Raw genomic sequence first — 142081 nt, forward strand, 5'->3', positions numbered from 1 at the left:
AACAGTCGCTAAATGGACGGCGGTAAACAGTCCATTAACCAGTAGAACCACCTGCCTCCAGAAGTGGTGAATGCTCCCACACTGGAAGTTTTTAAGAAGAGACCGGACAGCCATTTGTTTGAAATGGTATAGGGCAGTGGTTCTCAATCTTTTTAATGCCGCGACCCCCAACTGGTCGTAAGTCGAGGACTACTCAACCGGTCGTAAGTCGAGGACTACTCAACTGGTGCAGCACCGTTTGCAGAATGGGACTTTTGGCGGGCTCAGCAGGGCAGAGACAGCCTAGACAATTTCTATTGGCTTTTGAAAGCCAATAGAATTAGACTCTATTCAAGAGAGTCTATTCTATTGGCTTTCAAAAGCCAATAGAATAGAAGGGAGTAGCACAGCTAAGGAAAAGGGGAAAAAATGGCGGACTGCATTGTTTGGCGACCCCCATGAAATGGTCATTCGACCCCAAATGGGGTCCCGACCCACAGGTTGAGAACCGCTGGTATAGGGTTTCCTGCCTGAGCAGGGGGTTGGACTAGATGACCTCCAGGGTCCCTTCCAACTGTGCAGAAAAGGGGAGTTTTCTTACCGTGCTGTGCTCACGGCCCCGAGTTAAAATCCTGCCAAGCCACCCGCCATAAGGGGCTCCATCCTCGCACGCTCAATGCAAGCGTGTCGGAGGTTAAACTATTGGTAGGTTTCCCAGTTGAATTTGAACAGTGATGTTTTTTGTCTCTGGGAAGTCTTTGGGAGCTAAAACCAGCGAGTGTCCTTGAAGAGAACAAGGAGAATATTATGCGAAGCATTAGCCACGCACTCTCCTCTCCGGGCTGCTTTTAAAGCCATTTACGATTTCCAGGTTGAAAGGACCCAAAACGGGCGCACATTTTAGAGCATGCGAAGAGTTGCAACGGCGTTTGCGGTTTTGGGGTTTTTTTTTTCTTTTCTTTTCTTTTTAAGCCAGAAATGTTTAAACTTGCTTTTTTTTTTTTAATCTTGCGAACCCGACCACAAACAACGAGGACTAGTAGCCTGCAGGGTGTGTTGAAACCACACTGCTCTGACTTACAGGGTTTGGTATGTTAGGTCCTTGGTGCTCTCTCAGTTGTGTTGCTTTCCTGAAGATGCTTGGCTACTAAACTGGAGAACGTGATTGATGCTAACCCCCCCCTCCCTTCTAGCACTGATGATGTTACCTAGTTGGGTGATGAAATGTCTACAAGAAAACATCCAAGCTGAAAGAGTATAAAAGAACCCACAGTGCTCCTCCTCTCCTCCTCCTCCCCCTCTTCTTTGCAAACCACACTCCCTCTTAGCACTGATAATGTTACCTAGTTGGGTGATGAAACGTCTACAAGAAAACCATCAAGTTCAGAGAGAACTAAAGACCGTACATCCCTCCTTCCTCTCCTCCTCCTCTTCTCTGCAAACCCCACTCCGTCCTATCACTGATAATGTTACCTAGTTGGGTGATGAAACGTCTTCAAGAAAAGAACGAAGCTCAGAGAGAACTAAGGACCTCACATCCTTCCACCACCACCACCACCTCCTCCTCCTCCTCCTATTGTGTCTCTCTTGTTTGTTTTCTGTGCCAAAACAGACAATTATAGAGGTGCAAATGACAAACTCAGTAACTCTTCTGTATCAGCAGCTTCTTGGGCAGTCTGAGCTTTCTGAATTGACTTAATGGAATATAGAATAGAATAGAATAGAATAGAATAGAATAGAATAGAATAGAATAGAATAGAATAGAATAGAATAGAATAGAATAGAAAATATGGAATAGAATAGAATAGAATAGAAGTAGAGTAGAATAGAATAGAATAGAATAGAATAGAATAGAATAGAATAGAATAGAATAGAATAGAATAGAATAGAATAGAATAATGGAATGGAATGAAATAGAAATACAGAATAGAAGAGAATAGAATAGAATAGAATTACAGAATGGAAATACAGAATAGAATAGAATAGAATAGAAAATATGGAATAGAATAGAAGTAGAGTAGAATAGAATAGAATAGGAAATAGAATAGGAAATAGAGAATAGGAAATAGAGAATAGAATAGAATAGAATTACAGGATGGAATAAAATATAGAATAGAATAGAATAAGGATGGGATGGGATGGATGGAATAAGTTAATAGAATAGAATAGAATAGGAAATAGAGAATAGAATAGAATTACAGGGTGGAATAAAATATAGAATAGAATAGAATAAGGGATGGGATGGGATGGATGGAATAAATTAATAGAATAGAATAGAATAGAATAGAATAGGGAATAGAGAATAGAGTAGAGTAGAATAGAATAAGGATGGGATGGGATGGATGGAATAAATTAATAGAATAGAATAGAATAGAATAGAAATCTGAATATCTGAATTACCGCACAATCCTATTACTTGGGGGGGGTCCCCTTCAAAGCTTGCCAAAGAGGTTGAAGTTCCGCAAAGACCCGTGATTTTGGTTTGGTTTTGTTTTTTTAATTTTTCAACCGTCTGACCGGGATGAAACCCACCGTTGAGCGGTGCCCATTTTTTTTCCCATTTCCCCACAAGCTGCTGTGCCTTTTGTCTCCCCAGAGGGTGGGGGCGGGAAAAAACATTTTATTCTGGCAGGAGAGCCGAGAAAGCTGCTCAAGAGCCATTTGGGAATGACAGGAGAGCCAGGGTTCATCATTTATTCATTCTCTTAGCTTCTTTTATTAATGCAACTGAAGGGGTCTCTCCAGTTGGCTGCTACATCACCAGCTAGCCAGCCGCTCCGTGTGGGATCCTGTCAATTGGCTAACCCAGAACCTGAGCAGGAAACGGATTCCTGTTATCAAGGCAGATCAGTTGTTTACATTCCCCCCCCCCGGTGCTTTTGTTTATTTTTTTTTCCTCCCCAGTGTTCGTTTATTTCTCGGAATTACATCCCACCATTATTATTTTACAAATAACTCAAAGCGGTACAAATATCCACTTCCCACCTAATGTTTTTCCCAGAGCAACAGCCCTGTGAGGTGGGCTGGGCTGGGAGGGAGTGACTAGCTGCAGATTACCCAGCTGGCTTTCATAGCTAAGGTGGGACTAGAACTCACCGTCTCATGAGGATTGGCCCAAAGTCACCCAGCCGGCTGTCATACCTAAGGCGGGACTAGAACTCACCGTCTCCTGGGGATTGGCCCGAAGTCACCCAGCTGGCTGTCATACCTAAGGCGGGACTAGAACTCACCTTCTCCTGGGGATTGGCCCAAAGTCACCCAGCCGGCTGTCATTCCTAAGGCGGGACTAGAACTCACTGTCTCCTGAGGATTGGCCCGAAGTCACCCAGCCGGCTGTCATACCTAAGGCGGGACTAGAACTCACCTTCTCCTGGGGATTGGCCCAAAGTCACCCAGCCGGCTGTCATTCCTAAGGCGGGACTAGAACTCACTGTCTCCTGAGGATTGGCCCAAAGTCACCCAGCCGGCTTTCATGCCTAAGGCGGGACTAGAACTCACCGTCTCCTGGCTTCCAACCTGGTGCCTTTACCAGTAGATCACGCTGGCTCTGATGTAACTCTTTACGTAAAGATCCAAGAAAATAATTTCAGAATGAATGAATGTCTTGCTCTTTTCATCCTGCTTATCTGGAGGACAGCCCTCATGTTACCTAATTAGGTCATGAAATGTCTGGAAGAAAACGACCCAGCTCAGAAACCACCAAGGATCCCACAATCCTCCTCCTCCTCCTCCTCCTAGCAGTGATGATGGTACTAGTTGGGTGATGAAACGTCTTCAAGAAAACCGCCAAGCTCAGAGAGCACCAAGGACCCCACAATCCCCCTCCTCCTCCTCCTCCAAACCCCACTCCATTCTAGCACTGATCATGTAACCTAGTTGGGTGACAAAACGTCTGCAAGAAAACAACCTAGCAGAGAGCATCAAGGACTCCACAGTCTTCTTCCTCCTCCTCCTCCTCCTCCTCCTCCTCCTCCTCCTCCTCCTCCTCCTCCTCCTCCCCCTCCGCAAACCCCACCTATTCTAGCACTGATGATGTAACCTAATTGGGTGGTGAAACAACTCTGCTGAGAAACCAGCAAGGACCCCACAGTTCAACCCTAAGCTACAGACAGCCTCTTCTATAAGTCTTAGACTATTTATGCAATCTGGCATTTTAATCTCATCGTGGACTTTCTCATTTCCCACCAGAAAATGCCTGTGGAATATTTCAAAGTAGGATAACTAATCATGGGAGTAATGCCAGGATTCAATTCCGTTTGTAAATAATGCCTCTCTCTCTCTCTCTCTCTCTCTCTCTCTCTCTCTCTCTCTCTCTCTCTCTTCTTTCTTTCTTTCTTTCTTTCTTTCTTTCTTTCTTTCTTTCTTTCTTTCTTTCTTTCTTTCTTTCTTTCTTTCTTTCTTTCAACAGGGGATGCAGAAGTTGGCTGGCCAGTACTTAAAGAAAGAATGGCCTGGCGTGAAAGCAGAGGAGCGGACTGATTTTAGGTAAGACAACCTTACGTCACACCGTTGTTAAGTGAATCTGGCTCCCATATTGACTTTGCTCGTCAGAAGGTCGCAAAGGGAGAACACGTGACCCTGAGACCCAGCAACCGTCATAAATATGAGTCAGTTGCCAAGGGTCTGGATTTTGATCACGTGACCCAGTACCGTTGTAACTTCAAACAGTCATTAAACAAACCGTCGTAAATTGAGGACCACCACTATAAGTAGTATAATACTTTTAGAATATATGAAATGTTAAAACCTTGAGAGGGTCTATTTAAATGAAGAGTTTGGATATTTAAAGGTATTGAACTTTGGGAAAACTATAAGTGAATACTGAGGGGAAACTAAGCTTCCATAAGAATCTTGCATATAATGATTTAATAAAATAGCTTTTCTAAACACAATGGAAACAAGCTGATTAAGAAACAGGTGATACATCGATGTTATTACTACATGCATAAATACTAAAAAAAGGTTTATATTCAACCCGGTATATGCTGAAAATATTAAGAATTATATTTGTTTTAACGTAGACAAAAGGAGAATATTACAGGAGGAAGAGCAGATTGAGAGAAATAGTACCGACATATTGATTAATTGTAGAAATTATTTCCAAATTTTTTTCGTTCTTTTTTACCATAATTAAAAGTATATTTAATCTTTAAATATTCCATTTAACAAATCAAGTCCTCTAGTCTTTTAACTCTTATTCAAAACATTTTTTTAATCCATTGTAATTTTCTTAAAGTCAATCCCCTTTAGAGATCTAAAACATTTCCTTTCTATAAGCCTTTCCAACTCTTTTATATTACTCATATCAAGAAATAAAATAAAAAAGAAGAAGAAAAAGACAGCACTATGTTACTTAAGCGGCTCTTCCCTCTTAAAGTCAAATTGACATCCAAAACTTTTCTATTTCTTTAACCATATTCAAACAGGTATTTCTTTTTTAAATAGTCTCTCTGATAGGCCCCATCGTCTATTTTCTTAATTTTCACTTTAGCCTACTGGTAGAAATTAATTATGGATCGTTTTAAATATATGAACCCAGACAACACACTGTTCACGAAGCACTAAAGATTGTTATTGTAAAAAACTAGAAATATATATTTTAGAGTATTATTATGAAATTATTATTATTTTTAGTATTAGTATTGTTTAACTATTTGGGGACTGTATTGTTTAATAATTAGGATATTAATTTGTTTATGTTCTCATTATTATTATGTTCACTTTTAATTTGCTTATATTGATGTTAAAGGGGAGTTAAAGTGCATTACGGATTTGGTTATTTATATAGTTGGTAATGTTAGTTAGATTATGATTATCATATTTGTAACCCTGTATTCAGCTCTGGGAAGTGGGGGAGGGAGAGGGGGGGTTTGGGGTGGATTAATATTGTAATTTTTATAAAACTTTTTAATAAAAAAAATTAATTTTATATATATATATATATATATATATATATATATATATATATAATATATATATATATATATGTAGGTCTTTGGTTGTTCGGGTTTTCTCCCGCGTAAAATTGGAAGTGTCTTGGCGACACTTCCAATTTTACGCAGGAGAAAACCCGAACAACCAAAGACCTACATACAAACACCCGCGAAAACCTCAGAAAACAAATATATATATATATATATATATATTATATATATATATATATATATATATATATATATATATATATATATATATATATATATATATATATATATATATTATATAACAGATATGGAAGAGAACTATCCAACCTGCGGCCTTTAGCAGATGGCCTTAAACCCATGGAGGAAGATTTTTTTTTTTACACACAGGTGGTCCTCAACTTACAGCCATTCATTTAGTGACCGTTTGAAATTACAGCAGCATTGAAAAAAACAGCTTATGACCATTTTTGCACGCTTAAAGACCAATGTAGTATGAGCAGTGTTTTGGGCTGAGCTGAGCTCTGAAAGAGAGCTAGGTGGTTAAGAAATATCAGTCAATCACAATCCAGATGATAAATGAAAGGAAGCTTTATATTGATGTGGTTATTATTTGCAGAAACATGAGGAAAATGTCTGTATTTAACTGTCATTTATTTAAATAAAAACTGCATTAATTTAAGGTTGGCCAAAGAGAATATTATTGGAAGGAGAAAAAATCAACTAAAGCTATTATATGAACTATAGAAATTAATTGTTATTGATTGTTTTTTCAACATTAACCCAAACAATACGATGTTTACCAAATATTAAGGGGTATGTTAAAAATCAATAAAACATATTTTTTTTAAAAAAAGAAATATCAATCAGTTAATAAATACAAACTGGTCTATCTGTTAAATACTTTTTTTTCATCACTGGAAGTTTTTAGGAAGAGACTTGTCTGAAACGGTATAGGGTTTCCTGCCTGAGCAGGGGGTTGGACTAGATGACCTCCAAGGTCCCTTCCAACTTTATTATTATTATTATTTCTTCTAGAGGTTGGTGGCTTCCCTGCCAATGAAAGCTCACGCTGTTTCATGATCGTGTTTTTCTTCAACTGTATTTTTTTTTCCCCACCTGTTCAGATTACCCAGTTAAAATTCCCCCAGGTTTTAACTTGGCGTTCCGTAGCTTGCAGTCCAGGTGTAACCAAAATAAAAATAAAAATTAAAATGTTTGGGCAAATTCACTTTGTAAATAAATCTGCACCGTGGGATAATGCTGCAGAAGTTGACTGTAAATGGTAAGCAAAGACTTTCGCTGCTGGTGGGATGGAAGGCTTTTAACATTGGAAAAATAAAAATTATATTAGATGGGTTTTGGGATTTGGATGGGTTTCCCCCCTCCCTTTTTTTTTTCTTTCTTTTTTTTTTTGCAGTAAGGCAGTTTTTTTTTTCAGTCTGAAGGTGAAAATATAACCGTGTGAAGGTGAAGATATAGCTGTGTGAAAAAATGACAGTTTGATCATTTTCTCCCCCCTTCCTCCTCTCCCCCTCCTCTTCTTCCTTATCCTTCTTCTCCTCTGCTTTTCCATCACCCTTCCCCTCCTCCTCCTCCCTCTCGCTCTCCTCCTCCTTTTCCACTACCCTTCCTCATCTTCTATCTCCTTCTCCTACTTCTCCCCTCCCCCTCTTTTTCATCCCTTTCCTCCTCCCTCTTGCTCTCCTTCTCCTTTTCACTACCCTTCCTCATCTTCTATCCCCTTCTCTTCCTCTGCCCCTGCTTTTTCATCCCTTTGCTCTGCTTCTCCTTTTCACTACCCTTCCTCATCTTCTACCTCCTTCTCCTACTTCTTTCCTCCCCCTCTTTTTCATCCCTTTCCTCTCCTCCTCCCTCTTGCTCTCCTTCTCCTTTTCACTACCCTTCCTCATCTTCTATCTCCTTCTCCTCCTCTTTCTCTGCCCCTGCTTTTTCATCCCTTTGCTCTCCTTCTCCTTTTCCTTTTTCACTACCCTTCCTCATCTTCTACCTCCTTCTCCTACTTCTTCCCTCCCCCTCTTTTTCATCCCTTTCCTCTCCTCCTCCCTCTTGCTCTCCTTCTCCTTTTCACTACCCTTCCTCATCTTCTATCTCCTTCTCCTCCTCTTTCTCTGCCCCTGCTTTTTCATCCCTTTGCTCTCCTTCTCCTTTTCCTTTTTCACTACCCTTCCTCATCTTCTATCTCCTTCTCCTACTTCTCCCCTCCCCCTCTTTTTCATCCCTTTCCTCCTCCCTCTTGCTCTCCTTCTCCTTTTCACTACCCTTCCTCATCTTCTATCCCCTTCTCTTCCTCTGCCCCTGCTTTTTCATCCCTTTGCTCTGCTTCTCCTTTTCACTACCCTTCCTCATCTTCTACCTCCTTCTCCTACTTCTTCCCTCCCCCTCTTTTTCATCCCTTTCCTCTCCTCCTCCCTCTTGCTCTCCTTTTCCTTTTTCACTACCCTTCCTCATCTTCTACCTCCTTCTCCTACTTCTTTCCTCCCCCTCTTTTTCATCCCTTTCCTCTCCTCCTCCCTCTTGCTCTCCTTCTCCTTTTCACTACCCTTCCTCATCTTCTATCTCCTTCTCCTCCTCTTTCTCTGCCCCTGCTTTTTCATCCCTTTGCTCTCCTTCTCCTTTTCCTTTTTCACTACCCTTCCTCATCTTCTATCTCCTTCTCCTACTTCTCCCCTCCCCCTCTTTTTCATCCCTTTCCTCCTCCCTCTTGCTCTCCTTCTCCTTTTCACTACCCTTCCTCATCTTCTATCCCCTTCTCTTCCTCTGCCCCTGCTTTTTCATCCCTTTGCTCTGCTTCTCCTTTTCACTACCCTTCCTCATCTTCTACCTCCTTCTCCTACTTCTTTCCTCCCCCTCTTTTTCATCCCTTTCCTCTCCTCCTCCCTCTTGCTCTCCTTCTCCTTTTCACTACCCTTCCTCATCTTCTATCTCCTTCTCCTCCTCTTTCTCTGCCCCTGCTTTTTCATCCCTTTGCTCTCCTTCTCCTTTTCCTTTTTCACTACCCTTCCTCATCTTCTATCTCCTTCTCCTACTTCTCCCCTCCCCCTCTTTTTCATCCCTTTCCTCTTCCCTCTTGCTCTCCTTCTCCTTTTCACTACCCTTCCTCATCTTCTATCCCCTTCTCTTCCTCTGCCCCTGCTTTTTCATCCCTTTGCTCTGCTTCTCCTTTTCACTACCCTTCCTCATCTTCTACCTCCTTCTCCTACTTCTTCCCTCCCCCTCTTTTTCATCCCTTTCCTCTCCTCCTCCCTCTTGCTCTCCTTCTCCTTTTCACTACCCTTCCTCATCTTCTATCTCCTTCTCCCTCTTTCTCCTCCTCCTCCTCCCCCCCTTTCCCCTTCCCCTCCTCTTACCTCTCGCTCTCTCCCCTCCCTTCCTCCCTCTTTCCCCCACTGATCTGGTGTTGGACTAGAGGACCTTCCAGCTCCCATCCAACTCTGTTATTCTGTTATTTGTGTCTGCATTGTAGGAGCCTCTATCCTGTCTGGAAATCATTTCTAGAAAGCACTGTGCAAGTGGCCCAGTCCAGGATCAATATCTGTGAGAACTATAAAAACCTCATTTCGGAACCCGCCAGGGCAGTGAAGTGCTTTAAAGAACAACAGCTGAAAAAGGTACCTTCCGAGATTTTTGTTCTTCCATTGTGACTTGAGAGGCTAGGCCAAGGGTAGGCAACCTTGGCTCTTTTATGACTCGCGGACTTCAACTCCCAGAATTCCTCAGCCAGCATGGGGGAACTATGGCCCCTTCATGACTCGTGGACTTCAACTCCCAGAATTCCTCAGCCAGCATGGGGGAACTATGGCTCTTTTATGACACGCGGACTTCAACTCCCAAAATTCCTGAGCCAACATGGGGGAACTATGGCCCCTTCATGATTGGTGGACTTCAACTCCCAGAATTCCTCAGCCAGCATGGGGGAACTATGGCCCCTTCATGACTTGTGGACTTCAATTCCCAGAATTCCTCAGCCAGATGGGGGAACTATGGCCCCTTCATGACTTGGGCACTTCAACTCCCAGAATTCCTGAGCCAACATGGGGGAACTATGGCCCCTTCATGACTTGTGGACTTCAACTCCCAGAATTCCTGAGCCAGCATGGGGGAAACTTTGGCTCCTTCATGACTCGTGGACTTCCTGAGCCAGCCATTTTATTAAGCAGAGAGAGAGGGGGGGAGAGAGAGAGACCACATAACCTTTTGCAATAACCTCTAATAAACAAGACCCCAACCATCCATAATTATATCCCTTGCATAATCTCTATGAACAGATTGTTTTCTGAAAGAATCTCTCCTTCCCCTTCCTTCCTTCCTTCCTTCCTTCCTTCCTTTCTTCCTTCCTTCCTTCCTTATTTCCCTCCTTCCTGAGCAGCCATATGGCATGCATTTTGCTCCAAGAGCTGGCACGCTGTGTGCTGTCGACAGCCAGCAAAAGAACTTTCTTTTTGTAAACGAAACGAAATGCACTCTGTGATGGTTGCAAGAATCCGAAAACTAAGCCGTCTTTCGGAGGCGGCTTTGAAATTTTCCAAAGGATGCCCAGATAGGCTTTGAACCTGAGGTGTGTTTGCCTTCTAAAAACATTCCTGGAACGATCCAAGATTTTAAGGGTGCAACTGAAATGGAGGCGTTTCAGGCAGGTCCTGCAAACGCAGTCCCAGGCAGCAGGCCAGGAACCGACTACAGAAAGATCCTTGTGGCTTCTTGCAGAGGGAAGGCTGAGCAAGGGGGGGGGGGTGTGGAATGCTTTTTATTATTGTTATTGTAGAAATGCTGTAGTGGCCGAAAAGGGTTTTTTTAGAGCAGCGTTCTCAACCGCGGCAGCTTGAGGTCTTCGACTCCCAGAATCCTCCAGCTGGGGAATTCTGGGAGTCGAAGTCTGCCGATCTGAAAAGCTGCTAACATTGAGGAACGCCGGTGTAAAGAGATTTACAAAGGAATTTAAAGACGGCCCCGCTCTTTTCCTGCACCTTCCCTGTCGTTTAGCCACCAAAATTCCCCTTTTGTGGAATTGTGGTGGAATCAACAGCCTGTCAGCAAGTCAGGTAGCATCTCGTCTCTGAAGCCCTGAGGGAAAATACACGCACAAATCTAATTGTCTTTTGCAAATATTTGCATGTAAAACGATAGCACAGTTTACTGTGTTCTTAACTCATAGAGCACAACGTAGTGCTAGGTCAGGGGTAGGCAACCTTGGCTCTTTTATGACTCCTGGACTTCAACTCCCAGAATTCCTGAACTAGCCATGCTGAGGGGAAAGGGAGAGGTTTACAAGCTGAGCCAGGCTGGCTCAGGAATTCTGGGAGTTGAAGTCCCCGAGTCATGAAGGGGCCATAGTTTCTCCATGCTGGTTGAGGAATTCTGGGAGTTGAAGTCCCCAAGTCATGAAGGGGCCATAGTTCCCCCATGCTGGTTGAGGAATTCTGGGAGTTGAAGTCCCCAAGTCATGAAGGGGCCATAGTTCCCCCATGCTGGTGAGGAATTCTGGGAGTTGAAGTCCGCGAGTCATGAAGGGGCCATAGTTCCCCCATGGTGGCTCAGGAATTCTGGGAGTTGAAGTCCCCAAGTCATGAAGGGGCCATAGTTCCCCCATGCTGACTCAGGAATTCTGGGAGTTGAAGTCCACGAATCATGAAGGGGCCATAGTTCCCCCATGGTGGCTCAGGAATTCTGGGAGTTGAAGTCCCCAAGTCATGAAGGGGCCATAGTTCCCCCATGCTTGCTGAGGAATTCTGGGAGTTGAAGTCCATGAGTCATGAAGGGGCCATAGTTTTCCCATTCTGGCTGAGGAATTCTGGGAGTTGAAGTCTACCAGTGATAAAAGAGCCAAGGTTGCCTACCCCTGTGCTAGGAAAAGAAAGCAACACAAATTATTTGTCAGTGTTGGAAACGCCAGTATTTTGGATACAGGCAGTCCTCCACTTACAACAGCATTGAAAAAAGTGACGTAGGACCGTTTGTTTTTTTTTTACACTTAACGACCATTGCAGAATCCCTGTGGTCACACGATCAAAAATCAGGACGCTTGGCAACTGACTCATATTTATGACGGTCTCAGTGTCCCTGGGGGGGGTCACGTGATCCCCTTTTGCGACCTCCTGACAAGCAAAGTCAATGGGGGAAGCCGGATTCGCTTAACAACTGTGTTCCTAAGTACAACGGCACTGAAAAATGTGACTTAACGACCATTTTTCATAGTTACGACCTTTGCAGCATTTCCCCGTGATCACGTGATCCAAATTCAGAAGCTTGCCAACTGGCTTGCACTTAATGACAGTTGCAGGATCTCGGGGTTACGTGATCCCCGTTTGCCACCTTCTGACAAAGCAAAATCAATGAGGAAGCCAGATTCACTTAAAACCGTGTCACTAACTTAATAACTTCCGCGATTCACTGAACAACCGAGGCAAGCCATGTCGTAAAACGGGGCAAAATTCACCTAATAAATGTCTCACTTAACAACAGAAATTTTGGGGTCAACTGTGGTTGTAAGTCGAGGATAACCTGTAGTCCTCGGCTTACAACCATTCATTTAGTGACTGTTCAAAGTTACGACAGAAGTGCAAAAAGTGACGTATCCTAAGTTACAAGAGAAGTGCACCAAGCGACTTAATGACCGTTTTTGCCCATTTATGGCCATCGCGGCATCCCTGGTGATCAAAATTCAGACGCTGGGCAGCTGACTCGTATTTACAACCGCGGTCCTATCTCAAGGTTACGTGACCCCTTTCGCGACTGTCTGACCAGCAAAAGTCAATTCGGAATCCAGATTCACTTAACCACCGGGCGATTAACTTTAACGACCGCAGGGATTCACTTAACAACGGTGGGCGAGAAAGGTCGTAAAATGAGGCCGAACTCACTTAACGACTGTCTGGCTTAGCAACAGAAATGTTGGGCTGAATTGTGGTAAATCGAGGAGTACTTACGTGTGTTCATCCAGCTCTTCGTGGCAGATTCTACTTTTAGGAGGAAAGACCAATTTGTTTTGTGTGTGTGTGTTGTTGTTGTTGTTCAGTGCGTGGACCAGCTGATCAGGATCCAGACCGAACTTCAAGAGACGGTGAAAGATTTAGCCAAGGGGAAGAAAAAATACTTCGAAACGGAGCAGATGGCCCAGGCTGTCCGGGAAAAGGCCGACATTGAAGCCAAGTACGTTCTCGTTGGCGTCCAAAATTCTGCACAGAAATTAACTCCGTGCAACTCTTTGGCGTCCTAATTGGCGGCATAATCCTGCTTGTAGCCAATTGGCCCCGATTACCGAGGAATTTCCTGCCTTTCTCCGTTCAATCTCATTTTTGAAAGGGGAAAAAAAATAATAAAAATAACACACCCCTTTCTAAATACAAGGTCTGCTACACGGATTCTCTGTCCCGTTCACCAGAAATAATCTTTTTTTTTTTTTTTTGCTACTTGTTTGTTTGCAGGTCTAAACTTAGTCTTTTTCAATCGAGGATAAGCTTACAGAAAGCCAGTGTTAAGGTGAGTGCAAAAATAAATGGTGTAACGTCCAATTTTAGAGCTGTGTAATGTCTGGCAGTGGAGACACAGTGCAAAAGGGGGATTTGTAGTTTGGGAAACTCTAAGCTGCTTTCTATATATATCACAGGTCGTCCTCGACTTACAACAGTTGACTTTGTGGCTGCTCAGAGTTACAGCAGCACTGGAAAAAAAGGGACTTAGGACCATTTTTCACACTTATGACTTTTGTAGCATCTCGATGATGTGGTCAGAATTCAGGCACTTGGCAACGGACTCATAGTTATGACGGATGCAGCGTCCAGGGATCACGTGATCCCCTATTGTGACCTTTTGACAAGCAAAGTCCATGCGGAAGGGCAGATTCACTTAACGACCGGAATAGAATAGAATTACAGAATAGAATAGAATTATAGAATAGAATAGAATTACAAAATAGAATAGAATTATAGAATAGAATAGAATTACAAAATAGAATAGAATTATAGAATAGAATAGAATTACAAAATAGAATAGAATAGAATTACAAAATAGAATAGAATAGAATAGAATTACAGAATAGAATAGAATTACAGAATGGAATAGAATTACAGAATAGAATTACAAAATAGAATAGAATAGAATAGAATTACAAAATAGAATAGACTTACAGAATAGAATAGAATTACAGAATAGAATAGAATAGAATAGAATAATTGGGAGGCACCTTGTAGGTCATCTAGTCCAACCCCCTACTCAAGAGTTCCATCCCCCTGCCCAATCACCCAAATGTGGTGATTCACTTAACAACTGTGGCAAGAAAGGTCATAAAATGAGGCAAAGCTCACTTAACAAATGTCTCACTCAACAACAGAAATTTTGGGCTCAGTAGTGGTCGTAAGTCGAGGACTACCTGTGCAAAAGGTGTTGTTGTTCTTATTGTTTAAATTCTGAATTGTGAGCCATCCACTTCTTACTCAAATACTGCTTTACAATCCTCAGGTTCCACGCTGCGATAATTTCTCACCCAGTTCTGTTTTTCCTTGTCTAGTTAAAAGCACGCCGGTCTGAGTGTAATTCGAAGGCTACTCATGCAAGAAATGAGTATCTTCTCACGTTAGCAGCTGCCAATGCCCATCAAGACCGCTACTATCAAACGGACTTGGTAAACATTATCAAGGTAAGGATTAATGATTAAAGGCAGATTTAATTGAAGTGCTTCCATTTTTCTCAGGGTTATTCAATTCTCTAACGATGATGTATGGAAACTAATCAAGGAGAGAAGCAACCTAGAGCTAAGGAGAAACTTCCTGACAGTTAGAACAATTAACCAGTGGAACCACCTCCCTCCAGAAGTGGTGAATGCTCCAACACTGGAAGTTTTTAAGAAGATACTGGACAGCCATTTGTCTGAAATAGTCTAGGGTTTCCTGCCTGAGCAGGGGGTTGGACTAGATGACCTCCAAGATCCCTTCCAACTTTGTTATTGACCTGTCATTTTAACCATATTTATATAAATCAGAATTACTGCAAGATCTCATATGTTTCCTCCCTTATAAAGAGAACATTCTGGATCTAAAGTTTAGTGTTCAAAAAAGTTTAAAGGTATTTAACTCTTTTTAAAAAAAATTATTACAGGTAATCCTCGACATACAACCCCAATGGAGCCCAAGATGTTTGTTGCTAAGTGAGACAATGGTTAAGTGAGCTTTGCCCCATTTTACGATCTTTATTGCTGCAGTCGTTAAGCGAATCACTGCAATTGTTAAGTGAGTAACACGGTTGTTAAGTAAATCTGGTTTCCCCATTGACTTTGCTTATCAGAAAGTCACAAAAGAGGGTCACGTGATCCCGGGACGCTGTGACCGTCATAAATATGAGCCAGTTGCCAGGTGTCCAAATTTTGATCACGTGATCACAGGGATGTTCCAGCGGTCATAAGTGTGAAAAACAGTCATTTCACTTTTTTTCAGTGCCAATGTAGCTTTGAATGATCATGAAATGAATGGCTGTAACTCAAGGATGTGGTTTCAGCTAAATATAGATATAATATTGTTAAAAGCCGTAATTTGCATTCCCTAAACACAGAGGATCTGTTTATACCAGAGGTCTTCAAACTTGGCCCTTTGATGACTTGTGGACTTCAACTCCCAGAATTTCTCAGCCAGGCACTCTGGCTGAGGAATTCTGGGAGTTGAAGTCCACACCTCTTAAAATGGCCGAGGGTGAGAAACACCGGTTTAGCTCTTTCTGAGTTAGCATTATTTCCCCCTCACATTATGTCCGGGGTCTTCAAACTTGGCCCGTTTATGACTTGTGGACTCCAATTCCCAGAATTCCTCAGTCAGGCATGCTGGCTGAGGAATTCTGAGAGTTGAAGTCCACACCTCTTAAAGGGGCTGAGGTTGAGAAACACCAGTTTAGCTCTTTCTGAGTTAGCATTATTTCCCCCTCACATTATGTCAAGGCTCTTCAAATTTGGCCCTTTTATGACTTGTGGACTTCAACTCCCAGAATTCCTCAGCCAGCTACATTTCTTGCAGTTAAGTTTGTTGTTTCCTTAACTAACCTGGTTTGTCGGCTAAACCAGACTAGGGAAACATGCTTTAAGTAGATTTGCAGGTGACATTTAATGATTACTTTGTGTTCGCCGTTACGATATGCCTTCATTATAATCCAGATGTTTTTGTCTATCTCAGAAAGCACAAGGAGTTCTACAGTTTCAAATCCATTTACCTTGTATATAACAAATCAAGGTTTAGGTCTGAAAATGTGGTTCTTTTTTCTACATCATTACTTTATGTCTGCAGTGAAGCAATGTGGATGTGATCTGTTGTAGCCTCTGTTAGAGGCAAGGAAAAGGACAGATGCTGGGAGGCTTAAAAAAGGTTTTAAAGTTTTGAAAAAGTTTAAAAACAAATTCGACTGGTACACTAAGTCTTCCTTTTAAGGCTTCCTGTCTCAAAATGGTAGGAAGCTGCATCGCTGGTTTTTCGCAGCAGTGGTCAAAATTAACTTGGCGGCCACCTTTTGAGAAACAGTTCTTCATTTTATTTTTAAAGATTTAAAGAACAAACTAAATCAGTGGTTCTCAACCTATAGTCCACGGACCCCTGGGGACCCGTTACGTTGAAGGCTTGAAGACATGTAATGATTTAAATATTGAATTAAATCTTTGAGGGATCCGGGGCCACAAAAGGTATTTAAAGGGGAGAGGGGTCCGTGGTGAAGAAAAGGTTGAGAACCACTGAACTAAATGACTACATCAAAGAAAAGAAGAAGAAACTGAAAAGAGAGAGAGAGAGAGAGAGAGAGAGGTGTAGGTAGGTGAATTAGATAGGTAAGTGATGGATGGGTGGATGGATGGATGGATGGATGGATGGATGGATGGATGGATGGATGGATGGATGGATGAATGGGTTGTATAGGTAGGTAGGCAGACTGGCATATAATGTATAGGTAGGTAAGTAAGGGTATAGATTGATAGAGGTGTAGATGGGTAGGTAAATGTATAGGTAGGTAGGTAGGTTAGGTAGGTAGGTAGGTAGGTAAAAATATAGATTGATAGAGGTATAGGTAGGTGAATTATGTAGGTAGGTAGGTAGGTAGACAGACAGACAGAAACAAATATGGATGGATAGATAGACAGACAAATATGGACAGACAGACAGACAAATATAGACAGACAGACACAGACAGACAGACAGACAGACAGATAGATAGATAGATAGACAGACAGACTGAAATATGGATGGATAGGTAGGTAGGTAGGTAGGTAGGTAGGTAGATAGATAGATAGATAGATAGATAGATAGATAGATAGATAGATAGATAGATAGATAGTAGACGTGCAGGCAGGTAGGTAGATAGATAGATAGATAGATAGATAGATAGATAGATAGATAGATAGATATTAGGTAGATAGATAGATAGATAGATAGATAGATAGATAGATAGATAGATAGATAGATAGATAGATAGATAATAGACAATAGACGGGCAAGCAGACAGACAGATGAATAGATAGATAAATATGGATGGATGGATAGATAGATAGATAGATAGATAGATAGATAGATAGATAGATAGATAGATAGATAGAGATATAAGATAGACAGACAGACAAATATGGATAGATAAACAAACAGATCCCATTGGCATTGTGCAAATGGTTCTTTTCTAATTTTTTAAAATTACATTTTCTTTGTGAAATGCGACAAACCAAGAAATAGCAGATCAGTGTGTTGCAATTATATATACAAAAAACTATTTCTTATTGACCCCTCTCCCCCCCATAAAACAGGTCGGGCTTCTCGTTCAGAATCCTTAATGTCCTTTTTTTTTTTTCAAAAAAAAAAAAAAACCCTGAAAAATAAGCTTCCCCTAAGACAGGAGTCTCTAGTCCCGATCTGCAGGTTTCGTCTGACTTCAGGGCAGCCTCTCTCGATAGGCACCCGCGGGTTTTGCAGAAGAAGTGTGTTGCGTGGGGTTTTGTGAGTGGCAATGCCAGCCCATCTGGAAAACCCATCGCCGTTTGTTCCCTCCAAAATCCATTGAAGAACTCCAGGGGGAGGGGAGAGAAGTTCAACTGCCTAAAAATAATCAGAGAGGAGCTATTCACGGATCCTTTGTGGAGCCGTGGTGGAACACAGTGAAGCTAAATAATAATTTTGGCCAGTTAATTGCCCATCGGGTTTAGCCGAATGTGAATAAAAGCCGTCCTTCGGCCGGTTGAATTATCTCTAAATAACAATTCAGCTGCCAGAAGGGAAGCCAGAAAGATTTTTTTTACACAAGTTTTAAGGAAGTGTGGAATATAGGTAGACCTCGGCTTATAGCAGTTTATTTAGTGACCAATCAAAGTAACAACGGCACTGAAAAATGTGATCTTTTTCACAGTTAGGACCGTCACTTTTTTCAGTGCCGTTATAACTAAGGAGTACTTGCACAGAATAGAATACGGAATACAGAATAACAGGAGTTGGAAGGGGCCTTGGAGGTCTTGTAGTCCAACCTGCTGCTCAGGGAGGAGAACCTATCCCAGGGGTAGGCAACCTTGGCTCTTTTATGACTCGGGGACTTCAACTCCCAGAATTCCTGAGCCAGTATGGGGGAACTATGGCCCCTTCATGACTCATGGACTTCAACTCCCAGAATTCCTCAGCCAGCATGAGGGAAACTTTGGCCCCTTTATGGCTCAGGGACTTCAACTCCCAGAATTCCTGAGCGAGCATGGGGGAAACTTTGGCCCCTTCATGACTTGTGGACTTCAACTCCTAGAATTCCTGAACCAGCATGGGGGAACTATGGCCCCTTCATGACTCGGGGACTTCAACTCCCAGAATTCCTGAGCCAGCATGAGGGAACTGTGGCCCCTTCGTGACTCGGGGACTTCAACTCCCAGAATTCCTCAGCCAGCATGGGGGAACTATGGCCCCCTTCATGACTCGTGGATTTCAACTCCTAGAATTCGTGAACCAGCATGGGGGAACTATGGCCTCTTTATGACTTGTGGACTTCAACTCCCAGAATTCCTGAGCCAGCATGGGGGAACTTTGGCCCCTTCATGACTCGCGGACTTCAACTCCCAGAATTCCTCAACCAGCATGGGGGAACTATGGCCCCTTCATGACTGGTGGACTTCAACTCCCAGAATTTCTGAGCCAGTATGGCCCCTTCATGACTTGGGGACTTCAACTCCTGAATTCCTGAGCCAGCATGACTCAGCATGGAAACCTCTCCCTTTCCCCTCAGCATGGCTGGCTCAGGAATTCTGGGAGTTGAAGTCCACGAGTCATATAGGGGCCAAGGTTCCCTACCTCTGACCTATACCATTCCAGACAAATGCTTGTCCAGTCTCTTCTTAAAAACTTCCATTGTTGGAGCGTCCACAACTTCTGGAGGCAGATAATTCCACTGGTTAATTGTCCTCACTGTCAGGAAGTTTCTGCTTAATTCCAGGTTGCTTCTCTCCTTGGTCAGCTTCCATCCGTTGCTTCTTCTCCTGCCTCCTGGTGCTTTGGAGAAGAGGTGGATCCCATTTTCTTTGGGGCAGTCCCTCAAATATTAGAAGACTGCTATCATGTCACACTTAGCCCTTCGCTTTGTTAGACTAGACCAGGGGCCTTCAAACTTGGCCCTTTTGTGACTTGTGGACTTCAACTCCCAGAATTCCTCAGACAGCGTGCCTGGCTGAGGAATTCTGGGAGTTGAAGTCCACAAGTCATGAAGGGGCCATAGTTGCCCCATGCTGACTGAGGAATTCTGGGAGTTGAAGTCCACAAGTCATAAAAGGGCCACGTTTGAAGATCCCTGGACTAGACACACCGGTCATTCCTTACCAACATTCTCAAAACCTCATCTCCTTAACACATTGCCACTATTTAACAGAATAACCAAGTCGGAAGGGACCTTGGAGGTCTTCTAGTCCAACCTCCTGTCCGTGTGGGAGACCCTTTACCCTTCCAGACCAATGGCTGTCCAGTCCAGTCTTGCTAGTGATCAGATGTTCTTACCTTGGAGAACAACTCAACCATTTTTGTCGATGATTTAGAACAGACATGTCAAACTTGTGACGTCGCGCAACGTATTGGAGCTTTTTCCCCATTGCCAGCAATGGGGTGGGCGTGGTTTCCTGGTGACGCGTCCGGCCCATGGGCCGGCTGTTTGACACCCTTGATTTAGAAGTTAACCAGTTTGTATAATGTGAGATGAATAATACAATGCTAGGAATGACTCAGCAGGAGTCTGTGTCCCTTTAAGAGCTTGAGTATAAAAGGGAAGGCTTTCTGCTAAGAGTCTCTCTCTCTCTCTCTCTCTCTCTTCCATTCCTCGCTGTAATCAAGCTTTGTTGGATGCCACTCTTACAATTCCCGTGGTATAATTGCATTCTATTGTAGATAAACCACCTTTTCTTACAAACCACCCTTTTCTGTGTTTGCGCCTCGGGTTGCCTCACCCAACACAACTCTGCACGCTCGGACAATTTGGCTGTTCCTTTGGGAAGCTCAGCTCTTCCGAACATCGAATCGCTTGCAGAAATGGGCAAAGCGTTTATTTATAGACCCCCCTCGGATTAAAGATCCTGCCTCTGTTTCGGAGCCTGCGTTTGAAGGCGAAACGGAGACGAGGGCTTTTAAACCTCCCCATCCAACACCCCCCCCCCCCACACACACACGCCAGGCGGCCTTTTCAAACCGCCGCCTAAATTATTCATGCCCTGGAGAAAGACGATCCCAAAAATACATATATAACAAAATCAATTTAATGTCCCTTTTCCTAGATAGCCTGCGTGCCTCTTAAATAATTTACAGGCACTCACGCTCTCCTTCCTGTTTCCTTCCCCTAAAAAAAAAAAGAAGAAGAAGAAGAATTACAGCAAAAAAATACCGTCAGCCTTGGCCCGAGATAGCTATTTTATTTCTGTCGTATACATATTCAAGACAGAAATGCACTGGGGGGGGGGAAGGTCATAAATCTGGAAATGACGGTCATTTAATACCCAGGATGTGGTCCTGAAGTGCAGCGTGATTGGAAACGAGGAGGGATAAACGAGCTTTCTTTAAGTACAGGTTGTCCTCGACATACAGCGGTTCATTTAGTGACGGTTTGAAAAGTGACAACAGCGATGAAGGGATTGACTTAACGACCTTTTTTCATACTTATGACCGTTGCGGCCTTCCCCCATGGTCCCGTGGTCAAAATTCAGGCGCTGACGGCAACTGTATTTGGTCGTCCTCCGCTTACGACCACAATGGAGCCCCAAATTTCCGTTGATAAGTGAGACGGCGGTTGTGTGAGTTTTGCCCCGTTTTAGGACCTTCCTTGCCACGTTTGTTAAATGAAGCACTGCGGTCGTTAAGTGAGTCACGTGGTTGTTAAGTGAATCCGGCTTCTCCGTTGACTTTGCTTGCCGGAAGGTCGTAGAAGGGGATCACCTGACCCTGGGGACGTGGCAAGCCCGTCATAAATAGGAGCCTCTTGCCAAGTGTCCAGATTTGGATCACATGACCCACGGGGAGGCTGTGACAGTTGTCGTTGTGAAAAACGGTCAAGTCACTTTTTAAGTGCTTTGAACGGTCACTAAACAAACTGTTGTAAATCAAGGACTACCTGTATTTATGAAGGTTGGGGTGTCCCAGGGTCACGTGATCCCCTGTTGTGACCTTCTGACAAGCAAAGTCAATGGAGAAACCAGATTCACTTAACAACCGTGTGACTCACGAACTGCAGTGATTTACTTAACAACCATGTTACTTAAGAACTACAGTGATTCACTTAACAACCGTGTTACTTAAGAACTGCAGTGATTCACTTAACAACCGTGTTACTCACAAACTGCAGTGATTCACTTAACAACCATGTTACTTAAGAAAGCCGCAGTGATTCACTTAACAACCATTACTTAACTGCAGTGATTCACTTAACAACTGTGTTACTTACGAACCGCAGTGATTCACTTAACAACCGTGTTACTCACAAACTGCAGTGATGCACTTAACAACCATGTTACTTAAGAACCGCAGTGATTCACTTAACAACCATTACTTAACTGCAGTGATTCACTTAACAACTGTGTTACTTACGAACTGCAGTGATTCACTTAACAACCGTGTTACTCACGAACTGCAGTGATTCACTTAACTGCTACTTAAGAACTGCAGTAATTCACTCTTTTTCTTTCTTTCATTCTTCCTCTCTCTTTCTCTCTCTTTCTTTCTTTCTTTTTCTTCCTCTCTCTCTCCCTCCCTCCCTCTTTCTTTCTTTCTTCCTTTCTTTCTTTCTTCCTCTCTCTCTCTCCCAATTTTTTTGTTTGTTTTTTCTTTCTTTCTTTTTTGTAATAAGGTTTGTGATGGGACAAGCTTTCCATGTTGGGGAGACAGCTGTGTTCTCGTCTCCTGGACGGTGTGCTTTTTCTGATGCCTAGCTTGTTTTTTTCTGGAATTTATCCAGTTCGGAGATAACAAGTATTGATTGCTGCTGAGTTGGGATTTTTTTTTCTTGTTTTCTTTTTTATGATGATGATGATTTGAAAAGATGGTCCTGTTGAGGAGGCATCTGCCAGGGCCAAGCATTGTTCTTTTGACATTGGCACAAGCGACCTGGCCTTTTTAAATGTTTTTCGTCTGCCAAAGCTTCTGTTTCGCTAGCGCGGTTTGAAATCAGGAAGGATGTAAGGAAGTTACACCAGGGAGAGGACGTATTTCGCAAGGGGAAATGAGAATACATCCCTAGGGCCAAGCCAGGCCCTTGAATTTTTGGATTGTGCGATTGTGAGAGTGTAAATGTGAGGATCGGTGCTCGTAAACCGCATTTTTCAGGGCTGTTCTAACTTCAAAACAGTCGCTAAATGAGTGGGTTGTAAATCGAGGACGTTCCCGTCCTGAGCCCAAAATTTCTGTTGCTAAGCGAGGCAGTCGTTAAGCGAGTTTTGCCCCATTTTATGACTTTTCTAGTTTGGGTTAGAGGCGAAGGAACCAGACTAGGAACCAGGAGGCTTTGAGTTCTGGGCTATGTTGTCACCTTCTCGTAGTTCCCATAATGTAAAAAAACATTCATTAGTACTGTTGATGGTTCCTTCTTTCCTTCCTTCCTTCCTTCCTTCCTTCCTTCCTTCCTTCCTTCCTTCCTTCCTTCCTTCCTCCCTCCCTTCCCTTCCCTTCCTTTCCTTTCCTCCTCCCTCCCTCTTTCCTTCCCTTCCCTTCACTTCTCTTCTTTTTCCTTTCCTTCCTTTCCTTCCCTTCCTTTCCTTCCCTTCCTTTCCTTTCCTCCTCCCTCCATCCCTCCCTCCCTCTTTCCTTCCCTTCCCTTCCCTTCCCTTCCTTTTCCTTTCCTTCCTTTCCTTCCCTTCCTTTCCTTCCCTTCCTTTCCTTTCCTTTCCTCCTCCCTCCATCCCTCCCTCCCTCTTTCCTTCCCTTCCCTTCCCTTCTCTTCTCTTCTCTTCTTTTTCCTTTCCTTCCCTTCCCTTCCCTTCCTTTTCCTTTCCTTCCTTCCCTTCCTTTCCTTTCCTTTCCTTTCCTCCTCCATCCCTCCCTCCCTCTTTCCTTCCCTCCCCTTCTCTTCTTTTTCCTTCCCTTCCCTTCCCTTCCCTTTCCTTTCCTTTCCCCAAAGCTGGTGGCTTTGGGCCAATCACCAGGAGGTGCTGTGTTCTAGTTCTGCTTTAGGCATGAAAGCCAACTGGGTGACCTTGGACCAGTCCTTCTCTCTCAGCCCAGCCTACCTCACAGGGTTGTTTTAGTGGGGAAAATAGGAGGAGAAAAATGTGTCGGATACGTCCATTGCCTTGAGTCATTTGCAATAATAATAATAATAATAATAATAATAATAATAATAATAATAATAATAATAATGGCAGGAGGTAAACATCTAAAGCAGTGTTTCTCAACCTTGACCATTTTAAGGCATGTGGACTTCAACTCCCAGAATTCCACAGCCAGCATGGCTGGCTGTGGAATTCTGGGAGTTGAAGTCCACATGCCTTAAAATGGTCAAGGTTGAGAAACACTGATCTAAATAAAGAATAGAGCCATCAGACTAAGGTTAAGATGATTTCGTGACGGGAACAGCCCAGAGAGAGAGAGAGGACGAAGGCAACGTGAAAAAGAAAAGAGACGTGTGCCATCTTTGGCTCCTTGCGAAAACACAGGCTTAAAATTGCTTTTAAAATAGCAAGGAAGCAATATTGTTTTATCTGGAGTTGTGACCTGCTTTTTAATAAACTGCGGTGGCGCTCTGAGTTATCTTCGTGCTGTTTCTTCATTTCCTGACAGTGTGACTTTGTAAAAAAAAAACAAAAAAAACCCCCAAACCACAGGTGATAGCTTTCGTTTCAGATTTAGGAAGTGGTTTTTGCAGCCCGTCTCTCTTTACCCCTCTTAGCTCCAGGGAGGGGACTGGTCCAGAAACAGTGGCCGTTCAAGGTCAAACAGAAAAGAAAAGATTGAATAATTTTTAAATCCGCTGACGAACAGGTTGGGTTTTGCAGGCATTAAGATTTCTTAATTTTTTTTACAAAACACCGTTCCATACATAATTTAGGTGTTTTTTTTTTTTTTTTAATGAGTATACTATCCCATCCCTGGGCACTCAAATTGCTTCTTACAAAATAATAATAAAAAAAATCTATATCACAGATAGTCCTTGACATACGACTGTAATGGACTCTGCCCATTTCAGTCGTATGTGGTGATGGTTAGATTTGATTTTACAACTTTTTTGGGTGGAACCCCGCAGTCACAAAATGAACTCTCTCTCCCTCCCCGCTCCCCCCTTTCCCTCCCTCTGCCTTTCTCTCTTTCCCTCCCTCCCTCCCCATCCCTCCTTCCCTCTCTCTCTTTCCCTCCCTTCCTCTCCCTCTCTCCCCATCCCTCCCTCTCTCTCTCTCCCTCCCTCTGCCTCCCTCCCTCCCTCCCTCTCTTTTTCTCTTTCTCTCCATCCTCCCCTTGCTCTCTCTCCCTCCCCGTTCCCCTCTCTCTCTCTCTCCCTCCCTCTGCCTTCCTCTCTCTCCCTCCCTCCCTCCCCATCCCTCTCTCCCTTCCCATTCCCCTCTCTCTCCCTCCCTCTGCCTTCCTCTCTCTCCCTCCCTCCCCATCCCTCCCTCTCTCTTTCTCTCGTTCCCTCTCTCGCTCTCTCTCTCCCTCGCCGCCCCCACCTCTCTCCCTCCCTCCCTCTCTCTTTCCTCTCTTCTCTCCTTCCCCGCTTCCCCTCTCTCTCCCTCCCTCTGCCTTCCTCTCTCTCTCTCCCTCCCTCCCCATCATCCCTCCCTCTCTCTCCCTTCCCACTCCCCCCTCTCCCTCCCTCTGCCTTTCTCTCTTTCCCTCCCTCCCCATCCCTCCTTCCCTCTCTCTCTCTCTCTTTCCCTCCCTCCCTCTGCCTTCCTCTCCCTCCCCATCCCTCCCTCCCTCTCTCTTTCTCTCCCCCTCCCCTTGCTCTCTCTCTCTCCCTCCCCGCTCCTCCCCCTCTCTCTCTCCCTCTGCCTTCCTCTTCCTCCCTCTCTCTCCCTCCCCCCTCCCTCCCTGCCTTCCTCTTTCCCTCCCTCCCCATCCCTCCCTCTCTCTTTCTCTCCCTCTCTTGCTCCCTCTCCCTCCCTTCCCACTCCCCCTCTCTCTCTCCCCCTCCCTCTGCCTCTCTCTCTTCCTCCCTCCCTCCCCATCCCTCCCTCCCTCTCTCCCTTTGCCTTCCTCTCTCTCTCTCCCTCCCCAACCCTCCCTCTCTTTCTCTCCCTCCCCCTCTCCCTCCCTCTGCCTTCCTCCCTCCCTCATCCCTCCCACCCTTTTTCTTCCTCCCTCTCTCTCCCTCCCTCTGCCTTCCTCTCTCCCTCCCCATCCCTCTCTCCCTCTCTCTCCCTCCCTCTGCCTTCCTCTCTCCCTCCCTCCCTCCCCATCCCTCCCTCTCTCCTTCCCTCTGCCTTCCTCTTTCTCTGCCTCCGTCTCTTTCTCTCCCTCCTCCCCTCGCTCTCCCCCCCCCCATTGTAAAAAGCTTTCTGTCCACATTCTTATCTGAGCTGGTTGTGTGCTACCCATCAGCTTAAGTGTTTCTCTTCCGACATGATCCAGAGTTCCTTGGACCAGCCCTTGCTATCAAGCCGACCATCTTTGATTTCCGTAAGCCAAGTTAGAACACTTCAGCGCTGCTGCTTTGAGTCCCCTTTTTTCTTTTGGTTCTCGCAAGTTGCTCAAAATAGCAGCTCTGCAGGCCTCTTATTTTCACCTGGACCATCTTGTCTTGAAGAGGGCTAAGTTGTCGTCCTTTCATTACGACAAAGTGGCAGTTCAGGAAACGAGACGGTAAAGACCGCATTGAACGTGGCTCCGACCCTCCTATTAGCAGCTTTGTTTAAACACAGTTTAAACTCTGAATTCCCTGTTGTTGGCTTAATGAAGATCGGCTTCTACAGGCTGCGTGGCGAAGCACAGTAGATGTCCCTTTTCCCCCAGCTATTCAGATGTCCCTTTTCCCCCAGCTATTCCCTTTTCCCCCAGCTATTCCCTTTTGCCATTAAAATCTCTCGTTTTCGTGTTAAAGCTTGATACCTTATTTCCCCGAAAGTAAGGCCTACACCAGGGGTAGGCAACCTTGGCTCTTTGATGACTCGTGGACTTCAAGTCCCAGAATTCCTAAACCAGCCATGCTGAGGGGAGAGGTTTCCAAGCTGAGCCATGCTGGCTCAGGAATTCTGGGAGTTCAAGTCCACAAGTCATGAAGGGGCCATAGTTCCCTCATGCTGGCTCAGGAATTCTGGGAGTTGTAGTCTACAAGTCATGAAGGAGCCATAGTTCCTTCATGCTGGCTCAGGAATTCTGGGAGTTGAAGTCCACAAGTCATAAAGGGGCCATAGTTCCCCCCATGCTGGCTGAGGAATTCTGGGAGTTGAAGTCCACGAGTCATAAAGGGGCCATAGTTCCCCCCATGCTGGCTGAGGAATTCTGGGAGTTGAAGTCCACGAGTCATAAAGGGGCCATAGTTCCCCCATGCTGGCTGAGGAATTCTGGGAGTTGAAGCCCACAAGTCATAAAGGGGCCATGCTTCCCCCATGCTGGCTGAGGAATTCTGGGAGTTGAAGTCCGCGAGTCATGAAGGGGCCATAGTTCCGCCCATGCTGGCTCAGGAATTCTGGGAGTTGAAGTCCACGAATCATAAAAGAGCCAAGGTTGCCTATCCCAGGCCTACACCAACAATAAGCCCTAGCTTGATTTTGGGGGGGTGGGCCTAATATAAGCCCTATCCCAAAAACAAGCCCTAATTTTGGGGTGAGTCACACACCTAAAAATCAAGCTGGGGTGGGGGTGTGGATCTGCCCCACACACCCCGCGCCCACTCAGCTTGCAGCCAGGCCTCTCCTCGCTGGCCCACTTCTTCTTCTGAGGCCTCTTCTGCAGCCAGGCCTGCATTTCTCAGTCACAGGCCTTTCTGGAAGGCCTCTCCCGCCAAGAAGCAAGCTATGGATTCAATCCGTACCTTGGTTCTGCAAGACCGCAGCAGCCGAGCATCAAGCTATGGATTGGCAACTGACTCATATTTATGACGGTCGCCCTTTCCCGGGTTCAGCTGATTCCCCTTTCGCGACCTTCCGACAAGCAAAGTCGGTGGTGGAAAACCAGATTGCCTTCACAACCACGTTACGAATCAACCGAAGTGATTCACTAAACAAGAAAGGTCGTAAAAGGGGGCCAAGCTCACCTAACAATTGTCTCGCTTAGCGACGGACATTTTGAGCTCAATTGTGGTCGTAGGTCGAGGACTACATGTAATCCTAACCACTGTGAATTGACGTATCTGGATGGCTTCTCGCTTATGCCTGTTAACAAATAGATGTCTGCTTTGTTTTCCTTTTCCCATGCAGGCTCTGGACGGCAACGTTTATGACCACCTTAAGGATTATTTAATGATATTCAGCAGGACTGAGTTAGAAATCTGCCAATCCGTTCAAAGCACATTCCAATTTCTTTTGGAAACTTCAAGCAGGGTAAGTTTTGCAATCCCCAAAAATCTGATTATTATTATTCTAATCTTGAAGGTCGTTCAGAAATAGGAGAAAAAACCAGGCGTGACGATTCGGGAAGCAGTCAAATGCTCCTTGTTCAATGTCGGTATAAACACTTTGATGGGGTGCAGCTGAGAAGGGAGCTCTTTGGGCGGTCCTCGGGTTACGACCACTCACTGAGTGATGGGTCAAAGTTAACGACGATGTTTAAAAAAATAACTCGTGTCTGCCGCAGTATCGCCCTGGTCGTGCGATCAGGGTTTAGCGACCATTTCAAGTTACAAAGCCACTGAGAAAGGTGATTGGCAACCAGTCCTCGCACTTACGACCGTCGCGGCCTCCCCACGGTCACGGGATCCAAATTCAGGTGCTTGGCAACCGGCATGGATTTACGACGGTTGCACCATCCTGGGGTCACGTGGATCTCCATTTGTGACTGTCCTGGCCGGCTTCAGACAAGCAGAGTTAACAAGGCGTGGGGGGTGGGGAGCCAGATTTGCTTAATGACTGCCTGATTCACTTAACAACCTCAGTGATTTGCTTAAACAACTATGGCAAAAAAACAAAAAAAGTCGTAAAATGGGGCAAAACTCACTCTGCCTTGCTTAGCTATGGAAATTTTGGGGAGAGAGAGAGAGAGAGAGAGAGATAGATAGATAGATAGATAGATAGATAGATAGATAGATAGATAGATAGATAGATAGATGATTAGATAGATGATTAGATAGATAGATAGATAGATAGATAGATAGATAGATAGATAGATAGATGAATGATTAGATAGATAATTATAGATAAATGAATGATTGATACATTGATAATGATACATAGATGAGTGATTTGATAGATAAATGATTGATAGATAGATGAATGATAGATGAATGAAAGATAGATAGATTGATTATAGATAAATATAGATAGATGAATGATTGATAGATTGATAAATAATGATATTAGATAGATGAGTAGATAGATAAATGATTGATAGAGAGCTGAATGATGGATAAATGAATGATAGATAGATAGATAGATGAGTGATTAGATAGATAAATATAGATAGATGAATGATTGATAGATAATGATAGATGAGTAATTAGATAGATAGATAGACAGACAAACAGATAGATAGATAGATAGATAGATAACCTTTATTGTCGTTTTTACTGTGGGCACAATGGCACACATTAAAAATGAAGTTTAGTTGCTTGCTCTCAAAGTGAACACATACACACTGGTGGTCGTAAGCCGAGGACTACCTATAGCTGCAACGTGTAACCGTTATCTTTGGCATCTTTTTTTGTGACCGTGGAAAACTCTTCCTCACAGTCTCCTGTTCCTTCCTTTTCTGCTCCAGAACGTGTCACTAATTGATACTCGCCAGGTAAAACGTGGAATTGCTCCCAGTTGGGGATAACAATTCAGTCTCCCAAATGCTCCTATACAGGATGTTGACTTCACCCACTTGTTATGCAGCGGTCCTCGACTTATTAGCAGCTCATTTAGTGACCATCTGGAATTACAACAGCACCGAAAAAAGGGACTTGCGACCGTTGTTCACCCTTAACGACGGTTTCAGCGTCCCCATGGTCCCCTAATCAAAATTCGGACGCTTAGCAACTGACTCATATTTATGACGGTTTGCAGTGTCCCGGGGCGGTTGCATGATCCCCTTTTTGCGACCTTCTGACAAACAAAGTCAACGGGGAAGGCAGTTATGTGTGTTGCTGACATAACGACTGCAATGATTCACTTAACAACCGTGGCGAGATTTGTCGTAAATTGCCACAAAAGTCACTTAACCACTGTCTCGCTTAGCGACAGAAATTTCAGGCTGAGTTGTGGTGGTAAAGTCGAGGACTGCTTGCGTTCCTGTTCAACAGAGTGAAGGCCCGAATTTTACAAGGCTGGGTGTGTGTTCCATCCATTCCAGTCGCTCACATGTAGAACGAAAAATCAAACAGCCTGTCGAAGCCATCAAGATCATTTTAATTTTATTATCCCATAAAGATTGTTACTTGTCCTATGGCTTTCATGTTCAAATTGGACATTATTGCACTCGGCATGTTAACCTGTGAACTCCTTTGTCAGAGCACGCACAGTCTTATTGCGCTGAGATAACCCAGGAATAAATACAGAAAATAGTGGTCTATATTCAATGTGGTTTATAGTACACTATTTACAATATCATACATCAGGAACAAGATACATACATGTGGTAATACAGCAGAATCTATTACACAGCAGTTACATTAGGAAATGGACCAGAGAGAGAGAGAGAGAGAGAGACTCCAGCTAAAGCCTTCCCTTTTATACTCAAGCTCTTAAAGGGATACAGACCCTGCTTGCTCTTAAAGAGACACATGCTGAGCCATTCTTATTGTTGCATCATTCACATATTGCATTACCTTATTACATCTTCTGATATCTTTACATAAGCTGTTTGGCTGTTAAATCATAACCTTGACATCCTTTCTTCATCTGAACATGATTGACTATTGAGATTGACAGTTTTAATGGTCAATCCACTTTTCTGCTTCTTTTTAAGATGTTTGGATCACTGTTGTGGTAAAAAAAAAAAAACTGCATTAATTTGTGTTGTGAGAAGCTCTTTTGTTTTCCTGTGATTTCATTTTCACCTGAGGCTGAATGTGCTTTTTCATTACAATTGGGACAGTTACAAAGAATTCCATAGCGGTAATCCGTGGTTTGTTTTTAAGGAGATTAAAAACGAGCGTTAAAAAAAAAACATCCACGTGTACCAAAAAAAAAAAAAAAAAATCTGCCGTAATTATTTGCTGCAATTGAGCCAGCTGGCTGGATAGGATTTTTGGAATCCAAAATAGATAGGAGAGCCATTTTATTGAAGAACAATAGACTTGTCCCTTGTTACGTGCCGTGCAATTGTGGAAACGTGTTGTTTTTAATAACTTTCGCGCCATACCAGGTAGTCCTCGATTTACGACCGTTTATTAATTAACATTGAATTTGCAGCCGTGCTGAAAATGGGGTGGTGTGCAACCGCTCCTTGCTCTTACGGCCGTGGAAGCGTTCCCACAGCGTGACAATCCAAATTCATGGCCTGAATCTATGATGGGCTCAGCATCCTGGGATCACGTGATCTCCACTTCTGGCAAGCAAAGGTTGGGGGCTGCCTTAACGACCTCTGCAAAAAAAAGCGGTCGTCAAAGCGAGTCGCTCAAGAGCCACTCTGCTTAGCAACGGGAAGTTGCCACCCCCAAAGTGCGGTCGCACGCCGAGGACCACCTGTGTTTACCGTTTTGCGATGCCTGGCATAACTTTGAAACACTGGTTGTTTTCCCCTTCCAGGTCGTGCGGGATTACAATTTTCAGCTCTTCTTGCAAGAAAACCCGGTCTTCCACAAGCCGCTCTCCTTCCAGTTCCAGCCGTGCGACAGTGACACCGTAAGGACATTTTCTAACGACCCTTTTGTTGGTGTGTGTCTGTGTGTAGACGCTTTTCAAAGGCTCCTTCCATTCTGCAAGGAGAACAAGACCCCCCCAAAAATACATATATATATATATATATATATGGATGGAGGTAGATCTTTGCATGAATCCCCGGAGGAGGGCGAGAAAATATAATAAAATTAGAAACTCTTTCCGTTCCTCTAATCCAGGGGTAGGCAACCTTGGCTCTTTTATGACTTGTGGACTTCAACTCCCAGAATTCCTGAGCCAGCCATGCTGAGGGGAAAGGGAGAGGTTTCCAAGCTGAGCCATGCTGGCTCAGGAATTCTGGGAGTTGAAGTCCATCAGTCATGAAGGGGCCATAGTTCCCCCATGCTGACTGAGGAATTCTGGGAGTTGAAGTCCCTGAGTCATGAAGGGGCTATAGTTTCCCCCATTTTGGCTCAGGAATTCTGGGAGTTGAAGTCCACGAGTCATGAAGGGGCTATAGTTTCCCCCATTTTGGCTCAGGAATTCTGGGAGTTGAAGTCCACGAGTCATGAAGGAGCCATAGTTCCCCCATTTTGGCTCAGGAATTCTGGGAGTTGACGTCCACAAGTCATGAAGGAGCTATAGTTCCCCCATGCTGGCTCAGGAATTCTGGGAGTTGAAGTCCACAAGTCATGAAGGGGGCCTTAATTCCTCCATACTGGCTCAGGAATTTTGGGAGTTGAAGTCCACGAGTCATGAAGGGGCCATAGTTCCCCCATGCTGGCTGAGGAATTCTGGGAGTTGAAGTCCGCGAGTCATAAAAGAGCCAAGGTTGCCTACCCCTGCTCTAATCCAGCAACGATGATGGGAACGGAGATCCAGATGTTTGAAGAGGTCACCCAGATGTTTGGCAGATAGAGCCTGCTCCTAAGGCAAGAGGGGGAACGAGGGTCCTTTTATGACCTGTAGACTTCAACTCCCAGAATTCCTGAGCCGGCCATGAATGCGGGCTCAGGAATTCTGGGAGTTGAAGTCCCCAAGACATAGAAGGGCCCGTGGTTCCCCACCCCTGTTCTAAGGGCTGTGAGTGTCGCCCGCTTTTCACATCCCTTTGTAGCACACACCAAACGGGGTCTGAAGATCCAGAAATGCTTTAATCCACATAAAGGCAGATCCAACATTTCTCAACCTTGGCAACTTTAAAGGGTGGACTTCAACTCCCAGAATTCCCCAGCCGGTTGTGTTAATCTTGTGTTGGGTTAATCTTGCTAAGGTTGAGAAACAACACCCCAAAGAAATGGAGTATGTTACTATACTTCTCCTTTAACCACCACCGTCCCACCTGTTTGCAAAAATCAAAATTAACAGCCCCCCCCTTTTAAGTGGGCCTTTTGATCTGAAACAGGGACCCATTTAGCTGTGTTTTTTTTTTTCTGTGTTTATTTTAGCCTTCTGGTGCCACCCTATGGGGGGAAAAAAAGAAAGGGATTTTGTTTAATTCAGTTTAATATAACCAATAATGTCCTTTCCTAGGAAAGCAGCTATTTTATTTATTGACTTATTAAATTCATATGCCGCCCCTCTCACCGATAAAGCGATTCCGGGCGGCTTAAAAACTGACAGGTAGTCCTCGGACTTACAACCATTCATTTAGCGACTGTTCGAAGCAAACAACGGCACTGAAAAAAAGGGATAATTTTCCACCGTTAACGGCCGTTGCAGCATCCTCAAAGATCAAAGGATCAAAATTCTGGCCCTTAAGCAACTGACTCATATTTATGACGGTCGAGGTGTCCCAGGGTCACGTGATCCCCTTTTGCGAACTTCAGACAAGCAAAGTCAGTGGGGGGAAGCCGGCTTCACTTAACAACCAGATTGCTAACTTAACAACTGCAGGGATTCTCTTAACAACTGCGGCACGACAGGTCGTAAAACGGGGAGAAAAACTCACTTAACAACTGCCTCATTTAGCGATGGAAATTTTGGGCTCCATAATGGTCATAAAGTAGAGGACTATCTGTCCATAGAAAAAGAATTCACATTTTAAAAAGCTAAAAAAAAAAAAAAAATAGAAGCAAGGAGATGAAATAGGCACAGGGATGAATTTTCCTTGGTCCCTTCAAATTAATCTAATTATTCAGAAGATGATCAGAGCAATCATTCCTCTGATTGTTTAAAGGAACTTGTTTGCGTGGGTGTTAATTTCCGCCTTCTCACTCTGTTCCCCATTCTAGAATTTCAGGAATTGTTTGCCTGGAGCACAATTTACGAGCAAAGATGGGCTAGAAACTAATTAGCCGTAAAAAAAAAAAAAAGCGATTATCTGCTTTGTTTTCAAGAATTAACTCCAATTTATATTTAAAAGATTTACGCCTCTACCTATTTGCAAGCTCATGGGATGTCGGGCTGGATCGATGTCCCTAGAATAGATAGCTTTAAAAAAAAGTGGTTTTTTTTTTAAATTTTATTGATTTTCTGATATTACATTTATATCTTTGAAAAGCAACATGGCGGCTGAGTTACCATAATTCAATTACACACAAATATCATTAATACAAATCTCAAACCATTATAGAAATATTTTCTCTCTTTTCCCCTTAAAAGAGTTTACCTTTTTCCCCTAAAAAAGGTTTACCTGACCTCTCCTGCAAACGGTTTACGCCAGGGGTCTTCAAACTCGACCCTTTGATGACTCGTGCCTGGCTGAGGAATTCTGGGAGTTGAAGTCCACAAGTCATCAAAGGGCCGAGTTTGAAGACCCCTGACATGATGTGAGGAGGAAATAATTCTAACTCAGAAAGAGCTAAACCGCTGTTTCTCAACCTCGGCCATTTTAAGAAGGGTGGACTTCGATTCCCAGAATTCCTCAGCCAGCGTGCCTGGCTGAGGAATTCTGGGAGTCGAAGTCCACAAGTCATCAAAGGGCCGAGTTTGAAGACTCCTGGTTTACGCCAAGGCCGAGGATCTATTATGTAAGAGAGTGGGTTGTATTTTCTTTGACTAACCGTACTGACCTGTGTTTGCCTTGCAGTTCTAACCGTCTTGTGTGTGTGTGTGTGTGTGTGTGTTTGTGTGTCTGTGTGCGTGTTGTCTTTGTGCTACTTTTGACATTCAGAGTTTTAGTGCCGTTCAGCTGGTGGATATTGAGCCCTCACTTGTCAGTGCCCTGAGAGTGACTTTAGTGGAGGTATATGGCGTTAACCCGCTCTCACCGTTACCCGTGCCGTGGTTTCGTTCTCATGCATGACGCACCCAAGGTTATGGCGCCATTGGCTTCCGTGCCCGAGTGGCCCAGAAATGCATCACAGGTTCAGAACGCTGGATCGGCTTGCCCAAAAGCTCTGTGGCCTTCGTGAATGGGGAGGGGAAAAAAAATCAAATTTATTTCTTAACACTGGGGTGCTGGATGTTTATTTATTTATTTATTTTATTTATGAGACTTATATACCGCTTTAAGTGCAAGCACTCTCTAAGCGGTGTACACCAGTAAGCAATGTATGTATGTATGTATATATATATATATATATATAGGTCTTTGGTTGTTCGGGTTTTCTCCCGCGTAAAATTGGAAGTGTCTTGACAACGTTTCGACGAAGTCACATTCGTCATCTTCAGGCTGGTGTTTTTAGCTTCTTGCTTTGAGCAGCAATGTGTGGTTTTAGCTGTTTCTTCCTTTTAACTGCCAGTGAGGGTATGAACTGATTGGATGGGAGCTTGGCTGTGTTCTGATTGGGTGGAGGTGTGTTCTGAATGGTTAGGGGCTTGGCTGTGCTCTGATTGGCTGGGGGAGTGTTCTGTTTGGTTGTGCTCAGTTTAGTCTGAGTTGCAGAGGGGTTTAAGATTTTGGGGTTAGGGAGTCGTTTGTCATGAGGGCGGTTTCCAAATGGCTGGTAGGCGGGAGGTATGAACAAGCGAGATGATACCTCCCGCCTACCAGCCATTTGGAAACCTGCCCTCATTGACAAACGACTCCCTAACCCAAAATCTTAAACCCCTCTGCAACTCAGACTAACCTGAGCACAACCAAACAGAACACTCCCCCAGCCAATCAGAGCACAGCCAAGCCCCTAACCATTCAGAACACACCTCCACCCAATCAGAACACAGCCAAGCTCCCATCCAATCAGTTCATACCCTCACTGGCAGTTAAAAGGAAGAAACAGCTAAAACCACACATTGCTGCTCAAAGCAAGAAGCTAAAAACACCAGCCTGAAGATGACGAAGGTGACTTCGTCGAAACGTTGCCAAGACACTTCCAATTTTACGCGGGAGAAAACCCGAACAACCAAAGACCTATATATATATATATATAGTATATATATATATATATATATATATATATATATTATATATATATATATATATATTTACATTGCCCCCAACAATCTGGGTCCTCATTTTACCTACCCCGGAAGGATGGAAGGCTGAGTCAACCTTGAGCCGGTGAGATTTGAACCGCTGACCTGCTGAACACAGTCAGCTAAAGTGGCCTGCAGTACTGCACTCTAACCGCTGCGCCACCTCGGCTCAGGTGTTCTCAGAGCAGATGCTGCATTAGCGAATTAAGGAACATCATGAGTATTAGAAGGGAGGGGGAGGAGGAAGAGTCCTTGGTGCTTTCTAAGCTTGGTGTGTCATTACCCACCTAGGTAACATCATCAGTGCTAGAAGGCAGTGGGGTTTGTGGAGAACAGGCAGAGAAGGAGGAGAAGAACTAGGACTGTGGGGTCCTTGGTGCTCTCTGAGCTGGGTTGTTTCCTTGCAGACATTTCATGACCCATCTAGGGAACATCATCAGTGCTAAAAGGCAGTGGGGTTTGTGGAGAACAAGCTGGAGGAGGAGGAGGAGGAGGAGGAATGTGGGGTCCTTGGTGCTCTTTGAGCTGGGTTGTTTCCTTGCAGACATTTCATTACCCAACTAGGGAACATCATCAGTGCTAGAAGGCAGTGGGGTTTCTGGAGAACAGCTACGAGGAGGAGGAGGAGGAGGAGGAGGAGGAGGAGGAGGAGGAGGATAACAACGATGACGACGACTATGGAGTCCTTGCTGCTCTCTGAGCTGAGTTGTTTCTTTGCAGACATTTCATTACCCAACTAGGGAACATCATCAGTGCTAGAAGGCAGTGGGGTTTGTGGAGAACAGGCAGAGAAGGAAGAGAAGGACTAGGACTGTGGGGTCCTTGGTGCTCTCTGAGCTGGGTTGTTTCCTTGCAGACATTTCATGACCCATCTAGGGAACATCATCAGTGCTAGAAGGCAGTGGGGTTTCTGGAGAACAGCTACGAGGAGGAGGAGGAGGAGAACGACGAAGACGACGACTATGGAGTCCTTGCTGCTCTCTGAGCTGAGTTGTTTCTTTGCAGACATTTCATTACCCAACTAGGGAACATCATCAGGGCTAGAAGGCAGTGGGGTTTCTGGAGAACAGCTACGAGGAGGAGGAGGAGGAGGAGGAGGAGGAGGAGGAGGAGGAGGAGGAGGAGGAGGAGGAGGATAACAACGATGACGACGACTATGGAGTCCTTGCTGCTCTCTGAGCTGAGTTGTTTCTTTGCAGACATTTCATTACCCAACTAGGGAACATCATCAGTGCTAGAAGGCAGTGGGGTTTGTGGAGAACAGGCAGAGAAGGAAGAGAAGGACTAGGACTGTGGGGTCCTTGGTGCTCTCTGAGCTGGGTTGTTTCCTTGCAGACATTTCATTACCCAACTAGGGAACATCATCAGTGCTAGAAGGCAGTGGGGTTTCTGGAGAACAGCTACGAGGAGGAGGAGGAGGAGAACGACGAAGACGACGACTATGGAGTCCTTGCTGCTCTCTGAGCTGAGTTGTTTCTTTGCAGACATTTCATTACCCAACTAGGGAACATCATCAGGGCTAGAAGGCAGTGAGCACAGAGAACACCAAGGACTCCAAAATCATCCTCCTCCTCCTCTTCCTCCTCTTCCAAACCCATCCCCTCTAGCCCCGACGATGTACATTTATATCCATGTAGAAAAATGGAAGCCTAAGAGGTCCTGAAATCACTGCAAACACGTCAGGAATTGGGCTCCCCTTCGCAGCAAGAATTCAACTTTCCAAACCTTCAAACCCCTTGAGTTCCTTCCTAAACTTCAGAGGGACAAAACCAGGATTAAAACACAAGAATACGAAACCACTCGACACAAGGAACTCGTCCCGGTTGTCCTTGACTCACAACCGCTTGCTTAGCGACTTTCAAAGTTGAACAGCGGCACTGAAAAGAAAAAACAATTTTGCAGGCAGTCCTCACATTTACGACCGTTGCAAGCCTCCCCGCGACGGTCACACGATCAAAGTTCAGGCCCTTTGGCAACTGGCATGTATTTATCGAGGGGTCAGCTGGTTGCCATTTGCTAATGTCCTTTCCAGCTTCTGCGATGCAAAATCAGGGCGGGAAACTGCATTTGCAGTGATTCCTTAACCACCGTGGCGAAAAAGGTTGCAAAATCTGGAAGGAGTCATTTAACAAATGCCTCGCTTCAGCAATGGAAATCCAAATAGAGGTCGTAAGTCAAGGACCTTATTTTTTTTTTAAAAAAAAGCCCACGGATCTAACATTTCCGTCTTTAATATCGTTAATTCGTTCCACGAATCCTCCTGCAGGAAGTGTGCAGAATCCAAAAAAACCTCCCAAAACTTGCAATGCTGTCTTTTTTCCGAGCACATTAATAATGTTATTTCTAGGAAGCGGGAGCGAAGAACTTGTTATGCATTTTGGCCACGTCATTTTCATTTTAATGTCGGAGCTGTTCAGGAAGTTACTTGCTTGCTCGCTTTCCGTGGAAAATGCATGATTGTTTTCCCTGGCTGTCGTTGCCGGAGACATTTGTTGTGATAAATCTGTTTAACTGCATAATCTGCTGGCCTGAACTTAAAATCAAAACTGATTTTTCTACAGGAAAAGTTTTCCTTCTTTACCGCAATTGAACCGATAATTACGTGTAATGTTAAATAGCTCTTCGTAGACGTTTTAATAGGTCTCACTAGGATGCGGAGTTTCGGGCACAAAGATCCACTATTCACAGTTATTGATCTGTGAAATGTTGGATTTTTTTTTCTGTGTTCGGTGAGTAAAAGGGTTTCCAAGATGGAGAATCTAAGATGCAGCTTTTTCAGCTGGTGGGGTCTGTGCCTGCATCGTCAGTAAAATATTTGTTTATCATTAGTTTGGTCTAGGCAACCTCGGCTCTTTTATGACTCGTGGACTTCAACTCCCAGAATTCCTGAGCCAACCATGCTGACGGGAAATGGAAAGGTTTCCAAGCTGAGCCACGCAGGCTCAGGAATTCTGGGAGTTGAAGTCCACCAGTCATGAAGGGCCCAGAGTTCTCCCATGCTGACTCAGGAATTCTGGGAGTTGAAGTCCACAAGTCATGCAGGGGCCATAATTCCCCCATGCTGGCTGAGGAATTCTGGGAGTTGAAGTCCACAAGTCATGAGGGGGCCATAGTTCCCCCACGCTGCCTGAGGAATTCTGGGAGTTGAAGTCCACGAGTCATGAAGGGGCCATAGTTCCCCCATGCTGGCTGAGGAATTCTGGGAGTTGAAGTCCAGCAGTCATGAAGGGGCCATAGTTCCCTCATGCTGGCTCAGGAATTCTGGGAGTTGAAGTCCACAAGTCATGAAGGGGCCATAATTCCCCCATGCTGGCTCAGGAATTCTGGGAGTTGAAGTCTGCAAGTCATGAAGGGGCCATAGTTCCCTCATACTGGCTCAGGAATTCTGGGAGTTGAAGTCTGCAAGTCATGAAGGGGCCATAGTTCCCCCATGCTGGCTCAGGAATTCTGGGAGTTGAAGTCCACGAGTCATAAAAGAGCCAAGGTTGCCTACTCCTGGCCTAAAGCCTTAAATCAAGGGTCTTCAAACTTGGCAACTTTAAGACTCTGGACTTCAACTCCCAGAATTCCTGAGGCAGCCATGCTGAGGGGAAAGGGAGAGTTTCCAAGCTGAGCCATGCTGCCTCAGGAATTCTGGGAGTTGAAGTCCATGAGTCATAAAAGAGCCAGGTTGCCTACCCCCTGATCTAGTGGGTAAGACACCACGGTAGAAACCTGGAGACGGTGAATTCTAGTCCCACCTTAGTTCAGCTGACTGCGTGACTTTGGGCCAATCACCAGGAGCTGTAAGTTCTAGTTCTGCCTTAGGCACGACAACTAGCTGGGTGACATTGGGCCAATCACCAGGAGCGGGTGAGTTCTAGTTCTGCCTTAGGCATAAAAGCCATCTGGATGACTTTGGGGCCAGTCCCTCTCTCTCAGCCCAGCCCACCTCACAGGGCTGTTGTCGTGGGGAAAAGGAGGAGGAGGAAGAAGGGCTATTACATACGACTGCTGCCTTGAGTTGCTTATAAAGCCAATACAGACGGGATAAAAATAAACCAATCTTTAAAAAAAATTAAACGCAGGGGCTGCGGGCGCTATCGGCCTAGCCCAGTAGAAAAGCATTTTTGTAAACATTTCACAAAAAGGATCTGCTGCCACGGTGGCTCTCGTCATGAAGACCCAAAGCTGATTCAGGAAAGATGCGCTTGGAGTCAGAAGCCCCCCCCCCACCTCCCCCCCCAAAAAAAATTGCAAGCCAGAGAACATTTATTATTAAACCCACTAATGCAAAGATAAGCAAAATAAGAGAGGAAATTTGCTCGCATTTTTTTGTGTGTGTTTCCTGATCGGAGATCGGGGCCCCTTCCTTAAGCAGCATGTGATCCTGTGGGAAGCCATCCACAGCCTTATAGGTTGGCAACATAAATGTTCCAAAGAGCTTGCGCAAACATTTTGCAGTTGTCCTTTCCTGTTTTGCTCGATTTTTTTTTTCCTGCCTACCACGGTATTAAATGACCGTCTGTCCATTTGGAGATGGGGGTTGACTTGAAGGCTTTTTTTATTATTATTATTATTATTTTTTGAAAGAGTAACTCCACCTTGTCCATTCTGCAGGAGGTGGTGTACATTATTGAAATGGTAGAATTTGGGATTGCTAAAAAAAAAGATCTGTTTTGGCGTTGTGTTCTCCTGGCGTCCTGGCGATGGGGAGGACCTCCAAATGTTTTGGATGGGTCTTCTTCCATGCTGATTAAACAGATGAGCCAGCCAAAAAACACCCAAGACGAATCAAATGCACAGGTGCAGAAGAAGTCATACCTGGCTCAATAGTAACTATGGAAGGGATCTAAGAGTCTTAGAGGACAACCACTTAAGTTCATACTACACACTTCATACTACAAAAAAAGATGTTGAGAGATTGGAAAAAATTCAGAGAAGAGCAACAAAGATGATCCAAGGCCTGGAGGCTAAAACATACGAAGAACGGCTGCAGGATTTGGGTTTGGCTAGTCCAAAGAAAAGAAGAAATAGGGGAGACATGATAGCAGTCTTCCAGTATTTGAGGGGCTGCCACAAAGAAGAGAGGGTCATGTTATTTACCAAAGCACCAGAGGGAAGGAGAAGAAACAATGGCTGGAAACCAGTCAAGGAGAGAAGCAACCTGGAATTAAGGAGAAACTTCCTGACAGTGAGGACAATTAACCAGTGGAACTGTTGGCCACCAGAAATTGTGGGCGCTCCATCACTGGAGATTTTTAAGCAGAGACTAGACAACCACTTAACGGAAATGGTATAGGTTCTCCTGCTTGAGCAGGGGGCTGGATTAGAAGACCTCCAAGGTCCCTTCCAGATTCTGTTCTATTCTCTATTTCTATTCTATTCTAATCTGTAATTCTATTCTATTCTATTCTTTTATTTTCTATCCTGCATTTCTATTCTATTCTATTCTGTAATTCTATTCTATTCTATTGTATTCTGTATTTCTATTCTATTGTATTCTGTATTTCTATTCGATTCTGTATTTCTATTCTGTTCTATTCAGTTCTGTAGTTCTGTTCTGTTCTGTATTTCTATTCTATTCTGTATTTTTATTCTATTCTATTCTGTATTTCTATTCTGTTCTATTCAATTCTGTATTTCTGTTCTGTATTTCTATTCTATTCTGTATTTTTATTCTATTCTAGTCTGCATTTCTATTCTATTCTGTTCTGTTTTGTTTTGTTCTGTTCTGTTCTTTTCTGTTCTATTCCTGCTGTGGATGGACAGCATAGAATGATGAGGAATGATGATATAAAGGAGTAACTGAGTCTCTATCGGTATTTAAATTGAACTGTCCAAAATCCTTTCAGCTTCCTGTTCCTTGAAACCGAACTGATTGCTTGTAAACCTCAGAGGAGCATTGCAACAAAGCAAACTGTGATTTTTGGGGAGGAAAAAAAACAAAAAGGGAGACTTTTTTTTTTCCTACGCTTCCTTTTAAATCCTACGGATCTCATCAGAAGGGTAGCAACTAAGTCTGACGCCACCCAAAATCTTCTCATTCCACTAAGCTGATTTGTAAGAGGACACGAGTCACCCCAATCTGTCGGATCAACAAGGTTGTGAACACACACTCGTTGACCCCCCAAAAAGAGAGCTCTTTTTTTAAAAAAAAAAAAAAAACACATTTATCCTCAAACAGTGGCTCCTGTAGATGTTTGCCAACCTTCTTTGAAAGATGCTTTCTTCAGCTTCCCTTGAAACCTCAATGCAGCCCCTGTGGAAAAGCCCAGATCCGAATGCAGCTGCCGCCAAAGTTGGCTTGTCTGCAAAGAAAAGCAAAAGATGTGGGGGGGGTTTTGCTGTTTTTCTATTGTTTAAACCAAGACAACTTTACCCTTCTGATTTTCTTTCTTTCTGTCTGTCTTTCTTTTTTTCTTTCTGGGGTAGATGGGAGAAATTCTTTTTTTTCTTTCTTTCTGGGGTAGATGGGAGAAATTCTTTTTTTCTTTCTTTCTGGGGTGGATGGAGAAATTCTTTTTTTCTTTCTTTCTGGGGTAGATGGGAGAAATTCTTTTTTTCTGGGTATATGGGAGAAATTCTGTCTGTCTTTCTAGGGTAGATGAGAAATTCTCTTCCTTTATTTCTCTCTTTTTTCTGGGGCTAGATGGGAGAAATTATTTCTATCTTTCTGGGGTAGATGAGAAATTATTTTTCTTTTTCTGGGGTAGATGAGAAGTTTTCTTTCTTTCTTTCTTTCTTTCTTTCTTTCTTTCTCTTTCTCGCTCTCTCTTTCTCCCCGTCTCCCTCTCTTCTTTCTTTCTTTCTTTTTTCTTTCTCTCTCTCACCTTCTTTTCTTTCTTTCTTTCTTTTTCTTTCCTTTCTCTCCCTCCTCTCTCCCTCTTTTCTTTTTTTCCTTCCTTTCTTTTTCTTTCTTTCTCTCTCTGTCTTTCCCTCTCCCTTGTCTTTCTCTCTCTCTCTCTCTCTCTCTCTCTCTCTCTCTCTCTCTCTCTCTCTTTCTTTCTTTCTTGAAATTCAGCAAGTTCTGTCCAGAAGCTTTTTAAAAAAAAACAAAAACAAAGAATTTATTTTAAAAAAAATGAGATTCAAAGTGAGAAGACGACCACGCGGGCAATAAATTCAACACTACTCTTTCGAGTGGCAGAGTTTTTATGAATTATAAATCCATCGTGCCCCCTCCTTTTATGGATGGTTGGATCAGAAATATGGATGGGCTTCATCAAACTCTACAATAACCCCACTTCATATCTTTCCCAGCCAGTTTTGTTTTAATGGCCTGGTCTTTGGCAAGCAATCAATGCTCGTTTCTGTTCAGGGTTTTCTACTTTTTTTTCTTTTTTTTTTTTAAACCACAGGTTCAGCTGCTGTTTCACTGTAGAGTTTCTCTCTCAGATTTTGTATTTCTGGGAAGGTAGGTGAGAAACTCCATTTTTTTTTTTTTTTTTTTTTTTTTTTTTTTTTTTTTGTGAATAAGTTCTCGAAGCCTGAATTCTTTTTACAAGCCTTTAGTTTGGCCTGACATTTTGTCCCTCTGTCTAATATGTTGGCGAGCAGAGTCTGGAGAGGCTAAAAAACCAGGGTTTCTCAAACTGGAGGTTTTCAAGAAGAGACAGGACAGCCACTTGTCAGAAATGGTATAGGGTTTCTTTCTCGAGCAGGGGGCTGGACTAGAAGACCTCCAAGGTCCCTTCCAACTCTTGTTATTCCATTAAATCAAGGCGTCTTCTCCAGGTGAAGAAGTTGGCCCATCACACTGATTTTAGAGATAAAGATATCTTCCTTTTAAAATGTGGGCAGCTTCAGCTGCTGGTTGAAATGCAGTGCTCTGTAATTTACTATAGCAAATTGGGTTTAGAGCAGGGGTCTTCAAACTTGGACCTTTTATGACCTGTGGACTTCAACTCCCAGAATTCCTCAGCCAGGCACGCTGGCTGAGGAATTCTGGGAATTGAAGTCCCCAAGTCATGAAGGGGCCATAGTTCCCCTATGCTGGCTGAGGAATTCTGGGAGTTGAAGTCCACAAGTCATAAAGGGGCCATAGTTTCCCCCATGCTGGCTGAGGAATTCTGGGAGTTGAAGTCCACAAGTCATGAAGGGGCCATAGTTCCCCCATGGTGGCTGAGGAATTCTGGGAGTTGAAGTCCACATGTCATGAAGGGGCCATAGTTTCCCCCATGCTGGCTCAGGAATTCTGGGAGTTGAAGTCCAGAAGTCCTAAAAGAGCCAAGTTTGAAGACCCCTGGTTTAGAGACACAACTATAGGATGCAGCGAACAGGGAATTCCTGCAAATCGCCAGTTCATTATTATCACAATAGGCAACACAGAGGCTTTTGTTGGCTTTTTAAAGCAGCCGCTCCTTCGCCAATTTAGTACCTGTAGTCCTTGACTTACGGCCATTCGTTTAGTGACCGTTCCAGGTTGCAACAGCACTGGGAAAAAAGTGACTTAACAATCGTTTTTCACACTGAGGACCGCTGCAGCATCCCGTGATCAGAATTCAGTTGCTTGGCAACCGACTCCCATTGATGATGCTTGCAGTTTCCCAGACCTTTTCGCAAGCCAAGTCAATGGGGAAACCAAGATTCCCTGAACTGCCGTGCAGCGATTCGCTTAACGACTGCGGCAAGGAAGGTCGTAAAACAGGGCAAAACAAAATGTCTCGCTTAACCCCAGAAACCCTGGGCTCCCTTGCGGCCGTAAATCAAGCACTACCTCTAGAGGCTTTTAAAGCAATGGCACCCCACTTTGGCTCCCTCAAGACTTGTGGACTTCAACTCCCAGAATTCCCCAGCCAGCCCTGGCTGGCTGGGGAATTCTGGGAGTTGAAGTCCACGGATCTTAAAAGGGGCCACGGTTGGACTCTCCTGCTTAACCACGCGCCCGGTGTGAAGAATGAAGACCCTGCAAAGAACAACTTCAGGTGTGAGATGTTCCTTTTTTGTTTTAGGACATATTTCACACCTGCCTGTGCAAGATAGTTTGCTGGCACAAAGAAGACAGAAGCACCAAATTATTAGCACAGGAGGTTTGACTTTCTAAATTACTTTTTTGCTGCAAGGACTCGCCCTCTGATTTTTCCCCGGCGTGCCTTTGTGGCTTCTCTGTAAAGTGTTTTGCTCCCTTTTTTTTTGTTTTGTTTTGTTTTTGGAGAGATATTCAGGAATTTGGGTTGGAATGCTTCTCTCCTTCATGACCCCTCCCCTTTGCGAGCTCCCTTCCTTTTCGTAGGCTTACCGTGCCCAAGGCGGTTGTCGCATCACGGGGGTCTTTTGCGACGGCCGAGTCGTGATGTGAGAACCCGGGCTCTCCCCAGCTGCGCACCGAGACTCCCAACGCATGTGCTTGACAAGTGGGTGGGGTGGGATATATACATATATAATTATTATTTTATTTTTTAAAAAAAAAAAACACACATTTTTCTTTGGGGTAAATGCATGGACTGGGTTGGTAAGTATTTAAGGATTTCTGTTGTTCGGCGTTTGCCGATCCGTTGTGGGTTATAAAATAGGGGCTTTGAAAGGAATAGATCTGGTCTCTGAAGTGTTAATGCTGCCAAAATTACCTTTTCGCCTGTGGCCCTGGATCTGTTCTGCGGGTTGCCCAATTGATCCTTCACCTGCCACTAAAGTCTCCACTGGATGGAAAGAAAATTCTCTTTAAATGTCTAGTCCTTCTCTCATTTTTCTTCTTCCTTCCTTCCTTCCTTCCTTCCTTCCTTCCTTCCTTCCTTCCTTTCTCTTCCCTTCTACTCTCCTCTTCTCTTCTCTTCTCTTTCTTCCTCCCTGTCCCTCCCTCCCTCCTCTCCTCTTCTCTTCCTCCCTCCCTGTCCCTCCCTTTCTTTTCTCCTCTCCTCTTCTCTTCTCTTTCTCTCCCTGTCCCTCCCTCCTCTCCTCTCCTCTTCCTCCCTGTCCCTCCCTTCCTTTTCTCCTCTCCTCTTTCTCCCTCCCTGACCCTCCCTTCCTTTTCTCCTCTCCTCTTCTCCTCTTCTCTTTCTCTCCCTGTCCCTCCCTCCTCTCCTCTTTCTTCCTCCCTGTCCCTCCCTTCCTTTTCTCCTCTCCTCTTCCTCCCTGTCCCTCCCTTCCTTTTCTCCTCTCCTCTTCTCTTCCTCCCTCCCTGTCCCTCCCTTCCTTTTCTCCTCTCCTCTTCTCCTCTTTCTCTCCCTGTCCCTCCTCTCCTCTCCTCTTTCTTCCTCCCTGTCCCTCCCTCCTCTCCTCTCCTCTTCCTCCCTGTCCCTCCCTTCCCTTTCTCCTCTCCTCTTTCTCCCTCCCTGACCCTCCCTTCCTTTTCTCCTCTCCTCTTCTCCTCTTCTCTTTCTCTCCCTGTCCCTCCCTCCTCTCCTCTTTCTTCCTCCCTGTCCCTCCCTTCCTTTTCTCCTCTCCTCTTCCTCCCTGTCCCTCCCTTCCTTTTCTCCTCTCCTCTTCTCTTCCTCCCTCCCTGTCCCTCCCTTCCTTTTCTCCTCTCCTCTTCTCCTCTTTCTCTCCCTGTCCCTCCTCTCCTCTCCTCTTTCTTCCTCCCTGTCCCTCCCTCCTCTCCTCTCCTCTTCCTCCCTGTCCCTCCCTTCCTTTTCTCCTCTCCTCTTCTCTTCCTCCCTCCCTGTCCCTCCCTTCCTTTTCTCCTCTGCTCTCCTCTCCTCTTCCTCCCTGTCCCTCTCTTCCTTTTCTCCTCTTCTCCTCTCCTCTCCTCTTCTCTTTCTCCCTCCCTGTCCCTCCCTTCCTTTTCTCCTCTCCTTTCCTCTTCTCTTCTTTCTCCCTCCCTTCCTTTTTTCCTCTCCTCTTCTCTTCTTTCTCTTCTCTTCCTCCCTCACTCTCTATCCCTCCCTCTCTTCTCCTTCCTTCTTTCATTACTTTTTCTTTTTTCTCTCTCTTTCTTTTTCTTTTCCTTCCTTTATTACTTCTTTTCTTTCTCTCTCTCTCTCTCTCCAGGTTGTTTTCGCAAAAGAATCAAAGGCCAAATGGTTCGGGTTTTTCCCCTCCTCCTTTTCCAGCCACCAAGGTCGTGGACAAACAGGGCTTTTCCTGTGTTTGACATTGTCTTGTTATTCCGAACGGCAGATAGCAAGAAACTGGGAAAAGCCTTTGTGTAGAGGGCCGGACATATATTTTTTCTTTTCTTTTCTTTTCTTTGTAAAAAGGAAAGGAATCAGGTGATTCTGGAAAGGGCCGAGGGATTCTGTCCAAGAATTCCACCCCTTCACCGGCTTCTCCTTTCCCGTGTCTGTCTTTCAGAGTCGGCAGCTGGAGTCGGAGACGGGCACCACCGAAGAGCACAGCCTGAACAAGGAGGCCAGGAAGTGGGCGACCCGCGTGGCCCGAGAGCACAAAAACATCGTCCACAGTCAGCGGGTGAGTAGGCATTGGAACCCAGAGCCGGCGCAGGCAGGGGATGCTGGGATTTGAAGCCCAATTTATACGCCAGGCACCAGGCCGAAGAAATCTGGGTGGAGAGCCCACAGGACAGGGAGGGAAGGAAGTCCACGGGTCTTCAGTCCGTGTTGTGTTGTGTTTGACTAGGAGAGATTCACAATCAAACCCTGATTAGCCCTCAGGTGGCTTCCTTCCTTCCTGATTAGCCATGAAAACTCAAGATTACTTTGGTCCTTCCTTCCTTCCTTCCTTCCTTCCTTCCTTCCTTCCTTCCTTCCTTGTATCCTTCTCCACACTCTCTTCTTTTGTTCCTTCCTTCCTGTCTTTTCTTCCCCTCTCCTCCCTCCCTCCCTCCCTCTCTATTCCTTCCTTCCCCGCACACTCTTCCCTTCCTTTCTTCTCCCCTCCTTCCCTTCATCTCTTCTCCTCCACCGCTTTCCCTCCCCTCCCCTTCCCCTCTTCTCCATACACTTCCCTTCTTCCCTCCTTCCCTTCCTCTACTCCCTTCCTTCTTTCCTTCCTCGCTTTTCCTCTCCTCCTTCCCTCCCCCTCTTTCTTTCCTCCCTCCCCTCCTCCCTCCTTCCCTCCCTTCCTTTCTCCGTCCCTCTCTATTCTTTCCTCCCTCCCTCTCTCCCTTCCCTCCCTCCCCCTCTATTCTTTCCTCCCTCCCTCCCTCCCTCTTTATTCTTTCTTCCTTCCCTTCCCCTTCTATCCTTTTCTTCCTCCCTCCTTCCATTCCTCCCTCCCTCTCTATTCTTTCCTCTCTCTCTCTCCCTTCCTCCCTCCCTCTTCTCTCTATCCTTCCCTTCCTTCTTCCCTCCTTCCCTCCCTCCCCCCTCTATTCTTTCCTCCCTCCCTCCTCTATTCTTTTCTCCCTCCCTCCTTTCCTCCCTTCCTTCCTTTCTCCCTCCCTCTCTATTCTTTCCTCCCTCCCTCCCTTCCTTCCTTTCTCCCTCCCTCTATTCTTTCTTCCTTCCCTCCCCCTCTATCCTTTTCTTCCTCCCTCCCTCCTTCCCTTCCTCCCTCCCTCTCTATTCTTTCCTCCCTCCCTCCCTCCCACCTGCCCTCCCTCCCTCCTCTCTGTATCCTTTCCTTCCTCCCTCCCTCCCTTCCTCCCTCCATCTCTATTCTTTCCTCCCTCCCTTCCTCCCTCCTTCCCTCCCTTCCTTTCTCCATCCTTCTCTATTCTTTTCTCCCTCTCTCCCTTCCTTCCTCCCTCCCTCCTTCCCTCCCTCCCTCCTCTATTCTTTCCTCTTTCCCTTCCTTCCTCCCTCCTTCCCTCCCTCCCTCTCTCCCTTCCTCCCTCCCTCTTTCCCCCCTCTATTCTTTCCTCCCTCCCTCCTTCTCTATTCTTTCCTCCCTCCCTCCCTCCCTTCCTTCCTTTCTCCCTCCCTCTCTATTCTTTCTTCCTTCCCCCCCCCCTATCATTTTCTTCCTCCCTCTCTCCCTCCCTCCCTCCTCTCTCTATCCTTTCCTCCCTCCCTCCCTTCCTACCTACCTAGACTGGGTAGAGCCAAGTTATAATCCCCTTCCAGCCATGTGGGAGGGGGACTTTCCCTGGAAGATCCTGGGGCCTGTCCCCCTCTCTCAGCCCAGCCCACCTCTCTGGGTTGCTCCTGGGGGGGAAAAGTAGCAAAGAGGCCTGCAGCTGTTTCCCGACTCCTGGAGAAAAAGGGAAAACCAGCTCAAGAAGCGAACAACCCATGTTTGAATCTCTTCCCATTCCGTCAACGTCTTGATTTCTCTTTAAGTAGGAGATATTTGACCGCTTCCTCTTTTGGTTAGACTCTGGAGGAGCTGGAGTGCCACGGCCCGGTGGCCACCGAGCAGAGCCGAGCGGAGCTGGAGCAGAAGATTGACGAAACCAGGGAGAACATCCGCAAAGCCGAGGTAGGAGGAAGGTTGATGCCCTTTTTTTTTTTTTTTTTTACAGCCGTGCCTTCTTCCCTTCGTCCCAAACACTGTTCCCTCTTGCCTTTTGCCTCCCCTGCTCTCCCACCCTTCCCGTTTTTTTGGCTTTGCATCTAATATTTTGGTAAACGAATAAAAGAATTTGGAGCCTTCGGAAAAAAAAAAGAGAGAGAGAGCACAACCACAGGAGACACCTCCCTTGGTGCCATCTCTATCCTCGGCGTTTCTGCTGGACCGTTATTGTTGTTGTTTTTTCAAAGGACATTTGCTCTTCCCTTTTTTGCTTTCCTGTCATCCCAAGGATGTTTAGCTTCCATTGTAAGGATTTATTACAGCGTTGTTCCACTTCCCCCCCCCCCTGGCAGGATTCTGGGAGTTGAAGTCCACCCATCTTGAAAGTCACTAAAAGGTTGAGAAACGGTGATTTATTGTCAGGGTTTGCTCCCCCCTTCTGGGAGGAACAGCAATCTAGAAAGCAATGAAATTGGGCTTAACTCTCCCGGGGAGTTGCAAACACAATTTCTCAGATAAAATGTGTGATCTCCAAAGGCTCCCTGGGAGAATATTTATAGGAAACTGAGATGTCACATTTGTGACACGCCAGCAGTTTCTCTCTCTCCTCCCCTCCCTCTCTCTCTTTCTCTGTTCTCTCTTTCTCCTCTCTTTCTTCTCTTTTAATCCTCTCTTTCTCTTTCCCTGTTTCACTTTCTCTGTCTGCTTTTTCTCTCATTTTTCTCTCTCTCCGTTCTCTTTCTCTCTTCTTTTTCTCTTCTCTCTCTCCTCTTTCTTCCTTCTCTCTTTCTCTTCTCTTTCTCTCCTCTCCCTTCTCTCTTTTCTTCCTCTCTTCTCTCTTTCTACTCTTCCTCTTCTCTTTCTCTTTTTTCCCTCTTCTCTTTTTTCTCTTTCTCTCTCCTCTTTCTCCCTTCTTCTCCCTCTCTCTTTCTCCTTCCTTCCTCCCTTTCTTTCTCCCTCTCTCTTTTCCTCTCTTTCTCTCTTCTCTCTTTCTTCTCTTTTAATCCTCTTTCTCTTTCACCGTTTCACTTTCTCTGTCTCTGTTTGCCTTCTCTCTTTCTTCTTTTTCTCTCCTCTTTCTCCCTTCTCTCTTTCTCTGTCTTTTTCTCTCTTTCTCTCCTCCCTTCTCTCTTCTCTCTTTCTCTTTCTTTCACTTTGTCTCCGCTCTTTCCCTCTTCTCTTTTTTCTCTCTCTTTTCTTTTTTCTCTTTCTCTCTCCTCTTTCTCCCTTCTTCTCCCTCTCTCTTTCTCCTTCCTTCCTCCCTTTCTTTCTCCCTCTCTTTCTCCTCTCTTTCTCTCTTCTCTCTTTCTTCTCTTTTAATCCTCTCTTTCACTGTTTCACTTTCTCTGTCTCTGTTTGCCTTCTCTCTTCTTTTTCTCTCCTCTTTCTCCCTTCTCTCTTTCTCTGTCTTTTTCTCTCTTTCTCTCCTCCCTTCTCTCTTCTCTCTTTCTCTTTCTTTCACTTTCTCTGTCTCCGCTCTTTCCCTCTTCTCTTTTTTCTCTCTTTTCTTTTTTCTCTTTCTCTCTCCTCTTTCTTCCCTCTCTCCCTCCCTCCCGTCCTTTCTTCCTTTCTTTCTCCCTCCTTTCTCTCTCTCTCTCTCTCTCTCTTTCTTTTTCTCTGGGTATTTTCTGGATCACATTCTCTTCTTTCATAATTGTGGCAGGGTCTCTGACCCCAGGCATTCCCAACAAAGCGTAGCTACCTAAGGCCACATTTGGCTGCCTTCTATCGCTGCCAGCTACGTTTCGCACTGCCAAATGTGTGGCTTGAGCTTTCATGGAGAGAAGGACGGATCGCAATTTCTTTGCAGGTAGATTAGCAGCCCTGTTGCCCACGCTGGCTGGGGACTTCTGGGAGTTGAAGTCCGCCCATCTTAAAAGTTGCCAGGCCTTAGAAGTCCTGGTGCAAAGTACGGGTTCTCCTCGGCAGCCCTTCGTTTAGTGACCGTTCAAAGTTACAACAGCACTGAAAAATGACCGTTTTTCACACCTAACGACCGTCGCAGTGTCCCCAGGATCACGGGATAAAAATCCAGCCGCTTGGCAACTGACTCGTATTTGTGTCAGTCGCACAGCGCCCCCGGGGATGTCACATGATCCCCTTTTGCGACTTTCTGACAAGCAAAGTCAGTGGGGGAAGCCAGGTTCACAACGGCCGTGCTACTTAATTTAACAACTGGCAAGTGATTCGCTGAAGAACGGGGGCCAGAAAAGTGGCATGCCTCGTTTAGCAAGGGAAATTTTGCGCTGCCTTGCGGTCGTTAAGCCGAGGACTTACCTGTACCCAACAGGGCCCCAATCCACCTGCACACGAGCCACCTTCTTCCGAAATGTGCTTATAATACACTAGTAAACAAAACAAAACAAAAAAGTGCCACACCTTAAAACTTCAGGATTTTGTCTGTGTGTGTGTGTGATTCTTACTTTTCCCACCTTTCGCCTCCATGCTTATTTTGGGGGGGGGGGGCTTCTCAGCCCATCGTAATAGCCAGGGAGCCTAAATCTAATCCCGTCTATATTTTTGGGAGAAAATAACGGACTCGACGGGAAGACATCATTTTATTTTTAAAACGAACGAAAAGCTTTGGCGTCCATGCAGAAAAACCCTGCGAGGGAAGTAACACGGCTTTAAATTTACGCCCTGTTTGTTCCAGCAGTTGGTCTCCTCAGCGGTGTTTTCAATCATACCAGCCCTACTGCGTTGCACATGGATAGTAGTGTGTTAATAAATACATCCACCGTTTACACCCCTTGGTGTTTGTCCTCATGTTAGGGAAATAATTTGGCTCCCACAGATGGCTCTTGCCTACTTAATCAAGGCTAATTCCTCCACAAATGACCTGCCCAGCTGACATTATTAGCACATTAAAAAAAAGAGAGAGAGAGAGAGTTGCCAGCCTCTATCAGGCAATTTGTTGGTGCTTTTTTATCTCCTACCGGTTGTGGGTTTTTAAAAGTCAGAGGACCCCGTGTCTGAAATTTGGAAAAAAGTAGTTTGCTGAATTGTGGGATTTCTTTCTGTTACCAAGAAGTGAGGTTTTGAGATGGGATGGAATGGAATATAGAATAGAATAGAATAGAATAGAATAGAATAGAATAGAATAGAATAGAATAGAATAGAATAGAATAGAATATGGAATAGAATGGAATATGGAATAGAATATGGAATAGGATAAAAAAGAATAGAATATATAGAATATAGAATAGAATATGAATGGAGTGGAATGGAATAGAATAGAAATAGGAATGAATAGAATAGAATAGAAATACAAAATAGAATAGAATGGAATGGAATGGAATAGAATAGGAAATAGGAATGAATAGAATAGAATAGAAATAGGAATGAATAGAAATACGGAATGGAATGGAATATAGAATAGAATAGAATATGGAATAGGATAAAATAGAATAGAATAGAATAGAGCCAAGGTTGCCTGCCCCTGGACTAAACTATTCCTTCAGCAATTATAGCTTGGTTGGGGATAATGGGAGGTATAATCAGCAGCGTTGCAAATTGGGAAGATCAGTTAATGGGTAAACCTGCAGCTTTTAGGGTAACGCACAGGCCCATATTTGCACTCAATTCATGCTAGTTTTCTCTTCTCCGATTGGTCCTCTGTGTTTTTTTCCTAAGCTTTGAGGGCCCTTCTTTTTTCCTTCATTGTCATCTCTCCGATCTGGTTTCGGAATAACTCACTCCTACGTGGGCAAGGATCCTATTTATCCTGCCCTCCTTGGAAAAGTGGCCCCGTGGGAAAGGCCACCAACAGGAGATCCCAAGTCCCGTATCCGATGCTTCAGCGATAAGCAATATTGAAAAATTAGGTCTGGGGCCAAAGTTATATTTTCTGCTCTTTCCCAGGAAAACTTCCTCTGAACTTTACTCTCCGTCCTCCCATACACTCCCCCCCTTGATCTAAAAGTAACTAGTTTGCGTAGGGCAGTTCTCAGTTGAATCTTTGTTCCTCAGTTCCAGGGCTAACTTTTGGCATGACAGTTTCCCATAGAAAATGTGGGCAAAATTTTTGTTGTTATTAGTTGCGAAGTCGTGTCCGACCCATCGCGTCCCCATGGACCACGTTCCTCCAGGCCTTCCTGTTCTCTACCATCTTCTGGAGTCCATTGAAGCTCACGCCTCCTGCTTCAGTGACTCCATCCAGCCACCTTCTTCTCTGTCGTCCCCTTCTTCTCTTGCCCTCCATCTTTCCCAGCATCAGGCTCTTCTCTAGGGAGTCCTTCCTTCTCATTAGGTGGCCAAAGGACTTGAGTTTCAACTTCAGGATCTGGCCTTCTAAAGAGCAGTCGGGGTTGATCTCCTCCAGGACTGACTGGTTGGATCACCTTGCAGTCCAAGGGACTCACAGGAGTCTTCTCCAGCACCGTAGTTCAAAGGCCTCCATTCTTTGGCGCTCAGCCTTTCCTATGGTCCAACTTTCACAGCCATACGTTTCAACTGGGAAAACCAGGGCCTGGACTATACGCACTTTTGTTGGCAGGGTGACATCTCTGCTTTTTAGTATGCTGTCTAGATTTGCCACAGCTTTCCTCCTCAGGAAAATTACAAAATTACAAAGGCATTTTGGCACATAGATCCGGTCTCATTCTTCGTGCTTCCAGAACAAAAACAGCCTTGTTCAAAAAGCTGAGCGTTGTCCTTTGATTTTTCTTGACTTCTGATAACATTGTTGGCAAAAATCTTTGATTGGCTACAGGGATTGGGGTGGGGGGTTTGGGGTGGTCCTGCTCCTGTGCGCAGGTCTGATTGTAGAGAAGGGCTATTAGGTGACAGCCAAAGCCATACATTCAACCCCGAAGATTGGCATTCAGAGAGATCAGCCACCGACTGACACATAGAGATAAACAACAACTACGTACCAGTCAAGCAAGACCATCTAAGGGTAAATAAGGACAGCATCTCCTTGCCAGCCATCAGCGCCCAGCTGAACAGAGGTTAACTTCAAGGTTAATACTATACCAACATCAAGCAGTAAACAATGGCCTAACCAGGGAACTACCAACTCAGATAAACGGTCTGAGCAAACAACAGTCTGAATAAGAAATCACCAAATCTTTCCCACCAACACTGACAGCCATTAATATATAAACAGAGAGCAAAAAAACCCTCCCTTCTAGCACTGATGATGTTACCTTGCTGGGTAATGAAACGTCTGCAAGAAAACCACCAAGCTCAGAGAGCGCCAAGGACTCCATAGTTCTCGTCGTCCTCCTCTTCCTCCTCCTCCTCACAAACCCCACTCCCTTCTAGGACTGATGATGTTACCTAGCTGGGTAATGAAACGTCTGCAAGAAAACCCCCAAGCTCAGAGAGCACCAAGGACTCCATAGTCGTTGTCCTCCTCCGCCTTCTTCCCCTCCTCCTCCTCCTCCTCCTCCTCCTCATAAACCCCACTCCCTTCTAGCACTGATGATGTTACCTAGCTGGGTAATGAAACATCTGCAAGAAAACCCCCAAGCTCAGAGAACACCAAGGACTCCATAATCGTTCTCCTCCTCCTCCTCCTCGCAAACCCCACTCCCTTGTAGCACTGATGATGGTACTTAGCTGGGTAATGAAACGTCTGCAAGGAAACCCCCAAGCTCAGAGTGCCCCAAGGACCTCATATTCATCCATGACATAGACCAGAGATTTAGTATGTCATGGGGATAATGGCCAGGCACCTGACCCAAACATTGATCAGACAGAAGCCCCGTGGGTGAAGTTCGGAGAATTGCCGATTCTTCTAATGGATCCCTCGGAGTCCAGGAACGAGAAGAAAATACTGCAAGGCAGGGAGAGATAAATGCTCCTTTTGAATCTTGTAAGCAGGGAGCAACTAAGAGGCAGCGAGGAAGAAGTTCAAAGGCCCAAGAAAGGCTGTCTTTAAGATGCTTGCTGATAAAGCAGTGTTTCCCAAACTTGACAATTTTAAGGCATGAGGACTTCAACTCCCAGAATTCCACAGCCAGCGTTGCTGGCTGTGGAATTCTGGGAGTTGAAGTCCTCATGCCTTAAAATTGTCAAGTTTGGGAAACACTGTGACAAAGGGTCGATATCCAATTTCCAAGATGATGTAACCTCAGCCCCATTTTCTTGCGATCCATCTGATGGATGAGAGTCTGCCAGCATCCATAGCTTGCCAAACTAAAGCAACTGAAAAATAGACTCTGAGAATCCCTAAGGATGAGCCTTCTAATTCTCTTTCTCCCGACCAAAGAATCTAAGCTTTGCCATCTTTTGACCCTTTGAAACGCAGCCTCTCCTGGTCTGGGAATCCAGACCGCGTTCCACCACATCCCTACAGGTCCCTATTCTCAGACTTTTATCTACTATCTGAGATACAGATACAGACACTTCAATGGTGAAAAAAGTAAAGGTTCTACATTTAGGCAAGAAAAATCAAATGCACAGGTATAGTATAGGGGGTACCTTGCTCAACAGTAGTAACTGTGAGAGGGACCTTGGAGTCCTAGTGGACAATCACTTCAATAGGAGCCAGCAGTGTGCTGCAGCTGCCAAAAAGACCAACACAGTGCTGGGCTGTATTAGCAGAGGGATAGAATCAAGATCACGTGAAGGGTTAATACCACCTTACAAGGCCTTGGTAAGGCCACACCTGGAATACGGCATCCAGTTTTGGTCACTACGATGTAAAAAAGATGTTGAGACTCTAGAAAGAGTGCAGAGAAGAGCCACAAAGATGATTAGGGGACTGGAGGCTAAAACATATAAGGAACGGTTGCTGGAATTGGGTATGTCCAGTTTAATGAAGAGAAGAACGAGGGGGGACAGGATAGCAGTCTTCCAATATCTCAGGGGCTGCACCAAAGAAGAGGGAGTCAAGCTACTCTCCAAAGCGCCTGAAGGCAGGACAAGAAGCAACGGATGGAAACTAACCAAGGAGAGAAGCAACCTGGAACTAAGGAGAAACTTCCTGACAGTGAGAACAATTAACCAGTGGAACAACCTGCCTCCAGAAGCGTATTATTATTATTACCTACGGAAGAGAATGTTTGTAGCACAGAGTTGAACTATGAGGTCCTTCTCTGAGCTGGGTGGTTTTCTTGAAGATGTTTCAGGACCCAACCAGGGAACATCATCAGTGTTAGAAGGGAGGAGGAGGAGGAGGGGAGTGTGGGGTCCTTGGTGCTCTCTGATCTTGGTTGTTTTCTTGTGGATGTTCCATGACCCAGCGAGGTAACACCATCAGTGCTAGAAGGGAAGGGTTTGTGGAGAGGAGGAGGAGGAGAACTGTGGGATCCTTGGTGCTCTCTGAGCTGGGTGGTTCTCTTGCAGTCGTTTCATGACCCAACTAGGTAACGTCATCAGTGCTAGAAGGGAAGGGGTGTTGCTCCCTGTTTATATATAATAATTTGCCTTGCCACTGTTGACCAGGGTGAGATTTTCCTCCTGATAGTTCCTCAATTAGGATGGATCCGAACACATGCTCTCTAGCAGCCAACACTCACCTAAGCAGGGACTGACCCCAGACAAGCAACCAGAAAACAATATCCCAATCAAGGACTTGCCAAGGAGAAAACCACCCTCCTATCAACAAGGGCAAGACAAGCTAGTAGTATATATAAACAGGGAGCCAACCCTCGTAGCACTGATGATGTTACCCAGTTGGGTCACGAAACGTCCGCAAAGAAAACCACCCAGCTCAGAGAGCACTGCAGACTCCACAGTTCAACGCGGAGCTGCAAATATTCTCTTCTCTTGGTGACTATAATTGGCATTATTTATCTGGGATCTGTACAGAACAGTGGTTCTCAACCTGTAGGTCGGGACCCCATTTGGGGTCGAACGACCATTTCACAGGGGTCGCCAAACGACGCAGTCCGCCATTTTTTCCCCCTTTTCCTTAGCTGTGCTACTCCCTTTTATTCTATTGGCTTTTGAAAGCCAATAGAATAGACTTTCTTGAATAGAGTCTAATTCTATTGGCCTTCAAAAGCCCATAGGAATTGTCCAGGCTGTCTCTGCCCTGCTGAGCCCGCCAAAAGTCCCATTCTGCAAACGGTGCTGCACCAGTTGAGTAGTCCTCGACTTACGACCGGTTGGGGGTCGCGGCATTAAAAAGGTTGAGAACCACTGGTACAGAATGTCCCAAGCTGACCTTTTTTTTAAAATTGTGGATTCCTCTCCCACAATGTGTGTTTTCTATCCAGGCTCTAATTGCATGGGTAAACAAAGTTATGTTTGTCAATATTCCTTTTCCTATTTATTTATTTAGATCATCTCTGTGGCTGCGGTCACTGGGCGACGGACAGTAGATGAAACAAACGGCAACGGTCCCATTTAAAGGACACTTTTAAAATCAAACCGCGATGTCTTTTTTTTTTTTTTCCAAAAATAACACGGAATCTTTGGGCACATCCATTATTCTTGACCCACCCCTTTGTCCAGACTGCAAAAATCATGGTCACAATTTAAAAAAAAAAAAAAAACTCTCCTTCCTCAGACTAATGAATAAAACCAATAACTAGAAAGGCAGTTTAGTGTAGTGGTTAAGGTGGTGGCCTAGGACCCAAGAGACTGTGAGTTCGAATCCTACTTTAGGCACGAAAAACGGTGGGATGACTTGGAGCCAACCACGGGAAAATCTGAGCTCTAATCCCATCTCATCCCATCTTGAAACCAGGAGAGGTTGAGTTCTAGTACCACTTAGGCACAAAAGCTGGCTAGGTGATGTTGGCTAGCCACCAGGCAGATTGTGGTTTCTAGTCCCACCTCAGCCATGAAAACCAGCTGGTTGACTTGGGCCAATCACTAGGAGACAGGGAGTTCTAGTTTTGCCTTCTGCATGAAAGCAATGAGTTCTAGTCCCGTTTTAGACACGAAAACTAGCTGGGTGACTTTGGGCCAATCACCAGGAGACAATAAGTTCTAGTCCCGCCTTACGCCCGAAAACTGGCTGGGTGACTTTGAGCCAATCACCAGGAGACGGTGAGTTCTAGTCCCGCCTTAGGCACGAAAACTGGCTGGGTGACTTTGGGCCAATCACCAGGAGACGGGGAGTTCTAGTCCCGCCTTAGGCACGAAAACTGGCAGGGTGACTTTGAGCCAATCACCAGGAGACGGGGAGTTCTAGTCCCGCCTTAGGCACGAAAACTGGCAGGGTGACTTTAGGCCAATCACCAGGAGACGGGGAGTTCTAGTCCCGCCTTAGGCACGAAAACTGGCAGGGTGACTTTAGGCCAATCACCAGGAGACGGGGAGTTCTAGTCCCGCCTTAGGCACGAAAACTGGCAGGGTGACTTTGGGCCAATCACCAGGAGACGGGGAGTTCTACTCCCGCCTTAGGGATGAAAGCCAACTAGAGGTTTTGGGGCCAGTCTCTCTCTCTTGGCCTAACCCACCTCGCTGGGTTGTTGTGGGGAAAAGAAGAGGAAGGAGTATTAGGTATGCTTGCTGCTTTGAGTTATTCATAAGCAAGAATAAATGCAGAATAAAAATCAATCTCTTTCTTTCTTTTTCTTTCTTCCTCTTTCTCTCTCTCTCTCTTTCTCTCTCTCTCTCTCTCTCTCTCTCTCTCTCTCCTCTTAGATCATCAAGTTGAAAGCCGAAGCTCGCCTGGACCTCCTGAAGCAGATTGGCGTTTCGGTGGACACCTGGCTGAAAAGTGCAATGAATCAAGTGATGGAGGAACTGGAGAACGAGCGATGGGCCAGCCTGCCAGCCATGGCCAGCAACGGCTCTTCACACGTGGTAGGGCTGGGAGTCTCTAACCGTCCCCTTCGCGGTCCCCAAAGCACAGCCCTCCTCCCTCCCTCTCCTCTTCCCTTCTAGCCCTGATGAAGTTCCCTAGTTGGGTCATGAAACGTCTGCAAGAAAACCACCCAGTTCAGAGAGCACCCAGGACCCCACAGTAGCTCTCCTCCTCCTCCTCCTCTCCACAAACCCCTCCCTTCTAGCACTGATAATGTTACGTAGTTGGGTCATGAAACGTCTGCAAGGAAACCACCCAACTCAGAGAGCACCCAGGAACCCCCAGTCCTCCTCCATCTCCTTTCCATTCCCTTCTAGCCCTGATGATGATTCCTAGTTGGGTCATGAAAGGTCTGCAAGACCACCAAGGATCCATCAGTCCTTCTCCTTCTCCTTCTGCTCCTCCTCCTCCTCCTCCCTTCTAGCCCTGATGATGATTCCTAGTTGGGTCATGAAATGTCTGCAAGAAAAGCACCCATCTTAGAGAGCAGCAAGGACCCCACAGTAGCTCTCCTCCTCCTCCTCCTCCTCCTCTCCGCAAACCCTACTTCCTTCTAGCTCTGCTGATGTTCCTTAGTTGGGTCATGAAACGTCTGCAAGAAAACCACAGTCTCTTGTAGCATTGATGATGTTCCCTAGTTGGGTCATGAAATGTCTGCAAGAAAACAATCAACCTCAGAGAGCACCATGGATCCCACAGTCTGTCCTTCCTCTCTTCCTTCCTCCTCCTCCTCCTCTTCCTCCCTTCTAGCCCTGATGATGTTTTATTTATTTTATTTATTTATGAGACTTATATACCGCTTTAAGTGCAAGCACTCTCTAAGCGGTGTACACCAGTAAGCAATGTATATATATATATTTACATTGCCCCCAACCATCTGGGTCCTCATTTTACCTACCCCGGAAGGATGGAAGGCTGAGTCAACCTTGAGCCGGTGAGATTTGAACCGCTGACCTGCTGAACACAGTCAGCTAAAGTGGCCTGCAGTACTGCACTCTAATGCTGCGCCACCTCGGCTCATGTTCCCTAGTTGGATCATGAAATTTCTGCAAGAAAACCATCCAGCTCAGAGAGCAGCAAGGACCCCACAGTCTGTCCTTCCTTCCTTCCTTCCTTCCTTCCTTCCTTCCTTCCTTCCTTCCTTCCTTCCTTCCTTCCTTCCTTCCTCTTCCTCCTCCTCCTCCCTTCTAGCCCTGATGATGTCACCTAGTTGGGTCACGAAACGTCTGCAAGAAAACCTCCCAGCTCAGAGAGCACCCGGGACCCCGCAGTTCCACCCTGAGCTGGAGAGATTCTCTCTCCTAATGGAAGTGACAATTTCGGGTCTGGTGAGATTTTCGGCAGAGGGATCCCTTGCCGCTGACATGCAGGTCTGCCATTCAGACAGTGACCTAAACGAGGAGGACAGACGAGAGTGTGGAGGAAGAAAGAAAAGTGAGATTTTTCTTGAGCGCCAAGAGAATCCGAGAAAAGGAGCCTTCAGGGCTCTTTGTTGCCAAGATGCCAGCGGGGAGGAACACGCCCACTCCTTCCTCCCCTTCCCCCGCTTCCTTTGGCTCCGTGCCTCAGTTTCTTTTTTTGTGTGTGTGAAACCTGGACTTTCCCCAATAATTCCTCCTCCGCCTGAATTCCTAATGAGTTGGCAGACACAGGGATGGGGGGAGAACGATGAAAACTCCCTTCTGTTTTCTCCCTGCCTACCAGCCTTCGTGTAAAAAGATTTCCCTGATATTCCTTGGAAAGCAGGGGTGTGTGTGTGTGTGTGTGTGTGTGTCTTTGTTTTTTCGTTTTTTTCCCCTAAAGTAAAATCTAACATTGCAAGACCAAAAGAGCACCCTCTTTTTTTTTCGCTTTTATAGTCTCAGTCTACGTTTCCTACACTCCCCTTCCTTTCCCTTTCTTGCCCATCCCAAACCTCTTCCCCTGCTTTATTTTAAAATTCAGCTCGACTTAGCAACCGTTCAATTTAGTGACCGTTCGAAGTTACAAGGGCGCTGAAAAAAAGCAACTTTTGGCTATTTTGTTTTTACACGATTGCAGCATGTGATCAACATCTGTCTCTTTTATGATTCGTGGACTTCAACTCCCAGAATTCCTGAGCCAGCATGGGGGAACTATGGCCCCTTCATGACTTGTGGACTTCAACTCCCAGAATTCCTCTGCCAGCATGGGGAAAACTTTGGCCCCCTCATGAGTCGTGGACTTCAACTCCCAGAATTCCTGAGCCAGCATGGAAAACTTTGGCCCCTTCATGACTGGTGGACTTCAACTCCCAGAATTCCTGAGCCAGCATGGGGGAACTTGGCCCCTTCATGACTTGTGGACTTCAACTCCCAGAATTCCTGAGCCAGCATGGGGGAACTATGGCCCCTTCATGACTTGTGGACTTCAACTCCCAGAATTCCTGAGCCAGCATGGGGAACTATGGCATGACTGTGGACTTCAACTCCCAGAATTCCTGAGCCAGCATGGCTCAGCTTGGAAACCTCTCCCTTCCCCTCAGCATGGCTGGCTCAGGAATTCTGGGAGTTGAAGTCCACGAGTCATAAAAGAGCCAAGGTTGCCTACCCCTTCTTTAAACAGTTGCTAAACCAGCGGTTCTCAGCCTGTGGGTCGGGACCCCATTTGAGGTCAAACGACCATTTCACGGGGGTCGCCAAACAACGCAGTCCGCCATTTTTTCCCCCCTTTCCTTAGCTGTGCTACTCCCTTTAATTCTATTGGCTTTCGAAAGCCAATAGAACAGACTCTCTTGAATAGAGTCTAATTCTGTTGGCTTTCAAAAGCCAATAGGAATCGTCCAGGCTGTCTCTGCCCTGCTGAGCCCGCCAAAAGTCCCATTCTGCAAACAGTGCTGCACCAGTTGAGTGGTCCTCGACTTATGACCGGTTGAGTAGTCCTGGACTTACGACCGGTTGGGGGCCGCGGCATTAAAAAGGTTGAGAACCACTGTGCTAAATGAATGTTAATAAGCCGAGAACTATTTGTATTGAGTAACAGATGCTCACAGCCTCTTTCTCTTTTTCTCCATTAGCTAAACGTTGATCTGGAAAGGGAAGATGGAGAAGACGGCCTGGATGCTTTTGAAGACAGCAACTCCAGTCCTTCCGGCACCCTCCGCAATTACCCCTTGACCTGCAAAGTGGTTTATTCATACAAGGTAGGTAATGTTCAAAACCTTCGAAGGGGACAGATTTTCATATAAAGAGATTGTGGGGCATTTTTGCACGCAGGACTAGCAGGCTGTTCCCTTAAAAAAATCTTTCCCAACTCCTGAAGTCCCAAAGGTGCTTTTTTTAGGGAGGCAACTGGACTTCCTTGTTTTTCTTTCAAGATGTTTCGCTTCTCATCCAGGAAGCTTCTTCAGCTCTGACTGGATGGTGCGGAATGGAAGGATTTATACTCTTTGCAGAAAAACTGGTCATTTGGCTTCTTTAGTGCAGGGATAGGCAACCTTGGCTCTTTTATGACTCGTGGACTTCAACTCCCAGAATTCCTCAGCCAGCATGGGGGAACTATGGCCCCTTCATGACTTGGGGACTTCAACTCCCAGAATTCCTGAGCCAGCATGAGGGAAACTTTGGCCCCTTCATGACTCGTGGACTTCAACTCCCATAATTCCTGAACCAGCATGGGGGAACTATGGCCCCTTCATGTCTTATGGACTTCAACTCCCAGAATTCCTCAGTCAGCATGGGGGAACTATGGCCCCCTTTATGACTTGTGGACCAATTCCCAGAATTCCTGAGCCAGCCATGCTGAGGGGAAAGGGAGAGGTTTCCAAGCTGAGCCATGCTGGCTCAGGAATTCTGGGAGTTGAAGTCCATGAGTCATGAAGGGGCCATAGTTCCCATGCTGGCTCAGGAATTCTGGGAGTTGAAGTCCACGAGTCATAAAAGAGCCAAGGTTGCCTACTCCTGGTTTAGAGGGTCATTGAGGCCACCTGGAAGTTTATCTTTGCCTAACAACCAGATAACAACAATAATAATAACAATAACAACAATAATAATATAATAATAATAGCAATAAAGTTGGAAGGGACCTTGGAGGTCATCTAGTCCAACCCCTTCCTGCTCCGGCAGGAAACCCTATACCATTTCAGACAAATGGCTGTCCAGTCTCTTCTTAAAAACTTCCAGTGTTGGAGCATTCCCAGCTTTTGGAGACAGATGGTTCCACTGGTTAATTGTTCTGTCAGGAAGTTTCTCCTTAGTTCCAGGTTGCTTCTCTCCTTGATGAGTTTCCATCCGTTGCTTCTTGTCCTTCCTTCAGGAGCTTTGGAGAAAGAATAGCTCGACTCCCTCTTCTTTGGGGCAGCCCCTGAGATACTGGAATGCTGCTATCCTGTCCCCCCTCGTCCTTCTCTTCATTAAACTGGACATACCCAATTCCAGCAGCCATTCCTTATATGCTTTAGCCTCCAGACCTCTAATCATCTTTGTTGCTCTTCTCTGCTCTCTTTCTAGAGTCTCAACATCTTTTTTACATCGTGGTGACCAAAACTGGATACAGGATTCCAAGTGTGGCCTTACCAAGGTCTTGTAAAGTGGTATTAATACTTCCACGTGATCTTGATTCTATCCCTCTGTTAATGCAGCCCAGCACTGTGTTGGCTGTTTTGGCAGCTGCCAGGAATAAAAATCCTTCCATCCTCCACCCTTCAGTCAGAACTGAAGAAGCTTCTTGGATGAGAGGTGAAACGTCTTCAAGCAGAAACAAAGTCTTTTAGAAAAACACCTTGGGGGGCAACCATGACCTGGATGACGTGAGAATCTCCACAGACACGTAAATCTGGGTGCTGATTAGGGCATGCAAGGAACCGATTTTAGGGGAATTCGGAGCAAAACAGCCCGTGCGGAACCAAAATAATCTCTCATTATTTCGTGCCCGTTGCAACGGAATCAAACTCAGAAGGGGATATTTGTAACAAAGGGATAGTCTCAAAGTCACGCGAAGTGTTAATACCACTTTACAAGGCCTTGGTAAGGCCACACTTGGAATGCTGCATCCAGTTTTGGTCCCCACGATAAAAAAATAGATGCTGAGACTCCAGAAAGAGGGCAGAGAAGAGCAAGGAAGATGATTCCATTCTAAGTCTTAAAGTTGCCAAGTACGACGATCCCTGGTGGCTGGGGAATTCTGGGAGTTGAAGTCCACGGGTCTTAAAGTTGCCTAGTTTGGAAAATAGTCCACCCCAGGTAGTCCTGGACTTAAACTAGTAGTTTAGTAACCAAAGTTGCAATCTACCTGTGAAAAGGGAGTATGACCCCCCCCCCCCGGTCAAGCCTTCCCAGGACTCTTTTTAAAAGAGGATTAGGGGACTAGAAGACCTCCAGGAGGAACTTCCTGACAGTTAGAACAATTAACCAGTGGAACTACCTGCCTCTAGAAGCGGTGAATGCTCCAACACCGGAGGTTTTTAAGAAGAGACTGGGCAGCCATTGGTCCAAAATGGTTTAGGGTTTCCTGCCTGAGCAGGGGGTTGGACTAGATGACCTCCAAGGTCCCTTCCAACTTTATTATTATTATTAATAAAGGTTCCCTTCCGACTCTTGTCATTCTGTTGCCTCCTTCTCTCTTCCCAAATTTCTAAGCTGGCTTCCCCAGTTCGCAGCCTCCCTCCTCAGGTTCCTAGCTTGCCTTTTGCCCTTCAAGCTTCTCACCACTTGGCTTTCCAGGATCTCATCAATTTTACAAGTCATTAACTCACCCATTTTCTCACCCTTCCCCCCCCCAACCAATTCACTCTTTCCTGTTGGTTTTGTAATTCGATCCTCACTCATCACCTCCTGTGACTGCAAATCATCATCTCAGTGGACTTTTTTCTTCCCTATCTTCCTCTCCGTGAAAACCCTCCTAGCTTTTTACCGCGAGGTCCTGTCGCTTTTTTTTTTTTTTGCAAGCCACAAACTTCTCTCCTTTTGCAAGCCACAAACTTCTCTCAAAAAGTTGCCAGAACTGCAACTTTTTTTTAGTCTTCCCACCTTCCCCGCAAGCCACTTTGCCCTTCCTCTTTTTCTTTTTCTTTTCTTTTTTCTTCTTTTTTCTTTTTGTTATTTTAGCAGTTGCATCCTCATTCATTCCCTATATGTGCTGCAACTACCTTATTTCCTTTATATGAATAAATCAATCACACAGAGTGATAGATGAGACAGAGAGAGAGATAAGAGAGTTGATAGATGATGGATTAGATAAATAGAGATAATAGATTAGATAGATAGATAGATAGATAGATAGATAGATAGATAGATAGATAGATAGATAGATAGATAGATAGATAGATAGATAGATAGATAGATAGATAGATAGATAGATAGATAGATAGATAGATAGATAGATAGATAGATAGATAGATAGATAGATATAGAGATAGATAGATAGATAGATAGATAGATAGATAGATAGATAGATAGATAGATAGATAGATAGATAGATAGGTAGGTAGATAGGTAGATATAGAGATAGATAGATAGATAGATAGATAGATAGATAGATAGATAGATAACTGATAGATAGATAACTGATAGATAGTTAGATAGTAGAGATAGATAGATAGACAGACAGATAGATAAATAACCGATAGATAGATAGATAGATAGATAGATAGATAGATAGATAGATCTGATAGATGTGATAGATAGATCTGATAGATGTGATAGATAGATAGATAGATAGATAGATAGATAGATAGATAGATAGATAGATAGATGATTAGATAGATGATAGACAGACAGTCAGATCAGAAAGAAATAGGGCAGCTGGCTAAGGAATTCTGGGAGTTGAAGTCCACGAGTCTTAAAATCACCACCTTTGGGCACCCTGTCCTGACCCCCGTCGCCTCCCCCTCCCCAAAGCCCCTTCCTGCCCTTTTTTACGCGCCTCTTCCTCTCCTTCCTCCCGCAGGCTTCGCAGCCGGATGAATTAACCATCGAGGAGCAGGAGGTCTTGGAAGTGATCGAGGACGGGGATATGGAAGACTGGGTAAAGGTATCGGTTGGCGTTTCCTGTCTTTGTCTGGCACGGCCTCTCCTTGTTTTTGTTTTTTTGTTTTGTTTTATTTCGTTTTGTTTTCTTTTCCGCCGTCATCATCGCAACCCTCCTAACGCTCAGCGTGCTCCTCTTCCCCGCTTTCGCAGGCCCGGAATAAGTCCGGCCACGTGGGCTACGTCCCGGAGAAATATTTGCAGTTCCCGACATCCAACAGTCTCCTGAGCATGTTGCAGTCCCTGGCAGCCTTAGACAGCCGATCTCACACCTCCAGCAACTCCACCGAAGCCGAGCTCGTCTCGGGAAGCCTTAACGGAGACTCCAGCGGTAAGGGCCGAGAGGGCTGAATCTGTGTGTGTCTGTGTGTGTTGGGAGACACCCCTGCTATCCTGCACATCCCAGACATAAAAAAAAAACCACATTCTCAACCATTCATGATTTGCCGTTTCACAACCCAGCTTCAGCTCCAGTGAGAAACATTGCAATGAAAGCCAGCAATGGGCCACTTGGGGCCAATCCCCAGGTGACAGTGAGTTCTAGTCCCACCTTAGGTATGAAAGCCAGCTGGGTGACTTTGGGCCAATCACCAGGAGATGGTGAGTTCTAGTTCTTTCTTAGGCTTGAAAGCCAGCTGGGTGACTTTGGGCCAATCACCAGGTGACAGTGAGTTCTAGCCCTGCCTTAGCCATTAAAGCCTGCTTGAGTGCCTTTTTGCCAATCACTAGGAGACAGTGAATTCTAGTCCCACCTTAGCCAGGAAAGCCTTCTAGATGACTTTGGGCCAATCACTAGATGAGAGTGAGTTCTAGTTCTGCCTTAGCCATGTAAGCCAGCTGGGTGACTTTGGGCCAATCACCAGGTGACAGTGAGTTCTAGTTCCGCCTTAGGCATGAACGTCTGCTGGGTGATTTTGGGCCAATCACTAGATGAGAGTGAGTTCTAGTTCTGCCTTAGCCACGAAAGCCAGCTGGCTGACTTTGGGCCAATCCCCAGGAGACTGTGAGTTCTAGCCCTGCCTTAGCCATGAAAGCCTTCTTGAGTGCCTTTTTGCCAATCACTAGGAGACGGTGAGTTCTAGTCCCGCCTTAGGCATGAAATTGGGCTGGGACTTTGAAACGATCCTCAGGAGACGGTGAGTTCTACTCCCCTGAAAGCTGGCTGGGTGACTCGCTAAGCCAGTGATTCTCAACCTTTTTAATGCCGCGACCCCCAACCGGTCGTAAGTCGAGGACTACTCAACCGGTCGTAAGTCGAGGACTACTCAACTGGTGCAGCACCGTTTGCAGATTGGGACTTTTGGCGGGCTCAGCAGGGCAGAGACAGCCTGGACAATTCCTATTGGCTTTTGAAAGCCAATAGAATTAGACTCTATTCAAGAGAGTCTCTTCTATTGGCTTTCGAAAGCCAATAGAATAAAAGGGAGCACAGCTAAGGAAAAGGGGGGGCAAAAATGGCGGACTGCGTTGTTTGGCGACCCCCGTGAAATGGTCGTTCGACCCCAAATGAGGTCCCGACCCACAGGTTGAGAACCACTGCACTAAGTTTATTCGTAGTGGGGAAACATCCGTTTCTGTGCTCGCCCACCTTGATCGACTCATAATAAACAATAAAGGGCTGGATAAAAATCGAACAAATGAATAAAGATCGGCGCTCGGGAGGATTCCCAACGTGCTAATGCCGCCCGTTTCCGCTTCCTCCCTTCCAGTCTGTTTTGTAAAAGCACTTTACGATTACGAGGGCCAGACGGACGAGGAGCTCTCCTTTCCGGAAGGAGCCATCATCCGCATCCTGAACAAAGAAAACCAGGACGACGACGGCTTCTGGGAAGGCGAATTCAACGGCCACGTCGGGGTTTTCCCTTCCGTCCTGGTCGAAGAACTGACCGTGTCCGAAAACGGAGAGGTGGCGTGTCTCGCCGAAGTTCAGGTAGAGGTAGTCCTCGCTTTACGACCACAAAGAGGACTCGGGATAAAACATCTGCGCCCCATTCTTCTCCCACCCTCCCTACGCCCCAGTGCTGGTCTTCTCTTCCGAGCAAGTCCTTTTCGTTCAAATCGAGTCTCTGCCATCACACGTCTTCTTGCAGGTAGTCCTCGGCTTTACGACCGCTCGCTTTGTGACTGTTCAAAGTTACAACCTACTATCCGGAAAACGGAAGTAATGATGATTTGGTTCTGAAGGTCCGATAAGCACCCCTTCTCCCCCTCCCCCCACAGTCACATGCCTGAATTTTGGGCCCTGGGCAGCTCGGCCATAATTTCGATCTTTATTGCAGCAACTTTTGATGTTACGACAGTTTTGGGCCCACCCACCCCACCTCCAAACCGGAAGTTCACTTGCCAAATGGTTACCAACCCCCGGCACTCGCTTAACGACCGCTGTGCCCGTTTTACAACCGTCGCAATTGGTTAAGGACCGACGCGAAAGAAGCGTGGTCAAAAATCAGGTCACGGGACCGATCCTGTTTTATGATTGTTACAGAAGCATAAAAAACTTACATGTATGACAAACAGCAGCGAGAATTACATTGGAAAAACAAAGAAACACCAATGGAAGAAGACATAGTTGGGAAAATTTGGGACTGTGCGGAAATGGATAGGCTCACATTGAAAATGAAAGGCAAAGAATAATAATGAAATAATAATAATAATATGAAGTAGTAGTAGTAGGAAGGGACCTTAAAGGTCATCTAGTCCAACCCCCTGCTCAGGCAGGTAACCCTATACCATTTCAGACAAATGGCTGTCCAGTCTCTTCTTAAAAACTTCCAGTGTTGGAGCATTCACTGCTTCTGGAGGCAGGTGGTTCCACTGGTTAATTGTTCTAACTGTCAGGAAGTTTCTCCTTAGTTCCAGGTTGCTTCTCTCCTTGACTGGTTTCCACCCGTTGCTTCTTGTCCTGCCTTCAGGCGCTTTGGAGAACAGCTTGACTCCCTCTTCTTTGGGGCAGCCCCTGAGATACTGGAAGACTGCTATCCTGTCCCCCCTCGTCCTTCTCTTCATTAGACTAGACATAATAATAATAATGATAAAGTTGGAAGGGACCTTGGAGGTCATCTAGTCCAACCCCCTGCTCAGGCAGGAAACCCTAGACCATTTCAGACAAATGGCTATCCAGCCTCTTCTTAAAAACATCCAGTGTTGGAGCATTCACCGCTTCTGGAGGCAAGTGATTCCACTGGCTAATTATTCTTACTGTCAGGAAATTTCTCCTTAGTGCTAGGTTGCTTCTCTCTTTGGTTAGTTTCCATCCGTTGCTTCTTGTCCTGCCTTCAGGGGCTTTGGAGAATAGCTTGACTCCCTCTTCTTTTGTGAAGTCCTACAGGTAGTCCTTGACTTAAGACCACACTTCCGTTGCTAAGTGAGACCTCTGTGAAGTGAGTTTTGGCCACCTTCCTTGCCACTGCGGTTAAGCGAATCCCTGCAGTTGTTCCATTAGTAACACGGTCGCTAAATGAATCCCACTTCCCACTTCGTCGGAAGGTCACAAAAGGGGGGGATTGTGACCCCACCGGGAGACCGCGACTAATTCATAAATACGAAGCGGTCGCCCAGCGTCTGGATTTTGATCACGTGACCCCGGGGAAGCTGCCACGGTCGTCAGTGTGAAAAAGGGGTCACGAGTGACTTTTTTCAGCCCCGTCATAACTTTTGAACGGTCACTAAAGGAACTGTTGTAAGTTGAGGACTGCCTCTGTGTGCCTTGGATCGAGAGCCGAATTCGGATGTTTGTTTCCTGTCCTGACTTGGATTGATATTATGGATTGATATTATGGTTCCCATCGAATCCCAGTCAGTTCCCAGGGATGACCACAGAGAGATGGACGTTTTTTTTCCTCAGGGAGACCCGTGGCTCTTTCCGTGGCTGTGAAGGACATCCTCCGTTTACGGCCGTCTTCTCTGCTTCCCCACAGGTCTTTCCGTCCACCAAGTCCCAGAATTCCCTGGCGCCCTTGCCCCTCTACGATCAGCCCCCCGCCAGCCCTCTCCCCAGTCCCGACAAGAGAGGAGCCCAGGGCTTCCCGCGGTCGCCATCGGCAAACGGTAAGAGGGGCTCGCCTCCCCCTGGGGTACCCTGCGGGCAAGAAGGCCACGATCAAGCCACAGGTGGCCTTTTCAGACACTGAGGAGCACCTGGTCCGCAAGGGTGCCATCAACTCCTGACCCAGATCTGTTGCGTGGTCCGGTCAGTTTCACTCAATATTGTGGTCTAGCGGTGTAAGTGCTGCCTGGCAATTGGGGGGGGGTCAACCTAGGTTCAAGTCCCCCATCAATCACGGAGGTGGCCCAGAGAGGCTGAAGCTGGAGCCATTTTCTCTCTTTCTTTCTTTCTTTCTTTCTTTCTTTCTTTCTTTCTTTCTTTCTTTCTTTCTTTCTTTCTCTCTCATTCTTTTTCTTTGTCTCTCTTTCCTTCTCTTTTTTTCTTTCTCTCACTTTTTCTCTCTCTCTGTCACTTTTTTCTTTCTTTCTCTTTTTCTTTCCTTCTCTTTTTCTTCTTTCTCTCACTCACTTTTTCTCTCTTTCTCTGTCTCCTTCTCTATTTCTTTCTTTCTCTTTTTCTTTCTCTCTTTCTCTCTCTCTCTCTGTTTTCCTTTCCCTTTTTCTCTCTCTCTCTTTCTGTCTGTCACCTCAGGCCACCTCACAGGACTGTTGTGTTGTGCAAACAGGAGAAGAGAGCATTAGATATGTCCCCCCGCGAGTTCTCTAAGGAAAAGCAAATACGAAATTCCTGTCTTAGATAGGATGAGTTGGAGAGTTACGAAAACCTCAATGAGAAGAACATGAATTTCTGCATCTAAACAGAAAGGAAGTCCTCCATTTCTATAAGGATAAGAATCTTAAACATCCAGTGAAAAGCTTTCAAAGTCAGAGGTGGGGAACCAGGGCCCCACTCGTGGACTTCAACTCCCAGAATCCCTGAGCACTCAGGGGGGAACTATGTGGCCCCTTTTCATGACTTGCAGACTTCAACTCCCAGAATTCCTCAGCCAGCATGAAGGAACTAAGGCCCCTTCATGACTTGTGGACTTCAACTCCCAGAATTCCTGAGCCAGCATAGGGGAACTATGGCCCCTTCATGCTTGTGGACTTCAACTCCCAGAATTCCTCAGCCAGCATTGGGGAACTTTGGCCTCTTCATGCTTGTGGACTTCAACTCCCAGAATTCTTTTGGCAGCATGGGGGAACTATGGCTTCTTCATGACTCGTGGACTTCAACTCCCAGAATTCCTGAGCCAGCATGGGGGAACTATGGCCCTTTCATGACTCGCGGACTTCAACTCCCAGAATTCCTGAGCCAGCATGGGGGAACTATGGCCCCTTCATGACTGGTGGACTTCAACTCCCAGAATTCCTCAGCCAGCATGGGGGAACTATGGCTCCTTCATCACTTGTGGACTTCAACTCCCAGAATTCCTCAGCCAGCATGCCTGGCTGAGGAATTCTGGGAGTTGAAGTCCACAAGTCATAATAGGGCCCTGGTTCCCTGACTCCTAATCTAAGCGGTGCATCCTTAGATTCTCCATTTTGAAAACAACAGGACTTCAACTCCCAGAATTGCCCAGCCGGCAAGCTTTGTAGTCCACACTTCTTACAGTCGCAGAAAGTACGAAATTTTGTCCTTGAAACATTCTCATTGTGGGTTTTTTTTTTATTGTTCTTTTGTTGCAGTTTCAGAAAACAATTTCATGTCAAGTTCCCCTGGATTTTCCCAGCCATCCCGACTCCTTCCTGAAAGCACTTCCTACGGCAAACTCAGACCGGTAAGTTTTAAGACTCTCCACACAGCAGTAGAAATAAAAAGGGGGTGCCTTTTTGCTGCACCGTGGTTGCGGCTTTGGTGTGCTTGCTCCAGGCACAAACCAAGTTAGAACAGGGTTTAATTTCACCTGCCCCAGGGTGGCTAAATTACAGGGTGGCCAGCTGGGAATCCATCTTGCCTACCAATTGCACGTTGCCTTTTGAAAGGTGAGACTCAGATATTAGTTCCCTTCAGCTTCTACAGAGAGTCCTCGAAGCTACAACGGCACCGGAAAATGTGACTTACGACGATTTTTCACGCTTAACGACCGTCGCAGCATCCCCAGGGTGAGGTGATTTACATTCGGATGTTTGACAACTGACTCACATTTATGACAATTGCAGCCTCCTGGGGTCACGTGATCCCCATTTTGCGACCTTCTCTCAAGCAAAGTCAAGGATTCACTTAACGGCCGTGTGATTAATTTAACAACGGCGGCGATTCACTTAACCAGCGTGGCAAGAAAAGTCGTAAAATGGGGCAAAAAAACAAATTTTTCACTTAGCAGCATAAATTTTGGGCTCGGTTGTGATTGTAAGTTGAGGACTACCTGTATGATGGAAGTTGGAAACTTTTCAGAATGAAGTTAGAGCAGTGGTTCTCAACCTTTTTAATGCCGCGACCCCCCAACCGGTCATAAGTCGAGGACTACTCAACTGGTGCAGCACTGTTTGCAGACTGGGACTTTTGGCGGGCTCAGCAGGGCAGAGACAGCCTGGACAATTCCTATTGGCTTTTGAAAGCCAATAGAATTAGACTCTATTCAAGAGAGTCTATTCTATTGGCTTTCAAAAGCCCATAGAATAAAAGGGAGTAGCACAGCTAAGGAAAAGGGGAAAAAAATGGCGGACTGCGTTGTTTGGCAACCCCCGTGAAATGGTCGTTCGACCCCAAATGGGGTCCCGACCCACAGGTTGAGAACCTCTGAGTTAGAGTGAGTTTGCAAAGTACGACTTCTGGTTTGCCGCCACGGACGTTTGGAAGACGAGCTCCGTCTTCCGCGTCCGTTTTCGCTCCGCTGGGGGACCCTGGAAAGAGTCAAAAGTCGTCTGTAGGGGCGACGAGCAAGGAAGGGACCCCCGCTTGATCGCGGGAGGGGGCAGCCCTTCTGCTCGATCCGGGGCAGGCCTCCAAACTGGTGGAGCAAAGACCAGACATAGTAATATGGCCCGTCATTAGGCTGCAGACAGCCGAAGTCAAATTTACTACCAAGCACTTTGAAAACGACACGGATGAAACTGGGTGAGATCTGATCTTCTCTTTACCCTAAGTACTTTTTCTTCCTGTAAAAGCTGCCTGAAGTATCTTTCTCCCTGTGTGGAGAGAAGGAAGGGAATTTGTAGCCCACCCTCTAAGAATAACGGCATCTGACTACCCAGGGGGATTAAAGCATTAAAAGAACAACTTTAATCAAATTGGTTTTATATGTTCCTGAAACTTGGGGACCAAAAATTTTCCTATTTTTATTGGAGACTCTTGTTTTTATCTACAAAAAAGAAATAAAATTGGAGAAAGAGTTTGCAAAGTACAAGTAGTCTCTTGACGTACGATTGGGCCCCACGTTTCTGTGGCTAATCAGAAATTGTTAAGTGAACGTTGTTAAGTGAATGTTGCCCTGTTTTGCGACCTGGCTTGACGCAGTTGTTAAGCGAATCACTGCAGATGTTTAGAAACATGGTTGTTAAATGAAATCTGGCTTCCCCGTCGCAACAGGAGAGCGTGTGACCCCCCGGGACACGGCAACCATCATAAAATATGAGTTAGTTGTCTGAATTTTGATCACGTGTCTCCGGAATGCAGCAGCCGTCATAAATACGAGACGGTTGCCAAGCCTCTGAATTTTGATCACGTGACCCCGGGGAGGCTTGCAACGGTCGTAAGCGTGAAAAGGTCCCAAGTCACTTTTTTTCAGGGCTGGCGTAACTTCAAACGGTCACTAAACAAATGGCCGTAAGTCGAGGACTTTGTGTACTCTGTTGTTCTGTGAAATCTCGACTAGCTGACCTGTTTTTTTTCCTCACTGTGGTCTGTTTGGGGGGTTCCAGGTCCGAGCCGCCCCACCACCCCCCACCCAACACCGCCGCCCCCCCGAGAAGATTGAAGACGTGGAAATCACCTTAGTGTGACCGGAACTGCCCAGGCCGGGACTCCAGCTAAAACCCGGGCGCGGCCCTCGCCCACTGGCCTTGCGAGGGACAGTTTGTGTTTGAACGAGGCGACTGCTTAAAAGCTGGAGGGGGGAACACGGGAAGATCCTCCAGGAACACCGTTGTGTGGGTGGGTGCTTCTTCCCACCGTTGATGGACATTTTGTGCCTTTTTTATTTGTTGTCGTTGGGTTTCGCCTTCTCGATCCGCCTGTGTAGCACAACACAAGCAGCCATGCCTTTTTCAGCTGGACAGCAGCGAGTTTTAATTTTTTTTCCAGGGGTGCGCCAAACATCCGCCACCCTGCTTTCACATGGCCCGTCGACCCGTTGCGACTGTATGGTGGCTACAATTGTTGGGGAACCTGGCCTAATCCCATCCCGGTCTGATTTTAGCCTTTCCTTAATCGGTGACTTCCAGATGTAGTAGAACTATGATTGCCATCATCGCTGTGAGCACTCTGCCGGCGTTGCAGCTCCAACATGTGGAAGGCACCATGTTTGGACGGGGTTGCAGCTTCAACATCTGGAAACTCATGTTTGGACAAAGGTTGCAGCTCCCAACATCTGGAGGCTGCCGTGTTCGGACAGATGTCGCAGCTGCAACATCTAGAAACTCGTGTTCAGACAGATGTTGCGGCTCCAACATCTGAAAGCTGCTGTGTTTGGACAGATGTCGCAACTCCAACATCTGGAAACTCATGTTCAGACAGATGTCGCAGCTCCAACATCTGGAAACTCATATTCTGACATACCGCGGCTCCAACATCTGGGAAGTCATGTTCTGACAGATGCCACAGTTCCAACATCTGGAGGCTGCCATGTTCAGACATGTGTCGCAGCTCCAACATCTGGACACTCATTTTCAGACAGATGTCACAGCTCCAACATCTGGACACATTCTGACATATCACAGCTCCAACCTCCGGAATCTAATGTTCTGACACATGCCATAGTTCCAACATCTGGAGGCTGCCATGTTCGGACAGAGGTCACAGCTCCAACCTCTGGAAGCTGCCATTTTCAGACAGGTTACAGCTCCCAACCTTTGGAGGCTGCTGCGTTCCAACAGATGTCGCCGCTCCAACATCTGCAAACTCATGTTCAGACAGATGCTGCCGTTCCAACCTCTGGAAGCCATCACATTTGGACCGGATCGTTTCCTTCCACGGCCCCGGCGAACGTTTCCCTGGCACTTAAAGGAGGAATTTTGGCGTTAACGGTTTGGCGCAGCCAATCCCCCCGGGGCGCTTCTCTGCATAAGGAGTGTAATCTGTACCCCTGCTCCAAATCAGGGCGTATATATATAAATATACGCTACGCGCATCAGTGCAGGATTTTACTGTTGTCATAGGAATGTATTAAAACCTTTCTTCTCTCACACCCCCCCCCTCCCACCAACCTCTCCAAGTAGCGTCCCCTGCTTGGGCGGGACCTCCGGGACGGGAAAGGCCGGGCACGAGGGTCAGCCGAAGGAGGGGCTGGCCCCCTCTTTCGGCTCTCCCCTCCCCCCCTTTTCGCTGGTCCTGACGCTTTTGAGACTGGGGGGTGACAAAAAAGGTTCTGCCAAAACACGGCAAGTCTCCAGGGAGGTAAAATACGGGGGATGCCCCTATTTCAGAGCGGCCGGTGGTGCAACTTGGGCTTTGAAGTTCCTTCTGGACCGATATTTATAAAGGGGGGGGTCTGCGAACCGAGGGCTGAATTCACAGCGATGGGTTTTCTTCCCCGGAGGAAATTGAATAAGGGTTTTCATGGCCCAGCTGGAAGCAGCCGTTCCTTTCTCCTTGAAACTTCCCTCCCTCCCTTCCTTCCTTCCTTCCTTCCTTCCTTCCTTCCTTCCTTCCTTCCTTCCTTCCTTCCTTCCTCCCTCCTATTATTTCCTTCCTTCTCTCCCTCTCTCTTTCTCTCTCTCCCCCTTCCCTTCCTCCTTTTTGTTATTTTCTTCCCTCCCTCCCCATTATTTCCTTCCTTCCCTCCTGTTATTTTCTTCCCTCCCTCCTTTTATTTCCTTCCCTCTCTTCCTCTCTCCCTCCCTGTCTTGTTATTTCCTCCCTCTCTCTCCCTCCCTCCTGTTATTTTCTTCCTTAACTCCCTTTCTCTTTCTCTCTCTCCCCCTTTCTTCCCGTCCTTTTTATTTTCTTCCCTCCCTCCCCCTTATTATTTCCTTCCTTCCCTCCTATTATTTCCTTCCCTCTTCCTCCCTCCCTCCCATTATTTCCTTCCTTCCTCCCCTCCTATTCTCCCTCCCTCCCTTCTTTCCTCCCTTCCCCTTAATTCTCTCTCCTATTCCCCCTCCCTCCCTTTCATTTAATCGGTCTACTTTTTCCAACTTCCCCACTAGCTATCCTCCCTCCCTCCCTCCCTCTGCTTCAGCCACTTCTTCTCTTATTCCACTTCCCCACCCTCCCACCCCGATCTTTGCAACAGGTCTCAGGCACGGCGGCTTCTACTGGGGCCCAAGAAGCTGAAGGTTCGGACCTACTTGACCGGTGGCCTCTAGGCCCATCGCTGCGACCCTGATGGGCCACCCTGCATCCCAGGAAATTAAACCCAGAGATGGGTCAGGAACTCGCTCTCTTTCTCTCGCTGCGTCTGGCCTACCCGGAGTTTTGACATCCCTGCGATGGAGACCTTGCTGGTTTGGCTGGGTTCCACCTCGTCTTTCTCTCTCTCTCTCTCTCTCTCTCTCTTTCCCTCCCCGACAGATTTTTGCAGGATTTCCCCCCCTCCAGTCTCCCAGTGAAAATGGACAAGTGTCCATTTGGGCGTTTGGAAGTTGTCAACCCATCGGCCAGTTGTTCACGCCATCTTTGCCGCTCTCAAACCTCACCTCGGTTCTCCTCCGGGACTCAAACCTCACCGAGGGGTCTCTCCGCCGTTCTTCGGAGCTTTCCTGGGTCCACTCCATCTTTGAAGGGTCCTCTGCCCCCCCCCTTCCCACCCTATTTCCAACCCCCGTCGTTGAGCACACCCACCTTGAATAAAGCTGGTTTGTCCCTCCCGCCTGAGTTCCACCAGACGAAGGTTGGGAAGAAAGAAATGTATTTTGTACGAGCTTGTACGATTCCCACAAAAAAAGAGGATTTTTACCCCTTCGGTGTCGGAGAAGACGGCTAAGGAAACAAAAACCCCACAGGTTATTTCCCCCCCCCCAAAAAAACCCCACATCCACCCAGAGTTCCTTGTTCTATCGCCAAAGTCCTGGCTGAGTTACATCCGATTCGGTGGGGAGACCGTGAGAAGACCTGGCTATCTCGGGAACACCAGGAGGCTGGGAAAAGCAGAAAAAAAGGAGAAGAGGAGCAGGTCAGGTGGCGATAGGGAGGAGAGCTGTCGGAGTTCCGCGTTTCGGGAGGTGCTCCCGAAGACAACCGACTTGAGGGCCCCGGGAGTCGGCACGGATTCCAGAGCCCATCATCCGTCCCACGCTCTTCCTTGCTACCGGGGTAGAATGTATAAACTCACCTGCACAACGGGTCTCGGGTTTTACCTGTAAGTTAAAAGGTCTCACAAAAGCTCTTTTGGGGTCCCCCTCCGTTTCCCCAATTCCTTGGCTTTTGCTTCGCGGAAGAGCTTGATCTGAAACTTTGCACAGATAATCTTGGCTGGGTCGACATCCAGAAAAAACTCTTCCTCTTCTTTTTTCTCTCCTTCTCTTCTCCTCCCCTTCTGTTTCTCTTCTCTCTTCCCCTCTCCTTTCTTCACCTTCCCTTCCCTTCTTTTTCTTCTCTTCTTTCTCTTCTCCCTTCTCTTTCTCTTCTCTCTCTTCCCCTCTCCTTTCTTCACCTTCTCTTCCCTTCTTTCTCTTCTTTTCCTTCCCTTCTTTCTCCTCTTCTCCTCCCTTCCCTTCTCTCTTCTTTCTCCTCTCTTCCCCTCTCCTTTCTTCACCTTCTCTTCCTCTTCTCTTTTCCCTTCCCTTCTTCTCCCTTCCCTCTTTCTCTTCTTTCTCCTCTCTTCCCCTCTCCTTTCTTCACCTTCTCTTCCCTTCTTTCGTTTCTCTTTTCCCTTCCCTTCTTTCTTCTCTCTGCCCCTCTTTCTTCACCTTCTCTTTTCCTTTCTCTTTCTTCTCTTCTCTCTCTTCTCTCCTTTCTCCTCTCTTCCCCTCTCCTTTCTTCACCTTCTCTTCCCTTCTTTCTCTTCTCCCTTCCCTTCTTTCTCTTATCCCTTCTCTTTCTTTTCTTTCTCCTCTCTTCCCCTCTCTCCTTTTTTCCCCTCCTTCTCTTCTCCTCCCTTCCCTTCTCTCTTCTTTCTCCTCTCTTCCCCTCTCCTTTCTTCACCTTCTCTTCCTCTTCTCTTTTCCCTTCCCTTCTTCTCCCTTCCCTCTTTCTCTTCTTTCTCCTCTCTTCCCCTCTCCTTTCTTCACCTTCTCTTCCCTTCTTTCGTTTCTCTTTTCCCTTCCCTTCTTTCTTCTCTCTGCCCCTCTTTCTTCACCTTCTCTTTTCCTTTCTCTTTCTTCTCTTCTCCCTTTCTCTTTCTCTTCTCTCCTTTCTCCTCTCTTCCCCTCTCCTTTCTTCACCTTCTCTTCCCTTCTTTCTCTTCTCCCTTCCCTTCTTTCTCTTATCCCTTCTCTTTCTTTTCTTTCTCCTCTCTCTCCTTTTCTCTCTTCCTCTTCTCTTCCCTTCCTTCTTCTCTCTCTTTCTCCTCCTCTCTTCCCCTCTCCTTTCTTCACCTTCTCTTCCCTTCTTTCGTTTCTCTTTTCTTCCCTCTTTCTCTCTCTCTCTTTCTTCTTCTCTTTCCTTTCTCTTTCTTCTCTCTCCCTTTCTCTTTCTCTTCTCTCCTTTCTCCTCTGGGGGAGGGGCCCCCATTTTTGTTCATTTGGCCTACACAAGAGAGGAGATGGGAACACAACCCAAGTCCTCCGCAACAGGGGCCAGTATCTGGCAGAATCCTGTAAAAGGTGTTTTTTGGGGGGGAGGGGGTCTGGTGGGTGGGTGGGGGAGGCGTGGATTTTTTCTGCCGTTGATCTGTCGAGATCTTTAAGTGTTTATTAGACTTCTTCAACGTTTTTTTAATCGGTTTTTCTAAGAGTGGGGAGGGGGGGGGGAAAGCGAAACGAAACTTTTATTGCAGACGTTTTTAAATGTTTCGTGCAAACAAAAAAACAGAAGCGTGTTGCCAGCCATAATGCTCTTCCCAGCTTCCCAGCAGTTAGCCAAGTCATTCGCTGTTAATATTTTTTTTTTTTTTTAATTATTTGGTTGGGTTTTTTTTCCGACGTTGCCATTCACTCAAGATTCTGCCCGATTCAGAAAAGCATTATTTAAATGAAAGCCCCTTAGTTCCCGGTTTGTTTGTTTGTTAAGAAAAAAAAACTATTTCCTGTAAGAGCTGCTAATTATTATTTTTTAAAAAAAAAGGTTGTATAATAACGCCTCCTTTTTAAACTTCATAGAGGGCATGCAAATCAAAACATATCACCCGTGTACAGTGTCAATAAACTGGAAGCAGCTCCCGGATGCTTTCTTTCTATTGGCTGTGTAACTTTGTATTTATTATGTATAAAATGTTGAATAATTAAAAAAAAAAGTGGCTTTAAATCATCAGGTATTGCATAATACGTGGTAAGCGTGATCATCTTTGCAAGCTTTCTTTCGCCAAAAGGACATCTGCATTGAATGTAATTTGTGTTTGTTTATTTATCCCTTTGTTTATTCCAGGGGTCTTCAAACTTGGCCCTTTTATGACCTGTGGACTTCAACTCCCACAATTCCTCAGCCAGCCAAACTTGACCACTCCCAGTTGAACTCCACAATCTAAAAGTGGTCAAGTTTGGCTGGCTGAGGAATTCTGGGAGTTTTAGTCCACAAATCTCAAAAGATGCCAAGTTTGGCTGGCTGAGGAATTCTGGGAGTTTTAGTCCACAAATCTTTAAAGTGGCCAAGTTTAGCTGGCTGAGGAATTCTGGGAGTTGAAGTCCACAAGTCTAAAAGTGGTCAAGTTTGGCTGGCTGAGGAATTTTGGGAGTTTTAGTCCACAAGTCTCAAAGATGCCAAGTTTGGCTGACTGAGGAATTCTGGGAGTTGAAGTCCACAAGTCCAAAAGTGGCCAAGTTTAGCTGGCTGAGGAATTCTGGGAGTTGAAGTCCACAAATCTTAAAGATGGCCAGTTTGGCTGGCTGAGGAATTCTGGGAGTTGAAGTCCACAAGTCTCAAAGTGGCCAAGATTGGAGACTTCTGATTTATTACATTTGCACAGCTATCTATCTTTAAGTGACTCTAGGAAGCACACAACAGTTACAACAACAATCTAGTTACAAAAACACACACCCACATTAAAAACCAACACATAGGGATATGAAACCTTGATATCCAGATGTTTTAATTTTAAAACAAAAATAACCATGGTCAGTGACCAAAGTTTATTCTTGGGTCAAACTCAAGCAAGCTGTTGTAAAAATTCCTCCCCATAGCCAGACACCCAAGCATGCTGGCCCCATTTCATTTCTCTTTTTATTTTAACATGGATGGGAGACCACGCAGAAATCCCAAAGTCATACACAGGTTTCCCTGACTTACAACCATTTGTTTAATGATCATTCAAAGTTACAACAGCATTGAAAAATGTGACTTGTGACCGGTTTTCATACTTACGACCGTCACATAATTTGGAAACAAAGACAAAACATTTCTCAGAAGCCCTGGAGTGACACTTAAACCTGGTTACTCTCTTTATTCTGGTTAACGGGAAAGATCAAATCTTGTCTGGACTCTAATTCAGTTCCTGCTCACTTTACAATTGTTTTAACTGGTTGCAGAAATGGAAGCGATTCATGGACGATGTTTTTATTTTTATTTCTCCAACCTTACTGCCCGGTCTAGACCGATTTCTCATGAAATCAAGGGCTAATGCGATTTACATTTCACATCACTTCCCTCTCCGAGGTAGATGGGCGTTTTTAAAAGAATGGATAGATAAAATAAATGCATTTTCCACTCTTGGGAATCTCCCCGTTTTGCAGCCAGCATCGCAAACGGTGGTCTGCTGCAGTAAAAATAAAACTAAAATCCAATGAGCTTTCCGTTTTCCAGAGAAAAGCTTTGTTCAGAAGAAAAGGACCAAGTCTCCCAGCTTCTGAACAATTTGAAGGCTTCCTCCAAAATTATTAGAAAAGGTGTTTCCAAGAAAGAAGGAAATGACATTTTAGCTGCAAACAGCATGATTTCAGCAGAAGTGGAACGGCAACCTGATCCAAAAGTTGAACGAGTTCTTTCCCTTTTTTAAAAAACAACAACAACAAAAACCTATTTTACTATCAGAATCAAAATACAGCTGGAAGGGACCTTGGAGGTCTACTAGTCTAACCTCCTGCTCAAGCAGGAAGCCCTACACTATTCCAAGCAAATGGCTGTCCAGTCTCTTCTTCAAGTGTTGGAGCACCCACAATTTCTGGTGGCAAGCGGTTCCACTGGTGAATTGTCCTCACTGTCAGGAAATCCCACCTTAGTTCCAGGTTGCTTCTCTCCTTGATGAGTTTCCATCCATTGTTTCTTGTCCTGCCTTCAGATGCTTTGGAGAACAGCTTGACTCCCTCTTCTTTGGGGCAGCCCCTGAGATACTGGAAGGCTGCTATCGTGTCCCCCCTCGTCCTTCTCTTCATTAAACCAGACATACCCAATCTGCAGATGGTTCCATGGATTAATTGTTCCAACTGTCAGGAAATTTCTCCTTAGTTCCAGGTTGCTTCTCTCCTTGATCAGTTTCCATCCGTTGCTTCTCGTCCTGCCCTCTGGTGCTTTGGAGAATAACCTGACCCCTTCTTCTTTGTGGCAGCCCCTCAGATACTGGAACGCTGCTATCATGTCTCCCCTATTCCTTCTTTTCTTTAGACTAGCCAAACCCAAGTCCTGCAACCGTTCTTTATATGCTTTTGTCTCCAGGCCCTGAATCATCTTAGTTGCTCTTTACACTTTTTCCAAAGTCTCGGCATCTTTTTTGTAATGTGGTGACCAAAACTGGGTGCAGCATTCCAGGTGTGGCCTTTATAAAGCGATGCTAAGACTTCACGTGATTTTGATTCTACGCCTCTGTTTATGCAACTAAGGATTGTATTAGCTTTTTTGGCTGCTGCCACACAAGGCTGGCTCACGTTGAAAGCATCGTCCGCTAGGACTCCCAAGGTCCCTCTCCCAGTTACTGTTTTTGAGCCAGGTTCCACCTAATCTATACTTGTAGCTTTGGGTTTTCCTGCTCCGGTGTAACACCTTGCTTTTCTCCACATTCCATTTCATGTTGTTGGACAGGCCCGTTGTTCAAGCCTGCCAAGATCTTTTTGGAGTCTAAGCTTGTCTTCTGGGGTGTTGGCTGTTCCTGCCAGCTTAGTGTCATCTGCAATACATAGTAGTAATGATGATGATGGAAGGGACCCTGGAGGGCATCTAGTCCAACCCCCTGCTCAGGCAGGTAACCCTATACCATTTCGGACAAATGGTTATCCAGTCTCTTCTTAAAAGCTTCCAGTGTTGGAGCATTCATAGCTTCTGGTGGCAGGTTGTTCCACTGGTTAATTGTTCTACCTGTCAGAAAGTTTCTCCTTACTTCTAGGTTGCTTTTCTCCTTGATTAGTTTTCATCCGTTGCTTCTTGTCCTGCCTTCAGGCGCTTTAAATAAATAACTATAAATAACTAATATATAATAAATATATCATAAAATATAATAATAATAATACAGTGGACCACCTGGTAAGCTGTTGCAAGAAGATTGCACAAACTGACTACAAGCAGCAGCATAACAAAGTAGCAACAATGGTGCATTGGAAGATCTGCAAAAAATATCATTTGCCTGTAAGCAAAAACTGGTGGGATCATAAAATAGAGAAAGTCATAGAAAATAATAAAATTAAAGTGCTCTGGGACTTCAGAATTCAGACAGACAAGCACCTGCAACATAACACCCCAGACTTAACAATTGTCGATAAGAGACAGCAGAATAGAAGAGAAAGAGCTGGAGAAGATAACAAAATACAAAGACCTACAAATAGAAATAGAAAGACTGTGGCAAAAGCAAGCAAGGGTAGTACCAATAGTCATAGGCTCCTTGGGTGCAATCCCAAAACAACTGGAGTACCACTTGAACACCATTGGCATTGAGAAATTCCCTATTAGTCAACTGCAAAAGGCGGCCTTCCATCCTGCGACGATATCTGTAATACCATCAAACATCCACATCTGCCTATCCCAGGTCCTGGGTAAGGACTCGATGGGTAGACAAAATGCCAAATCCAGTCTGAACATCTGGCTGACTGTGCGATGATCCATAATAATAATAAAGTTGGAAGGGACCTTGGAGATCGAATCCAACCCCTCTGCTAATAAATAAAAGAAAAATAATTAAAAAGAAAAAAGAAATGAACAAACAACATAACTGAGTGGCCAGATTTGACAAGAGTCCTGGATCTTTTTTCTGCCCTCTGTTTTCGATGTCTCTGTTTTTCTAATTTTCAGACCTGGCAAAATTGACTTGTTTAATTAGGAAATAATACAACGATGGTAGTATATTTATTAGTGACTGGAGACCCTTTATGGACTTTTTACTGAAAATGGGGGGAGGGAGAAATGATAGGGTATTTTTTATGGATTCAGTAATTAGAAAGGATAAAACGTGAAGGAGGGGTTTTGGATGTCACCTTAAAGAGTGAGAGAAAACAATTTATTTGTAAGTGCGGCAATTGGAAGCTGCTGCTTTGCACCTTTTTCCTTTATCTAAGCACAAAGATGCTTTTTTCCCCAAAAAAGGCAACTGGACTTCCTTGCTTATGACCAGAATAGTTGAAAAATCTCCCTAGACATGTATCTAGTCAACACTTAGCTGTAGATTTTTTCTTTCCTTTTTTTTTTTTTTTTAAAAAAAAAGCTAATTTAGACATAAAGTGACCTTGGGGTTGGTTGCATTGCAAGAAGCACAAACTGAAGAAATGAGTCAGTTTAAGGACCCACAAGATACCAGTGGAAATTAGTTGAGCGCAACAGCTAAGGATGCCTTGGGGGGGGGGGTCGCCTGCCTCCTGCCGCACTTCTTCTTCATGGGACGCCCCATGTAGATTGCCCAAGACAGGAAAGATCTGGGCTGCCTTCTTTCACGCGAAGCAACTGTGCCCTCCTGTGCTCACAACTGCAAATCACACCTTTTTTTTCTTGTGTCAGCATCAAGACGTTTTTGTTGAAGCATCAGCCATAGAAGGTTATTTACAGTGTGTGATCAGAGCAGTGATGTCAGGGGTAGGCAATCTTGGCCCCTTCATGACTCATGGACTTCAACTCCCAGAATTCCTGAGCCAGCATGGGGGAACTATGGCCCCCTTCATGATTTGTGGACTTCAACTCCCAGAATTCCTCAGCCAGCATGGGGGAACTATGGCCCCCTTCATGACTCATGGACTTCAACTCCCAGAATTCCTGAGCCAGCATGGGGGAACTATGGCCCCCTTCATGTCTCGTGGATTTCAACTCCCAGAATTCCTCAGCCAGCATGGGGGAACTATGGCCCCCTTCATGACTCATGGACTTCAACTCCCAGAATTCCTCAGCCAGCATGGGGGAACTATGGCCCCCTTCATGTCTCGTGGATTTCATGACTCCCAGAATTCCTCAGCCAGCATGGGGGAACTATGGCCCCCTTCATGACTCATGGACTTCAACTCCCAGAATTCCTCAGCCAGCATGGGGGAACTATGGCCCCTTCATGTCTCGTGGATTTCAACTCCCAGAATTCCTGAGCCAGCATGGAGGAACTATGGCCCCCTTCATGATTTGTGGACTTCAACTCCCAGAATTCCTGAGCCAGCATGGCTCAGCTTAGAAACTCTCCCTTTCCCCTCAGCATGGCTGGCTCAGGAATTCTGGGAGTTGAAGTCCACGAGTCATGAAGGGGACATAGTTCTTCCATGCTGGCTCAGGAATTCTGGGAGTTTATTTATTTATTTATTTATGAGACTTATATACCGCTTTAAGTGCAAGCACTCTCTAAGCGGTGTACACCAGTAAGCAATGTATATATATATTTACATTGCCCCCAACAATCTGGGTCCTCATTTTACCTACCCCGGAAGGATGGAAGGCTGAGTCAACCTTGAGCCGGTGAGATTTGAAGCGCTGACCTGCTGAACACAGTCAGCTAAAGTGGCCTGCAGTACTGCACCCTAACTGCTGCGCCACCTCGGCTCAGAGGTGAAGTCCACTAGTCATGAAGGGGCCAAAGTTCCCCCATGTTGGCTCAGGAATCCTGGGAGTTGAAGTCCATCACTCATGAAGGGGCCATAGCACCACTATGGTGGCTGAGGAATTCTGGGAGTTGAAGTCCACGAGTCATGAAGGGGCCTTAATTCCCTCATGCTGGCTGAGGAATTCTGGGAGTTGAAGTCCACTAGTCATGAAGGGGCCAAAGTTTCTCCCATGCTGGCTGAGGAATTCTGGGAGTTGAAGTCCACGCGTCATGAAGGGGCCATAGTTCCCCCATGCTGGCTCAGGAATTCTGGGAGTTGAAGTCCACAAGTCATAAAAGAGCCCAGGTTGTCTACCCCTGTAATGAAGGAGAATATTTTGTAGCTTAGGGTTGAAATGAGCGGGTCCTCGGTGCTTCTCTGAGCTTGGTGGTTTTCTTGCAGACGTTTCATGACACAATTAGGGAATGTCCTCAGTGTTAGTGGCTAGCAGGACTAGCACTGATGATGTTACCTAGGTTGGGTAATGTCTGCTAGAAAACAACCCAGCAGAGAAAACACCAAGAACCCCACAGTTCTTCTCCTTCTCTACCACCAGTTTCCTTCTCCCCTTCCTTCTCATTCCCAAGCTCAGAGAGCATCAAGAACCCCACATACATATGTATGTACGTGTGTGTGTATGTATATATGCACATATTTAGATACCAGTTCTCCTCCTCCTTTTTCTGGCATTGATGGTGTTCCCTAATTGCAAGAAAACCACCAAGCTCAGAGAGCACGAAGGATTCCATAGTCTTCCTCCTCCTTCTCCTTTTCTACCACTAGTCTTATTCCTCCTCCTCCTCCCATTGATGATGTTCCCTAGCTGGGTCATGAAACGTCTGCAAGAAAACCACTAAGCTCAGAGCACCAAGGACCCCATAGTTCTCCTTCTCTACCACCAATTCTCCTCCTCCTCCTCCTCCTCCTCCTCCTCCTCAACTTGATGATGTTCCCTAGTTGGGTCATGAAATGTCTGCAAGAAAATCACCAAGCTCAGAGAGCACCCAGGACCCCTCAGATTACTGTATGCACAAAGATGGGAAGATTCAACACTATGCACTAGGAAGGAATGTTGGCAAAGCTGACAGATTTTGCTGAGATGGATAAATTTGACTTCTTAGGTCAGAGAAAAGAATAACAGAATGACAGAGTTGGAAGGGACCTTAGAGGTCTTCTAGTCCAACCCCCTGCTCAAGCAGGAGACCCTATTCCGGCCACACGGCTGTCCAATCTTCTTCTTAAAAACCTCCAACTTCTGGAGGCAAGTCATTCCACTGATTAATTGCTCTCAAACGCATACGCGCATATTTACACACACACACACACACACATACTGTACATATGTACCAGTTTGTGTTGTAATTCAGACACCTGACTAGAAACCTGGAGATTGTGAATTTTAGTCCCGATTTAGGCATAAAGTTGAGTCTTCTTCCAGCCTTAGGAAGGAAGCAACGGCAAATCACTTCCAAAAATCTTGCCAGAAAAACTACAGGGTACATAACCTGGTAGAGTCACACAGTATCTCAGTTAGCCTGGCTTAAAAATCTTTTACAAATGAATGATAAAATAAATACAATACAATAATAATAATAAAATGCTGGACTAGCCAGGTGTTGTGGAGATAACACAGCATGTTGAAAATTCATGGATGGGGGAAAAGAATGCAGCGGGGCAAGTCTCCTTATACCCCATCGTCAGAATCCTTTATGTGAGATGGGAGGTTATACAAGTTGAATGCATTTTTAAAAAATCTCTGATAAAGGAGCTTCACGGGTAGACTGCAGCTGCACACGGAAGCTCTACCAGTTTACTCCTCTTCATTCCCAAAAGCAGAGGTCAAATTATTGTTGTTGATGATTGTGAGTGTGGTTCATAAGGCTGAATATTGTTACTATATTATCTCAACGCCCAATTAAACTCTTTTCAACCTCAGCCTACATTTCCCAAAATCCTCCGCCCTAAACCCAAAATAGCTCGACCAATGGGAAGCAGCGAACAATCATGGACGCCTACCCGCGCCAGAGAGCAGCCGGCTCTCAAAAGAACGTCAACTACGTTTCCCAGCATGGCTCGCGGCTCTTTCCACGTGATGTCCGCTGGCCAATGACGAGCGGGAGAACGGCCCTATAATCCGCTGCGCCGGGGGAAGCCGCCTCTTTTTCGCCAGAGCGGCGCGGCTCAAGATGGCGGTACAGATCTCCAAGAAGCGAAAGGTGAGGCTCTTCGGGGCCTGTCGAGCCTATGGCGGGGCGGCGGGGGAAGAAATACGGCCGGGAGAAGACGCGGCGGGTCGAGCGGCGAGGCTGCCCGGCGAGGCGGGCTGCGACGATGGCGGCAGCCTCGGATGGGAGTGGATTGGGGCTGAGCTCCCTCCATCCCTCCGCTGCTCCGGCCCAAATCCTACCGGTAGTTGGGTCTGGCTGGGCCAAGAAGACAGCGAGACCGCGGCTAGACGGGCCCGGAAGCTGCCCTATAGCTTTATCTATTAGCACGTGCTTCTGGCTAAATAATATTATATGAATGCAGCATGGGGCATGTTTTCCTCCACAACAGCCTGCGAGGTAGGTTGGTTGGTTGGTTTGTTAGAGAGGGGCTGGATCTGGTCTTGAACCCGGGTCCTCCCACTCAGCTTCAACCACAGCCTTGGGAGGGAGGCTAGGCGGAGAAAGAGGCCCAGAGGCAATTTGGGGAGGAGGGAGAGTGTCTAAAACCCATGATAGACTGGGGAATTCTGGGAGCTGGACTCCACACATCTTAAGATTGAAAAAAAACATTGTTTTAGGGCAGGAGTAGGCAACCTTGGCTCTTTCATGACTGGTGGACTTCAACTCCCAGAATTCCTGAGCCAGCATGGAAACCTCCCTTTCCTCTCAGCACGGCTGGCTGAGGAATTCTGGGAGTTGAAGTCCACGAGTCATAAAAGAGCCAAGGTTGCCTACTCCTGTTTTAGGGGTTCAAGGGAATGTCTATCACAGGGGGTCTTCAAACCTGGCCCATTTATGATTTGTGGACTTCAACTCCCAGAATTCCTCAGCCAGACACGCTAGCTGAGGAATTCTGGGAGTTGAGGTCCACAAGTCATAAAAGGGCCAAGTCTGGAGACCCCTGACTTTGTTTAATGATCAAGTAGCCACTTCTTTGTTTAATGATCAAGTAGCCAGCCACAATTGTAGTCACTAAACGAGGACTATCTGTATGCTGTTTATATGCTACTATTAGATGTGATATGATTTTATTGTCTTTGAGATTAAAGATCAGGGGTCTTCAAACTTGGCCCTTTCATGACTTGTGGACTTCAACTCCCAGAATTTGTCAGCCAGGCCTGCTGGCTGAGGAATTCTGGGAGTTGAAGACCACAAGAGTTTAGGTTGCTAAGTTAAGACAAGTGACCTTTTTCCCGTTTTGCCATCTTTCTTCCCACTGTCCTTAAGTGAATCACTGCAGCTGATAAATTAGTCACATAGTTGGGAAGTCAATTTGGCTTCCCCCCTTGACTTTGCAAAATGGGATGAGGTGACTCCTGGGACCGTCATATATATATATGAACCGGTTGTCAAGCATCTGAATGTAAATCGCCTGACCGCGGTGATGCTGCAATGGTCGTAAGTGTGAAAAAAGGGTCATAAGTTGCTTTTTTTTCAGTGGCGCGGTAACTTCAGATAGTCACTAAATGAACTGTTGTACGTTTGAGGACAGCCTGTACTTCTAATTGCTGAGAGTGGATCTGGGGGCCTCAGGTATTAAGTATTGTGACTCTCCCTTTTCCAAAGTCGCAGCTTGCATTTCTGGCCTGTTGTGGGCTGTGTTGGGATAGGATAGAATAAAATAAAATATAGAATAGAATATAGAATAGAGATTAGGAACAACAGAATAGAAATAAGAATTAGAGTAGAATAGAATAAAATATAGAATAGAGATTAGGAACAGAATAGAAATAAGAATTAGAATAGAATAAAATATAGAATAGAGATTAGGAACAGAATAGAAATAAGAATTAGAGTAGAATAGAATAAAATAGAGAATAGAGAATAGAATAGAGATTAGGAACAGAATAGAAATAAGAATTAGAGTAGAATAGAATAAAATAGAGAATAGAATAGAGATTAGGAAAAGATCAGAATAGGAATAGGAATACAGAATAGAATAGAATAGAATATTCTCCCTTGGTCTTCAGCAAAGACACAACTGTGGCATCTAGTGGACGTGTCAGTGGCTTCGATTTGTGCTTCAGGTGGCACGGGGCCGTCCTTGGCTGTCTGCTTTGGAATCCCTTCGGTGATGCTAGGATGACGAGTCAGAAGAGACCCTCCTTCCGTCCAGGCTGAGCAAAACACTTAACAGCTGTTTTGTTTAGTGACAAAAAATTTGGGCCTCAGTTAACGGTCATCTGTCGAGGACTACCTGTAGCAGGAGCAAATAATCTTTGGATTATGTTTGGATTACGGATGTATGTTTGTTTATAAATACATAAATATGTTTATTAAACGAATTTATAAAGCCGGCCAACAGAAAAATCACACAAGAAGGCCACAAGCCATTTTCCTCAATAAATCAACTAAACAGGTATTATGTTTTTTGACCGAGCCAAAAGAATCCCTTCGGTGATGATACGATGACGAGTCAGAAGAGACCCCCCTTCCGCCCAGGTCGAGCAATGCTGCGCCACGTTCTGTGGCTCTGTGTTGGTGGCTTTGGCAAAGGGGGGGGGGTCCGGTCATTGGATGAACTAGAGGCATTTGTCTGAGAAGGGAAGCCCTTGAAAAGGCTCTTGTCCTTAACGCTGAAATTTAACTAGTTGATTTTTATTAATATTGTTGGAAAGAACCACCTGGAAATAGAATTAGAATTAATAGGATAGGATAGAATGATAAGAGTAGAATATAGATTATAGATGCAGAATCACTTACAGAATCAAATAATGGAATAGAATAGAAAATATAGAATAATAGGAAAGAATTAGAACAGAATAGAAAATATGGAATAGAATAGAATAAGAAATAATTAGAATAGAATAGAAAATATAGAATAGAATAATAGGAAAGAATTAGGATAGAATAGAACAGGAGTTCTCAACCTTGGCAACTTTAAGACTTGTGGACTTCAACTCAGCTTGCTGGCTGAGGAATTCTGGGAGTTGAAGTCCACAAGTCTTAAAGTTGCCAAGGTTGAGAACCCCTGGAATAGAAAATATGAAATAGAATAAAATAATAGGAAAGAATTAGAATAGAATAGAAAATATAAAATAGAATAATCGGAAAGAATTAGAATTAGAATAGAAAATATGAAATAGAATAAAATAATAGGAAAGAGTTAGAAGAGAATAGAAAATATGGAATAGAACAAAATAGAATAATAGGAAACAATTAGAATAGAATAGAAAATGTGGAATAGAATAGAAAGTATAGAATAATAACTTTATTGTCACTTTGTACACTCATCTGCATACATTAAAATGAAATTTCATTGCATTCATCTCTCAAAGGGTCGCCCCCTCCAATAGGCACTACATCAATATGACATAAATAAATGCAGAATTATGCATACACCCACATACATTATATGACACAGAGAAACAACCGTCTAGCTTGGGTTATGTATCCATGGGCATGGCGAGAAAAACGAATCTTGCGTGTTTACCAGGCGGAGGGCGAGGGGGGGACAAAACCGTTACAGAATCCTGCTTTTGTCCCGCTCCTTGAGGAGGGTCTGCAAGGTAATCTTGGCGTCTCGCCGTTTGCTTTTTCGTTTCAGTTCGTGGCCGACGGTATCTTCAAAGCTGAACTGAACGAGTTTTTGACTCGGGAGCTGGCCGAAGATGGCTACTCTGGGGTGGAGGTCCGAGTTACCCCAACCAGGACCGAGATTATCATCCTTGCTACCAGGTCATTTGTGTGGTCCTGTTGTCATGTTGCCCCCCCCCCAAAATCCCTGAAACTTTGTGCTTTAGCTCCTCCACTCACTGGAAGAAGCGTCATTGGGAGGAGCAGCTGCCTTCGTTCTTATTCTGGTTATTGATCTATTGCAGGGGTAGTCAACCTTGGCTCTTTTATGACTCGTGGACTTCAACTCCCAGAATTCCTGAGCCAGCTTAGCTGGCTCAGGAATTCTGGGAATTGAAGTCCACGAGTCATAAAAGAGCCAAGGTTGACTACCCCTAATCTATTAGTTGAGAGGGCCCTACCAGGGGGTGTAGATGGGACTCTGAGCAGGGCCTGTGTCCCAAATCTTACAGTATGGGCACATTTATTTTGGCGTAAGTAGTCTCAAATATAATTAGCTCTGAACTATGCTAGGCTGGGTAAAGTTAACTACATGGGCAAGTCCAGATGTACCCATCACCACCCAGGCTGAAAATCTTTTTTGGGTTTCTGGGTGGTCTTCAGATCAGTGTGCTTTCGAACTAACAGCTTTTATTAAAAGCCATAAGTTATCCGCTCACAAAATCACATCTGCCTTGTAATAGAATTTTACTCAGAAAAGGTGCCACTGGATATGAACTTGTTTGCCACTGCAAACCTAACACCAGTCGCTGCCTAAAAAAGGATGGTTTTCAGCCAGTCCATTGCAGTAGTCCAGCCATGAAGATGCCAAGGATATGAGTGTCTGTGGGCAAGCTCACTTAGTCCAAGGAAGTTCACAACTAGTGCAAAAGACATTGTCGTATAAGATTCTCCAGGGCCACTGAAAAAATCAAAAGCAGCCCCTTCAATTTCAGAATCGGAATAGAGCTGGAAGAAGGGGCCTTGGAGGTCTTCTAGTCTAGCCCCCTGCACAAGCAGGAGACCCCATACCACTTCAGACAAGTGGCTGTCCAGTCTGTTCTTAAAAACTTCCAGTGATGGAGCATTCACAACTTCTGGAGGCAAGCTGTTCCACTGGTTAATTGTCTTCACTGTTAGGAAGTTTCTCCTTAGTTCCAGGTTGCTTCTCTCTGTGATCGGTTCCCAACCATTGTTGTCCTTCCCTCTGGTGCTTTGGAGAACAGGTTGACCCCTCTGTTCTTCGTGGCAGCCTCTCAAATGCTATCAGGTCCCCCTTAGTCCATTTCCATTGAGAAGTTGCAATGCAAATCTTTTAATGCAGATATCATATGATCTTTCTCCCTGCAGTAGTTAGTAGCTGAGGTGCTCCATTTTTCACTTCGTGTTACTTCTGTCTTAAAGGATCCCAGGTGTTTGTAGGAGTCTCTGGCTTATGAGCTTAGCTCTCTATAAATTAGGTAGGTAGGTAGATTGGATGGATGGATGGAGATAGATAAATAGGAGAGATAGATGTAGTTCTTGATTTATAACTGGTCATTTAGCGACTGCTTAAATATACACTCTTTCAGTCACATAACTGTACTGTGATTTTTGCTTAAAACCAGCATTTACTTTGGGGTTTGGGCAGAAACACCCCCTAGTGAACAATGGACTCGCTTAACGAGTCCACTTTGCAAAAAGTCAAAATTGTGATGTGATGACTCGCTTGACGACCACTGTAGGCCATAGTACGACCAGGATGGTCGTAAATTGAGGACTACTTATAGGCACATAAAACGGGTAGCTCTAGTCCAGTGGTTCTCAACCTTTTTAATGCCGCGACCCCCCCCCAACCGGTCGTAAGTCGAGGACTACTCAACTGGTGCAGCACCGTTTGCAGAATGGGACTTTTGGCGGGCTCAGCAGGGCAGAGACAGCCTGGACAATTCCTGTGGGCTTTTGAAAGCCAATAGAATTAGACTCTATTCAAGAGAGTCTATTCTATTGGCTTTCGAAAGCCAATAAAATAAAAGGGAGTAGCACAGCTAAGGAAAAGGGGGGGAAAATGGCGGATTGCACTGTTTGGCGACCCCCGTGAAATGGCCGTTCGACCCCAAATGGGGTCCCGACCCACAGGGTTGAGAACCGCTGCTCTAGTCAAAGAGAGTATAAGTGCGGCGTAAGTAATTTTAGGCAGGTTGTTGGAATAGAGCAAAAGAACTTGTGGACTCCTGTGAGAGAAGAGTTGGATCAGATCAGATAATCCTTCCAGTGGCAGTTAAATGCAGGCTCGATTTAGAAAAAAATATATATATATATTGGGAATTTCCAAAGTCCTTCGGGCGGAACTGACCTAATGCCATATCTTTGCCTTTTGCCGTTCAGAACTCAGAACGTTCTCGGCGAGAAAGGACGTCGGATTCGCGAGCTGACGGCCGTCGTTCAGAAGCGGTTTGGCTTTCCAGAAGCCAGTGTGGAGGTAATAATGGCGGTTCCCGGGCTGGCTGGGGAATTCTGGGAGTTGAACACGCCATCCGTTCTTAAAACTTGCCAAATGCGTGGAAAAGGTTGCCTTAGTGCAGTGGTTCTCAACCTTTTTAATGCTGCGACCCCCCCCCCACCAGTCGTAAGTCGAAGACTACTCAACCGGTCGTAAGTCGAGGACTACTCAACTGGTGCAGCACCGTTTGCAGAATGGGACTTTTGGCGGGCTCAGCAGGGCAGAGACAGCCTGGACAATTCCTATTGGCTTTTGAAAGCCAATAGAATTAGACTCTATTCAAGAGAGTCTATTCTATTGGCTTTCAAAAGCCAATAGAATAAAAGGGAGTAGCACAGCTAAGGAAAAGGGGGAAAAAATGGCGGACTGCGTTGTTTGGCGACCCCCGTGAAATGGTCGTTCGACCCCAAATGGGGTCCCGACCCACAGGTTGAGAACCCCTGCCTTAGTGTTTCTCTTCCCTTCGGTGACGATACGATGAGTCAGAAATGGACGCTCTCTTGCTCAGAGCAAACAGCCTGGACCACATTTAGTGGTGTTTTGCTGGTTGACTCTGACAAGGGTGCCCTGTTCACTGGATGACCTGCCTAGGGGTCTGAGAAGGGAGTGCTGAGAAGCAGAATTTCTCACTTGAATTTAAAAGTCCCAAAGGTGCTTTTCCAGCACGCAACTGGCCTTTGAAGACCATTTGCTTCTCATCCCAGAAGCTTCATCAGCTCTGACTGGATGGTGGGGAAATGGAAGGATTTATACTCCTTGCAGACAGCCGGTCATTTGCCTTACATTTTTTTGTGTATAGGTTTTATTAGTTTTTCTGGGTTAGGAATAAGACGGGGTTGGGGTTACATTTTCAATAAGTCCCTTTTTTCAACGCTGTTGTATAACGGTCACTAAACAAATCGTTGTTAAGTCGAGGACTACTTGTATTTCTCCCCCTCCCCTGCCACACTCCACTTGGTTTGCAACTCAGTGTAACTTTGGAGCAGCGACTCAAGGAAGCAACAGGCAGGTGCATCTCAAGAAAACAGCAGCAGCCAAAAGCTGGCAACAGCAGAGAAGGCCACACGCCAGTGGCAAAGTACATGCCAGTTTCAATGCTTTGTACTTCCACTAGAAAAGAATTAAGAAAGGGGCACTCACCCCCAACTTCTTAGCTCTGACTGGATGGTGGGGAAATGGAAGGATTTATACTCCTTGCAGACAGCCGGTCATTTGCCTTACATTTTTTTTGTGTATAGATTTTATTAGTTTTTATAAGGTTAGGGATAAGGCGAGGTCGGGATTAGGGTTTTTCCAAATAACATTTTCAATATTTCGCAAACCGCATAATGTCTGGGTACATGTATTTAACTAACAATAATAGATATAGTTAATTATCATAAACAATATGTTAATCACTCAATAGCCGCCTTCTTGCTAATATATATTCAAAATGACATCTCACGTTCCTTTCTCTCTGACTTGTTTTTCTAGCTATTGATTGAAATTATGCCATGGTCTAAAGTACACTGAGTCTTCTTTCTCTTTAACCTTTAAAGCAGTGTTTTTCAACCCTGTGGATTTCTGGGAGTTGAAGTCCACATGCCTTAAAATTGTCAAGGTTGAGAAACACTGCTTTAAAGTCAATCTGTCCATTTGTGCACATTCTAGAATTTTCTTGATTAGTACTTCTTCAGTTGGTAAGTGTTCATTTTTCCAATGTTGGGCCAATACTATTCCTGCTGCCGTTAATACGTGTAGTATTAGATATCTGCAATCTTTCTCATAATTAGCTCCTATTATTCCTAACCAAAAATAATACTGGTTTAAAGTCTTGTTTGTTTTGTAGTCCAACCAAAAATGTATTTTAAGCCAAAATCTTTTTTGCCTTGGGGCATGTCCACCAGATATGATAATAAGTGTCTTTCCTTACATTGATCCTTCCATCAATATAAGGCAAATGACCAGCTGTCTGCAAGGAGTATAAATCCTTCCATTTTCCCCACCATCCAGTCAGAGCTGAAGAAGCTTCTGGGATGAGGAGCGAAACGTCTTCAAAGGAAAAAACAAGAAAAGCATCTTTGGGACAATTATGACCTGAGAATCTCCATAGACAAGAATTTAAAAGCCACAAACGGTTCAGTTGTGGCTTTCCATGGGCTGTTTATTGTCTTGTGTGTCGTTTGCGTGCCGAGCGTTGGATTTAAAAGGCAGGGATTGAAAACTTTTGCTGTGCCAGGAATCTACATCTAAAATTTCTTGACGGCTCGTCTTCCTTTTAAAACAGTTCCTTTAGTGACCGAAGTTACAAAGTCGTGGGGAAAAGTGACCTAGGACCGTTTTTCCACACTTGTCACAATGGCGGCATCCCCGCAGCCGCGTTGTCAAAATTCTGACACTTGGCCTGCGTTTATGACGGTCGCTGTATCGCGGTCCTCTTTTGCGACCTCGTGACAGGCCAAATTCGGTGGGGAGGCCCAATTCGCTGAACAACCGTTGGACTAATTTTATAACTGCAGTGATTCATTTAACAACTGTGGCTGGACAGGTCGTAAAATGGGGCAAGACTCCCTGAACAGCTACCTTTCCTGGCAACAGAAATGTTGGGTGTGTGGGGGAAATGGTCGCGGTCACTAAGCGAATGGTTGCTAAGTCAAGGACTTCCTCAATCTTCCCCAGAGGGGGAGTAAATTATTTTTCTCTAAGTACAAAGCAAAAAAACAACCTCCTGCCTGGTGCGTGTTTGTGACGCGTGTTGCTTTCTCTTGCAGCTCTATGCCGAGAAAGTGGCCACCCGAGGACTGTGTGCCATTGCCCAAGCTGAGTCCCTGCGGTACAAGCTTCTGGGGGGCCTGGCCGTGCGTAGGTAAGCCGGGGGGGGGGCTGAAGCCAGACCCAAGCTTTCTTCTTCCTCCACTGGGTCTAGAAACTCTTCGATTTGGCACCACTTTCCTTCACACCTCCCAAATTAGGCAGAAACAGAACAGAACAAGATAACAGGGTTGGAAGGGACCTTGGCGGTCATCTAGTCCAGCCCCCTGCTCAGGCAGGAAACCCCTATACCGTTTCGGGCCAATGATTGTCCAGTCTCTTCTTTAAAGCTTCCTGGGTTGGAAGCAATGGACTATATTCTGTCCTATCATCCTATTCTATTCTATTTATATTCCTATTTCTATTCTGTTCCACTGTATTCTATTCTATTCATTACTATTTCTATTCTGTTCCACTGTATTCTATTCTACTGTATTCTACTCTGTTCATTCCTATTTCTATTCTCTATTCTGTATTTCTATTCTATTCCATCCTGTAATTCTATTCTATTCTATTCATTTCTATTCTATTCTGTTCATTCCTATTTCTATTCTACTCTATTGTATTCTACATTTCTATTCTATTCTGTAATTCTATTCTATTCTGTATTTCTATTCTATTCCATCCTGTAATTCTATTCTATTCATTACTATTTCTGTTCTATTCCATTCTACTGTATTCTACTCTATTCTATTCTATTCTATTCATTACTATTTCTATTCTATTCTACATTTCTGTTCTATTTCCATGTCCCTTCAGCTTTAGAACATTACAACCATTCCTTTAGTGAGCATTCAGAGTTTCGGCCAGCTCTGAAAAAAAGTGACTTACAGCAATTTTTCACACTTAACGACCATTGTATCCCTATGATCATGTGACCAAAATTCAGACACTTAGCAACTGGCATGTATTGACGTATGACGGTCGCAGTGTCCCTGGGGTCACGTGATCCCCTTTTGCGACTTTCTGACCAGCAGAGTCAACGGGGGAAGCTGGATTCACTTAACAACAGTTTGACTAATTTAACAACTGCATTGATTCACTTAACAACTGGGGCAAGAAAAGTCGTAACACGGGGCAAAGCTCACTTAACAGCTGTTTTGTTTAGTGACAAGAAATTTGGGCCTCAGTTACGGTCGTCTGTTGAGGACTATCTGTAGCAGGAGCAAATAATCTTTGGATTATGTTTGGATTACGGATGTATGTTTGTTTATAAACACATAAATAATGTTTATTAAACAAATTTATAAAGCTGGCCAACACACAAGAAGGCCACAAGCCATTTTCCTCAATAAATCAACTAAACAGGTATTGTTTTTGACCGAGCCAAAAGAATCCCTTCGATGATGATACGATGACGAGTCAGAAGAGACCCCCCCCTTCCGCCCAGGTCGAGCAATGCTGCGCCACGTTCTGTGGCTCTGTGTTGGTGGCTTTGGCAAGGGGGGGGGGTCCGGTCATTGGATGAACTAGAGGCATTTGTCTGAGAAGGGAAGCCCTTGAAAAGGCTCTTGTCCTTAACGCTGAAATTTAACTAGTTGATTTTTTATTAATATTGTTGGAAAGAACCACCTGGAAATAGAATAGAATTTATAGATGCAGAATTACTTATAGCAGTGATGGCGAACCTTTTAGAGACCGAGTGCCCAAACTGCAACCCAAAAGCCAGTTATGCATCGTTGGGTGCCGGGTGGGTGTGGCCAATCGGGTGGGTGTGGCTGCGGTGGTAACGGCAGACTGGGTGGGACTAAAAAGTTCAATCAATCAATTCCAACTTTGCGAGATCTTTTTCTTTCCCGCAAGAAGTTGAAATTGATTGATTGATTGAACCTTTTTTTTTTTTGTACACAGCGGCGGAGGCCTAAAGCGAAAAGGTTTTATAAAACCCAGCTGAAGGCCTAGGACTGGGGCGACGGCGCGCGTGCCCACAGAGAGGGCTCTGAGTGCCGCCTCTGGCACCTGTGCCATAGGTTCGCCACCACTGACTTATAGAATCAAATAATGGAATAGAATAGAATAGAGTTTATAGATGCAGAATTATTTATAGAATCAAATAATGGAATAGAATAGAGTTTATAGATGCAGAATTACTTATAGAATCAAAGAATGGAGTAGAATAGAGTTTATAGATGCAGAATTACTTATAGAATCAAAGAATAGAGTTTATAGATACAGAATTACTTACAGAATCAAATAATGGAGTAGAATAGAGTTTATAGATGCAGAATTACGTATAGAATCAAAGAATAGAATAGAATAGGACCTTGGAGGTCTTCTAGTCCAGCCCCCTGCTCAAGCAGGAGAACCTATATACCATCTCAGACAGGTGATTGTCCAGCCTCTTAAAAACCTCCAGTGATGGAGCGCCCACAATTTCTGGAGGCAAGCTGTTCCACTGGTTAATTGTCCTCAGCCCTATGCGATTTAGACAACACTAAACTGAATTCTCACCGGTCATGGTAGATGCGCAGATGCCCTCTGTTAAGTGGGGCAAAATGCCATCACCAAATTGTGACTGTGGGGCTGAAAAACAAACTATCCGACACATAATAACAAGTGTCAGAACCAAGCCTATTAATGGAGATTTTGCCGACTGCACAGTTGCGACAAATGAAGTAAGAATTCATATTTGCATCGTAGATAACATTTGCAATCTTTCCATTAAGCTTTCAGATTTTATATGCTCTTTGTTTTTTTTTACTGAAATTCGATGCGAACGTGCTGTACGTGGTTAATTTTAAATTTTAATTCATGACATTCAGAGGGCTCCTGACCCTCGTGCTTATATTTAAATCGTCCCAAGTTCTCACTCAGGTGTTCTTTCTGCGCAGGGCGTGTTACGGCGTCCTCCGCTTCATCATGGAGAGCGGAGCCAAGGGCTGCGAAGTGGTGGTGTCCGGCAAGCTCCGGGGCCAGCGTGCCAAATCCATGAAGTTTGTGGATGGGTTGATGATCCACAGCGGGGACCCCGTCAACTACTACGTGGACACCGCCGTGCGCCACGTCCTCCTCAGACAGGGTAAGGCACGGGAGACACCCATACAGCTCCGTTCAGTTCAGATTTTGGAAGCTCCTACCCCCTTCTTCCTTGGGGGGGGGTCTACCTTGAGGAGTCTCTACTGGGCCACTCTCTGGTGCCAACACTCCAGAGCATTGGTTGAGTTCAAATCAGAGAAGACGTTTATTATTGCTACCTATACAGGTAGTTTTTGACTTACATCCAGATTTAGCAATAGCACTTGGACTTGTATACCGTTTCACAGTGCTTTACAGCCCTCTCTAAGCAGTTTACAGAGTCAGCCTAATTGCCCCCAACAATCTGGGTCCTCAGTTTACCAATCTTGGATGGAAGGAAGGAGGGGGAGAGAGAGAGAGAGAGAGAGAGAGAGAGAGAGAGAGAGAGAGAAATAGTAATAGTCCTTATATACCACTTTACAGTGCTTTTACAGCCCTCTAAGCGGCTTACCGAGTCAGCCTGTTTGCCCCCAAGGATCTGGATCCTTATTTTACCGATCTTGGATGGAAGGTAGGAAGGAGAGAGAGAAAGAAGAAAGAAAGAAAGAAAGAAAGAAAGAAAGAAAGAAAGAAAGAAAGAAAGAAAGAAAGAAAGAAAGAAAGAAAGAAAGAGCAATAGTACTTATATACCACTTCATGGTGTTTTACAGCCCTCTCTCTAAGCAGTTTACGTAGAGTCAGCCTATTTGTCCCCAACAATCTTGGTCCTCATTTTACCAATCTTGGATGGAAGGAAGGAAGGAGGGAGAAAGAAAGAGAGAAAGAAAGAAAGAAAGAAAGAAATAGCAATAGTACTTAAATGCCACTTCACAGTGCTTTTACAGCCCTCTCTAAGCGGTTTACGGAGTCAGCCTATTTGCCCCCAAGGATCTGGGTCCTCGTTTTACCGACCTCGGAAGGGCGGAAGGCTGAGTCCACCTTGAGCCTGGTCAGCATCAAACTCCAGGCTGTGGGCAGAGTTAGCCTGCAATTACTGCATTCTGACCACTGCCGCTCCCACGGCTCACCTTTGAGCCCAAAATTTCTGTCACTAAGCCAGACAGTTAAATGAATTTTTTTCCCCCATTCTACGACTTTTCTCGCCAACGTTGTTAAGCGGATCGCTGCAGTCGCGAAGTCAATAACACGGTCATTCCGTGGAACTTGGCCTTGCCCCATTGACTTCGCTTGCCAAGGGTTCGCCAAAGGGGATCACCTGACCCCGGGATAACGGCAACGGTCCAGATTTTGATCACGCGGCTGGCTGCAAGTGTGAAAAACAGCCACAAGTCCCTCTTTTTAGCGCCATTTTAACTTTGAATGGTCACTAAATGAATGGGCTTCGTTTGAGTTTCTGCTCCTCTCTTCCTGGGCTGTTCTATCCCAGCCTATTGTCGTCCTTGTTAACTTCACAAGGACAAAACCCCTGCTACTACAGTAGGCTGGAGACTTTTAATTCTGTGGACACACCTGTCAAATACAGCAAACTCCAGTCCAAAAGAACACGATGACAAGCAGACACGAAGTCACAAGAGAAGTCACAGACCAAGATCCCAAGACGCAGTTTTCAAACGGTTGCCTTCAGCAACCAGCACCTCCCTTTTTTATTTAGCAGACCTAAGGCGGTGCCTCCTCCTTGCCGTTTCTTCTTACCTTGGAGGTGCCTCATTGACCTCCGTTGACTTACTCTGGCTAATTGACGCCTTCTCCCTGCGTCAATTAGCAAGTCCATCTGTTGTGATTCTTCCAAGTCTGATTCATGCTCCTCACACAGCTGAGCTTCATCAGGAACACGACTGGAGGGCCCAGGCTCTGCATCCAGTTTTGGTCACCACGATGTAAAAAAGATGTTGAGACTCTAGAACAGTGGTTCTCAACCTGTGGGTCGGGACCCCATTTGGGGTCGAACGACCATTTCACAGGGGTCGCCAAACAAGGCTGTCCACCATTTTTCCCCCCTTTTCTTTGGCCACACCCCTGGCACCTGGTGATGTATAAGTGGTTGGGGGTCACCACAACATGGGGAACTGTATTATGGGGTCGCGGCATTAGAAAGTTTGAGAACCACTGCTCTAGAAAGAGTACAGAGAAGAGCAACAAAGATGATTAGGCGACTGGAGGCTAAAACGTATAAGGAAAGGTTGCTAGAATTGGGTATGTCTAGTTTAAGAGAAGGACAAGGGGGGACATGATAGCAGTCTTCCAATATCTCAGGGGCTGCCATAAAGAAGAGGGAGTCAAGCTATTCTCCAAAGCCCCTGAAGGCAGGACAAGAAGCCACGGGTGGAAACTAACCAAGGAGAGAAGCAACCTAGAACTAAGGAGAAACTTCCTGACAGTGAGAACAATTAATCAGTGGAACCGCCTGCCTCCAGAAGCAGTAAATGCTCCAACACTGGAAGTTTTTAAGAAGAGACTGGACAGCCATTTGTCCGAAATGGTGTAGGGTTTCCTGCCGAGCAGGGGGTTGGACTAGATGACCTCCAAGGTCCCTTCCAACTTTACTATTACTATTACTTCAGAGACTCCCTCTGCCCCCGATGGCCCTTCAGATGCCTCCTCCTCCTCAGATTCCTCTGACTCCGCTGTGGGGAGCACAGGCTGGCACGGAATCACAACATGGGCTTGCAGGCCCACGCGATCCCGCCTCAGCGCCTCGCCTTCTTTGTTTGCAGGGGTGCTGGGCATTAAGGTGAAGATTATGTTGCCCTGGGATCCCAGTGGGAAGATTGGGCCCAAGAAGCCCCTGCCGGACCACGTCAGCATCGTGGAGCCCAAAGAAGAGATTCTGCCCACCACCCCCATCTCGGAGCAGAAAGGCACCAAGCCCGAGCAGCCACCGATGCCCCAGCCGGTGCCCACGGCTTAAAGAGGTAAGGGTCTGGCTTGGTTTGGCCCTGGAAGTGGTCTGCGGAGGATGACTGAGATAAACCACCTTTGGGGAGGGGGTGTCCATGTTGCTCTCTGAGCTATGGTGGTTTCCTTGCAGATGTTTCATGACCCAACTAGGGGACAACCTCAGTGGTGGAATGGAGTAGAGTTTGCTGGGCGGAGGAAGAGGAAGACGATGACTATGGGTTCCATGTTGCTCTCTGAGCTTTGGTGGTTTCCTTGCAGATGTTTCATGACCCAAGTAGGGAACCTCATCAGTGTTAGAAGGGAGGAGGAGGAGGGAAGGAAGGAAGGAAGGAAGGAAGGAAAGAAAGAAAGGACGGACTGTGGGGTCCTTAGTGCTCTCTGAGCTTTGGTGGTTTCCTTGCAGATGTTTCATGGCCCAACTAGGGAACCTCATCAGTGTTAGAAGGGAGGAGGAGGAGGAGGGAAGGAAGGAAGGAAAGAAGGAGGGAAGGGAAGGGAAAAGAAGGGAAGGGAAGGAAGGATGGACTGTGGAGTCCCTGGTATTCTCTGAGCTTGGTGGCTTTCGTGCAGACATTTCATGACCCAACTAGGGGACAACATCAGTGGTGGAATGGAATAGGGTTTGCAGGGGGGAGGAAGAGGAAGACGACGACTATGGGGCCCATGTTACTCTCTGAGCTTTGGTGGTTTCCTTGCAGATGTTTCATGACCCAACTAGGGAACCTTATCAGTGTTAGAAGGGAGGAGGAGGAGGAGGGAAGGAAGGAAGGGAAGGAAAGGAAGGACGGACTGTGGGGTCCTTAGTGCTCTCTGAGCTTGGTGGCTTTCGTGCAGACATTTCCTGACCCAACTAGGGGACAACCTCAGTGGTGGAATGGAGTAGGGTTTGCAGGGAGGAGGAAGAGGAAGACGACTATGGGTTCCATGTTGCTCTCTGAGTTTTGGTGGTTTTCTTGCAGATGTTTCATGACCCAACTAGGGAACCTCATCAGTGTTAGAAGGGAGTGGAGTTTGTGGAGTGAAGGAGGAAGAGAAAGAGAAGGAGGAAAGGGACTCGGTCGAGGTCTTCCAACCCGGCCCGTTGATGACTTGTGGACTTCAACTCCCAGAATTCCTCAGCCAGGCATGCGGACAAGGGCCCGGCTGGAAGACCCCTGGACTAGGTCCTTGCTGTTCTTTGAGCTGGCTGATTTTCTTGCAGATGTTTCATGACCCAACTAGGTAACATCAGCGCTAAGAGGGAATGGAGTTTGCTCTCTACTTGTATATAAAAAAGGGCAACCCCCCCCCCACTCCCTTCTAGCACTGATGTTCCCTAGTTGGGTCATGAAACATCTGCAAGGAAAGAATCCAACTCAGGGAGCACCTAAGGACCCCACAGTCTCCTCCTCATGAAACATCTGCAGGGAAACCACCAAGCTCAGAGAGCAGCAAGGACCTCACAGTCGTCTCCCCCTCCCTCCTTCCAGGTACTGATGATGATCCCTAGTTGGGTCATGAAACATCTGCAAGGAAACCACCCAACTCGAGACAGCGCTCCCACAGTTCAATCCTGAACGATAAGAGTTTCTCTTCTATAGACATAAGTCCCCTTCTCCAAATATCGGTAGCACATAAAGACCTGATTTAAATTGTTACGGGTGTTTGCACCCTTGGTCTTCTTACCCTAGACCAGGGGTAGGCAACCTTGGCTCTTTTATGACTGGTGGACTTCAACTCCCAGAATTCCTCAGCCAGCATGGCTCAGCTTGGAAACCTCGCCCTTTCCCCTCAGCATGGCTGGCTCAGGAATTCTGGGAGTTGAAGTCCACGAGTCATGAATGGGCCATAGTTCCCCCATGCTGGCTGAGGAATTCTGGGAGTTGAAGTCCACGAGTCATGAAGGGGCCATAGTTCCCTCATGCTGGCTCAGGAATTCTGGGAGTTGAAGTCCACGAGTCATGAAGAGGCCATATTCCCTCATGCTGGCTCAGGAATTCTGGGAGTTGAAGTCCATGAGTCATGAAGGGCCATAGTTCCCCCATGCTGGCTGAGGAATTCTGGGAGTTGAAGTCCCCAAGTCATGAAGGGGCCATAGTTCCCCCATGCTGGCTCAGGAACTCTGGGAGTTGAAGTCCACAAATCATAAAAGAGCCCAGGTTGCCTACGTCCTCCTGTTCTAAGCGGTGCGCCTCCTAGACCAGGGGTAGGCAACCTTGGCCCTTTCATGACTGGTGGACTTCAACTCCCAGAATTCTTCAGCCAGCATGGGGGAACTGTGGCTCCTTCATGACTCGGGGACTTCAACTCCCAGAATTCCTGAGGCAACATGGGGGAACTGTGACCCCCTCATGACTCGTGGACTTCAACTCCCAGAATTCCTGAGCCAGCTTGGGGGAACTATGGTCCCCTCATGACTTGTGGACTTCAACTCCCAGAATTCCTGAGGCAACATGGCTCAGCTTAGAAACCTCTTTCCCCTCAGTGTGGCTGGCTCAGGAATTCTGGGAGTTGAAGTCCACGAGTCATAAAAAGAGCCAGGGTTGCCTATCCCTGCCCTAGAACATTGCTTGAAAGTCGTGTTAGTGATTTTAGCACTGATATACGTTGACTGGCTTCTGGGCCCATTTTCCTGAACCGATTTGTAATTTGCAAACGGTAAATGTAGTATTCTTCTCCAGCCTGATAGCTTTTTCCTCACTGTGGCTCCCATCAGCAGCTATGCAAGGACATCCTCAAGGCTCCAGTTTAGGGAAAACTGTTGCAAGTTACATGGGCTGCATGTAATTCCAAAAGGATTAAGACAATTTGTATTTACGGAAAAATAAAAACCGGTCTGGCCTCCAAGAGTTCTTTTTAAACTAAAGACGGGGCTTAATGACTCCCTGATGTATTTTTTTTTTTCCTTTTCCTTGCAGGTTTTTGATTTGAAACCTTGGAAGTTCTATCAAAAAAAATATCTCTTAATAAAAAAAATTTTTAAAAGCCATCAAGAAATGGTCTTTCCTGCTCTAGGACTGAGATCACGTCCTTCGGGAACCTAGTTTAATTCTTCCCAGACCAAATTGTACTCTCAAATAATGATAGTTTAGCCCAGGGGTAGGCAACCTTGGCTCTTTTATGACTCGTGGACTTCAACTCCCAGAATTCCTGAGTCAGCATGAATTCTCCCTTTCCCCTCAGCATAGCTGACTCAGGAATTCTGGGAGTTGAAGTCCACAAGTCATAAACGAGCCAAGGTTGCCTACCCCTGGTTTAGCCCAAGTAACAAATCAGCTTCTCAGAGAGCAGAACTCACGGGGGAAATGAAAGGGTGGTCCCTGGGATGGGGGACCACCAGGAAATACCTGGACTGAAGAGCTACTGTGGGAAGTACAGGCAAAGTCAACGGGGAAGCCAGATTCCCCTTAACCGCAGGCTTTACTCACTTAACGGCTGCGGGGATTCGCTTAACAACAGTGTCCAGAAAGCTCATAAAACAGGGCCAAATGCACCGTTTCGCTTAGCCACGGAAATGTTGAGCTCAGTTGCGGTCATAAGTCCAGGACTATCTAATCGTCTGCATTCTGGAAACGGGCAATCTGGGAGGCATAGGGGTGATGAAGGCAGCCAGATCTTTTTCAGCTTCTTCCTGTCCACTCGGATGTCCCAGCGGTTGGAGGTGCATGTGCACACGCAAACGGCAGGCCGGTGTTCCCTGTCCTGTTGAAAGGGGCAATTTGGGGGGCTGTTCGAGGACCCCCAACCACAATGGCCCCAATGGCTCATAGCCACATCACTGCACAAACATCACCATAGCCTCATTTACAGGCTGGCCTTGGATGCAACTGTGTGTTCCATCTTAGAAGGGTCCCCAGCCCCCGGGGCTGTGGACCAGCGACCGGTCTGCACAAACAAGGAAAGCCCCATCCGTGGGATGCAGGCAGCATTCGAAACCATGCCCCCTCCGGTCCAAGGAATAACTTGTCTTCGCAGAACTGGTCCCTGTTGCCCAAAAGTTTTGGGGCGGCTGCTCTGTCCCCCATCCCCTTTGGGGGCTGCGTTCAGAACTCCCTACGGCAGTGGCTCTCAACCTTTCTAATGCCGCGACCCCATAATACAGTTCCCCATGTTATGGTGACCCCCAACCACTTATACATCACCGGGTGCCAGGGGCGTGGCCAAAGAAAAGGGGGAAAAATGGCAGATAGCCTTGTTCGGCGACCCCCATGAAATGGTCGTTCGACCCCAAATGGGGTGCCGACCCACAGGTTGAGAACCACTGCCCTACGGTTTCCTGTCCACCCTGTAGGGCTGAGGAGGTGACTGGCCCAGATCCCTCCCCACCCATTTGAAGTCCACACGTGCTGGCTGGGGAATCCTGGGAATTGGAAGTCCACACATGCTGGCTGGAGAGTGCTGGGAGTTGAAGTCTACACATACAACTAGGGGATTGTGGGAATTGGAAGTCCGCACGTGCTGGCTGGGGAATTCTGGGAGTTGGAAGTCCAGACATACTGGGGAATTGAAGTCCACATATGTGGGCTGGAGAGTTCTGGGAGTTGAAGTCTACACATACTAGGGGATTCTGGGAATTGAAGTCCACTTGTGCTGGGAATTCTGGGAGTTGGAAGTCCAGACATACTGGGGAATTGAAGTCCACACATGCGGGCTGGAGAGTTCTGGGAATTGAAGTCTACACATACTAGGGGCTGTGGAATTCTGGGAGTTGAAGTCCACATGCCTTAAAATTGTCAAGGTTGAGAAACACTGTACTAGGGGATTGGGGGAATTAAAGTCCACCCATGCTGGCTGGGGAACTCTTTTAAGAATTGAAATCCGTATGCTGGCTGGGGAATTAATGGGAATTGAAGCCCACCTGTCTTAAAAGTGGCCGAAGTTAAGATATGCTGATCTAGAACATTCACTTATCCTAGCCAACTTCAGAATTATTCACAGCACAACCCAGCCTATCATTTGGGAACAATTTTCATTTTAATTCTTTTTCAGGGCTCTGGAAAGGGGTGGGTGGTGGGTGGGAGGGATTTTCTATTCCACTCCAAAGCTGATGTGTTTTGACCAGGGGTGTTAAAACCTGGCCCTTTTATGACTTGTGGACTTCAACTCCCAGAATTCCTCAGCCAGCATGGGGGAACTATGACCACTTCGTGACTTGTGGACTTCAACTCCCAGAATTCCTCAGCCAGTGGACAGTTGCCCCCACCGCCAGAATACAGTTCAGAAAGCAGTTCACTGAAAAATATTTTATTGCAAAAATTGTACAACAAAGTTCTGTAATGGTGAAGAAAATAAGAGATCTCTATCTCTAAAGCATGGTTTAATTCACCCACCCACCCCTTAACCTGTGATAGCACCTTTATCTCGTGTGGTCTGCAGTGTGGCGTGTCGGATCTGGCTTGTGTCTCCCCAAAAAACCATCTTGAGGTACCCCCCCTCCTGGTGGTGAGGCTGATCACACATGCAACATGGGAAAGGCATGAAGTTAGAAAACAGGTTGTATGGCTGTTTTTCTCCTTTACCTGAGTCTCTCTAGCCCTTTAAATTTAGACACACGCTTAATCTTCAATCTTTAAAACAGGGGTCTTCAAATTTGGCAACTTTTAAGACTCGTGGACTTTCAACTCCCAGAATTCCCCAGACAGCTCTGGAAATTGAAGTCCATCCATGCTGACTGGGGCATTCTGGGAGTTGAAGTCCATCCACGCTGACAGGAATTTTAGGTGAAGTCCATCCATGCTGAGTGGGGAATTCTGGGAGTTGGAAGTCCATCCATGCTGACTGGGGAATTCTGGGAGTTGGAAGTTCATGCTGACAGGAATTTTAGGTGAAGTCCATCCATGCTGACTGGGGAATTCTGGGAGATGAAGTCCCTCCACGCTGACAGGAATTTTAGGTGAAGTCCATCCATGCTGACAAGAATTTTAGGTGAAGTCCATCCATGCTGACTAGGGAATTCTGGGAGTTGCAGTTCATCCATGCTGACAGGAATTTTAGGTGAAATCCACCCATGCTGGCTGAGGCATTCTGGGAGTTGAAGTCCACAAGTCCTAAAAGGGCTGAGTTTGAAGACCTCTGCTTTAAAACTTAAATCTTCAGAACTTACTCTTGCGTAGGATTCTACACTGCTGCAAACTAGTGCACGTAGCTCGGACCAAGGGTTTAGCCTGCTCTGCAAATAATACCTGTTGGAATTGCTTACTAACCGGGTTAAGGCACATTCTGGGTACGTCACCATCGGTAGAAAAAAATGTACATTCAACTCTTCTTTCAACTGTGGGGATTTTCAGCTCAACTCCAGAAAGTCTTGCTCTTTTTACCTTTCAGGTGCCAAATTTAAACAAGGCCCCCAATTTCCTAACGCCTGCATATCTACTACACCTGGTTTCATTTAGCCACTGCTTCAATTAAGGACGAGAGGCCAGTTGGCGAGGTCACTAAACCGGGGAGTGCCTGCAAAAAGGTGGGCCTTCCATGTACCTCCTGCCACTTAAAAGTATCTCTTATCATCTAAGTCAGGGGTCTTCAAGCTTGGTCCTTTTAGGACTTGTGGACTTCAACTCCCAGAATTCCTCAGCTAGGCACATGTGCCTGGCTGAGGAATTCTGGGAGTTGAAGTCCACAAGTCCTAAAAGGACCAAGTTTGAAGACCCCTGATTAATGCAGGAAAAAAAACAGGAATCAGGTGGAAGTGGAACACTTTTAATTAGCTGCTTCCTTCCCATACTCTGCCCTGGAGCTCAGCTTGCAATTTCTGTAATTTTGAGTGTGGGTCCTCGCACTTTTGTCTTCTTGGAAATACACCTTTCCCCTTTTGACTGGCTCCATTTCAGGCTAAACCGCCAGGACTTCCTGTTCTGTTTCATAAAACTGAAAATGCAATACTCTCACCCAGTAAGGACTTTAAATATTAAGTATATATGCGCCTGGATACTCACAATCAGTGCAGCCAAGTCAATGTTTTTAAAAGGAATTAAAGTGGAACACTTGCTTAAGTGGAACACTTGCTTAAGTAAGTTAAAAAAAATCTCCCAATTCCTCTTAAGGTAAAAACACTCGGCCAGGTATCAATTCTCTCTTTGCAGAGTTTGTATTGCTTGCTAAATACCCTCGGGATCTCTGCCAGGTAGTCCTCAATTTACGACCATTCGTTTAGCGACATCAAAGTTACGACAGCACTAAAATATGTGATTTAGGAACTGTCCTCCCCCAACCCGCCACAGCTATCCCAAACAGTGACGTGAGCCAAATTTGAGAGCTTGCAACTGGCATGTACGTATGACACTTGCAGCGTCCCAGGGTCATGTGATCTCCTCTTTGCCACCTTCCCAGCTGGCTTTGGACAAAAATCAATGCAGGAAGCTGGATTGGCTTAACGCTATATTAGTCGCTTCATGCCTGCTTAACCGTGGCTAAAAAAGGTTATAAAAATCAGGCAGGTCTCACTTAACAACCGGCTCGCTTAGCCAATCGTGGTCATACGTTGAGGACTGCCGCCTTCTCTAAAATGCAAATTGGATGTTGCAGCAGTGAGAACTTGGCAACGGCTGAGAAATAAGGAAATAATTCTCCTTCCTACGGTTACAATCTCACAACCCCGAACTTGGTTAAACTGGCCATTTAACCTTCTTCGTTGCGGGTTAAAACCCTTGCAACGTTACCTTTAGGAAAAAAGGGATCCCCAAAAGCTGAACAGATCACTTTTCCTGGGAAGAGCACATGGATCTCTCTCACACACACACACACACACACACACACACACACCTTTCCTAAATCTTGGACTGCATTAAGCTTCCAGGGCAGATAAAACTACAGATAATCCTTGACTTAACAATAGTTTGTTTAGTGACCGTTCAAAATTGGGGGAAAAGTGACTTATGGCCCTTTTCACACTTAACGACCGCTGCAGCGTTCCCCATGGTCACGGGATCAAAATTCGGATGCTGGGCAATTGACTCGTATTTACGATGGTTGCCGTTTGCGAGTCACGTGATCCCATTTGAAAAGCCAAGTCAACGGGGGGAGCCAGATTCGCTTAACAACCGTGTCACTAACTCAGGGGTGGGCAACCTTGGCTCTTTTATGACTCATGGACTTCAACTCCCAGAATTCCTGAGCCTGCCATGCTGAGGGAAAAGGGAGAGTTTCTAAGCTGAGCCATGCTGGCTCAGGAATTCTGGGAGTTGAAGTCCACGAGTCATAAAGAGGCCATAGTTTCCCCATGCTGGCTCAGGAATTCTGGAAGTTGAAGTCCACGAGTCATGAAGGGGCCATAGTTCCCCCATGCTGGCTCAGGAATTCTGGGAGTTGAAGTCCGCAAGTCATGAAGAGGCCATAGTATCCCTGTGCTGGCACAGGAATTCTGGGAGTTGAAGTCCACGAGTCATGAAGGGGCTATAGTTCCCCCATGCTGGCACAGGAATTCTAGGAGTTGGAGTCCACGAGTCATAAAAGAGCCAAGGTTGCCTACCCCTGCACTAACTGAACAACGGCGGCAATTTGCTTAACGACTGCGGTAAGAAGAGTCGTAAAATGGGCCAAAAAAAAATCACTTCAGAGAGTTCTCACTTTAACAACAGAAATTTGAGGCTCAGTTGTGGCTGTAAATCAAGAACTACCTATAGCCGAAGAGACGGAACGCCCTAAATAAGGGGCAGAATTGGGTGCTGGGTGGGAGATCCTCGTCCTTCTCCACTTCCTTTGTTTGCATTCCCATCTCACCAACTTGGATGCCCCCCCCCCCCCAAATGTAAGGTTGAAAAAAATTGGAGCTACCAGTTAAAAAAAAAAAAGCACCTATTTTGTCTCATTTCTTTAAAAAATAATGTATATCAACAGACATACATGAAACCGGGCCGACGATCTACAATTCATCCCGCATTTTGTCTCCCTTGGGCTTCACTAGCCTGCCGATAAACAGGACCGAGTTGGTCTTATTGTCCTTGATCAGGAAAATGAAGGGATGGTCGACGTAGAAGAGCTTGGGATTCCGGATTTCTTCCCGGCCATACAGGTCCGAGTCGAAGGGGTTCCCCTCCGTGTCCAGCTCCAGGGCGGCCGCGTGGAAGACGTTGGCGAGATACAGATCCTTCTTGCCCGAGATCCTGGATAGGTCGGCTTTGTTTTTATCCACGGCTTCGGTTAAGCCGAGATCGGCTAAGTGTTTCTAAACAGGAAGAGAGAAAGAGAGCGGAGAAGGTTTGAATCGTTTTCCCTGCTCAACCATTGGCTGAACTTCTGTGATGTCAGAGATGTCGACGCTGCTAACCTCAGATGTTCTGCATTGACGACACCCTTTTGCTTTTAGAGTTAGATCAGGGGTTCTCAACTTTGGCAACTTTAAGACTTGTGGACTTCAACTCCCAGAATTCCTCAGCCAGCAAAGTCCACAAGTTTTAAAGTTGCTAAGGTTGAGAACCCGAGTTAAATGATGCTGGGAGGAGGGGGGGATGTGAACGAGAGTCTAGCTAGACAGAACAACGCTAAACTTAGTGTGAGAATCAAGGTTATTGTAACCAGAGCTGATAAGGAATTGGGGGGGGGCTCAGTTTTTAAGTTAATTGGGGAATGTGATTTATGACTGTTAATTGGAGGAGGGAATTGTGCTTTGATACTATGTGCTCAGGAGAGGGGAATTCAGTTTTTGGCTTCGATTATCTAGTGCCGATATTATGCTACTCGGATAAAAGATTCTATAAGGTAAACAATGCTTCGAAGTTCTTTGAAGAGTTTAATCTTTTGGAACCACAGATTAGCTGTTACACTAAGAAAATGCATAAAATCTGTCGGAACCACAACAAGACAAGTTGAGATTAATTCTACAGGCAAACCTCGATTTAACGACCACAACGGAGCCCAAACTCTCCAGTTAAGTGAGCTTTGCCCCATTTTTACGACCTTCCTTGCCACCGTTGTAAAGTGAACCACTGCCCTTAAAGTGAGTCACACAGTTGCTGAGTGAGCCTGGCTTCCTCGCTTTGTGTGCTCGTCGGAAGGTCGCAAAAGGAGAATCAGGTGACCCCGGGGACACGGCAACCATCATATATACGATTCGGTCGCCAAGGATTTGGATTTTGATCACGTGACCATGAAATTGGGTCGCTCAACAAAATGGCCATAGCTCTGACTGTTTTGCAGCCTCTGTCGGTCGCATTTACTGTGTTTTATAACAGTTTTGCTGAAAACAGGCAGCTATTTCCAGTTTTTGGTTAAACTGGTTGACCCGTAGGCAACCTTTGGTTGGTCCAACCACTGCCATATTCACTTAACGTCTGTTGTAAAAAGAGCTCATAAAATCGGATGAATCGTGGAACTGACCCATTTTAAAACCATAGTGGGCAAGCTCCATTATGGTTCTATGCCAGGGGTAGGCAACCTTGGCTCTTTTATGACTTGTGGACTTCGACTCCCAGAATTCCTGAGCCAGCATGGGGGAATTATGGCCCCTTCATGACTTGTGGACTTCAACTCCCAGAATTCCTCAGCCAGCATGGGGGAACTATGGCCCCCTCATGACTCGTGGACTTCAGCTCCCAGAATTCCTGAGCCGGCATGGCTCAGCTTGGAAACCTCTCCCTTTCCCCTCAGCATGGCTGGCTCAGGAATTCTGGGAGTTGAACTCCACGAGTCATAAAAGAGTCAAGGTTGCCCACCCCTGGCCTCTACTATTAATCCTCCTCAAAGTTACAACCTTTGCACATCCCTGCCGTCACATGGTTGCGACTACTTGGCAGCCAGCTCGCATTTACGACAATTGCAATATCCTACAATCACGATAGGCAGCCTTTCCAGCCAGCTTCCCACAAGCCAAGTCAATGCGGGAAGTCGGGTTCACTTTACGACCAGGGTTAAAAATGGTTGTAAAAACAGATCAGGTCAGGTTGATGATTCATTTAAGAAAGCCATCACTTAGCGACGGCAATTCCAGTTCCGTCTGCGGTCATAAATTGAGGACCTTTTTTTGCTTTCAGAAGCTGTGAATGCTCCAGTGCTGGAGGTTTTTAAGAGGCTGGAGAGTCACTTGTCTGAAATGGTAGAGGGTCTCCTGCCTGAGCAGGGGGTTGGACTAGTTGACCTCCAAGGTCCCTTCTATTATTCTACTGTCCTTCCTTCTTCCTCCCTCCTCCATCACTGGACAGCCACTTGTCTGAAATGGTATAGGACCTGCTTGAGCAGGGGGTTAGACTAGAAGACCTCCAGGGTCCCTTCCAACCATTATCCCCACTGGACAGCTGAGGCTACTCACCTGAATGTCATGGCTGACTTCTAGGCTGACTTTGGGCAAAGAGATGGCCACTGACCGCTCCTTCAACTTGCCCAACCAAATCTGCAGCTGTTCCCGAGTGAGCAGCTTCTCCAGTCGTTCCAAGGACTCAACGTGGTTCGGCATGATGATGATCAGGCTGGAGAGCTTGTGAGCCAACGGCATCTCCACGATCTGCAACTTCTCCGCCTCGTCCTCGTAGTACTTGTACAATCCTGCACAAATGCATAAAATTAGAATCGGTGGGCTGATCAGACTCTGGAAATAGAGGGCAGAGAAGAGCCACAAAGATGATCAGGGGACTGGAGGCTAAAACATGTGAAGAACAGTTGCTGGAATTGGGTCGGTCTAGTTTCATGAAGAGAAGGACGAAGGGTGACATGATAGCAGTGTTCCAATATCTCAGGGGCTGCCCCAAAGAAGAGGGAGTCAAGCTTTTCTCCAAAGCACCCGAAGGCAGGACAAGAAGCAACGGATGGAAACTAATCAAGGAGAGAAGCAACCTGGAACTAAGGAGGAATTTCTTGACAGAACAATTAACCAGTGGAACAACCTGCCTCCAGAAGCCGTGACTGCTCCAACACTGGAGGTTTTTAAGAAGAGACTGGACAGCCATTTGTCCGAAATGGTATAGGGTTTCCTGTTTGAGCAGGGGGCTGGACTAGAAGACCTCCAAGTCCCTTCCAGCTTCATTCTGAACTGAATTGAATTGGATATATATAGTCTGGTGAAAAGAAGGACGAGGGGGGACATAATAGCAGTGTTCCAGTATCTCAGGGGCTACCCCAAAGAAGAGGGAGTCAAGCTATTCTCCAAAGCGCCTGAAGGCAGGACAAGAAACAACGGATGGAAACTAAGCAAGGAGAGAAGCAACCGAGAACTAAGGAGAAATTTCCTGACAGTGAGGACAATTAACCAGTGGAACAACCTGCCTCCAGATGTGGTGAGTGCGCCATAAGGATAAGAAGAGACTGGACAGCCATCTGTTTGGAATACTATAGGGGCTCCTGCTTGAGCAGGGGGTTGGAATAGAAGACCTCCAAGATCCCTTCCAACTCTGTTATTCTGCTCCTTTGGGTATATCTAGTTTAATGAAAAGAAGGACTAAGAAAGACATGAGAGCGGTCTTCCAATATCTCAGGGGCTGCCCCAAAGAAGAGGGAGTCAAGCTATTCTCCAAAGTGCCTGAAGGCAGGACAAGAAGCAACAGATGGAAACTCATCAAGGAGAGAAGCAACCTGGAACTAAGGAGAAACTTCCTGACAGTTAGAACAATTAACCACTGGAACTGCTTGCCACTGGAAGACGAGACTGGACAACCATTTGTCCAGAATAGCATAGGCTCTCCAACCTTCAAGAGTGGAAGACCAACTTCAAATGGTCACTAAAAGAACTGTTGTAAGTCAAGGACTACCTATAGCCCTGTAGAGTCAGAAGTTTAATGTTCCTCCCTTCAGCCCAACATGCATTCATGGTTAACAATTTACAGCTAGCTTGGTGTTACTTTGCGGAAAAATGCAAAGATTTTGTTCAGCTCATTTACTGCCTCAAACACTTACGGAAAAATCCAAGTGGAGATCCTGGGACAAAGGAAACGAAAAATCATGCTTTTTTTTAAAAAAAATCCAGGTTTCCTTACCTGTACGGTGCATCATGGAAATGCCGACTGTGTAGGAACGCGACACCATGAAGCCACGGTTGTCCACCATCTTGTGATGGAACCTCTCATCCCAGTGCGCTAAACAAATCAAAAGGGATGCATTAATGCAAATGGCAACAATGGAAAATGTTTGCAAAATCCAGGTTTAGATTAGGGTTTTCCAACCTGGGCCACTTTTTAAACGGGCGAACTTCAAATCCCAGAATTCCCTGAATTCATCCTTTTTGATGGGTATCCCCATTGTGGCCTGCTTACTCTCTTATAATCCCTTTCTCTGTAGTCTCTCTTCTCTAGGAGACAGGAGGAAAGTAATAGGCATTGCTGGCTGGGGAATTCTGGCAGCTGAAATCCACCCAGGTTTGGAAAACTCTCTCCTAGATGCATTCCTAAGGAACATATGAACTTTCTGAGTGGCCACCAAGTTGGGTCAACCATCGGAGGGGTCAAAACAAGAGAAGACGGCAGCCACCATCTCCATCTCGAGTTCCCGATCCGTCCGCTGACACCCCACCAACCAAATCTCCACCCTTTTCCCCCCTCTGGCTCAAAGCTCTCCCTCCACCCGGACTCACGTTTGAAGAACATGGCGTTGACGATCAAGGCCCCATCGGTCTTCGCCACGTCTTTGGCGACCTCGGGCAGCTTGCCGTCCGTGGTCTGGGCAGCCCACTCGTTGATGGACTTGAGGGCGCTACGCTTGTCTCGGAAGTTGATCTTGGAATGCTCGCAGTTGTAGTGCTTCTTGCTGTTCTGCACAAAGTCCTCCGCGAAGCTGATGGAGCTGGGCCCGTAGAGACGGCTGCCCAGTTTCCAAGTGACGTTCCTGGCCGTGGCGTTGCTGACGTCGGTCAGCAGCTCCGAGAGTCCACTGTGGATGTACTCGTCGTTGAGCTTGCTGGCACTAAGCAGAGCCTTAGCTTGCGACGCCGTGGCGTCCTTCCCGCCGAGAGACACCAACCCCAGAGAAGACGCCACCACCACGGGAGACACCAAGATGTTCTCCAGGTTCTTGTCCTTGGCCATCACGCTGTAGAGGTTGAAGGCCAAGATGGCGCTGCGGTCAGCCAAGGTGGTGGCCTTCTCGCTCAGATGCTTCTCTTTCGAGGTCGGTTTTTTCTCCGCCACCTTCTTGTCGGAGGGGACAGCCGTGGCGAGAGCGCAGAGCGCGAGGAGATGGATCAACCAGGTGGCATCCATGTTAGCGGCGAGCAGTCAAAACCTACGAGAAATCAAAATGGCTGTTACAGCAGGAACTACATTTCCCACAATGCCTCAGAGCCCCTCAGGTCACGATAGGAAAATTAACACAGTACCCAGACATTAATAGATTTATAGGTGGTCCTGGACTTACCACAGTTCTCTTAGTGACCGTTCCAAGTTACAACAGCATGGGAAAAAAGTGAGTTTGGGCCGTTTTCTTACACTTATGACCGTCGCAGCATCCCTCAGGTCACGTGATCAAAATTCAGATACTTGGCAACCGACTCACATTTATGACCGTTGCAGGGTTGCAATATTCCCTTTTGCGACCTTCTGACATGCAAACTCAATAGGGAAGCTGGATTCACTTAACAACCGGGCTACTAACTTATAAACTGCAGTGATTCACTTAACAACGGTAGTAAAAAGGGCAAAATTCGCCGAACAAACGTCTCACTTAACAACAGAAAGTTTGGCCTCAGCCGTGATCATGAGGACCATGGTATTGTGTTTTTCTACTTTTTGAGGGAATTTTAATTCAAGCAATTTATATAGTCCAAGAGATTAAATATAAGGCTGAGTGTGAAGGCACCATTTAATAAAGCTGATAATATATATATATATTAAGGAGGTACCTGGTTGACACCTAGGATGCTGGTAGCAACCCGTGTCAACCATCAGCGCCAGCCAATTTGAATGTTCAGTTGACTGAGGTTCATATAATATAATAATAATAATATAATAGTAATAGTAATAATAATAATGATAGTGATGATGATGGTGGTGGAAAGGACCTTGGAGGTCATCTAGTCCAACCCCCTGCTCAGACAGGAAACCCTGTACCATTTCAGACAAATGGCTGTCCAGTCTCTTCTTAAAAACTTCCAGCATTCACAACTTCTGGAGGCAGGTGGTTCCACTGGTTAATTGTTCTCACTGTCAGGAAGTTTCTCCTCAGTTCTAGGTTGCTTCTCTCCTTGATTAGTTTCCATCTGTTGCTTCTTCTCCTGCCTTCAGGTGCTTTGGAGAAGAGCTTGACTCCCTCTTCTTTGGGGCAGCCCCTGATATATTGGAACACTGACTGCTATCCTGTCACCCCTAGATGTTTAATGAAGTTAATAAATGGCATTTTGCAAAAGACTGTATTCCCACCCCCCAATAATAATAATAATTCCCGGTGATATGTAATACAGGTTTTTCCCCAAGCTCCTAGGCCTTCCAATCAGCACTTCCTGGCTGTGAAGCATGGATGCTGTAGTCCCCAAACATCTGGAAGTGCCTGGCTATATAAAAAGCTGAAATCATAGATGCGTTCCCCTAAAAATCCACTAGAGGGAGTCCAGGATTAAACAACACTTTGGAATTTCCCCAAATTGAAGAATTAAAGATTTAGCTAGAATCACAGTGCAGCTAGTCCTCAATTTACGACCACAATTGAGCCCAAAATTTCTGTCGCTGAGAAATTAGTTGAGTTTTGCCCCCATTTTTACGGCTTTTCTGAGCACCGTTGTTAAGTGGATCACTGCAGTTGGACACGGCCATTAAGCGAATCTGGTTTCCCCACCTCGGATGGGGATCACGTGACTCCGGGACACTGCAACCCCGTCATAAATGTGAGTCAATTGTTAAGCATCTGAATCTAAATGATATGATGCAAAGGTCGTAAGTGCGAAAAAAGTCCCTTTTTTCAAGGCCGTTGTAACGGTCACTAAACAAATTGTTGTTAAGCAGAGGACTACCTATATTTCTCCCCCTCCCCTGCCACACTTAACGAGTGTTTACAACCGAGTGTAACTTTGGAGCAGTGACTCAAGGAAGCAACAGGTAAATGCATCTCAAAAAAACAGCAGCAACCAAACGCTGGCAACAGCAGAGAAGGCCACACGCCAGTGTCAAAGTACATGCCAGTTTCAACGCTTTGTATTTCCACTAGAAAAGGATTAAGGGGCACACATCTCACCCCCAACTTTTTTTATATAGATTTTATTAGTTTTATAAGGTTAGGGCAGGGGTAGGCAATCTTGACTCTTTTATGACTCGTGGACTTCAACTCCCAGAAGTCCTCAGCCAGCATGAGGGAACTATGGTCCCTTCATGACTCGTGGACTTCAATTCCCCGAATTCCTGAGCCAGCATGGCTCAGCTTGGAAACCTCTCCCTTTCCCCTCAGGCTGGCTGGCTCAGGAATTCTGGGAGTTGAAGTCCACGAGTCATAAAAGAGCCTCTGGGTTAGGGATAAGGTGGAGTCGGGATTAGGGTTGGGGTTTTTCCAAATAACATTTTCAATATTTAGCAAACAGCATAATGTCTGGGTACATGTATTTAACTAACAATAGATAATAGTTAATTATCATAAACAATGTATCAATTAATCACTTGATAGCCTTCTTTTTGCTAATATATATTCAAAATGACATATCACGTTCGTTTTTCTAGCCACTGATAAAAATTAGCCCATGTTCTAAAGTACACTGAGTCTTCTTTCTCTTTAATCTTTAAAGTCAATCTGTCCATTTCTGCGCACTCTAGAATTTTCTTAATTAGTACTTCTTCCGTTGGTAAGTTTTCATTTTTTCTAGTGTTGGGCAAACACAGTTTTTGCTGCCGTTCGTACGTGTAGTATTAGATATCTGCAGTCTTTCTCATAATTAGCTCCTATTATTCCTAACAAAAAATAATTCTGGTTTAAAGTCATCTTCAACTTTTGACTTCGAGAGCTGAGATACAATAAGCGGACAAATAATTCGCCCAGAAAAGATGATAAATCGCTCCCTTCCAATAGATTTTTTTGCAAAATAAGATGTTTTGTCTCTACACAGCAGCATTTTCCATTAAGACTCAATAAGCAAGCTGATTTTCCTTTCCCCCCATTCCCCCCAAAAGAGAAATACTTAGTGAAATTGGGGGGAAGAGAGCGAAGAAAGAAGAAAAAGAACAAAACATCTTCAATGCGATTACAGGCAGTCCTCAACTTACAACCGTTTGTTTAGTGACCATTCAAAGTTACAACCCCCGTCGAAAAAGCAACTTATTGACCCTTTTCATGCTGTCGACCGTTGCAGCATCTGATCAAAATTCAAGATGCTTGGCAACCGACTCGCATTTATGACGGTCGGGGTGCCCCCCCCGGTGTCCACGTGATTCCCTTTTGCGACCGTCCGACAAGCAAAGTCAACGGAGAAGCCGGATTATTTAACAACCTTGTTTTTAACTTAACAGCTGCGGTGATTCGCTGAACAAGTGTGGCTGGAAAGGCCATAAAGCAAGGCAAAACTGGCTTAATAACTGTCTGGCTTAGGAGTGGAGATTTTGGCTCAATTATGGTGGTTAATTGGAGGACTACTTGCATGCTGATTGTCCCGTATAATCTTAACTATCCATGCAAAAGTGATGCCCCCCCCATCCTTAAGATTAAGTTGAGCGTGGCATTGCTGAGTCAAAGAATAACACAATCCTGGGTTGCATAAACAGAGGCGCAGAATCAAAATCACGCTAAGTAATATTACCGCTTTATAAAACCCTAGTGAGGCCACACCTGGAATACTGCAGCCAATTTTGGTCACCGTATCACAAAAAAAGAGGTTGAGAGTTTGGAAAAAATTCAAAGAGCAACTAAGAGGATCCACGGCCTGGAGACTAAAACATATGAAGAACGGCTGCGGGACTTGGGTTTGGCTAGCCTAAAAAAAAAAAAAGAAGAAATAGGGGTGACCTGACAGCAGTGTTCCAGTATCTGAGGGACTGCCCCAAAGAAGAGGGAGTCAAGCTATTCTCCAAAGCACCAGAGGGCAGGACGAGAAACAGTGGTTGGAAATTGATCAAGGAGAGAAGCAACCTGGAATTAAGGAGAAACTTCCTGACAGTGAGGACAATTAACCACTGGAACCGCTGGCCACCAGAAATTGTGGGCACTCCTTCACTGGAGTTTTTTAAGAATAGACTGGACATTCACCTGTCTGAGATGGTACAGGTCAGGGGTGTCAAGCTGCCGACACGTCACCAGGAAACCGTGCCCACCCCATTGCTGGCAATGGGGAAAAAGCTGCGAGACACGTCTATACTGAATAACAGATTGTCTTAAGGACTGCCACCGTTGTAAAAATGGTCCAGTTACAGTGGTGACCGGCTTTATGACTGTATGATTTATGACTGTAGTGGGCAGGCTCCATTATCACCGTAAATCAAGGACTAGTTGAAGCTTGAACAAGCGGGGAAAGCATCCATAGCATGCCGTCACCTGCTCCAGGAAAGCTGTTGAAATTCTTTCACTGGGTGTGATGGGTGTTAAGCTACACAACCTTACAGGAATTAACAGAATAACAAGAGTTGGAAGGGACCTTGGAGGTCTTCTAGTCTAACCCCCTGTTCAAGCAGAAGACCCTCCTATACCATTTCAGACAAATAGTTGGCTAATTTCTTCTTAAGAAGAGGCTGGACAGTCACCTGTCTGAGATGGTATAGGTTCTCCTGCTTGAGCAGGGGGCTGGACTAGAAGACCTCCAAGGTCCCTTCCAGCTTCTATTCTATTCTATTCTATTCTATTCTATTCTATTCTATTCTATTCTTTTTCCTTATTCTATTCTATTCTTATTCTGTTCTATTCTATTCTTATTCTATATTTCTATTCTATTTTTTATCATTTTCCTTTCTATTCTATATTTCTATTCTATTCTATTCTATATTTCTATTCTATTCTATATTTCTATTGTGTTTATATTTCTAACAGTGTTCCAGTATCTCAGGGGCTGCCCCAAAGAAGAGGGAGTCAAGCTATTCTGCAAAGCGCCTGAAGGCAGGACAAGAAGCGACGAATGGAAACTCATCAAGGACAGAAGCAACTTAGAACTAAGGAGAAACTTCCTGACAGTTACAACAATTAACCAGTGGAACAACCTGCCTCTAGAAGCGGGTGAATGCTCCAACACTGGATGTTTTTAAAGAAGAGACTGGACAGCCATTTGTCCGAAATGGTGTAGGGTTTCCTGCCCGAGCAGGGGGTTGGACTAGATGACCTCCAAGGTCCCTTCCAACTTTATTATTATTATTATTATTATTATTATTATTATTATTATTATTATTATTATTCTATTCTACTCTATTGTGCATTCTATTCCTATTCCACTCTTACTCTGTTCTATTCGCTCGTGTTTGCACAAATGCATTCACGTGCAAAAAAAAAAAAAGTTCCTCATCGCAGATCAGCCTTTCTGATCACCGATCGGTAGATACCCAGTCATTGATCATTGTGGTAGATCCTGGCTCCAGCAAGGGGTTGGACTAGAAGACCTCCAAGGTCCCTTCCAACTGGGTTAGTCTGCAGTTTAAGTTTGCCTTTTTCCAACAAGGGCTTTCATTTTTAACTTCAAAGTCATCGGGACTTTGTTTAGGGCTGGTTTTCAAGGCTTCTGTTATTTTGCAGTGATGAAAATCTGGACAATTTCAATCCCCAGGATGGGATTAGCCTGCTGTTAAATAAAACCCCACCAGGTGAGAAAATATCCCTTTTTGGAAATATTTCTGCACCAGGTTTCCCGGCCCTCCAAAAAAGGACAGGGTGGTGTTTTTAAAATTACAGGCAGTCCTCAACTTTTAACCAAAAATTCATTTAGTGACCGTTTGACGTTTACAACTGCTCCATCAATGTTGAAGCATCGCTTTACAGCCACACGCAGTCACAAAAAAAAAGAGAAAGAAACCTCAGACTGCAAAACGCTGCAGATGTTTCCAGAAGCTCCATCCTCCCTCCCCCCCCCTTATACTTCCATCACCATCCCCGCCAAGCTGTGCCACGTAGGCAGGCAGGCCCAGCCTGGGAAAGCTTTGAGACAAAGCCCATGATTATCTGGGCTGCCTGGTAGAAAGAGGATGTTGAAGAGAAATCAAGGCCAAAGCCGACCGGCTTAAAACTCCAAATTTAATTTTATTCCCCCTTTGTGTATTTCTGCACACGCCCCCGTCCATTGCAAATTGTTGAGTCTTGTTCCAACAGAATGCAACCAGCTAGAGCGTTATCTCCGAAAGAATTTCCAGTAAATAGTCTTTGTTTCTAATTCTGCAGAGGCTTAAGGCTTTTCCCGTGTTTCTCTTTCCAACTTTGAGGGCTAGAAACTTGCTTTAAGATCAAACATAATATCCACGTGCTTCTGATTTGCAGAGTTTATCTGTTCTTCCCTTCTTTTTTCTTTTTTCCTTCCTTCACATTGTCTCTCATATTCTCCCTCTCCTTCCTTCCTTCCTTCCTTCCTTCCTTCCTATATTTTATTGGCCACCCATCTTATGATAGGATAACTGGGCGGCTTACAGTTACATCTAAGTTAAAACAAAAAAGTTAAAAAGTTAGAACAATTAACCAGTGGAACTACCTGCCTCCAGAAGCAGTGAATGCTCCAACACTGGAAGTTTTTAAGAAGAGACTGGACAGCCATTTGTCTGAAATGGTATGGGGGGTTTCCTGCCTGGGCAGGGGGTTGAACTAGATGACCTCCAAGGTCCCTTCCAACTTTTTATTATTATTATTATTATTATTATTATTATTATTATTATTATTATTATTATTATTATTATTATTATTATACATTCAAACCAAAGACACTTGGGGAGGGAGGGGGTGGGTATGTTTAATTAACTCAATCAACCACCTCCTTGGATGAAAAACAAGATTCTGGTTTAGCAAAGTGGGTTTTCATGCAGGCAGTATTAAGAGTGGCTTTTTTTTTTAATTATTGGTTAACCGGTTTAAATTGTCCTTATTTCTCCTAAACTGACCTCTAATCTTCCTTTCTACCCTTTTCTCTGTCCAAAGCAAAAAAAAGGGACATCCAATTGGCTATTTTAAACAGCCTACAGGATTTTAAACTCACCCGGTCCACTTTTTAAAGACATCCTGGTAAAATTGTATTATATTTTCCCCCCAGCGAATGAGAAGCTATCAGCAAAAATGGGAATAAGCCCAACATCGGCTTGATAGGCTTAGCAAGAGACACACAAACCAAAGAATCGTTAACTGCAAACTTTTGTCTGTTTCTTTTCTAATTTTATTTCCTGCCTCAAATTCCATCTTCGACCGATCCTGAGCCATAGGCATCCTAACCATTATTTTGCATCTAGCTAACGACCTGACAAGTGTCACTTTCTGGATGCTTGATTGTCAGGACAGTCTTCTCAGTCCTTTTGCAGAGGGCAAAATTAAAAATAAAATTGAAGGGCAGCCCCAGGAGCTAAATTTAAGCTTAGCCAGGCCAAGTCAGCCACGGGGCAAAACGTTTTTAAATCCAAGCAACCAATGCTGGGTTTATATACTCAGAAATATACTTTATTTAGGGGGCAGGCCCTCTGCCTAGCTTTGCTTCTTTTGCCAAATATGTTCCATTTGGAATAAGCCACGGTCACAAGCCTGAATTCAGAATCAGGGTTTCCAAATCCAGCGCCTAGCCATGATGGAACAAGCAGACTTCTTTAAAGGGAAAAACAAATCAGGGTTTATTACAGAGAACCAGCCCTCCTCCAGCTGCATTAAAGACTTAACCAATATCATTTTTTTTTTAGAATTAGAACAAGAGTGGGAAGGGACCTTGGAGGTCATCTAGTCCAACACACACACACACACACACACACAAGCAGGAGACCCTACACCTACACCACTTCTGACAGATGCAGTCCATTTGTGCATGGGGGCTGATGCAAGAAGTGGAAACAGGGAAAAAAAAGTTTTCTGCTCCTTGCTCTAAGTCTAATATGTCGTGTGAATGCAGTCCACTTGTCTAGTTTTTTTTTCTTTCTTCCCAACTGCATCCTCTGGGCCCCTTCCCTAATAGAAACGGTACATCGCCCCCCCCCGCAGCATCTGCTTGAGACAAAAGACCCCCCCCAAAAAAAAACCTGGGACCTGAATGCAAAGGCTCAGCGGATCTCTGTCGTCTGGATGGACTTTCTCTTGCGTGCACGGAGAAAGGGGGGCATTTTCGCCCAAGCAATTGCACTCCCCCCCCCCAGCCGCCATAAGCAGGACCCGCCCAGCAAAGCCCAGGTTAACCCGCCCGCCGGATCTCCAGCTGCTCCCGGGAATCCTCCGGGTCAGATTCCCGTGCTCTCTTCCCAGTTTGCAAGCCAAGCGCTTTGGGGGTGCCAGGCGCCCCCCCTCCCGGGCTGATCTGGGGGTCTCCCCCCCTCCCCTGGTGAACTCCTTTCCTCCGGCTGGAAACCAAGGCAGGGGCTCCCGGGTCCACGCGTCGTGTGAACGCAGCCCGAAAAGCGGGTCAAGATCCCTGATCTTTGAACCGGAGACCTGGGAAGGGAGGGGGGAAAGAGCCCCCCCACCCAACAAAGCCTATGTAGGAAGGCGAGTCCGCTGTCCCCTTGCACGGCTTAGAAGGGGATGATGGGGCAGAGCATGCAAGAGTGAGGAGGGGACGATGGGACATGCGATGCGCGGATTGGGAGGGGATGATGGGACTTCCCACGCACGGGTCGGGAGAGAAGCCTGCACGGGCTGGGAGGGGACGATGGGGCATGCCACGCGCGGGCTGGGAGGGGATGATGGGCCATGCCACGCACAGGTCGGGAGGGGATGATGGGACATACGACGCGCGGGTTGGGAGGGGATGATGGGACTTCCCACGCACGGTTCGAGAAGGAGTGCCGGGAGATAAGCCTGCACGGGCTGGGAGGGGATGATGGGGCATGCCGTGCACGGGCTGGGAGGGGATGATGGAGCATGCCACGCACGGACTGGGAGGGGATGATGGGGCATGCCACGCACGGACTGGGAGGGGATGATGGGGCATGCCACGCACGGTTCGAGAAGGAATGCCGGGAAATAAGCCTGCACGGGCTGGGAGGGGATGATGGGGCATGCCGTGCACAGGCTGGGAGGGGATGATGGGGCATGCCGTGCACGGGCTGGGAGTGGACGATGGGGCATGCCGTGCACGGGCTGGGAATGGACGATGGGGCATGCCGTGCACGGACTGGGAAGGGATGATGGGACATACGACGCGCGGGTCGGGGATGATGGGACATGCCCGTCCCAGAGGCAGAAACACGACGGGGACCCGAATACGGACCATCTAGTCGGGGGGGGGGGCTCAAGGAAGGCGGACCCCAGCGATGGAGCTTGCAATCCGGCTCCACTCCGCTTTAGCCGCTCGACTCCTCTTGCTTGCAAGCGGGAAGGGCCCCAAAGCTTGCAAAGCCTCCGCCGCTTCCCGGCCAAGCGGCTTGCAAAGGCCGGCCGTGGCCCGGGACCCGCTTTCTCCCTCCTTCCGTCCTTCCCTCCTCACCTCGGGGCTTGCAGCTTGCAAAGGCCGTGGGAACCCTCCGCGCTCCGGACTGGCTTTCTCGGGCCGAGGCGCCGCCGGTCCAGGGGGCTATATAAGGGGGCCGGAGAAACTTCTGGAAAGGGGCGGCCGGAGGGGGGAGGGCAACTTCTCCAAACTCCTCTTGCAAGAGGAGGCCCTCCCCTCCCTTCCCCTCCCCGCCGCTGCAGGGTCCTACCGCCGCTCGGGTTGCAGCAGCAGCGGCGCCGCCGCTCCGCTTTGCGACCGTCTCCCTTTGCAGGCGCAGCCGCGCGGCTTTTGCAAAGCCCAGGTGAGCTGGCGCGGATTTGCCGTGTGTGTGTGTGTGTGTCTGTGTGTGTGTGTGTGTGTGTGTGCAAAGCCCAGGTGAGCTGGCGCGGATTTGCCGTGTGTGTGTGTGTGTGTGTGTGTGTGTGTGTGTGTGTGTGTGTGTGTGTGACTCCCCGACTCGTAAACGAACACGGGTTTGGACTGGGTTCAAATAAAGGTGGGTTAGTATTTGTACAGCGGTGGAGGGTGGGGAGAAATCTGGAGGTGGGTTGCTGGAGGAGGCACATAGATGGACCTAGAATAACTAGAGTTGGAAGGGACCTTGGAGGTCATCTAGTCCAACCCCCCCTCCACTGCCCAAGCAGCAGTCCCTACTACACCATTTCTGACTGACGGTAGTCCAGTCTCTTCCAGTGATGAAGCTCCCACAACTTCTGAAGGCAACTTCTGTTCCACTGGTTGATTGTTCTCGCTGTCAAATTTATATTTTTTAAAAAAATCACATATAAAGCTCTCCATCACCCGCTCTTGGACCCAAGCCAACCTGCAGGGTTGATGTTTGTGGGGGGGTGTGTGTGTGTGGGTGTCTGGAATGGAGAAGAAGGCACAGCCTGTCAGAGATGTTGGCCTTTGCGAGGAACAGCACCCTGGAACTGCAGTAGTAATGCCGGAGCATCCCTTGAACACCATCAGCATTGGCAAACACACACACACACACACACACACACACACACACACACACACACACCTGTCAGTCAATGGTAAAAGGAACACGGAGACCTTAACCACCATCAGACATCCACAGGTGCCTCTCGGGAAGGACAGGTGGATCAAAAGGCCAGATGTGGCCTGAACATCTGGCGGACTGCGCGATGAACTGTAATAAGTCCTGAATTGACAGCTTTGTCCTCTGGAGAATTGGGGGGGGGGACTCACATGCGAATGCCAAACCACGGCTTCGTGCAACGTGGGTTGCAACCATTGGACAACGTCTCCCGCTTCATCTGGGAGGTTTTTTTTGGGGGGGGGGGCAGTTTGCCAAAAGACTGAAAAGATTTTTGCCAAAAGAATGAAAAGACTTTTGCCAAAGTTATGGAAAGATCTGGAGCGTGCAGGCATTAAGAGTTTTGGAGTGCTCTGTTCCTTTCCTCTACCTCAGTGGTTCTCAACCTTTTTAATGCCGCGACCCCCCCCAACCGGTCGTAAGTCGAGGACTCCTCCACCGGTCGTAAGTCGAGGACTACTCAACTGGGGCAGCACCGTTTGCAGACTGGGACTTTTGGCAGGCTCAGCAGGGCAGAGACAGCTTGGACAATTCCTATTGGCTTTTGAAAGCCAATAGAATTAGACTCTATTCAAGAGAGTCTCTTCTATTGGCTTTCAAAAGCCAATAGAATAAAAGGGAGTAGCAAAGCTAAGGAAAAGGGGGGGAAAAATGGCGGACTGCGTTGTTTGGCGACCCCCGTGAAATGGTCGTTCGACCCCAAATGGGGTCCCGACCCACGGGTTGAGAACCACTGCTCTACGGCCTAACTGATGCCTTGCTTCATTCCCCCAATTCTGGGCGGGTCACCCCAAAATTAAACCGTCCCACAAATATGGCGAAGCGGTGAGCATCTTTGCAAGGGCCCCGTAAGTCGGTGCTCACAGATCCTCCGAGTCTAACTAGAGGGTCTTCATGCCCTTCTGGGGTTCAAAAGCTGGGGGGGGGCGCTTGGGGTGTCTCGGAGGGGGGGAGGCTGCGAGACGGAGGGGGCAGCTGCAGGAAGGGCTTGTGGCCTGCTTGTCGTACAGGTAGTCCTCGTCTTACGACCGCAGTGGAAACCCCTCAAATTTCCATGGTTAAGGAAGGTACTGTGAAGTGAGTTGTGCCCTATTTATGAACGTTTTGGCCGTGGTTGTTAAGTGAATCATTGCAGCTGTAAAGTGAGAAAGAGGGAGGGAGGGAAGGAAGGAAAGGAGGGAAGGAGGAGGGAAGGAGATGGGAGGGAAGGAAAGGGGAAAGGGGGGAGGGAGGAAGGAAGGAAGGAGATGGGAGGGGAGGGAAGGACCAAAGGGAGAAAGGAAGAACGGGGGGAATGGGAGGGGAGGAGGGAAGGAAGGAAGGAAAAGAAGAAAAGGGCAGTTGTCTTAAGAGTTGTGCCCGATTTTATGCTTTTTTGTTAAAGTTGTCCTGTCTCCCTCCCTCCCTCCCTCCCTTCTTCCTTCCTTCCTTCCTTTCTCTCTCTCCCTCCTCCCTCCCTTCTTCCTTCCTTCCTTCCTATCTCTCTCCCTCCCTTCTTCCTTCCTTCCTTCCTTCCTCTCTCTCTCCCTCCTCCCTCCCTCCCTCCTTCCTTCCTTCCTTCCTTCCTTCCTTCCTTCCTTCCTTCCTTCCTATCTCCCTCCCTCCCTTCTTCCTTCCTTCCTTCCTTTCTCTCTCTCCCTCCTCCCTCCCTCCTTCCTTCCTTCCTTCCTTCCTTCCTTCCTTCCTTCCTATCTCTCTCCCTCCCTTCTTCCATCCTTCCTTCCTTCCTTTCTCTCTCTCCCTCCTCCCTCCCTCCCTCCCTCCCTCCTTCCTTCCTTCCTTCCTTCCTATCTCCCTCCCTCCCTCCCTTCTTCCTTCCTTCCTTCCTTCCTTCCTTCCTTTCTCTCTCTCCCTCCTCCCTCCTCCCTCCTCCCTCCCTTCTTCCTTCCTTCTCCTCCTCTCCTCCCTCCCTCCCTCCCTTCCTTCCTTCCTTCCTTCCTATCTCCTCCTCCCTCCCTCCCTCCCTTCTTCCTTCCTTCCTCCTTCCTGTCTATCTGCGTCCAGTTTTGGTCACCACGATGTAAAAAAGATGTTGAGACTCTAGAAAGAGGGCAGAGAAGAGCAACAAAGATGATCAGGGGACTGGAGGCTGAAACATACGAGGAACGGTTGCCGGAAATGGGTATGTCTAGTTTAATGAAGAGAAGGGGAGGACATGATAGCAGTGTTCCAGTATCTCAGGGGCTGCCCCAAAGAAGAGGGAGTCAAGCTATTTTCCAAAGCACCTGAAGGCAGGACAAGAACCAACGGATGGAAACTCATCAAGGAAAGAAGCAACCTGGAACTAAGGAGAAACTTCCTGACAGTCAGAACAATTACCCAGTGGAACAACCTGCCTCCAGAAGTTGTGGGTGTTCCAACACTGGAAGTTTTTAAGAAGAGACTGGACACCATTTGTCTGAAATGGTAGGGTATCCTTCCTCAGCAGGAGGTTGGACTAGATGACCTTCAAGGCCCCTTCCAACTTGTTGTTCTTATTATCATTCTTATTATTATTATTATTATTATTATTATTATTATTATTATTATTATTAATCATCGCACAGTCAGCCAGATGTTCAGACTGGATTTGGCATTTTTGTCTACCTATTGAGTCCTCACCAAGGACCTGGGATAGGCAGATGTGGATGTTTGATGGTATTACAGATCTCGTCGCAGGATGGAAGCAGTTCCTAGTAAGGCTGCCTTTCTAGGAATAACAACAACAACAACAACAATTCTTTACATTTTCCTAAATAATAATAAAGCTGGAAGGTACCTTGGAGGTCATCTAGTCCAACCCCCTGCTCCGGCAGGAAACCCTATACCGTTTCAGACACATGGCTGTCCAGTCTCTTCTTGAAAACGTCCAGTGTTGGAGCATTCACTGCTTCTGCAGGCAAGGAGTTCCACTGGTTAATTGTCCTCACTGTCAGGAAGTTTCTCCTTAGTTCTATTCTCTTGCTTATTCTCTTCAAGATTTCTCTGCTCAGATCCCTCTGGGCTTTCCTAAATTTTTGGAAGACCAGGAGTTAAGGGAAACAGGATCCAGATGTATACAGTCTCCTCCGGCCTGAACTCGTGTGGGTGGGGGGCCAAGGCACCATCTGAGGTGGAAAACCCACATTGGTCGTTGGGTTTTTTTTTCTCCTCTTGACTCAAGCCAATCCCGTCCCAGCAGCGATTCCTTCGGAGTAGAAGACACACACACACACACACACACACACACACACACACACAAACAGAGGCATCCTGGAGTGGAAGTTCACGAAATAGGTTTTTTTCTGGGAAGCATCAGATCGAAAATCCCTTTTGTCGGTTACAGAACCAAAAAAATACCTGTGAAAAATGAAGGAGGGCACCAGGGATTGATGAGGCGGTTTTCGGGTTCACTGAGGACTAGTGTAATGCCAAGGCTTCTTGGGTTTTAGTTGGGTTCGAAGCCCTTCTGTGGGATTTTTCTGAATTTCCCAGAATTCCTCAACTAGCAGGAATATAGGATTCTCCACTTCGATTACTTTAAGCTGGGTGGACTTCAACTCCCAGAATTCCCCAGCCACCCACCATAAGGGGGCCAAGGTTGAGAAACGTTGCTGTAGCTCAGGGGTCTTCAAAGTTGGCCTTTTAATGGCTTGTGGACTTCAACTCCCAGAATTCCTCAGGCACACTGGCTCAGGAATTCTGGGAATTGAAGTCCACGAGTCGTGAAGGAGCCATAGTTCCTCCATGCTAGCTGAGGAATTCTGGGAGTTGAAGTCCACAAGTCATGAAGGGGCCATAGTTCCTCCATGCTAGCTGAGGAATTCTGGGAGTTGAAGTCCACGAGTCATGAAGGGGCCATAGTTCCCCCATGCTAGCTGAGGAATTCTGGGAGTTGAAGTCCACGAGTCATGAAGGGGCCATAGTTCCCCCATGCTGACTCAGGAATTCTATGAGGATCAACCAGGTGAATGGAGAAACTTAGCAAAGAGATTTGCCACAATATCCTCATTTTTTTGGAGGGAATTTGCTCTGGCACTTGGCTTTTTTCAACTTTCTTCCAAACCCCCAAGAGATTGTCTTTCTTTTATTTTTTATTAACAAAGTCGAAAGTTTCTTTTTTACAACAGTTCATTTAGTGACCGAAGTAACAATGGCACCGAAAAAAGCCATTTAGGACCGTTTCTCACACTTCTTGACCGTTGCAAGCTTCCCCGTTGGCCACCGGCTCCTATTTGTGACGTTCGCAGAGTCTCCAGGTCACGTGATCCCCCCTTTTGCGACAAGCCAAGTCACTAAGAGAGCCAGATTCACTTCACAACCGTGGTGCAAACAGCTGCACGGATTCCCTTAACACAGCGGTTCTCAACCTGTGGGTCGGGACCCCATTTGGGGTCGAACGACCATTTCACGGGGGTCGCCAAACAACGCAGTCCACCATTTTTTCCCCCTTTTCCTTAGCTGTGCTACTCCCTTTTATTCTATTGGCTTTTGAAAGCCAATAGAATAGACTCTCTTGAATAGAGTCTAATTCTATTGGCTTTCAAAAGCCAATAGGAATTGTCCAGGCTGTCTCTGCCCTGCTGAGCCCGCCAAAAGTCCCATTCTGCAAACGGTGCTGCACCAGCTGAATAGTCCTCGACTTACAACCGGTTGAGTAGTCCTCGACTTACGACCGGTTGGGGGTCGTGGCATTAAAAAGGTTGAGAACCACTGCCTTAACAAATAGCGGCAAACAGGTGGTAAAATGAGGTGAGTGCCTCGCTTAGCAACGGAAATGTTGGGGGTCCAATACTGTCCGTATTTTCAGAAATCGCAAGTTTGGAAAGATAGTTTTGGTTTACAGAGAAAGCGGTCCAGCCAAAAATAATAACAACAATTGAAATCTGTGTTTGAGGTTTTATGTACAGTCATTAAGTTCTTGTCACGGGTGTGTGTGTGTGTGTGTTCCAATATGTTATTTTTCAATCGGAAGAGAGCTGGAAGGGACTTTGGAGGTCATCTAGTCCAACCCCCTGCTCAGGCAGGAAACCCTAAACCATTTCGGACAAATGGCTGTCCAGTCTCTTCTTAAAAACCTCCAGTGTTGGAGCACCCACAGCTTTTTAATTAAGGCAAGCTTTTTAATTAAGACGTTTCTCCTTAATTCCAGGTTGCTTGTCTCCTTCTTCTCTGACTTCACTTCATGTGAGATGGGTGATTATAGGATGCATAAATAAATTCAACCTTTCCCTTTTTTAAAAAAAGAAAAGAACAGAAAAGGAATCCGCCTTGCATCTTTAAGATGCCTGCAGCCACATTCTTTCTCTGCAAATTCCTGGTGCAAGTCCTTGAAATCTGAGGGAGGACAGGCGTGGCTCTGTGTCTTCCGCCTTCCCTCCTGCCACGCTGGAAAGTTTGCGGCCTGCCAAAGAGGCCTGGAAGGAAACGGGGAGAGTGGACTAGAAACTTCTCCTGCTAATGACAGGGCTGGGATGCTGAGCGATTCTTTTTTTAGCATCCTTAGATAGAGCAGAATCCCGTCAGTGGGAGGAATAGAATAGAATAGAATAGAATAGAATAGAATAGAATAGAATAGAATAGAATAGAATAGAATAGAATAGAGTATAGAATAGAACAGAATAGAATATAGAGTAGAACAGAATAGAAATCTGAATATCTGAATTACTCCACAATCCTATTACAAAATAGAGCCACCCCAGTTTTATTTGTGTTTATTTTGTCCTTCATAACCATAACAGAGAAGAATATAGGTTATAGATGTAGAATCATAGAATGGAATAGGAATAGGAATAGAAAAATTAGAATAGAATAGAATAGAATAGAATAGAATAGAATAGAATAGAATAGAAGCTGGAAGGGACCTTGGAGGTCTTCTAGTCCAGCCCCCTGCTCAAGCAGGAGAACCTATACCATCTCAGACAGGTGACTGTCCAGTCTCTTCTTAAAAACCTCCAGTGAAGGAGCGCCCACGATTTCTGGTGGCGAGCTGTTCCACTGGTTAATTGTCCTCACTGTCAAGAAGTTTCTCCTTAATTCCAGGTTGTTTCTTTCTTTGTTCAGTTTTCATCCATTGTTTCTTGTTCTGCCCTCTGGTGCTTTGGAAAATAAGTTGACACCCCCCCCTTCAACTGGGCCGGGGAAATAAGCGAAGCCCCCTCCGTGGGATGCAGGCAGCCTGTGAAGCTACACACCCTCCAGTCCACGGAAAAACCTCTCTCCAAGGAACTGGTCCCTGGTGTCCAAAAGGTCAGGGACCGCTGCTCTAGTGTATCCTGGAGTAAGCAAAGGGGATGAGTAGATAGCCTCTAAGGACCCCTCCAACTTCCCAATTCTGTAATTCCGCAATGTGAAAAGGATAAACACATGCAGCCATCTTACCAGAATACTGTGGCTTCCAAATTCTTATAATTAGGAGGGGAAAATAAAACACGGAGAAGGCCTGGAAAATTATATTATCAAAAATATTCCTCACCTTGACATGTTCCCAGGGCCTTCCCACAGTGACCCTCACTTGCTCACCCCACCCCCAAATAATTCATTAAGGATGAAACCTGAATGTGCCCAGTGCCAGAATCTGCACAGGTGCTGTATAAATTTATGTTCGAGACAGCAGTGAAAGCATAAAGCTTATTTCTTTTAAGAAATACACATGTGTGATTTGATTGAATTGAATGGGCTTCTTGATTCCAAGAAAAATCTGGAAAAAAATTGCTTCTTTCCTCTTACTGTACAAACTTAAAAAGCATTCCAAGTCTCTCTCTCTCTTTTTTTCTCTCTCTCTCTCTCTCTCTTTCTGTCTCTCTCTTTCCTTCTCCCTCTCTTTCTCTCTCTTTCTCTTTCTCCCTCTCTCTCACTCTCTCTTTTTCTCTCTTTCTCTTTCCCTCTCCCTCTCTTTCTCTTTCTCTCTCTCTTTTTTTCTCTCTCTCCCTCTTTCTCTTTCTCTCTCCCTCTCTCTTTCTCACTCTCTTTCTCTCTCTCTCTTTCCCTCTCCCTCTCTTTCTCTCTTTCTCTCCCTTTCTTTCTCTTTCTCTTTCTCTTCCTCATTCTCTTTTTCTCTTTCTTTCTGCCTCTCTGTCTCTCTTTCTCCCTCTCTTTCTCTCCCTTTCTCTGTCTCTCTTTCTCTCTTTCTCCCTCTCTCTCTTTTTCTCTCTCCCTCTCTCTTTCTCACTCTTTCTCTTTTTCTCTTTCTCTCTCTTTCCCTCCCTCTCTTTCTCTTTTTCTTTCTCCCTCCCTCTCTTTCTCACTCTCTTTTTCTTTTTCTCTTTCTCTCTCTTTCCCTCTCCATTTCTCTCTCTCTCTTTTTCTTTCTCTGTCCCTTTCTCTTTCTCACTCTTTCTCTTTTTCTCTTTCTCTTTCCCTCTCCCTCTCTTTCTCTCTCTTTCTCTCTTTTTCTTTCTCACTCTTTTTCTCTTTCTTTCTCTCCCTCTCTCTTTCTCTCTTTCTCCCTCCCTCCCTCTCTCTTACTGCCTCCCTCCCTCCCCCCCCTCTCTCTGTATATATAAGTGTGTAATTTACATTTTGGGCATCTCCCAAACAAGATGTAGAGATTTCTAGAACCTTCAAGAAATCGGTATGATGCAACTCTAGAAAAAAGTTTCAGTATGGCTCTTTGCTAGAGAAAACCCAGATGTTCTCCATCCAGGCCAGCTGTTAAGGACCCCTCCCTGAAATTTGCCTCTCCCCTTCACAATTTGGGTTTGAAAGCTGGGAAGGTGGCCAGCCTCAGCTTTGATTCAGCTCTTTCAAAGTTAGGATTAAAACTTGCACTGAGCATCAGAAGTTAAAAGATAGAGCAGAAAATTCCAAATGATTTTTTTTTCCCCTTTAGCTCTGGCTTTCTTTCTTTCTTTCTTTCTTTCTTTCTTTCTTTCTTTCTTTCTTTCTTTCTTTCTTTCTTTCTTTCTTTCTTTCTTCCTTCCTTCCTTCCTTCCTTCCTTTCTTTCTTTCTTCCTTTCCTTTTTTCCTTCCTTCGTTTTTCTTTCCTTCTTTCTTTCTTTACACACACAAACACATTTTAGTAGCTACAGAAAAATAAAAACGACCAAGAGGAAATGCAGTATAAATGAGAAAAAAAAATATTTATTCATTTGAGTTTATTCATTTTATTTTATTTATTTATTAAGAAGATTGACATGCCCCCCCCCAACTCACTCATGGTGACGCTTGAGTGGCTTACAAAAATAAAATCTCAATACAAAACCCAGTAATACCCCCACCCCAGCCCCCTGGGGACAACAATCAAAGCAACCACTTAATAGCAATAACAGAATAACAGAGTTAGAAGGGACCTGGGGGGTCATCTAATCCAACCCCCTTCTTGAGCATGAGACTCTATACCATTTCAGGCATGTGGCTGTCTGAAGCGCAGACATAGAATTAAGCCACTCATGCATTAATTAAGCCGCTAAGTCTCTCCCAATGTGCTGTTAAAGACTTTTTTGTGCCCCAAATTCTGATTTTGTAAGTTACAGACATAGCTCCCCCTGGTGGACTATTGAGGCACGATCACCAGGGTGGAAACCTTACTGAAAATGCACATTAAGCCCTTTGTTTTAGCACAGTGGTTCTCAACCTGTGGGTCGGGACCCCATTTGGGGTCGAACGACCATTTCATGGGGGTCGCCAAATAACGCAGTCTGCCATTTTTTCCCCCTTTTCCTTAGCTGTGCTACTCCCTTTTATTCTACTGGCTTTTGAAAGCCAATAGAATAGGCTCTCTTGAATGGAGTCTAATTCTATTGGCTTTCAAAAACCAATAGGAATTGTCCAGGCTGTCTCTGCCCTGCTGAGCCCGCCAAAAGTCCATTCTGCAAACGGTGCTGCCCCAGTTGAGTAGTCCTCGACTTACAATCGGTTGAGTAGTCCTCGACTTACGACCGGTTGGAGGTCACGGCATTAAAAAGATTGAGAACCACTGTTTTAGCAGATCATAAAATAGCTTTTCCCAACCAAGAAAGGGGTGGCTTTAACATGCCTGCAGGAGCCAGGAAGCATTTCAATTGCAGAGGCTATGCTGAACTGCCGGCTATCTAACAAAATGAAATTCCAGGGTGAAAAAAGCAAAGGTTCTACATTTAGGCAAGAAAAACCAAATGTGCAGGTATAGTATAGGGGGTACCTTGCTCAATAGTAGCAACTGTGAGAGGGATCTCGGAGTCCTAGTGGACAATCCCTTAAATAGGAGCCAGCCGTGTGCTGCAGCTGCCAAAAAAGCCAATACAGTGCTGGGCTGCATTAACAGAGGGTCAGAATCAAGATCACGTGAAGTGTTAATACCACTTTACAAGGCCTTGGTAAGGCCACACTTGGAATACGGCATCCAGTTTCGGTCACCACGATGTAAAAAAGAGGTTGAGACTCTAGAAAGAGTGCAGAGAAGAGCAGCAAAGATGATTAGGGGACTGGAGGCTGAAACATATGAGGAACAGTTGCTGGAATTGGGTATGTCTAGTTTAATGAAGAGAAGGACGAGGGGGGACAGGATAGCTGCCTTCCAATATCTCAAGGGCTGCCCCAAATAAGAGGGAGTCAAGCTATTCTCCAAAGCGCCTGAAGGCAGGACAAGAAGCAATGGATGGAAACTGATCAAGGAGAGAAGCAACTGGAACTAAGGAGAAACTTCCTAACAGTTAGAACAATTAACCAGTGGAACTGCCTGCCTCCAGAAGTGGTGAATGCACCAACACTGGAAGTTTTTAAGAAGAGACTGGACAGCCATTTGTCTGAAATGGTATAATGTTTCCTGCCTGAGCAGGGGGTTGGCCTAGATGACCTCCAAGGTCACTTCCAACTTTATTATTATTATGGATCATCGCACAGTCAGCCAGATGTTCAGACTGGATTTGGCATTTTGTCTACCTATTGAGTCCTTACCCAGGACCTGGGATAGGCAGATGTGGATGTTTGATGGTATTACAGATATCGTCGCAGGATGGAAGCGGTTCCTAATAAGGCCGCCTTTTGCAATTGACTAATAGAGAATTTGTCAATGCCAATGGTGTTCAAGTGGTGCTCCAGTTGTTTTGGGATTGCACCCAAGGAGCTTATTACTATTGGTACTACCCTTGCTTGCTTTTGCCACAGTCTTTCTATTTCTATTTGTAGCTCTTTGTATTTTGTTATCTTCCAACTTTTTATTATTATTATTATTATTGTTGTTGTTGTTGTTGTTGTAGTCTACTTTCTGGCTGCAGCTGAACTGCTGCAGTTGTTAAGTTAGTAACCCGGTTGTTAAGTGAATCCAGCTTAAAGGGGATCACGTGATCCCAGGACACTGTGACCGTCATAAGTATGAGTCAGTTGCCAAGTGCTCCAATTTTGATCACGTGTCCCTGAGGATGCTGCAACGGTTGTAAATGTGAAAAACGGTCCTAAGTCCCTTTTTTCAGTGCCGTTGTAACTTGGAATGGTCACTAAATGAACTGTCGTAAATCGAGGACTCCCTGTAATAACCGAACAGACTAGGACCTGCCACATAACACCCCAGACTTAACAATTGCCGATAAGAAAGACCCAAAAAAGTCTCAGGTGTGGGCGTGGCAGTACCTGGAAACAGCTGAAGAGAAGAGAAAGAATGGGAGAAAAATCACAAAATACAAAGAGCTGCAAATAGAAGGAGAACAATGGTGACAAAAGAAAGCAAATTATAGTAACAATAGGGAGAGTCGCCTTGGGTGCCATCCCAAAACATCTGGAGCATCCCTCGGACACCATTGGCATTGACAAATTCACCATCAGTCAATTGCAAAAGGCAGCTTTAACTGGAACAGCTGACATCCTGTAATGATACTTTTCACACCGCCAAACATCCACATCTGTCTATCTCAGATCTTTGGGAAGGACTCGACAGGTGGTCAAAAATGCCAAATCCAAACTAAACATCTGGCTGACTGTCTGATCAACCATAATATAGTGCTTTCAACCAGAAATGCTCCAACACTGGAAGTTTTTAAGGAGAGACTGGACAGCCATTTGTCTGAAATGCTATAGAGTTTTCTGCCTGAGCAGGGGGTTGGACTAGATGACCTCCAAGGTCCCTTCCAACTTCTTCTTCTTCTTCTTCTTCTTTTTCTTCTTCTTCTTCTTCTTCTTCTTCTTCTTCTTCTTCTTCTTCTTCTTCTTCTTCTTCTTCTTCTTCTTCTTCTTCTTCTTCTTCTTCTTCTTCTCCTCCTCCTCCCCCTCCTCCTCCTCCTCCTCCTCCTCCAGTTCTTCTTCTTCTTCTTCTTCTTCTTCTTCTTCTTCCTCCTCCTCCTCCTCCTCCAGTTCTTCTTTTTCTTCTTCTTCTTCTTCTTCTTCTTCTCCTCCTCGCTGCTGCTGCTGCTCCCTTTCCTCCTCCTCCTCTTCTTCTTCTTCTTCTTCTTCTTCTTCTTCTTCTTCTTCTTCTTCTTCTTCTTCTTCTTCTTCTTCTTCTTCTTCTCCTCCTCCTCCTCCCCCTCCCCCTCCTCCTCCTCCTCATTATTATCATCATCATCACCATCATTATTATAACAAGGCAATAATATTTTTTCTCTAAGGTGCAATTTCTCAGCTTTAGCAACTGTTATATGGGTGGACTTCAACTCCCAGGATTCCCCAGCCAGCATCGCTGGTTGGAGAATTCTGGGAATTGAAGTCCCCCAGGCTTAAGGTTGCTGAGCTTGAAAAATGCTGATCTGTTCTAAAGCGTAAGCCTGCATCTACCAGCAGGTGGCGATCAAGGACAGGTCTAAATATGATTAGAATTAGACTAACAAGAGTTGGAAGGGACCTTGTAGGTCATCTAGTCCAACCCCCCTACCTCTGCCCAAATGGATATTTCTCAATCACTTTATCCATCCTGCATCTTTTCGTGCAACAACTAAAACAAATGAAATTCAATGGTGAAAAAAGTAAGGCTCTACATTTAGGCAAGAAAAAACAAATGCACAAGTACAGTATAGGTGGCACCTTGCTCAGTAGCAGTAACTGTGAGGGGGACCTCGGAGTCCTAGTGGACAATCACCTAAATATGAGCCAGCCGTGTGCTGCAGCTGCCAAAAAAGGCCAACACAGTGCTAGGCTGCATTAACAGAGGGATAGAATCAAGATCACGTGAAGTGTTAATACCACTTTACAAGGCCTTGGTAAGGCCACACTTGGAATACGGCATCCAGTTTTGGTCACCACGATGTAAAAAAGATGGTGAGACTCTAGAAAGAGTGCAGAGAAGAGCAACAAAGATGATTAGGGGACTGGAGGCTGAAACATATAAGGAATGGTTGCTGGAATTAGGTATGTCTAGTTTAATGAAGAGAAGGACGAGGGGGGACAGGATAGCAGTCTTCCAATATCTCAGGGGCTGCCCCAAAGAAGAGGCAGTCAAGCTCTTTTCCAAAGCCCCTGAAGGCAGGAAAAGAAGCAACGGATGGAAACTCATCAAGGAGAGAAGCAACCGAGAACTAAGGAGAAACTTCCTGACAGTAAGAACAATTAACCAGTGGAACAGCCTGCCTCCAGAAGCGGTGAATGCTCCAACACTGGAAGTTTTTAAGAAGAGACTGGACAGCCATTTGTCTGAAATGGTATAGAGTTTCCTGCCTAGCAGGGGGTTGGACTAGATGACCTCTAAGGTCCCTTCCAACTTTATCATTATTATTATTATTAACTGAGTTGGTCAAAGGACAAGGCTGGCTGAGGAATTCTGGGAGTTGAAGTCCACAAGTCTTAAAGTTTGCCAAGTTTGAAGACTCCTGCACTAGACCAAACCGGCTCTCCATGAGGTTGTCTGAAAGTCTTGTAATTGTAGCTCAGCCTGATATTTAAACCGGGTCTTTTCCATCACCTTTCGAGATTTCAAATCTATTATTTCACCAAAAGAAGTTGTAATTACGTGTTCTTTACAGCGATACGTGCCCCGTTCCCACGGCTTCTCCACGTAAATGTGGTCATGTATGCATTTATTCATTCCCCCCCCCCAACCTAAGGCCCTGGAGATGCAGAAAGGAAAGTTTGCTTCCCTGAATCATTTGGGAAGGGACTTCAGAGGCCATCTAGTCCAGCCCCCTTTTCAATGTCGGCTGGTCTACAAAAGGGGTGTCCTTCAGAAGCGGTGAATGCTCCAACACTGGAAGTTTTTAAGAAGAGCCTGAACAGCCATTTGTCCGAAATGATGTAGGGTTTCTTGCCTGAGCAGGGGTTGGACTAGATGACCTCCAAGACCCCTTCCAACTATTATTATTATTATTGATCATTGCACAGTCAGCCAGATGTTCAGACTGGATTTGGCATTTTTGTCTACCTATCGAGTCCTTACCCACGACCTGGGATAGGCAGATGTGGATGTTTGATGGTATTACAGATATCGTCGCAGGATGGAAGCAGTTCCTAGTAAGGCCTTTTGCAATTGACTAACAGCGAATTTGTCGATGCCAAGGGTGTTCAAGTGGTGCTCCAGTTGTTTTGGGATTGCACCCAAGGAGCCTATGACTATTGGTACTACCCTGGCTTGTTTTTGCCACAGTCTTTCCATTTCTATTTGTAGGTCTTGGTATTTTGTTATCTTCTCCAGTTCTTTCTCATCTATTCTGCTGTCTCCAGGCAGCAGATTTATTATTAATTTATTATTATTATTATTCGATTTACCTGAATCGAAATGCAGAAAAAACGTCTCAGAAAATTGAGATTTTGCCGGTCCGGAAGTTGTGTTCCCACATCCTGCTGAGATAAACCTGAGATAAACCTAAAAAAATCTGCATTCACACCATCAGCTACATCAAGGGTAGCTTTGGTTTGGCACCACTGGCTACGATTCTAGGCTCCCAACCTTGGCGTCCGATTTTGAGTGATGGCCTGACTGTGGCTTGTCTATCAATTCTGTTTGCTCCTGTGTCTCAACTTTTATTTACTGTACAGGATGTTGCCACTGTCTGTGGACTGAAGCATGATTCAAGCTGAATAAAATGATAAATGGGTGCATGGATATTTTAAGCTACCGGATCTCTTCCGAAGGCTTAAAATCAGGAGGGGTCTTTTAGCACCACTTCCAAGTCACAAAGGAGAGGAGGAGGAGGAGGAGGAGGAGGAGGAGGAGGAGGAGGAGGAGGAGGAGGAGGAGGAAGGGGACTGTGGGGTCCTTGGTGCCCTCTGAGCTGGCTTGTTTCCTCTCAGACGTTTCATGACCCAAGTAGGCAACATCTTTTTTGATGGATTTTTGATTGTCAGGCAGGCGACCTCTGAGCTGGTTTGTTTCCTTTGCACCGAGAAAAGATCCTGTCGTTTTATCCAAAGCGGACAGGTTGAAATCTGACCCGCTCACCTGGGTGTCATTAAAAATTTAGCCGAGATGCTAAAATAATTCTTCCATGGATGGATTGATGGGTGGATGGATGGCCCAGAAGGGCATGGAAAGTGGTCCAGGACAAGCAGTGACATAATAATAATAATAATAATAATAATAATAATAATAATAATAACAATAACAACAGCAACAACAACACAACAACAAACAACAAAACAACAACAATGATAATGATAATGATAAAATGATAATGATATAATAACAATAATAATAATGAAATACTACTACTACTAATAATAATAATAATGATAATGAGAAGAAGAAGGAGGAGGAGGAGAAAGAGGAAGAAGAAGAAGAAGAAGAAGAAGAAGAAGAAGTTGGAAGGGACCTTGGAGGTCATCTAGTCCAACCTTCTGCTCAGGCAGGAAACCCTATACCAGTGATGGCGAACCTTTTAGAGACCGAGTGCCCAAACTGCAACCCAAACCCACGTATGTATCGTCGGGTGCCGGGTGGGTGTGGCCCATGGGTGGGTGTGGCCCATTGGGTGGGCGTGGCCGCGGTGGTAACGGCAGACTGGGTGGGACTAAAAAGTTCAATCAATCAATTCCAACTTTGCGAGATCTTTTTTTCCCCGTGAGAAGTTGAAATTGACTGATTGAACCTTTTTTTTTTTGCACACGGCAGCGGAGGCCTAAAGCGAAAAGGTTTTATAAAACCCAGCTGAAGGCCAAGGACTGGGGCGACGGCCCGCGTGCCCACAGAGAGGGCTCTGAGTGCCGCCTCTGGCACTTGTGCCATAGGTTCGCCACCACTGGCCTATACTATTTCAGACAAATGGCTGTCCAGTCTCTTCTTAAAGACCTCCAGTATTGGAGCATTCACTGCTTCTGGAGGCAGATGGTTCCACTGGTTAATTGTCCTCACTGTCAGGAAATTTCTCCTTAATTCCAGGTTGCTTCTCTCCTTGGTTAGTGCTGCTTTTAGTCTGCCAGAAATGCGCTTTTTAGATTTTTTTTTAAATTGCTCCGAGTTCCCTTGCAATTGGAGAAGAGTTTGTCAAAATGTAATGGCCAGGCCTGGATCAAAATGGATGTTTACTTGCCGGAAACATTTCGAATTCTTCTTTATAATTGCAGAGTTAAATTATACATGTGGAGGAAGGAACGTTCCCCACAAACCGCAATGTTCCCATGATTTAACAATCCAGACCGAAGATGGTGTGTCTGGCAGGGTCATTCCAGGCTTCCAATCACACACGGAAAAGCCAAACACCATCCTAGGCCTCAGTGAGAGAGGGGTGACATCAAAATGTCGGGATGTGGTAGTGCCCATGCTGGTGAGGCGGCATTTGGAATACAGGGAAGTCCTCCACTTACAACAGTTCATTTAGTGACCATTGGAAGTTACAACGGCACTGAAAAAAGGGACTCATGGCCGTTTTTCACCCTTAACGACCGTTGCAACGTCCTCACAATCACGTGATCAAAATTGGCAATGGTCAATGGTCAATGAAATGGTCGTTCGACCCCAAATGGGATCCCCACCCACAGGTTGAGAACCACTGGTTTAACAGCTGTGTTACTAATTTAAACAGCTGTGGCAAGAAATGTCGTAAAATGGGGCAAAACTCACTTAACACATGTCCTCGCTTAGTGACCGAAGTTTGGGGGCTCAACTTTTGTAAGTCGAGGACTTCCCGTACTATACGGTATTCATAGTTGTGTTTATTTTCTTTTCTAAGACTCTCTTTGGGCTTTCTTCCCCTTTTTCGCTTGCTGCTCTCAACCCTGCTTTCTGTCAT

General features: G+C 45.9%; 3 protein-coding genes and 2 non-coding genes across 5 annotated transcripts; 4 read left to right on the forward strand and 1 right to left on the reverse strand.

Moving 5' to 3' along the window:
* Nucleotides 1-4362: 4362 nt before the first annotated feature.
* On the forward strand, nt 4363-74912 carry FCHSD2 (FCH and double SH3 domains 2). The gene is made up of 17 exons (XM_039318832.1): nt 4363-4464; nt 9388-9532; nt 12937-13070; nt 13346-13400; nt 14428-14556; nt 27718-27840; nt 31186-31281; nt 46828-46944; nt 48751-48855; nt 58435-58596; nt 61632-61757; nt 65501-65584; nt 65734-65911; nt 67290-67510; nt 69498-69627; nt 71254-71345; nt 73429-74912. Exons 1-17 carry the CDS (start codon nt 4391-4393, stop codon nt 73507-73509), a joined length of 2052 nt encoding a protein of 683 aa, XP_039174766.1. The 5' UTR covers nt 4363-4390; the 3' UTR covers nt 73510-74912.
* An 11887-nt stretch (nt 74913-86799) lies between these two features.
* Nucleotides 86800-104584, forward strand: RPS3 (ribosomal protein S3). The gene is made up of 7 exons (XM_039318825.1): nt 86800-86945; nt 90484-90614; nt 92859-92952; nt 95724-95818; nt 98595-98782; nt 101433-101630; nt 104514-104584. Exons 1-6 carry the CDS (start codon nt 86916-86918, stop codon nt 101624-101626), a joined length of 732 nt encoding a protein of 243 aa, XP_039174759.1. The 5' UTR covers nt 86800-86915; the 3' UTR covers nt 101627-101630; nt 104514-104584.
* LOC120296820 lies at nt 89329-89481 on the forward strand. Its single transcript, XR_005553591.1, has one exon. It is a non-coding gene; the product is annotated as a small nucleolar RNA SNORD15 (small nucleolar RNA).
* Nucleotides 97102-97255, forward strand: LOC120296821. The gene has a single exon (XR_005553592.1). It is a non-coding gene; the product is annotated as a small nucleolar RNA SNORD15 (small nucleolar RNA).
* Nucleotides 104585-110370: 5786 nt separating the features above from the next.
* Nucleotides 110371-125149, reverse strand: SERPINH1 (serpin family H member 1). The gene is made up of 5 exons (XM_039318824.1): nt 124994-125149; nt 115088-115734; nt 114495-114593; nt 112838-113070; nt 110371-110758 (listed from the first exon to the last, which is right to left on the reverse strand). Exons 2-5 carry the CDS (start codon nt 115710-115712, stop codon nt 110456-110458), a joined length of 1260 nt encoding a protein of 419 aa, XP_039174758.1. The 5' UTR covers nt 115713-115734; nt 124994-125149; the 3' UTR covers nt 110371-110455.
* Between the last annotated feature and the right edge of the window lie 16932 nt (nt 125150-142081).

This window comes from Crotalus tigris, unplaced genomic scaffold, assembly GCF_016545835.1.
Source record: "Crotalus tigris isolate CLP2741 ecotype Arizona unplaced genomic scaffold, ASM1654583v1 scf7180000021573.356075, whole genome shotgun sequence".
Lineage (NCBI taxonomy): Eukaryota > Metazoa > Chordata > Lepidosauria > Squamata > Viperidae > Crotalus > Crotalus tigris.

Bases quoted from the DNA above. Each gene is read 5' to 3' on its own strand.
- RPS3 (XM_039318825.1), top strand. From the start codon at position 86,916: ATGGCGGTACAGATCTCCAAGAAGCGAAAG. The intron at 95,819-98,594 runs GTAAGCCGGGGG...CTTTCTGCGCAG, and splicing joins GGGGGCCTGGCCGTGCGTAG to GGCGTGTTACGGCGTCCTCC. The intron at 98,783-101,432 runs GTAAGGCACGGG...CTTTGTTTGCAG, and splicing joins CCACGTCCTCCTCAGACAGG to GGGTGCTGGGCATTAAGGTG.
- FCHSD2 (XM_039318832.1), top strand. From the start codon at position 4,391: ATGCAGAAGTTGGCTGGCCAGTACTTAAAGAAAGAATGGCCTGGCGTG. The intron at 61,758-65,500 runs GTAGGTAATGTT...TTCCTCCCGCAG, and splicing joins AAGTGGTTTATTCATACAAG to GCTTCGCAGCCGGATGAATT. The intron at 65,912-67,289 runs GTAAGGGCCGAG...CCTCCCTTCCAG, and splicing joins CCTTAACGGAGACTCCAGCG to TCTGTTTTGTAAAAGCACTT.
- SERPINH1 (XM_039318824.1), bottom strand. From the start codon at position 115,712: ATGGATGCCACCTGGTTGATCCATCTCCTCGCGCTCTGCGCTCTCGCC. The intron at 114,594-115,087 runs GTGAGTCCGGGT...TGATTTGTTTAG, and splicing joins CAACGCCATGTTCTTCAAAC to CGCACTGGGATGAGAGGTTC. The intron at 113,071-114,494 runs GTAAGGAAACCT...GCATTTGTGCAG, and splicing joins TTCCATGATGCACCGTACAG to GATTGTACAAGTACTACGAG.